A 144179-nucleotide genomic window follows, 5' to 3' on the forward strand; every position below is an offset into this window, starting at 1 on the left:
TTTCTACCTCTCAGCGCTGTTTTTATCCTCTCAGCACTGTTTCTACCTCTCAGCACTGTTTTTATCCTCTCAGCACTGTTTCTACCTCTTAACACTGATCTACCTCTCAGCACTGTTTGTACCTCTCAGCACTGTTTGTACCTCTCAGCACTGTTTCTACCTCTTAACACTGATCTACCTCGCAGCACTGTTTCTACCTCTCAGCACTGTATCTACCTCTCAGCACTGTTTCTACCTCTCAACACTGTTTTATCCTCTCAGCAGTGTTTCTACCTCTCAACACTGTTTTATCCTCTCAGCACTGTTTCTACCTCTCAGCACTGTTTCTACCTCTTAACACTGATCTACCTCGCAGCACTGTTTCGACCTCTCAGCACTGATCTACCTCTCAGCACTGTTTCTACCTCTCAGCACTGTTTCTACCTCTCAGCACTGTTTCTACCTCTCAGCACTGTTTCTACCTCTTAACACTGATCTACCTCTCAACACTGTTTTATCCTCTCAGCACTGTTTCTACCTCTCAGCACTGTTTCTACCTCTTAACACTGATCTACCTCTCAGCACTGTTTCTACCTCTCAGCACTGTTTCTACTTTTCAACACTGTGTCTACCTGTCAACACGGCAAAACACACACATACACACTCACTTCTCCTGCACCACACAAACCTTTTGCTATACACACAATCCTCTCGTCACACACTCCTGCTACATACACTCCTCATGCCATACACACACATTCATCCTGCTACACACACTCCTCATGCCATACACACACATTCATCCTGCTACACACACTCCTGCTACATACACTCCTCATGCCATACACACACATTCATCCTGCTACACACACTCCTGCGCTGCTTGTGTGTGTATTTGTAGGGCTCCCAATTGGGGCAGCGGTCTGAGGCACTGCATCTCAGTGCTAGAGGCGTCACTACAGACCCTGGTTCGATTCCAGGCTGAATCACAACCAGCCGTGATTGGGAGTCCCATAGGGCGGCGCACAATTGTCCCAGCGTCGTCCGGGTTTGGCTGGGTTAGGTCGTCATTGTAAATACGATTTTTTTCTTAACTGACTTTCCTAGTTAAATAAAGGTGTGTGTGTGTGTTTGTGTGTGTGTGCGTGTGTGTGGTCCCAAGCGAAAAGAACCCTGGGGAAAATTGATGTGAAACTCCAGAGAGAAAAGAAACACAAGTCTTCTTAAGCTGCGGGGAACAACACTCTTTAATGTGAAGATTCTGCTTAAAGTGCACACACTTTAAGAAACCACTTAGCACTGCCAGCACCTGCACAGACAAATGCAGAGAAAGTGTGTAGATGTTGGCCTACTGTATAGTAGAATTCATTTTTCTATTGGGCAACAATTCAAATCAAATGGTAAGAAGATAAGAAAGAAAAACAGAGGAATAGACAGTAGGATATCTTATTAGTCACTTTATGTTACCACTTTTTCCAGTAACAAAGAGATAAATGCGTCAGTGGGTGTGCAACCCATGCATTAGTGAATTGTACTGTAGTCATACCATAGACGTGTAATGATAGTGTACATCTATTTTTGTATTTTCCCAGTTGAGTCTTTCCCTTAAATGTTTTTGTACAGCTCATGTGCCACGTTTGACTGTGTGTAATAGCTCTGTTCTGTTCTGTCGTGAGTCCCTCCTACTGTCAAACATATTTGAGTATAATATGCAGCGTGGCTGTGAGCCCTTGGCTGCCGTCTTCAGCACATAATCGCCTCATTCGCTTTCTTTGGAAGTTTCTCTCAGTTGTAACATTAATGCTTTGGCAAAATGTACTCAATATTTGTCTCTTCTCTCTCTCTCTCTTCCTCTATCTCTATTTGTCTCTCTTCTCTATATATATATTTTCTCTCATTCCCTCTGTCCCCCCTGAAACTCCTTGTAAGAGAGAGGAAAAGAGAGGGAGAGAGAGTGAGAGAGGAAGAGAGAGAGAGAGAGAGAGAGAGAGAGAGAGAGAGAGAGAGAGAGAGAGAGAGAGAGAGAGAGAGAGAGAGAGACGGGAATTCCCCTGGTTTCACATCTCATGGCCCATCAGTTCTCCTTCTGACTGTTGGCTGTGAGTCTGCTGATTCACCAGATGAGGGGGACTGTTCTACTCCATTGACTAATGTTCTACTGCGTTTCCCACCCCGAAGGTTAACCCCTGCAGCTGCTCAATCTCACCCACACACACACACACACACACGCACACGCACACGCACACGCACACGCACTCGCACACGCACACACACACACGGAAAACAAGTTTATTATTTGTTTCCTCTTCTTTGAATTTCCCCTCCCCTGTCACACATTATGATATATCAAAACCAAAAGTTCTATGGAAAGTGCATCATGAGAGGAGTATGTTAAGTTGGAACCTACTCTGAAGCAGGCTCCTACATACAGCTTTTCTCAGAGGTCTTTCTATTGACCTAGAAGGGCCAATAGCTATCCAGCTGCAGCTTGAGGTCACGTTTCCTGCAAAACACAACAGGCTGTTCTTTGTGGCTTAAAGTTGAATCTGCCCTTTTCACAGGAATCCAACTCTTCCATGAAAAATTAAAGGATGCAGCTGTTGATTTTTTTAATATATGCTGTTTTCAAAATACATATATTTTTTTATGTGTCCCAGTTATGAAAAAGTCAGTTTGGTTTGCTAGGCTTACAGCGTTGGGGGGGGGGGGGGGGGGGGGGGGGGGGGGGGGTAGACTATACAGAAGAACAAGCAATATTTGAAAGCCCATACAGTGCATTCGGGAAAGTATTTAGACCCCTTGACTTGTTCCACATGATGTTGCGTTACAGCCTTATTCTAATGTGGATTCAAATGTTTAGTTATTTTCTCCTTATTTTTCTGATCTACACACTATACCCCATAATGGCAGAGCAAAAACTGTTTTTGTAGAAATGTTTGCAAATGTATATATATTAAAAAAAAAGCATTACATTGACATAAGAATTCAGACCCTTTACTCAGTACTTTGTTGAAGCACCTTTGGCAGCGATTACAGCCTCCAGTCTTCTTGGGTATGACACTACAAGCTTGGCACACCTGTATTTGGGGAGCTTCTTTCATTTTTCTCTGCAGATCCTCTCAAGCTCTGTCAGGTTGGATGGGGAGCATCTCTGCACATCTATTTTCAGGTCTCTCCAGAGATGTTCGCTCGGGTTCAAGTCCGGGCTCTGGCTGGGCCCCTCAAGGACATTCAGAAACTTGTCCCAAAGATACTCTTGTGTTGTCTTGGCTGTGTGCTTAGGGTCATTGTCCCTTTGGAAGGTGAACCTTCGCCCCCAGTCTGAGGTCCTAAACGATCTGGAGCAGGTTTTCATCAAGGATCTCTCTGTACTTTGCTCCGTTCATTTTTCTCTCAATCCTGACTAGTCTCCCAGTCCCTGCTGCTGAAAAACATCCCCACAGCATGATGCTGCCACCACCATGGTTCACCGTAGGGATGGTGCCAGGTTTCCTCCAGACGTGACGCTTGGCATTCAGGCTAAAGAGTTCAATCTTGGTTTCATCAGACCAGAGACTCTTGTTTCCATCTTGCCTATGCCGTTCTGTACCATCACTCATTCATATATCTTTATGTACATATTCTTTATCCCTTTACACTTGTGTGTATAAGGTAGTAGTTGTGGAATTGTTAGGTTAGATTACTTGTTGGTTATTACTGCATTGTCGGAATTAGAAGCACAAGCATTTCGCTACACTCGCATTAACATCTGCTAACCATGTGTATGTGACAAATAAAATTTGATTTGATTTGTTTCTCATGGTCTAAGAGTCCTTTAGGTGCATTTTGGCAAACTCCAAGCGGGCTGTCATGTGCATTTTACTGAGGAGTGGCTTATGTCTGGCCACTCTACCATAAAGGCCTGATTGGTGGAGTGCTGCAGAGATGGTTGTCCTTCTGGAAGGTTCTCCCATCTGTTCAGAGGAACTCTGGAGCTCTGTCAGAGTGACCATCGGGTTCTTGGTCACCTCCCTGACCAAGGACCTTCTCCCCGATTCCTCAGCTTGGCCGGGTGGCCAGCTCTAGGAAGAGTCTTGGTGGTTCCAAACGTCTTCCATTTAAGAATGATGGAGGCCACTGTGTTCTTGGGGACCTTTAATGCTGCATACATTTTTTGGTACCCTTCCCCAGATCTGTGCTTCGACACAGTCCTGTCTCGGAACTCTATGGACAATTCCTTTGACCTCATGGCTTGGTTTTAGCTCTGACATGCACTGTCAACTGTGGGACCTTATATAGAGAGGTGTGCCTTTCCAAATCATGTCCAATCAATTTAATTTACCCCAGGTGGACTCCAATCAAGTTGTAGAAATGTCTCAAGGATGATCAATGGAAACAGGATGCACCTGAGCTCAATTTCGAGTCTCATAGCAAAGGGTCTTAATACTTATGTAAATAAGCTATTTCTAAAAACCTGTTTTCGCTTTGTCATTATGGGGTATTGTGTGTAGATTGATGAGGAAAACGATTTATTTAATCCATTTAAGTATAAGGCTGTAACTTTTCAAATAGATTACCAACGCAACAAGGTTTGAGAGTTTTCACAAATTGCAAATCCATGCCCTGCTAATCATTTCCGCAAAACATAACAATTCAAAAAGGAAGAACTGAGTTGTGTTTAGGAGATTAGATTGCAGCAAATGTATCACATCTCTGTTAAATGTGTCAAATTTGTTTGTCAACCGGGAAACCAAATCATCCAAAGGCAGCATTCGAATGAAGGCAGCAGACGCTTCTGGTAACCTGGCAACACAAAAACCTCTCTAGCCAATCAAGGGCTTCGCTCAGCGCATTAATATAATGAAATAGAAAGACTAGCTATCTAGTTGTTAGAAAATTCCAAGTCTGTCAATGCTGTAGAATTATTAAGAAGTTCGATCAAAGGTAAATATTTTGTATTCACATTTTTATTCACTCATCTGTATCTCGTTAAGTTTTTGTGAATAGGGAACGTGTTTTAACGTGCTGGGGATGGTGTAGTGCGACGTGGAGGGCTGTTCAGCCAGTTGCTCTTCGGCATATAAGAAGGCGTTTCTTTTAGTAGATGCGCACTTACAGGCACTGACATTTTAGTCTAATACTCACGAGTGGATATATGGAAGTGCCTGCACGTTTCCTCCGCTAACATTTTCTAATTGTGCAATTTGAATGCCTTGAGAGGATACCTTCATAACCGTATGTATAATTTTCATATCAGCTCATTATGTGTGCACTTCTGACTATAACCCTTTTCATATAGGTAGTTGATTCGATTTACCAAACTTTTTAATGTGCCTGTTTTTGAGATGTAAATTTAAGATAGGCTCGCCAGCAGTTCACTTCTTACCTGTTTAAAAAAATTGTTTTAGGTATCAATTTTACACGCTGTAGTTTCCTATCTTATGTAACCCTTTCGCGTCGTTTTCTGTGGCCATCTAAAGAATTGGTGAAGTGCTTTTTAGAAATAGTTACTGTACTTGCACGAACTTGTTCTGTCGGCTTCCACGTTCAACCAGTTTCACGAGCGCGTGCTGTAAAATGTGGAATTAGCCAGTCAGTCAAATTATTGCGAAATTAGCTAGGCCGATTTAATTGAAGTGTTGCTGTTATTCATGCCTGTGTTATTTCCCCAAATGTAAATATTTCGCACATGTATTCCTAAAAATCCTCTTCTCCCTTGAAATGAAAAGTTAAGTTAGGTAGCTAGTTAAAATCTTCTTTTTTAATAAGTATTGTTTGATTAGGAAAAAAATAAATAATTTATAGCACGATGTTTGTGACATCCAAATGATTGCTCTCGAGCACCTTTCTATTTTACTCTGCTGCTTAGTTCTCGATTGAAAACATTCTCAGTCTGTTCTAGAAGTTCAGGAGGCATCATAGTAGCTAGTGATCAAAGGCTGGAATTCCAGTGCATTCTGTTTTGGCATCTCCTCACAGACATGCCATGCATGTTCTGTGGGGTCAGAAACGACTTATTTTGGTACTCGTAAACTAATATATATATTTTTTCTGTCCTAGTTAATTTAAAGACAATTAGAAGATGGCTAACAAGGCAGAATCCACAATGAGCACTACCACTAGTGAGAGTGTGTCCCACAGTGTGCTGAGCTGGGACCAGGTGAGCCGTCTCAATGAGGTCCTGACAGCAGTGGTGCCGGTCCATGGCCGAGGTAACTTCCCAACCCTGGAGGTGCGGCTGAAAGACATTGTTCAGATGGTGCGCACCCGTCTGGAGCTAAGGGGAATTAAAGTGAAAGATGTTCGTCTGAACGGCTCTACAGCCAGCCACGTGCTGGTGCAGGACATTGGCTGGAGCTACAAGGACCTGGACATCATCTTCAGGGTGGACCTGCCCCAGGAGTCAGGGTTCCAGTTGGTCAAAGATGTGGTGCTGGGCACTCTGCTGGACTTCCTCCCCGAGGGGGTGAACAAGGAGAAGATCACTCCCATGACCCTAAAGGAGGTCTATGTTCAGAAGCTGGTCAAGGTGTACACTGAGCAGGACCGCTGGAGCCTCATCTCCCTCTCCAACAACAACGGGCGCAACGTGGAGCTGAAGTTTGTGGACTCTATCCGCCGGCAGTTTGAGTTCAGCGTGGATTCGTTCCAGATCGTGTTGGACTCGCTGCTCTCCTTTTACGACTTCTCGCCAGAGAACCCTATGTCTAGCCACTTCCACCCCACCGTGGTGGGTGAGAGCGTGTATGGGGACTTTGGCGCGTCTCTGGACCACCTCATGAACAAACTGATCGCCACCAAGCGGCCGGAGGAGATCCGTGGCGGCGGCCTTCTCAAGTACTGCAACCTGCTGGTAAGAGACTTCCGGCCCACCTCGGAGGAGGAGTTCAAGGGCCTGGAGCGTTATATGTGCTCCCGCTTCTTCATCGACTTCCCCGACATTGGTGAGCAGCAACGGAAGCTGGAGGCCTACCTGCAAAGCCACTTTGTGGGTGAGGAGAAGAGCAAGTATGACTACCTCATGATCCTGCGGCGCGTGGTCAACGAGAGCACGGTGTGCCTCATGGGTCACGAGAGGCGGCAGACCCTCAACCTCATCTCGCTGACGGCCTTCAGGGTGCTGGCTGAGCAGAACGCCATCCCAGACGCCTCCAGTGTCACCTGCTACTACCAGCCGGCGCCCTACGTCCGAGACCACAACTTCAGCAACTACTACATTGCCTCGTGTAACCAGAATATTCCAACATGGCTGCCATGTAACTGAGAGACCCATATAACACGAAGACTGCTGCTTTGAGAAAGGGGAAAAAAGTCAGATGTGCCAAAAAAATAGAAATTAGGCCATAACTGGCATTTCGCTCTGTAGTCATAAAGGATATATTTAAATGGCCAAGTGTTTTGATTTTGGTCTCCTTTCTCATTCCTTATCTACAGAGGTGTCAAGATCATTGGATCCAAAGTGATATTTTTTTGCCTTTTCTCAGATTGTAATGTTTTTGTTTGTTTCCCCTAATGAGAAGATTGGTTTCAAATTAACGTCCTGATTCAAGAATGAGTTCTACTTGGTGCCCACATGTTAAGTGTATTTGGTCCATCTTCAAAGAAAGGGAAACAAATATTTAGAAGTTTATTTGGGTTTTGCTCCTGTGTGTATTGAAGGAAGAAAAAACGCAGAAAATTGTTGTTTAAAAAAGAAAAAGAAAAGTGTATAAAAAAAAAATATATATATATATATGGTTAACTAAAGAGATGTGAAGCACAAGGTGTAAAAGGTAATCCTGAGATGACATCAATGTTTAGTTCACTGATGAGAAGTATGGGTTTGTTCATCAGTGTTTTTGAGGAATTTTCTATTAGTGAGATGACTGTCCCATCTCCTTTAGAAGGCATCCAAGTTAAAAGGGAGGCAGAGGAATGGCTCATTTTGTTTTTAAATCAAAGGTGTAAAAAAGGAAAGGTAATCTGACCGAATATCACTAGTGCAGTGCTGCCAGGGTGCCTGTGCTGTGTAGACTTTGTAGAGAAAAATGTGTTTTATTTTCTGCTGTGACTTGCCTCCTTCCTAAATCTGTTCAGCCAATACTATGTATAAACAATAGTTCATACTATGTAGGGTGCATCTCAATAGTGTTAAGTGGCTTCCTCTCCTTAGTATCCTCTCCTCCATGCAACAGGTCAAATAGAAATGTAGACTGCCTATCCAAACCTTTCACCTGTTTGTGGTAATGCTTGAAAGGAAAGCAAAGGGAGCCATGAACGAGTATTGAGAAGCACACCATGCAGTGTAACTCTTTGGGCCTTTTTGCTCACCGACCGTGGCTAATGTATGTTGTGGGGAGTTGCTATTCTTTTCTTTTAAACCTCTTCCAAAACATTGGTGCAGCAGTGACCACTCAGATGTCAGAGTTTATGGTCCATGTGGTGGGGTCTGTACTGTAAGCTCATTCGGAGAACAGGACAGGGCCTTCACCTCCCTCTTTCTGGAGTCTAGTCTGAGAGTCCGGGAGAGACTGTCCTTTCCCTTAAAAGGAGCCCCACTTGGCGGGCCCTGGAACCCCTTGCAGGCCTTCCTTTGCAGGCAGTGGCCTGAAATGGGATCCCAGTCTGGTGCAGGCCAGCTGGCAGCCAATAATGGAAGTGGGGAGGGAGTGTAGGGTGGCGGGGTTGTGCCAGTGTGTGACGGCAACCTTATGCGTGGGGGCTGACTCACTTCCCTCTCCACCACCCCCTAAGGGTTTGCAGGGGCCAGGTTTGAACCCTTTTCTGGCCATGGGAGGATAGGGGAGCACTGCTGCCTGCCTGGCACATTTGACGAAATGTAAGTGTCTGGAATTCCGTTCCCATTTTGGACCTCACGTGTCTTGATTTACATGGCAGAAGTTGTACTCTGATCTACGACAGGCATCCGAGTACCCCCTCCCACCCTAATTAAACTTTAAAACCAATTTAGAAATTGCACCCCCACCATCTCCCTTTCTACTGACCTGGCAATTTTAATTTCCAGTCTAGTGAGCCAACTGTTCGCCTTAAGTATTTCTGTCCAACCAAACCCAGGGACTTTTATTTTTGGACCTAGAAGGCAACATGGCTTTCACTGATGGATGAGCAGCAGTGACTCAACTGTTTGCCCTCCTGCCCCCCCCCCTCCCCCCCCGCTTGCTGACAGCCTGCTCCCTGTCCCTCTACTCTGCTTACACTCCCTAGGTGCTAGCTGCTGCTCGATCAACTTGTGCAAACTAAAATGCTCATCCAGATAAGAGCTAGGATGTGGTTATCTGCTCTGTTCACAGGCCTGGGGGGGGGGGTCGGCATGGTCTCTGGAGCGGGTCACACCCATGGGTCGGGGCATGTTGAGCAGCCCAAACTAAACGTGGACACTGCTTTTAGTCCAAGGGCCACCCACTAATAAAGGCTTCAGAAAAGGCATTAGTGACCCAGGAAACAAAACTGCAAAGTTTCAACCTCATTATGTAGACAATTATATGAACACATTTTATAAATCAATGGTACAATTTCAATCAGCTCATTATGGTTAATTTCCCCTAGCAATGGAGGTTGCCATGTTAGTAGTTACACACTTTCTGCTGTCCATGCTTGCAGAAAGCAATGTACGGACCTGAGGAATCACGAAATAATACGAGATAAGATGAAAAACTGTTCCAAGTTGTTTAAATTGCTTTATGTAGCTGTTGGGACCTTGAATGTTTTGAGAGCTGTGTTGGCTAGCAAATGTGCTGTCTTTAGTTTGGCAAGCAGGCAAAAGCAATGATGGCCCTTGTAGGCTGTACATCTTACATTAACTGAGAACAACTGTACGTGGTTAAAACACATTTCCTTGTTTCGGGGTTCATCTGGATCAGTGAAGGACCGGTAACATGTTGCTTGAGCCTATGCAAGGACAACGACTGAACTCATGAATAGTTCTGTGTGCAACAAAAGTAACCAACATGTCCTTTTTTTTTTTTTTTTTTTTTATATATATATTTTTTTAAATAACAAATGAATGCAAGTTTTGAACCAGTGTTCATATTCATAACATAATCTCTAATGTTTTTTTATTTTGCCATCTTGTGTGCTGGGTCACGGAACAGCAATTTATTTTGTGGGTGGCAATGGGACAATTTTAATCTGGGTTAGCTTTAGCTTAGTCACCATGTGGGCACATTTGGTGTGGACCAAAGTCTGAACCAGCAACTAAGCACTTAAGTGCCTTTACATTTGGTGGGATAATTTTTTTTGTGGGTGGGAGTTGAGAGAATTAGTTAAGAGCTGAATAGTTGCTACTAGTTACCATGAAATTGTCATTTGCGTTTGGTTGAATTCTATTTTTTGTTTATGGGTTGAGACACTGCCATTGAATTATTTATGTAGACTTTTTTTTTTGGTGTCATGCGACGTGTTTTTCTTAAGCCCAACCCCAAACCATACTTTGAAACTTAGCTGTCTAGTCATTCCAGTAATTATTTGTCATGATCTACATTTCTTCTTTTTTTGCCCCCACCTCCCTCCCCTTCAATTTATCGAAACCAAAGCAACACCTGCAGCTAGTGCAATGACAAGCCATACATAATAACTGTCTGGCGTCAAATGACTTGTACACCCCACTCAATGGAAGCACTTTAGAGGCCTTGTCTTACTCCATACCCAGCTAGCGGAAAGTGTACATGTACATAAGCTATGGAGGAGACTGTATGTTGGAGGTGAGCTGGTTCTCAGGGAGGTTAAATGTGAAGGGCTGTTTCAGACTTTTGAAAGCTGGGGTGTAAACTTTTTGAACCTTGGAATGTTTATGTTTTTGAATTGTGCTCCCATCTTGGCCACCAGATTCCTATACTTGGTATTTGTCTCCCTCTCTGGTGTGTATTAGAGAAGACTTCTCATCTGTCTCTGCGCTGAGACCATTTCTGAGACCATTTTTAATTTGTGAAAGCTTGTTGCGTTTGGAGCCGACGGTCTTTAACCTTGGTTCTGATGAGTCACTTTTTTTACACAGCATTACTTCATAATTCAGGTGGAGAGGAGCTGTCAGTCATTCCTACAAATGTTTACCACCATGCAAAGTGATGACTCAATTGAGCTTTGAGCCAGAACCAGCAGCTCAGTAGCTCTCCAGAACCAGGGTTGTAGACCCACTGATATTGAATTTGTGTAAATTCTGTGTCTTTGTGTCCCTTACCCTGCCTGAATGTGTTATGGTTATTGTGGTCTCTGTCTCTATCCTAACTGGGAATGTGTGCCTATTTATCAATTGTAAACAGATGAGTTATGTATGCTCCCCTAGATAAGAATGGGTGTGACCAGGCTTGGCAATACGATATATCGCTGCCCATATTTGGGGTTGTATGTTTCATGGATGGTGCAAGTGATTTCCCCCCCCCATTTTTTTGTTTGTCCTATTTTTATTTTATTTTTTTCCCCCTCTTGTCTGCTGTAATTCCATGTGATTTTGAGTTATGGTCCCCTCAATTGTCTGGATTTTGGGGGGGGGGGGGGTTGGGTGTAATTTTTTTTTTTTCTCCCAAAGAGCAAGTCTTATCTTTTTGGAAAGTGACGATCCCTTTTTGAAGCTCTTTGCTACTTTTGCATTAAGAGTTGTGGAATTTTACAGCAGATATGTTTTTTTTTTTTTGTGTACGTGTGTATGAGGATGCCTGTGTGGATGTGAGTTCAGTTAAAGATATGAAATTCTTGCACATTTTATTTTTTGAAATGGTTAATGGCAAAGAGCTGTCAGCTTTCTGATTTTTGACGTTGATGACATTATACTATTTCATTTCAGCACTTTTACCTTTAGTTTTCCTTTTGGATAGAAATGTACTTCAGGAAAATGTGTTTGAAGAGGGAAAAACAACATTTAAATAAAGTATTAAATTCCAAATGGTGTTGCTATTCTGTTAATTAACATTTTTAAATGTGTTTTGTGTTTAGGTTTTAAAACGTTTGGTTGCACTTTGAGGTGTCAGTGGGTACATTGTGTGCATGGTTTTGCCTTAGTGAGCACTAGTACAATAGTTAAGCTAATTTGTTCCTCAACTTAATGTGTAGTAAATCTGTCAACATTTTTAAAATTATTATTATTAGACTAAAGCAACTTGGTCAATAACATCGAGCCTCTTTCTCATTTCGATCACAATAGGGAAATGGTTACAAACACTCAGTTCAGCAATTACAGGCTTAGGTCTTATTCCCAACTCATCTTGATGCGGTCTGTTCCATGTAATGGAAATATTGTCCCTGCCAAGTTTTCTAATGGGCGGGACATTGTTTTCCCAACATGCTGCATTGGACCACTTGGAAGCATCAGGGCCTACCTAGGGTCCAATGGCTAACTATCCATCAGTATTCACTTCACTATTCTCTCTGAGAGCAGGTCAGCCAAAAACTGGATGCTGGTGAGATTTTGTTATTCTAGTGCTTTCATACCTTGAAGTGTGAACCTGATCAATCACACTTACCTTTTTTTTTGAGGTTGAAGAACTGGGTAAAAAGTGTTCAAACTATCCATCCATACGTAATGCTGGAAACCTCAAGCGTAGACACTGAATCACACCCTGCTGCCATTAATAAAAAGGTGACTTATCTGCTGGGAATTACTCATGGTGTAACTTAAGTGATGCAGCTGTGTCCCCCGCACAATCTCTTAACCACTTTTTCCACCTCTGTCAATGCCGTCAACCCAAGGCACTCGCACTGTCTTTCTGTATAATTTAAACTGTCTTCCTCTCTGACTTTATTGAATTGATAGCATAAGTCTCCCGTAAGTCATTGAAGTCTAGGTTGAAAACGAAAGGAGACCGGGAATCTTGCAGATTCAGTGCCTCTTTAATTCCCTGCTGGACACATAAACAAACTTGTTCTTTTTTTTCAAAGATGCTTTTTAATGTATGATCTTAATTACTAATCTTTTTATTCTCCCACCTGTCTTTGCTTCTTTATTTTATTATGTAATGCACTTTGTTACTTGTATTGAAAGCCCTATGCAAATAGTTAAATGTAACTCAGACTCCACTTGCATTTGAATATCTATCAATATGCTGATGGCACTGTGACATCCCTGCCGTGCGATCTGAGCGATACCGAATAGACTTACTTAGCCATTTAAAGTCATGTGGGGGACTGATTTTAAATCTGTAATATCTTTAAATAGCCTCTACTGTCACTGAATTCCAAAGCACACTTCTGTCAGACGTGGCCCTTTCTGGGTGTAGATCGTGGCTTCTCACTCTCCTACACCCAGGTTCTGTTATCTCGGGTTGTAAATTCCTGGCAGAGACTCTCCCCCTCTTGTCATGCAGAGAGACCACAGAGTGAACAAGGGATTTCACTTGGCTCCTAAATCCCCAAAATGGGAGTTTTAAACAATATGTCCACCTTTTGAGAGTGTGGGAAAGGTCCGTGGACACTTAAGGGACAGTTATGTTGAATGTGTTTCATTTGGTGACCTCATGAAGGACAGGAAACACACAACTATATCTCTGTGTACAATTCTCAATTATGGGGTTTGCATTTAATTCTTGTATAAAATGAATTAGTAAAGATGAAAATATTTGTTAAATTATGTGATAACTTCTCTGGGATATGTGGGACGCTAACGTCCCACTTGGCCAAAAGCCAGTAAAAATGCAGAGCGCCAAATTCAAATATATTACTATAAAAATCAAACTTTCATGAAATCACACATGAAAGATACCAAATTAAAGCTACACTTGTTGTGAATCCAGCCAACATGTCAGAATTCAAATAGGCTTTACGACGAAAGCATACCAAACGATTATGTTAGGTCAGAGCCAAGTCACAGAAAAACACAGCCATTTTTCCAGCCAAAGAGAGGAGTAACAAAAAGCAGAAATAGAGAAAATGAATCACTAACCTTTGATCTTCATCAGATGACACTCATAGGACTTCATGTTACACAATACATGTATGTTTTGTTCGGTAAAGTTCATATTTATATCCAAAAATTGGAGTTTAGGCGGGACGCTACTGTCTCACTTGGCCAAAAGCCAGAGAAAATGCAGCGCGCCAAATTACTATAAAAATCTAACTCATTAACTTCTACTTGTACACAATCCCGGATCTGGGAGCACCCCCATCAGTAAAAAAGCTGACTAGCATAGCCTAGCATAGCGTCACAAGTAAATACTAGCATCTAAATATCATTAAGTCACACATGAAAGATACCAAATTAAAGCTACACTTGTGAATCCAGCCAACATGTCAGAATTCAAATAGGCTTTTTGGAGAAAGCAAACAATGCTATTATCTGAGGATAGCAACAGAGTAAACAAAGAGAGAGAAGCATATTTCAACCCTGCAGGCGTGACACAAACAGAAATAAAAATATAATTCATGCCTTACCTTTGACGAGCTTCTGTTGGCACTCCAATATGTCTCATAAACATCACAAATGGTCCTTTTCGATTAATTCCGTCGATTTATATACCCAAAATGTCAATTTATTTTGCGCGTTTGATCGAGGAAAAACACTGGTTCCAACTTGTGCAACGTGACTACAAAATCTCAAAAGTTACCTGTAAACTTTGCCAAAACATTTCAAACTACTTTTGTAATACAACTTTAGGTCTTTTTTAATGTAAATAATCAATAAAATTGAAGACGGGATGATCTGTGTTCAATACAGGATTAAAACAAACTGTAGCTAGCTTTCTGGTCACGCGCCTCTAACAGTACACATCAAGTGACCCTCGTTCAAGATGGCCGTATTTCTTTGTTACACAAAGGAAAAAACCTCAACCAATTTCTAAAGACTGTTGACATCCAGTGGAAGCGGTAGGAACTGCAAGAAGGTCAATTAGAAATCTGGATTCCCAATGAAAACCCATTGAAAAAAGTGACCTCAACAAAAAAATTCTGAATGGTTTGTCCTCGGCGTTTCACCTGCTAAATAAGTTCTGTTATACTCACAGACATGATTCAAACAGTTTTAGAAACGTCAGAGTGTTTTCTATCCCAATCTACCAATAATATGCAAATCTTATCTTCTGGGGATGAAAAGCTGGCAGTTGAATTTGGGTATGCTTTTCATCCAAATGTGAAAATGCTGCCCCCTATCCTAGAGAAGTTAACGTTTCATTTTGAAGGAATTATATTCCCTGTAAAGTTTAACTAGTCAGCGGCCACGCCCCCATGAGCACAGACATGATCTGGCGCCATAGAACCGCCTTTTTTATTGTTACGAATAAAACCCCCTCCTGAGGAAATCCTCTTCAGACCACGCATACCTCGGTGTAAGCGGAGGTGGCACAGATTTGAGTACCAAGACTAAGTAAACCCACAGCGGGTGCTGGGATTGCGAATAGTTGAGTACCAAAACTATACCACGTGGAGCATTGGGTACACGGCTGGAAATGGTTAAACTTTGAGACTATCAATCCCTACAGAATAAGAGCAAATCTTAGATACGAAGTACTAGTCTGCAGCTAGGAATTACGTAAACCGAGGACGAGAATAGACAACCGGCGAAACATCTATCCTATGAGAACATTTCTGAATGGTACTCTGAAGTATCCATTCTAACCACAAAAGACTTTGATCTTCAGCGAAACAGAAAGAAAGACTCGAACTGACTCTCCAGCAGACGGACCGACAAGTCCAACAGAAAGGACAATATATGGGCGTAAATATATTGATTGCAATTATTCCCGAATGAGTGAGCGTTCATGTGCAAAGGGTTAGCATTTCAATTAATATAATTATCCACTGTGTAGTGAAGCTATTTTGTCTTTCCCGCTTCTTTCTCAGTCCACACCCCCTTCCCTTTGTCCACCAAGCTGTCATATTGGTTTAGCCCACTAGGGGATCTTCCCTATCATTGTTAGTAACCAATAGCTACTGTTTGTTTGTTTATGCATTTCTGTGATTATTTAGTTAGTAAATAAATGATTAAGCCAATTGGTGTACGGAAGATTTATAATAAAGGCTGGGTTTGTGCAGATAACCAACAGTTTACGACGTTCAGATGAGACTGACATGAGGTAAAGAATAATTAATTAATAGAAGACTAATTGATCAGATGTTAAAATATCTGGAGTTATATCCGGAAAATTATGACTTTGTAATCTGAAGATTTTCCGGGGTGCCCCGACTTCCTAGTTAATTAAATGTACATGATTAGTTTAATCACGTAATAATAATTACAGAGAATTGATTTGGTAAAATAACAGTCTTCACCTTTAATGATGCCAAAGACACGACACTTCACTCTGTCGGTGTCCTCAGTATAACAGCATGCCTGTCGTGCTCTAAAGTCTTCCTCGGCTACAGGATGGTAAATCTCTCGTTTCCTGTGGGCATCAGTGGACACATAGAGAGAGGTGACAGGAGGGTGGGCACAATGCATCCCTCCCAGGTCCCTGTCCAGCCCAATAGACAATCACCATCCGAAACCCACACACAAAAACAGCCCAGCATATGGCCAGGCCAAACAATGCTTGATTTCTGGAATACTGCAGATAGAAATATGCAGAGAGACAATGAAAATGCAGCATGCAGCAGAATGCTTAGAGAGGGAGGAAAGGGACGAGAGAGAGACCCCATTGGGACAAGGCCACAATGAACCCGACTGTCCTCTCTCGCACACACACACAGTTGTGGTCATTTATCCTAAAAGATACAGAGGTGTTCCCCAACTGGTTTCCACTGGGTGGTTATATTTGGCCCTCCCCCCCAATTTTTTTTTTTTAATATTACAATTTTATTGTTGGACATAAAAGACTAAAAACACCAGGAAATCAGTTTCAAATTATTTTAATTTTAGAAATCTGTCCCCAAGTATTCCCATAAAGATGTGATCGTATACAAATGTAAGCAAATTTAGAAATTTATGTTTTAGTCAAATATCAGTTTGGGCTTCTGTGGTCAATTTGATTTTTTAAAATTATGTTCCGTCCCCAGACCATCCACTCAAGAAAATCGGCCCGCGGCTGAATCAAGTTGATGATCTCTACAATATCTCCCCCTTCTCTGCTCTACTTGGTTTGTATCTGAGGTCTCTGGGCCAAATGCCACTAATTAGCTCTGTGGTTGATTAAGGTTGATGTAACTCACATGTACAACCAAAAAATGTGTTGATCAAGGTGATCTATAGCACCGATCACATCTGTTTTAAAGGGTGTGATGACATGACTGATTGTGTGTTTGTTATGCTTGATACAGACTGGGACCACATGTTAGTGAACCCTCCACTCCTGGGCCTGTCCACGTAGTAGTTTCAAAGTCAGGAGAAGTTCAGAGAAGGGGGAAGAGTTTCTGGGTAACACAGCCTCAGCTCCACAAGCAGTGCCGGGGGCAATGTAATATCTAGTAAATTGTACAACTGAATGCATTCAACTGAAATGTGTTGTCTTCTCTATAGAGCAGTGTAAAAAAGAGATCCACTCAGTGTGTTAGTGTGTGTAAAAGGGGGAAGAAATAAAGCGTGACACCTCTTATCGCAATGAGTCCTGGGTCAGCATGACTGTACAACACCCTGAGGCATCCTCCTGACTCTGCAGGCCTGAGTTGTGGCCTGTGGAACTAACTTCTGAGAAATCTAGCAGTTTGAGCAAACTGTCCCTCCCGTTCAGGAAATGGATAAGCTGCACAAACATCCCCCATTTCCCCCCAGCAACAGCCCTAAAGCAATGAGTGCCATTTATAACAGGCGACATACTCAAGATCCTGAGAAAGAGGTGTGGGGAGGGGGGGGTTCGCCGGCGGCAGATACCAATGTGGTTGAAACGGAGAGAGCAAGACAGAGAGTGAGAGAATAGAGTGGCCTGCATGCACTACTGCATGTTTCCGGTGGAGACATTTCTCAGAAGCACCTCTATATCACCATTTGACCCCCTCCCGTAACTTCCAGTTATGTGTGTGAACTTCCAGTTATGAAATATTGAAATCAGATTAGATACTTTTGAAAAACTAGATATTACTTATTGGATTACTTTGAAATCCAGAAAAGATGCAAAAAATACATTGACACCTTTGTGTTTTCTCAATGGAATTCAATTCAGCATTGAAAAAAGGCGCAAGTTTAAGTTTGTTCCACCTGAGTGAGTCTGACCACAAGACAGAGACCACTGTGATAACACACCAAAAGCTTTTGATGGATCCTTTTTGTCTTCTAATGCCACTTAAGGGAAAAGTAATCCAAAAGTAACAAAGTAATCAGATTACGTTACTGAGTTTGGACAATCAAAAAGTTACATTACTAATTAAAATGTTGGACAGGTAACTAGTAACTGTAATGGATTACATTTAGAAAGTAACCTACACAACCCTGAAACTCAGCATGTCGGCTCAATAGGAAATTTCTTAAAAATGTCTATTGCCCAATCTGTAACACTTCAGCGATACAGATTGAATAGAGCCCTAAAACCATAATCATCTGGGGAGACTGTATTAATAATGTATTAATGTAGGCATTAGCTGTGCAGCTCCCAGAGGCCAATTCTAAGAGACTCCAGGATTGACCCTTTTGACTCATAACATACGCTACTGTTATCATCTGCTGTTGCCTAGTCAGTTTATCCCTACCTATAGTATATGTACATATCTACCTCAATTACTTCGTAACTCTGCACATCGCCTCGGTACTGGTACCCAGTGTATATAGCCAAGTTATCATTACTTATTGTGTATTTATTCCTCGTTATTATTTCCCTTTTTTTCTCTCTGCATTGTTGGGAAGGGCACGTAAGTAAGCATTTCACTGTTAGTTAACAAAGCATGTGACAAATAAAATTGTATTTGATTTCAAGGGTTGATTCTGGACCGGGTAGTGTTCTTCTCCCACTACAGCAGACAATCTTTGATGAATGGGTAGTTAATTAGAGTAAAGGTGAACATTCGTCAGCGTTTGTCTCCAACATGAAACAGTGCAGATATTTCAGAGCAGTAATTCTTGGCTGCTCTGATGGACAGAAATGTGCAGTGGCGAGCCTTAGGCTACATGTTTTACAATCACATGCAGGGTCACTCGTAGGTCTTATGTGTTCTGTGTACTAAAGAAGTGTGGTTTGATGGTGATCTGTTCAGACTATTCTCCTAAGCGTGTGTAACTGTAAGTAATTACTGATATGGACTGTGTGTATGTATATATATATATATATATATATATATATATGTATATATATATATATATATATATATATATATATAGGTTTCTGTGGGGTTTCTGTGGAGGAGTCCGCATTAACTCAACATCAATGGAAGAGATGTAAGATGTATTGGACTCAGGCACATGGTGATCATTGACAACCTTGAAATCATCCACATAAGAGAGTGCCCATTGGGACTGAAGTCCTTTACTAATCAACAGCTACATAGAAAATTAAATGGGCAGCACTCCAAAGGATGCCTTCTTCATCCTCCAGTGTATCAAAATCAGTGAAACTGAAAGCCAGAAACAGCACACACTTTCTGTGATCAGAAACTAAAAGAGCGTGTCTCTCTTAATCGCTGTTAGTGTAGCAGTGTTGATCCTTCTGCCTGACCTCTCTCTCACCCATTCCTCTGTGGAGAGCAGAGCGAAAGGTGGCCAGGTGTGTGTGTTGCTTTGTCCACCACACCATTGTATCCAACTAATCCCTCCTTCACAACAGGAAGTCTGTGAATGATGGATTTACCCCGCTCTTCATCCCATCCCTCGCTCCTTCCAGCTTTGTCTCTGTCCAGAGTTTTAATCCGGCTTTGATTAATGAATGGATAACAACAAAAAAAAAGACAAGATAAAGGTGATGGATGGAGGGTTAGGGACAGGGCAGGTGGAGGGAAAGGGGCACGGGAGCAGAGGAAAGGGAGAAAAGTGGAAAATAGAGTAGCGCGGACAGGTTTTAGTCAATGAGACCACTTCACAGCTTCCTGGAAGAGATGGCTCTTTTCTGTGGAAGACAAGTGTAATGGAAAAAAACTATTCTGTGTGAAACACCTGCTGTTTATCCCTCCACTGCTTATCTGTTGTTTTCTCCCGTCCTTACAGTAATGTTGGGCCATGCCACAGATGTTTCCATAACAGTTTGATAGAAGCAATTTTTAAATCAAATGTTCAACATGGACTTTAATCATTACAATTCATATATTAGAGTACAGTATGTTCATACATGTACATATTCTCAAACTGGAGTAGACTAAACAACAATCCTACACTGAAAAAACAATCATGGCAAAGTCTTTTGAATTTTCCTTGTGATTAATGTAATTTGTTAGTGAGCTTACAAGTTAGGGTGAGATAAGAAGGAAGGAATAAAAGTTCACAAACAATGTATAAGTGTATTTCCCGAAAGCGCACACACCCTCGCAATATCGGTAAGCAGGAGATACAATTTCAAACAGCACAAGGTCAGCATCAATCAGAATGGTACGACTGTTTATTTCCATGTCTTTACCTCAAAATGAAAAACTCTACATCATTTACATGGCACGGAATGTATTGGGATGCAGCTCAAATCTCTGATTACATCTCTAATAGACCACTAAAACAACACTAACTATAGCTGATACTTACATTCACTTACATGTCTCAGGAAAGCTTGTGTGTTAATTGACAGAAGAGCAAGGCTGGCATACAGTGAAAAAAATCACAATGTAATAGAGAAAGGAGAAATCAAGTTAAACATACTTATGAAGAAACTGACTGCATGGTAAAGTTAAACATACTTATGAAGAAACTGACTGCATGGTAAAGTTAAACATACTTATAAAGAAACTGACTGCATGGTAAAGTTAAACATACTTATGAAGAAACTGACTGCATGGTAAAGTTAAACATACTTATGAAGAAACTGACTGCATGGTGAACACAATCATTAGTTCATTTGGTATTCAGAAATGCTAAATTATGCATTGACGTCACTAGGAGATTTGTGCAAAATAAATTCTAGATACAATATGTTTAAAGTTAGGATGCTGCACTATTATTGCATTCCTAACATCTGACGAATAACTTTAACTGTGATAATGGGCATTGGAAGATGCAGCCTCCCATGGTATAAATTCAATGTAATGAAAAATAGGAACCGTTTGGTTCTTCATTAAAAAAAAACATTCTTACACACAGTACCGCGCTAAGTACACTCCAGAAACAAACTATCTGCCTGTGTTTTCAAAAGAGGAAAAAAAAGAATGCTAATATTTAATATTTTATCAAACACTCTTAATCCGTTCAACAATTAACTATGGCATTTAATGAATGTTCTTTGACAGAAGCAGTAGAACTGTGTTTATGGTTTCATTGTTTCAAGTGACACACACACACACAGCTGCCATTCACACATTAAACACTACAGTACGTTTACCTAAAAACAGATTCACATTTAAACTGCTTGTGAACATATACAACCTCCAAAACCTACCATTCGGTGAAGTTTTGCAAAAATAAAAAATTAGAAACATGAGTGATGTCACTCTCACACACACAGGAGGGCAGGTTTTTAAGATAGGCCAGCGGAGTGTCCTGGGATAGGTTGGTGAGTTCACACAGGCTCCATCACAGAGAGATCCATCCTTCTATCCGTCTGTCATCTGATTGCATCACACTGCTAATAAAAACATCATCTTAGGTTCATCAGTATCCAGGCTTCTCAGAGTGTCAGCATCCGGTATCCTGTCCTTGTGAGGTCCCAGACAAAGCCCACTGAGGCCCTGGGTGGCTTATAGCCTGGTCAGAGAGCTGAACCACAGGGGTCCTGCTGGTCAGAACATGGAAGTGGAGCCAGTCATGTGACTGTAGATGTAGTTATGTTGCGTTCATAACCAAGTGTGAAAGTGTTAATTACCAGTTGGATGCACTCACATGCTTTGAACTCTTAAGTCTTATTAATGAATATATTCTTTCTACAGCTTATCAGTGTACACCCAATATGTTCACCTTGTTGATGATGCTTATTATGCATTATGGTTGAACCAAAAGATTACATTTAACAAACATTTTATTAAATTGGAAACAATTAAATGTATACAGTACCAGTGAAGAATTTGGACACACCTACTCATTCAAGGGTTTTTCTAAATTTTTACTATTTTCTACATTGTTGAGTAATAGTGAAGACAAACTATGAAATAACACATGGAATCATGTAGTAACCAAAGAAAGTGTTACAAATCAAAATATATGCTAATTTAGATTCCTCAAAGTAGCCACCTATTGCCTTGATGACAGCTTTGCACACTTTTGGCATTTTTTCAACCAGCTTCACCTGGAATGCTTTTCCAACAGTCTTGAAGGAGTTCCCATATATGCTGAGCACTTGTTGGCTGCTTTTCCTTCACTCTGCAGTCCAACTCATCCCAAACCATCTCAATTGGGTTGAGGTCCGGCGATTGTGGAGGCCATGTCATCTGATGCAGCACATCACTCTCCTTGGTCAAATAGCCCTTACACAGCCTGGAGGTGTGTTGGGTCATTGTCCTGATGAAAAACAAATGATAGTCCCACGAAGTGCAAACCAGATAGGATGGCGTATCGCTGCAGAATGCTGTGGTAGCCACGCTGGTTCAGTGTGCCTTGAATTCTAAATAAATCACGACAGTGTCACCAGCAAAGCACCATCACACCTCCTCCCCCATGCTTCATGGTGGGAAATACACATTGCGACTGCACTTGAAGAAACTTTAAAAGTTCTTGAAATTTTCCATATTGACTGACCTTCATGTCTTAAAGTAATGATGGACTGTCATTTCTCTTTGCTTATTTTAGCTGTTCTTGCCATAATGTGGACTTGGTATTTTACCAAATAGGGCTATCTTCTGTATACCAACCCTACTGTACCTTGTCATAACACAACTGATTGGCTCAAATGCATTAACTTTTAACAAGGCACATCTGTTAATTGAAATGCATTCCAGGTGACTACCTCATGAAGCTGTTTGAGAGAATGGCAAGAGTTTGCAAAGCTGTCATCAATGCAAAAGGTTGCTACTTTGAAGAATCTCAAATATAGATTTGTTTAACACTTTTTTTGGTTACTACATGATTCCATGTGTTATTTCATAGTTTTGATGTCTCCACTAGTATTCTACAATGTAGAAAATAGTAATAAAATTGAAAAAAAAAAACTGGAACGAGTGTGTCCAAACTTCTGTTACTGTGAAATTAATTTAAACAATGTTTGTTGATGCTAATATTATGTACAATATCTAATTATGTTGCCATATGATAATAGCCTAATATATTCATGCTGTAAACTATCGTCTTAACAGTGTCACTCAATTAATTCAAATCGACCTAATAATCATGACACCCCTCACTGTTGTCATTGGGTGCACCGTTTGTCGACATAAAAGGGTAATGTCATGAATGCTTGAACCAGGTTAAGGCGGCACAGGGATGCCAAAACGTTGGTGGTTTACCCAATGAATGACTGGGAGTTCATAGAGTGCGCAACTCTATTTTTATAGCAAACCAGCTGCATCAACCATAAATTAAAAGTACAGCTATTATGCTGTACTTAAACAAATGAGTGTTCACAAACCATATTAATATATTGCTTTGTTGTTGCATTTATCTGCTGAAAATTATGTGGTTTGAGCGCAGGGGTAATAGACTAGGTTCCCACTAGTAATTACCAGTTGGAGGGGCGTTCAAGTGGATTTTTCCCAGTCGTATGTGGTAAAAACCCCCTTCCCACTTGGATATGAACGCAGAAAGAGTCTCAGGGTGTTTCTCAATATGCATACTACCGTGCTCCACACTCTCATTGAGTACGTTCTTATGAGGACGAGAGTGTGGAGAATGCATAAAACATCACATCTGAGAATCACTCGCACTCCCCCTACTGTATTACCTCACGCTTTATCTCCCCAGTCACTGAACCTTCTTCCAGCCACAATGGCAACAAGACAAAACAAGATATTCACAAAGCAAACATTTACTTCATAATTATCAGCTAGATTATCAGCATAATTATCAGCTAGAATGCTAAATGAGGCTAACCAGATAGTTTAACAGGCAAAAATGACCTAAAACTAATATTTTGCAATATGTAAATTATTCATAGCTATCTGGCTGGCTAACAGTGGTAGCTAGCCAGTTAGCCCTATTGACTTATGTGCTTGTGATCTACAGTACGAAGGCAGTTAAACATGCCAAAATTAACACAGGATGTATTTATTAACATATAATGATCAAGTATTGTAGTCAGGAAACATTTGAGATGTGAATAGGCAACATTTCATTCCTTAGTCAGAGTGTATTTTCTCTGCTTCAGCTAAAATAATGGCCACCGATGATTTCGGGAAATTCTCCATTTCTAACGCTGTTGCGTCATATTTCCTTACATACTTTCAATTGAAGCTAGCATCGATGCATACTTCAAAATATGCACCAGGTACAAAACGGAGTGTGCATTCAAGAAGTGCCCTCGGTGCTCTGTTTCGTATACTTTGATTTGGACTCATACTTCGACCGTCCCGTGCGCCTATTTGCGTGCTCGGAATATGGAAGTATGCATTTTGAGAAACACCCTCAGAGTCCTTGGCTTTTATCTCTCTCTGTCGGAGTTCTGATTGGTTCACACCTAAAACACACACGAACAAATACATACAGATCGTGTCATTACAATGAGGCTATAAACATTGCTTGACATTTTACTATCAGGTTACACACTGCACTGTGTGCATATAGTAGTAGTCAGCGGAGAGCATTTTTACTGCGAAAATCCAGAGATGTTACCAAAAAAGGCAATGAAAGCAGAAGTAAAAGATCAAATGAAAGATATTAAAGAGAGATTGTATAATTCTCTCATTCATTTGTAGGCCTGGTTTGCCTCTGTCTGATTGAGTTCAGTTTGAGTTGAGTAGAGCACACAAACCTGAGTGTATATACAGTTGAAGTCGGAAGTTCACATACACCTTAGCCAAATACATTTAAACTCAGTTTGTCAAAATTCCTGACATTTAATCCTAGTAAAAAGTCACTGTCTTAGGTAAGTTAGGATCACCACTTTATTTTAAGAATGTGAAATGTCAGAATAATTGTAGAGAGAATGATTTATTTCAGCTTTTACTGCTTTCGTCACATTCCCAGTGGGTCAGAAGTTTACATACACTCAAGTAGCATTGCCTTTAAATTGTTGAGCTTGGGTCAAACGTTTTGGGTAGCCTTCCTCAAGCTTCCCACAATAAGTTGGGTGAATTTTGGCCCATTCCTCTTGACAGAGCTGGTGTAACTGAGTCAGGTTTGTAGGCCTCCTTGCTCAAACACGCTTTTTCAGTTCTGCCCTGAAATGTTCTACAGGATTGAGGTCAGGGCTTTGTGATGGCCACTCCAATACCTTGACTTTGTTGTCCTTAAGCCATTTTGCCACAACTTTGGAAGTATGCTGGGGTCATTGTCCATTTGGAAGACCCATTTGCGACCAAGCTTTAACTTCCTGACTGATGTCTTGACATGTTGCTTCAATATATCCACATAATTTCCATCCTTATGATGCCATCTATTTTGTGAAGTGCACCAGTCTCTCCTGCAGCAAAGCACCCGCACAACATGATGCTGCCACCCCCGTGCTTCACAGTTGGGATGGTGTTCGTTGGCTTGCAAGCATCCCCCATTTTCCTCCAAACATAACGATGGTCATTATGGCCAAACAGTTTTATTTTTGTTTCATCAGACCAGAGGACATTTCTCCAAAAAGTACGATCTTTGTCCCCATGTGCAGTTGCAAACCATAGTCTTGCTTTTATATATGCCGGTTTTGGAGCAGTGGCTTCTTCCTTGCTGAGCAGCCATTCAGGTTATGTCGATGTAGGACTCGTTTTACTGTGGATATAGATACTTTTGTACCTGTTTCCTCCAACATCTTCACAAGGCCCTTTGCTGTTGTTCTGGGATTGATTTGCACTTTTCGCACCAAAGTACGTTCGTCTCTAGGAGACAGAATGCGTCTCCTTCCTGAGCGATATGACAGCTGCGTGATCCCATGGTGTTTATACTTGCTTGCTATTGTTTGTAGAGATGAACGTGGTACCTTCAGGCGTTTGGAAATTGCTCCCAATGAGGAACCAGACTTGTGGAGGTCTACAATTTTTTCTGAGGTCTTGGCTGATTTCCCAATGATGTCACGCAAAGAGGCACTCAGTTTGAAGGTAGGCCTTGAAATACATCCAAAGGTACACCTCCAATTGACTCAATTGATGTCAATTAGCCTAATCAGAAGCTTTTAAAGCCATGACATAATTTTCTGGAATTTTCCAAGCTGTTTAAAAAGGCACAGTCAACTTAGTGTATGTAAACTTCTGACCCACTGGAATTGTGATAGATTATTTCACTTACAAATCACTGTATCTGTAAACAATTATTGGAAAAATGACTTGTGTCATGCACAAAGTAGATGTCCTAACCGACTTGCCAAAACTATAGTGTGTTAACAAGAAATTTGTGGAGTGGTTGAAAAACGAGTTAATGACGCCAACCTAAGTGTATGTGAACTTCCCACTTCAAATGTACACAAACTGGCATATTTCAACTAAATGTCTCTGGATAGGAATGCCTACTGAGTAGACAACCCTGAAGTCATTAAAATGGCAGTGTTTGCTGGTACATTATTGTAATGTACTGAGTTGCATCCAAAACAGCGGACATCTCACTATTCCAGTTGTTCCCCATAGAAAGTGGTAAGCAGGCCAGTGTATAGTAATACTCATTACTTCCTCTGGGCAGTTCAATTCGCTGTGTCGACTATTTCCTCATGAAGAAATTTCTCTCTGTTCACAGTCTTGTGGCTAAACCCTTATGGTACCAACGCTTGGACTGAAAATTGAAAGATCATTTAAACATGTTCTGCAGGGAAAGCTACCGCTCTGCAGGGAAAGCTAACAGGCTAGGGCTAACACCAGCCGATCAACAGGGAAAGCTAAAGGGTTAGGGCTAACATCTGCCTCTCTGCAGTCCAGCTGCTGATGCACTCATAGGCCAGGGTAGTGAGGGGAGAGACTGAGGTAGTTACCATAGTTAGCATGAAGAGCTAAAAGTGCACTTTGCAACATCAACTAATCTACATACAGATAGATCCATAATGGAGCCCCCACTTCAAAGAAATTCCCTTCCCTTCCCTTCCCTACCCAATCTAACCCTACACAGGCCCAGGCAAAAACATAATCTAACCCTACACAGGCCCAGGCAAAAACATAATCTAACCCTACACAGGCCCAGGCAAAAACATAATCTAACCCTACACAGGCCCAGGCAAAAACATAACCTAACCCAACACAGGCCCAGGCAAAAACTTAATCTAACCCAACACAGGCCCAGGCAAAAACATAATCTAACCCTACACAGGCCCAGGCAAAAACATAATCTAACCCTACACAGGCCCAGGCAAAAACATAATCTAACCCTACACAGGCCCAGGCAAAAACATAATCTAACCCTACACAGGCCCAGGCAAAAACATAATCTAACCCTACACAGGCCCAGGCAAAAACATAATCTAACCCTACACAGGCCCAGGCAAAAACATAATCTAACCCTACACAGGCCCAGGCAAAAACATAATCTAAGCCCTACACAGGCCCAGGCAAAAACATAATCTAATCCTACACAGGCCCAGGCAAAAACATAATCTAACCCTACACAGGCCCAGGCAAAAACATAATCTAACCCAACACAGGCCCAGGCAAAAACATAATCTAACCCAACACAGGCCCAGGCAAAAACATAATCTAACACAACACAGGCCCAGGCAAAAACATAATCTAACCCTACACAGGCAAAAACATAATCTAACACAACACAGGCCCAGGCAAAAACATAATCTAACCCTACACAGGCAAGGCAAAACAAGGACAAGAAGAGATATCAGCACAGTGGTGTAGTGGAGTATATATGCAGATATAGACCGCATACACACTTTTTCATTGGGCATTGCGCATACTCCCTTCTTAATCCACACTGATACGTATCAAAGTAGTCTAGCGGGAGTACAGTGTATTCAGAACCCTTGACTTTTTCACATTACAGCCTTATTCTAAAATTGATAAAATTATTTAAAATGAATTAACAGAAATACCTTATTTACATAAGTATTCAGACACTTTGCTAGGCGAATCGAAATTGAGCTCAGGTGCAACCTTTTTCCATTGATCATCCTTGAGATGTTTCTACAACTGATTGGAGTCCAGCTGTGGTCAATTAAATTGATTGGACATGATTTGGAAAGGCACACACCAGTCTATTTAAGGTCCCACAGTTGACAGTGCATGTCAGAGCTAAAACCAAGCCATGAGGTCAAAGGAATTGTGCATAGAGCACCGAGACAGTATTGTGTCGAGACACAGATCTTGGGAAGGGTACAAAAACATTTCTGCAGCATTGAAGGTCCCCAGTGGCCTCCATCATTCTTTTTATTTTTGTTAAAGTTAGATTTATTTTTTCCACAAACAAATCAAATAAAACATTGTACAGCATAAAAACATTGAGCATGACATCAAGACAAATCCTCCAACATAGCACATACAGTGGGGAGAACAAGTATTTGATACACTGCCGATTTTGCAGGTTTTCCTACTTACAAAGCATGTAGAGGTCTGTAATTTTTTATCATAGGTGCACTTCAACTGTGAGAGACCAGAAATCCAGAAAGTCACATAGTATGATTTTTAAGTAATTAATTTGCATTTTATTGCATGACATAAGTATTTGATACATCAGAAAAGCAGAACTTAATATTTGGTACAGAAACCTTTCTTTGCAATTACAGAGATCATACGTTTCCTGTAGTTCTTGACCAGGTTTGCACACACTGCATGTACATATTCGCATTCACCCCTTTAGATTTGTGTGTATTAGGTAGTTGTTGGCAAATTGTTAGATATTACTGCACTGTCGGAACTAGAAGGACAAGTATTTCACTACACTCTTATTAACCTCTGCTAACCATGTGTATGTGGTCGATAAAATTAGATTTATTCCAATTGATTTTGTAGCCTGCCATACTAGAATATGATTCAATACAAGTAAGTAATCGTGGTACAGACCGAAGAGGATCAGAGACCAGCAGTAGAATATCATCTGCATACATAAGTAGCTTGAATTATTTTCCTCCTCAATGTACACCCCTTATTTCTGGATCTGTTCTTATCATTGTTGCAAGAAGCTCTAAAACTATGGTTAACAGGAGAGGGGAGAGCGAGCAACACTGCCTTGTGCCTCTAGAAAGACTAAAAAAAGGAGACATAATTCCATTTGTAAGTACTGATGCTTTAGGATAGAGGACCCTATCCATTTACAAGTCAGGTCCAGAACCACATTTTTCTAGGGTTCTTAAGAGAAAAGCCCACTCTACCCTATCAAATGCCTCCTCAGAATCTAAGGAGACAGCAGCGATAAGAACTATATTTGATCGGTTTAACCACATGAGATGTAAGAGCCTCCTCATATCACTTCAGGTCCTGTTCTTAATAAATCCTACTTGGTCACTATGTATAATATTTGGTAGTTCCTTCTCTAAGTGTATCGCAAGGCTCTTAGTAAGAATCTTACAATCCACATTAAGGAGGCTGATAGCGCTAAAATTCCCAGGTTCTGTAGTATCTCAATCCTTTTTAGGAATCAGCGATATCAAAGCCTCATTAAAGGTGTCCGGAAGAGAGCCATTTTTAAATGCCTCCTGGAAAAACCACTGTTAATACAGGTTTAAGAATGTCAATATACTTTTTATAATATTCTTCAGGAAGGCCGTCCAGACCTGGTGATCCTCTTCTGTTATAGTACAGTCCAGGTCCTCTACCTGACTATCTGATAATCTAGGTAATTATGTACCCATATCTATAGGGCTCGCTGAGGAGGATGTGTATAAATTAGTGATGCACCGATATTACTTTTTTGGCAGATACCGATATCCAATTATTTACTTGCCAAAAAAAACTCTACTGATATTTAACATTTTAGCGGCCTTTTAAGCATTCCAGTACAGTTAAATAGTTGAAATACACACATGGATGCAGCGGTCTAAGGCACTGCATCTCAGTGCAAGAGGCGTCACTACAGTCCCTGGTTCGAATCCAGGCTGTATCACATCCGGCCATGATTGGGAGTCCCATAGGGCAGCACACAATTGGTCTAGCGTCGTCCGGGGTAGGCTTACATTCTAAATAAGAATTTGTTCTTAGATGACTTGCCATGTTAAATAAAAGGTTACACACACAAAAAAGTTATTTTGTTGGCATTTAGCCCAGTCAAAACTGTTCGCTGCTCTGGCACCCCAATGGTGGAACAAACTCCCTCACGACGCCAGGACAGCGGAGTCAATCACCACCTTCCGGAGACACCTGAAACCCCACCTCTTCAAGGAATACCTAGGATAGGATAAAGCAATCCTTCTGCCCCCCCCCCCCCCCTTAAAAGATTTAGATGCACTATTGTAAAGTGGCTGTTCCACTGGATGTCATTAGGTGAATGCACCAATTTGTAAGTCGCTCTGGATAAGAGCGTCTGCTAAATGACTTAAATGTAATGTTAAATGATTTATATACACTACTGCTCAAAGGATTGGGGTCACTTAGAAATGTCCTTGTTTTTGAAAGAAAGGCAACTTTTTTGTCCATTAAAATAGATCAGAAATACAGTGTAGACATTGTTAATGTTGTAAATGACTATTGTAGCTGGAAACAGCAGATTTTTTGTGTAATATCTACATAGGCGTACAGAGGCCCATTATCAGCAACCATCCCTCCTGTGTTCCAATGGCACGTTGTGTTAGCTAATCCACGTTTATCATTTTAAAAAGGCTAATTAATCATTAGTAAACCCTTTTGCAATTATGTTAGCACAGCTGAAAACTGTTGTTCTGATTAAAAAAGCTATAAAACTGGCCCTCTTTAGACTAGTTGAGTATCTGGAGCATCAGCATTTGTGGGTTCGATTACAGGCTCAAAATGGCCAGAAACAAAAGACATTTCTTCTGAAACTCATCAATCTATTCTTGTTCTGAGAAATGAAGGCTATTCCATGTGAGAAAAAGCCATATCTCAGACTGGCAAATAAAAATAAAATATTAAGATGGGCAAAAGAACACAGACACTGGACAGAGATATGGCTTTTTCTTTGCAACTCTGCAGTTTCTGTTTTCAGGCTGGTTGTATTGGTGCTAGCTACAGTTAAAATTGGAAGTTTACATACACTTAGGTTGGAGTAATTAAAACTCGTTTTTTAACCACTCCACACATTTCTTGTTTTGGCAAGTCGGTTAGGACATCTACTGTGTGCATGACACAAGTAATTTTTCCAACAATTGTTTACAGACATATTATTTCACTGTATCACAACTCCAGTGGGTCGGAAGTTTACATACACAAAGTTGACTTTGCCTTTAAACAGCTTGGAAAATTCCAGAAAATGATGTCATAGCTTTAGAAGATTCTGATTGAGTCAAATGGGGGTGTACCTGTGGATGAATTTCAAGGCCTACCTTCAAACTCAGTTCCTCTTTGCGTGACATCATGGAAAATCAAAAATCAGCCAAGACCTCAGAAAGAAAATTGTAGACCACCACAAGTCTGGTTCATCCTTGGGAGCAATTTCCAAACGCCTGAAGGTACCACGTTCATCTCTACAAACAATAGTACGCAAGTATAAACACCATGGGACCACGCAGCTGTCATACCACTTAGGAAGGAGACGTGTTCTGTCTCCTAGAGATGAACGTACTTCGGTGCGAAAAAGTGCAAATCAATCCCAGAACAACAGCAAAGGACCCTGTGAAGATGCTGGAGGAAACAGGTACAAATGTATCTATATCCACAGTAAAATGAGTCCTATATCGACATAACCTGAAAGGCTGCTCAGCAAGGAAGAAGCCACTGCTCCAAAACCACCATAAAAAAGCCAGACTATGGTTTGGAACTGCACATGGGGACAAAGATTGTCCTTTTTGGAGTAATGTCCTCTGGTCTGATGAAACAAAAATAGAACTATTTGGCCATAATGACCATTGTTATGTTTGGAGGAAAAAGGGGGATGCTTGCAAGTCGAAGAACACCATCCCAACCGTGAAGCACGGGGTGGCAGCATCATGTTGTGGCGGTGCTTGCTGCAGGAGGGACTGGTGCACTTCACAAAATAGATGGCATCATAAGGATGGAAATTATGTGGCTATATTGAAGCAACATCTCAAGACATCAGTCAGGAAGTTAAAGCTTGGTCGCAAATGGGTCTTCCAAATGGACAATGACCCCAAGCAGACTTCCAAAGTTGTGGCAAAATGGCTTAAGGACAACAAAGTCCAGGTATTGGAGTGACATCACATAGCCCTGACCTCAATCCTACAGAACATTTGTGGGCAGAACTGAAAAAGAGTGTGAGCAAGGAGGCCTACAAACCTGACTCAGTTACACCAGCTCTGTCAGGAAGAATGGGCCAAAATTCACCCAACTTATTGGGGGAAGCTTGAGGAAGGCTACCCAAAACATTTGACTCAAGCTAAACAATTTATAGGCAATGCTACCAAATACTAATTGAGTGCATGTAAACTTCTGACCCTCTGGGAATGTGATGAAATAAATAAAAGCTGAAATAAATAATTTCTCTTCACTATTATTCTGACATTTCACATTCTTAAAATAAAAGTGGTGATCCTAAATGACCTAAGACAGGACATTTTTACTAGGATTGAATGTCAGGAATTGTGAATAACTGAGTTTAAATGTATTTGGCTAAGGTGTATGTAAACTTCCGACTTCAACTGTAGGTACCAAGGTAAAGCTAGCTTCCCCAGAAGTTACGGTCGAACAAATTATGCTTTATTACCAAAGCGCTACTGAAAACACATCGTTCGTGGCCGGTGTTTGCAGACTTTTATACAGCTTTGACAGTGCTACTGTATCTTTTTGACTTGCAAAGACCCAAATGGCATTCCATAGTATGCATGTCGTGAAGCTAATAGCAGTGGCGCTATTGCTGTGTAACTCCGGTAGGGCAACATCTGAAAAATAGCGGACTTGGTAGTGTGTACCGGTGTTCGACCAGTCGGCGAAAGCCAACATCACCCACGACAGAGAACGGTTGATTGTCAAGGGCAATGAATTCCATTATCTTGGCTTTCATGGATTTCGGCCTTTGAGTTGTCGTCTCGCTGAAATTTTCAAATGACTGCTCGACCCACACAGCAGACATTGTGGGCTAAGTTAGGAACGCTGTGTTGCACGTGTAGTGCAACATTTTGTGTGTCGTCATTACGTCATGAACCTATGTTATATAGGTCTGCACGTCAGCTTTGACATCGGTTTTGCACATCGGCGTTAAAATAGACATCGGCCGATACCGATGTTGGCATTTTTAGTTAGTATTGTCCGATTCCGATATGTTCACCTATATATCGTGCATCCCTAATATAAATCTTCATAAAAACACACTCTCTCTCTTTGGATGAGGTCACCATCTTATTGCCCTTCTTAATTGCTGGAATTATGTTAGAAGTGTTCAGCATTTTTAGTTGTCTTAAATAGTAGCCTGCCTATCGTCTCACCTCCCTCATAAAAACTGATTAAAAAAAGTATAAAAACAGTACATATTCTGCCTTTTTGTTATCAATTACATGTAACTGAAATTTCAATTTGCAGGCAGTTTGAAATGTGCCATCTGTAAAATGTCTGGTCAAATCCCTTCCAAACCACATACTCGGTGTCTAATATTTTTACTGCTTCAACCCTTCCGCTCTTCTTTTTGGACGCATGTGCCATTATTTTCCATCTAAAATATGCTTTATAGGTTTCCCATACTGTGAAACTCTTTTCAGTTGAGCCTATGTTGATCTCAAAAAAGGATGTAAGATCATCTGCTAACGATTGGCTAAATATCTCATCTTGTAATAGCATGGTCTATATCAATATGTAACTATACTTTAGCATGATCTATGAGGGCAATGGGCCAAATCTTGCAATGAATCACGTTATTAACCATGAAATTAGTTATCAAGAAGAAATCTATTCTAGTGTGTGTCTTATGACAGTGGGAGAAAATAGAGAATATACCCATCATTAGGATGGACTAATCTCCTTATGTCTGTAAGGCCCATATCTTCTGCTAGCATATGTATTGCAAGTCTTTCCTTTGGCGTGGAGTTACTTGTAAATGTACTTCTATCAATCATATCAATCATCACTTGGTTGAAGTCTCCAGCAAGGATGATCTGCCCCTCCATATTTCCCAGTATAACGTTTACCTCATGGGGGGAAATATATATATATATCAGTGTCCTCATTGTTGGGAGCATATACGCTGCATACCACTACATTAATCCCATTTATAAGAGCCTCAATGAAGATAAGCCTGCCAAACTCGTCAGAGTGGTGCTTCAAAATTAAGTATTTTGTTTATCAGAATAATCACCCCATTTTGTTTGGAATTAAATGAGCTATGATAAACTTCTGCAACCCAGCCTCCTCTAAATTTCAGTGCCTATCTGTTAAATGTGATTCCTGTATGTAAACAATATTTGCCTGTTTTGATTTTAAAATGTAAATCTTTTTCCTCTTCCCTTGGTTACCACAACCATTTATATTCCAATAGATTATGTTTACATAACCATTAGCCATATTTGTGTTGAGTAGTTATAGCCTGTGAAGTGTCCCATTTAACACACATATATAACATTTCACAATATATGCTCCAGCTGTACAATAAAACAGTGTAAGTAAAAGTAGAAAACCAATCCCAAAATAAAATATAGCAACTAGGAACGTAACTTTGCTTCTTGATGATAGATAAGATAACCTGCAGTCTCAACTCAAAATTCCTTATGGTCTGTGAGGCGCTTGAAAGCCTAGGCTAAATTAGCAACACTCCCCAGAGTCCCGCAAACACATAAGCTACCTTCATTTGTATAGTAAACAGCATACAATTCAACTTGTATTTTACTTCGTCTCGTCTTCTTTATCTAGGCTAAACACCTTACTCTAGCAAGAATCTCTGCCTCAATGTTGTCCTTGAAAATAATTTTCTTTCCCTTCCAAGAAAAGAGCAGGGTCACTGGGAATGCCAGTGTGTGCCTGACGTTCTTCTCAAGGTTGTTTCTTTACCATTGCAAACGTCTTCCTCTTTATTGCAAGTTCCTTGGACAAGTCTGGGTAAATAAGACAGCTGGCGGCCTACACACTGAACACCACCCTTTTCTTTCGCCGCTTTAAGTACCTTGTCCCGGGCTGTAAATCATAGGAAGTGGATGAGAACCGTTCTCGGGGGCCTATTCTCGTCAGGCATGGTTAAACTGCGATGGGTTCGTTCAAGTCATCAATTCCAAATCCTTCTGGGGTGATTTTCTGCACACACACACACACACACACAAGATTAGTCCACCGCCAACCTCACTCCACTCTTTCAGATTAAGCAACATCCCTGTATTTCTCCTACTTCTGTTCAAGTTCTTCGACACAATTCCACAATATATCCAGCTTTTTCTCATGATTCTCCAGACAGGAGATGTCTTCCTCCACTGTCAAAATCCATCCTTCTGCCCCATCCATCCTCTCTTGTAGCGCATCAACTTTTTCCTTTAGCTCGGAAGTTGTTTTTATCGTGTGTTTATCCATGTCTTGGTGGGGGGGGGGGGGGGGGGGGGGGGAGATTCGGGAGGACTTGCTGTTTGTTTGCTGGCCTTCTGTGAAGTTTAGTGTGTATTGACATTCCAATAACGCCACCTTAGCGAGATGTTTCAAAATGTGAATTATCTTTATATTAATATATTGACTTGCAGTACAGTTTAAGACAAAAATGAAAGTGTGTGCCGTTAAATTTCAGTATTTACATGCGGTTATTAGGAGCTCTCTAATGTGCTGCCTTCTTTTTTGGCAGTCCCACGTGAGTCCTGCCTCCATCATTCTTAAATGGAAGAAGTTTGGAACCACCAAGACTCATCCTAGAGCTGGCTGCCCGGCAAAATTGAGCACTCAGAGAAGAAGGGCCTTGGTATGGAAGGTGACCAAGAACCAGATGGTCACTCTGACAGAGCTCCAGAGTTCCTCTGTGGAGATGGGGGAATCATCCAGAAGGACAACCATCTCTGCAGCACTCTACCAACCAGATGGAAACCACTCCTCAGTAAAAATCACATGGCCTCCCGCTTAGAGTTAGCCAAAAGGCACCTAAAAGACTCAGACCATGAGAAAATGATTCTCTAGTCTGATGAAACCAATATTGAACGCTTTGGCCTGAATGCCAAGCGTCACGTCTTGAGGAAACCTTGCACCATCCCTACGGTGAAGCATGGGTGGCAGCATCATGCTGTGGTGATATTTTTCAGCTGCAGGGACTGGGAGACTAGTCAGGATTGAGGGAAAGATGAAAGGAGCAAAGTACAGAGAGATTCTTGATGAAAACCTGCTCCAGAGCGCTCAGGACATTAGACTGGAAGGTGAACCTTCGACCCAACAAGACAACGACCTTAAGCACAGTCAAGACAATGCACGAGTGGCTTCGGGACAAGCCTCTGAATGTCCTTGAGTGGCCCAGCCAGAGCCCGGACTTGAACCTGTTCGAACATCTCTGGAGAGACCTGAAAATAGATGTGCAGAGATGCTCCCCATCCAACCTGGCAGAGAAGAATGAAAGAAACTCCCCAAATACAGGTGTGCCAAGCTTGTAGCGTCATACACAAGAAACTCAAGGCTGAAATCGCTGCCAAAGTACTGAGTAAAGGGTCTGAATACTTATGTAAATGTAATAATTTAGTAAAATAATAATAATAAATATATATATATATATATATATATATATATATATATATATATATATATATACATACATACACACACTTTTTCTCAAATTTATATAAACCAATTTTTGTTTCATCATTATTAGGTATTGTGTGTAGATTAGTGAGGGAAAACAAATATTTAATCCATTTTAGAATAAGACTAATGTAACAAAATGTGGAGTCAAGGGGTTTGAATACTTTCTGAATGTTTATGCCATATTAATTAATAAGGCTGATGGAACAGATCAGAATGTTAAGCTTAAAATTCACATTTTAGGCACAGCAATGTACACATAGCAGTAGGCTTACGCATGAATGTTCCAAAATTCAATTGCGGGAAAACACCATTCTAAAGTACATGCGAGCGGTTTCATGGCCAGAGATGGAAATATCGGTTAGAAATTTTTGAAAGAAGGGGGATTTAAAGATGCAACAACTATCATGGGTTGCTAATATGACTAGGATAATGCCTTTGGCTGCTAGACAATGAAAGTTTAAAGAAAACCAATAGAACGCATATGAGTAATTCTAAAAATAATATTGCTACTTTGAAGCAAGGTAATGCCTCATAATATGAAGTAAAATGTCCAGGTGTCAAACAATGAAGCAACAGGAAAAATACAAAGATGCTAATAATAGGCCTAAATGTCTTCAGGTAGATGGAAAAAAACCTTCTCTATTAAAATGTTAACTAGCTACAAAGTAGACTATGCCTATCTGCCAGAATATTATGATAATTAGCATAAATCCAATGGCCATTTATTTTCCAAACTCCATCTCATGTACAACAGAAATACTGCTAACCAAACAGTGCTACGTGCCTGCACACATCGAGTTAAAAGGCAACTACACTCAAATCAACATTAGATTTTTTCCAAGACCTCAAATTTAGTCTCCTGATGTGGTTGAAAGCATTGTTACGGCATTAGAACATACAATTGTGATGTATTTACGTTTTTTTTTAAAAGTGACTTTGTGAGCGAAATCTGAAACCTGTACATTTCTGACTCAGTTGACAGTCTCATTTATCGGTTTCAATAGTAGGCCTAATATTAGCCTACTTGCCCAGTACAGCTTGGGTTGGCCTAACTGTGAAAGACCAATATGGAATTTATGATTTTAGGTCATTCAGAGTGTATAAGTCACCGTTTCTCATAGAATTTTTCACATAGGGCACCTTTCCTTCACTGGGCGGCCCGTTTTAGAAATGTTTTAGCATAATTAGAGTATACCCACTTCTCCAGGCACCACTATACCAGCGTATAAGCTTACAAATGAACCAACTCCACAAACTAACGAGTCACCCAGAGCCAGTAAGGAGTCATTGCATCATTTCCCCCCTCTCTGCTTCATCTCAATACAAGATCAAAAAAATATATATTAAAAGAGCAATTGTGTAACGCTCATTCCTTTTCAGTTCTGCTTTTCCTTTCCATCCGATTTAGGGTGATAACTCCAGCTGACAAATTGAGTTAAGTAGAACACACAGACCTGCGTAAGTATACTAAACAGGCATATCAAGTGTTTACATCAGTGGAGGTATTTTAGCGACTGTGACTAGTAATTTTGAAATAACCCAGAATAAATAACTAAAATAAATATGCACTATGCAGAAATCGCTTCACCATTTCCTGGTTGCTAAAATGTTAATAGTTTGCCTAATTTCAGTTTATGTGACAAACAAGCAAGTATAGTGTAGAGAACCATCTAAACCGCTGTGAAATGTACAGTACCAGTCAAAAGTTTGGACACACCTACTCATTCAACGGTTTTTCTTTATTTTTACTATTTTCTACATTGTAGAATAATAGTGAAGACATCAAAATTATGAAAGAACACATATGGAATCACGTAGTAACCAAATAACTGTTAAACATAAAAATATATTGTATATTTGAGATTCTTCAAAGTAGCCACCTTTGCTTTGTGGTCAGCTCTGTGTAACGGATGTGAAATGGCTAGCTAGTTAGCGGGTACGCGCTAGTAGCGTTTCAATCAGTTACGTCACTTGCTCTGAAACCTAGAAGTAGTGTTGCAACTTGCTCTGCAAGAGCCGCGGCCTTTGTGGAGCGATGGGTAACGATGCTTCGTGGGCGACCGTTGTTGATGTGTGCAGAGGGTCCCTGGTTCGCGCCCGTGTCGGGGCGAGGGGACGGTTTAAAGTTATACTGTTACATTATTGCTGTTGACCCGGATCACTGGTTGCTGCGGAAAAGGAGGAGGTTGAAAGGGGGGTGAGTGTAACGGATGTGAAATGGCTAGCTAGTTAGCGGGTACGCGCTAGTAGCGTTTCAATCAGTTACGTCACTTGCTCTGAAACCTAGAAGTAGTGTTGCACCTTGCTCTGCAAGGTCCGTGGCCTTTGTGGAGCGATGGGTAACGATGCTTCGTGGGCGACCGTTGTTGATGTGTGCAGAGGGTCCCTGGTTCGCGCCCTTGTCGGGGCGAGGGGACGGTTTAAAGTTATACTGTTACATCTGCACACACTTTGGTAAAAGACCAAGTCCATATTATGGAAAGAACAGCGCAAATAAGCAAAGAGAAATGACAGTCCATCATTACTTTAAGGCATGAAGGTCAGTCAATCCGGAAAATTTCAAGAACTTTGAAAGCTTCTTCAAGTGCAGTCGCAAAAAACATCAACCGCAATGATGAAACTGGCTCTCATGAGGACCACCACAGGAAGGAAGAACCAGAGTTACCTCTGCTGCAGAGAATAAGTTCATTAGTTAACTGCACCTCAGATTGCAGCACAAATAAATGTTTCACAGAATTCAAGTAACAGACACATCACATCTCAACATGAACTGTTCAGAGGAGACTGCGTGAAATCAGGCCTTCATGGTTGAATTGCTGCAAAGAAACCACTACTAAAGGACACCAATAATAAGAAGAGACTTGCTTGGGCCAAGAAACATGAGCAATGGACATTAGACTGGTGGAAATCAGTCCTTTGGTCTGATGAGTTCAAATGTGAGATTTTTGGTTCCAACCGCCGTGTCTTTGTGAGACGCAGAGTAGGTGAACGGATGATCTCTGCATGTGTGGTTCCCACCGTGAAGCATGGAGGTGTGAAGGTGTGGGGGTGCTTTGCTGGTGATACTGTCTGTGATTTACTTAGAATAAGGCACACTTAACCAGCATGGCTATCACAGCATTCTGCAGTGATACGCCATCCCATCTGGTTTGCGCTGAGTGGGACCATAATTTGTTTTTCAACAGAACAATGATCCAACACACCTCCAGGCTGTGTAAGGACTATTTGACCAAGAAGGAGAGTGATGAGTGCTGCATCAGATGCCCTGGCCTCCACAATTACCAGACCTCAACCCAGTTGAGATGGTTTGGATTGCAGAGTGAAGGAAAAGGAGCCAACAAGTGCTCAGCAAGACTGTTGCAAGTGCTCAGCAAGACTCCTTCAAGACTGTTGGAAAAGCATTCCAGGTGAAGCTGGTTGAGAGAATGCCAAGTGTGTGCAAAGCTGTCAAAGGGTGGCTATTTGAAGAATCTCAAATATATTTTAATTTCTTTAACACTTTTATGGTTACTGTGTTATTTCATAGTTTTGATGTCTTCACTATTATTCTACAATGTAGAAAATAGTAAAAAAATATAGAAAAACCATTGAATGAGTAGGTGTCCAAACTTTTGACTGGTACTGTATTTTCCAAAACCAAAAATATTGTATTTTCAGCTGGTGTACAATACCGAAAGTAGATGAAGAAAAAATGAAACATAAAACATGGGAAGCATAGAAATAGCACACAAAGAACAGATCTACTGCTTCTTAGACTTGCTTTCAATGAGAATGACAGATCTATAAGTCACATTTCTATGTGAAATGGGTTGGGTTGCACAAAAAGTGACATATTGCAGCTTTAACATTCAACCACATAACAATTCCGGTTTCATTTCCAGTGATGGATCACCCATTTTATCAAATGTCTTGAGTTTACTCAAAAGTATTTGCTGAACAGTTTGCTGGTTAATTTTCCTTTTGCAGACAATTCGGTCCTTTGAACAAACCAACAAAAATAGTCTGAAGATAAGGTACATGTTACATTTTAAAGTCGTAACACACACAAAGTGCAACACTTAGAATCTGATACAATGTGGGAATATACCCACAACTCAATGCATGAGTGTGTGTGTGTGTGTGTGTGTGTGTGTGTGTGTGTGTGTGTGTGTGTGTGTGTGTGTGTGTGTGTGTGTGTGTGTGTGTGTGTGTGTGTGTGTGTGTGTAGCCCTGCAGATGTAGGTCAGCAAGGTTGGTAAACTAGACAGAGAGAATGGTGTGTGTAGGCCCTCACCCGTGCATCGTACTCCAGGACAAAGGGAGGGATGTCTATCTGTTCAGGCAGGATACAGGTGAACAGCTGCTGGAGGGTCTCTACATGATGGACCTTCTGCTTCATCCCTGACACACTGAACGTAGTGAAGAACCAGGTGGACACCTGACACACAAGAGAAATTAACATGATAAGATTAGATACATTGAGAAAAACTGGTGAAAATGGGGGGGGGGGGGGTTTACAATTGGACCTGCCCTGAAGGTTCAATTGTAATACTTGTTTATAACACAGATGTGTTTTGGCTGAAGCCTTCTACTGTATTTAAGTGGTAATCTATTGAGACAAATTTACTTCTCCCTAAAATCCACTTATTAGGTTTGATTTAATAAGGCCAATAGACTTCACTCTCCTCTTTAGTACGCAAGTGTGTGCTTTGCTTCCCATTCCAAACCATTTTAACCCATTCATTCTAATGACCCCAGCACAATGCCTGGCCCGTCTCTCATACACATCTGAGAGTCAAGTTACCTCGGAGTTCATGGATCCTTTAAATTGACCAATTAGTATATTGCTAAACTGTGAGCCTTCTCCCATCTAAAGGGCTGATTCAACTCAGTAACTATGCAGATGAGACCAGAAATTGAAGCTTGAACAGGGTAATGTGTCAGGGAGGCTCACAGCCAAAATAAGTCTTGGTGAAACTGCAAAACAGTAGTGGGATGGTGTGTGTGCGTGTGAAAAGAGCCCTGCTGATCTTGGTCAGAAAAGAGTGCATAAAACAGTTAATTCAGAAAGTAAACCAAATTCCAAGTACAAATTTTCCTAATTGAAAATAATTTTTATTTCAGTGTACCTGAATTCACTGGAATTGACCCCAACCCTGGTATATACTGTACATATCCTAATAATGCCTAGTAGTAGAAATACACCTAACAAGTTTTTGGGAAGCAGTAAAACAGGGGTACTGTTGACTTTACCTTGGAGCGAAAAGAGGGGTGTACAAAGTAGAAAGCACTCAAGTTATTCTTAAACCTGGAATACAAAACAAAGCAAAAGCCATTTACTGACATGTCACTATTGGCTAGCATGTTAAATAGTTATAATTATTATAATGATTTATTATTGCCCAAAACAGCCATATCAAAAATATGCCTGGAAAGAAGACTTAAGCACAAGCATAGAAATAGCACACATAGAACAGATCTACTGCTTCTTAGACTTGCTAGCAATGAGAATAAAAGATCTATAAGTTACATTTCTATGTGAATTTGGTTGGGTCGCCCAAAGTTACACATTGCAGCTTTAACATTCAACTACATAGCAATTACAGTTTCATTTCCAGTGATGGATCACCCATTTTAACTGACATCAAGTTCTTCAAGCGGCTTAGGTTTACTCAAAAGTATTTCCAGAACAGTTTGCTGGTTATTTTTCTTTTTGCAGACAATTGGGTTCTTTGAACAAACCAAAGAGAGATTTTTTACAAAACGACCAAATGTCCATAAAAGTGCTCCAATTGTTGCAGTGTCCTCAGGCCAAGGAACTGTCAAAAGAACACAAACTAGGAAAAAAATAAAAATCACCCAAGGCCATCCAACAGCATGCACACACACACACACAACCCTCTACCCTTTCCCATGCCTCTCTGACATGGACATGCAACATCAATAGGCTACACCTGCCTATGTAACTAACATGCAATTACATGGTTTTAGTCCCCAAATGTGGAACCAACCCATCATCTTTCGGAGGTAGACAGTAACCACCCATAGCCAGTACAGGCTTAAGGCGTCTGCCTGCTTCCCAGCCGAAACTATTTGGAAGAGTTTGTGCATATATTATGACAACATTTTGTGACGTTTTGGACTTCAGTAAGGCTGTTTAGGCAGACGTCATTTTTTCTCGAGGCAAGCCGAAGTCAGTGCCACTTTCTCAGTGCCTGGTCAACAGTACAGATTCTTCAATAAAGTCTTGTCATTCAATGTAAGATGATTTTTTTTGCATGCAAACGAGTTATTGAGGAATACTGCACCAACAATCTTAGATGTAAAATTGTGTGACTAAGACCTCCTCGGCTAAAACGTAGCAGTTTCTCGGTTTTCAAGCGAAGGTCTTTTAAGGGAGTATGCGAGCACACTTGTTCGGTTCATCCGAACTGAAGCATGCTGACACGTTTACAGGACACTTGAAAAAAAATGCCCCAAACAAATGACCATTTAACCATAGGTCTCTCAGAACACCGATGAAACAAACAGAGTGGAGTAGAGCCTTGTTTGGGCCAGTCCTCAAGGAACAAAATCTGTCTCTTTGGTGTAACAGCCTCTCACTCCCTCATCTCCCCAGCCAGACAGGATCATGAGTCTCTCTCTTCTTGGTCTAGGCCTAGGGGAAGAATAGTAGTGCCAAAATGGACCTCTGCTCCAAGAGCCAACGCTAAAGAGCTATAGGTAAGATGATTCCTAATATAGCAGGTCCATTTATTGGTCTAGAACAGAGATGGGCAGCTGGCTCGATCAATTTCCAAAAAGGAACTCAGTCGGGGACTCAACTTACTGTTGAGAGTTAGAATAGTAATTTTGAAATTTGGTTGTGCATAAGCAGTTTTTCCTCTTATGTCAGTCACTCAATTATCCCATGTCAGCTAACATTTTTTAGATTGGTAAATTAGTCTAGCCAACAATTTAAACTTGTAGTAATCATAGTCGAATTACCGACCGGGGGGACCCCATTGATTTGGTTCTCACTCAGATAAAAATGGCAAACATTTCTCTCCGCTGTCAAGAGTGAGGCAGCTAAAATGTTTTGCTCTCAAGGTGGGGGCCCCCCAACAAAATTTCCCTTCGGGCCCCAAAAAGGCTATGGCCGTCTCTGACTGTATGTGTGGGTATGGATGTGGGTACGCAGCCCTCCACCCTCATCAAAGTTTCCCATCCCTGGTCTAGAGCAGCAGTGCTGGTGACTCGGGAGTGCAGGTGTACAGTGCAGACATGGAGGACCACACAGTTTCTCTTATGGGGGACATAACTTGCTCATCACAACTATTGGAAAAATAAGTCAGCAGTGCCAAGAGTTATCAAACATGTTCTCCTGGTTGTAAGCTGGTTTATTTGGATGATGGACCTACTACCCCATCAGCATACTGTTTACTGGTGGAAACTCAGTTTATCTACTACACTGAACAAAAATATAAGCACCATTACACAGGTGCACCTTGTGTTGGGGACAAAAAAAGGCCACTACAATTTGCACAATGCAAAATGCTACAGATGTCAAGTTTAGGGCGCGTGCACCAATTCTCTGTCAACAGCTCTGATCTCTACCATAAGCCGCCTCCAACATTGTTTTAGAGAATTTGGCAGTACATCCAACCGGCCTCACAACCGCACACCACGCATATGGCGTCGTGTGGGCGAGTGGTTTGCTGATGTCAACGTTGTGAATAGAGTGCCCTATGGTGGCGTTGGGCCATAAGCTACGGACAACGAACACAATTGCATTTTATTGATGGCAATTTCAATGCACAGAGATACCGAGACAAGATCCTAAGGCCCATTGTCATGGCATTCATCTGCCGCCATCCCCTCATGTTTCAGCATTATAATGCACAGCCCCATGTCGCAAGGATCTGGAAGCTGAAAATGTCCCAGTTCTTCCATGGCCTGCATACTCACCAGACATGTTACCCATTGAGCCTGTTTGAGATGCTCTGGATCGACGTGTAGAACAGCGTGTTCCAGTTCACGCCAATATCCAGCAACTTCGCACAGCCATTGAAGAGGAGAGGGACAACATTCTGCAGGCCACAATCAACAGCAGGGGATCTGGTGTTTTGCGGGTACTATTTAATGAAGCTGCCAGTTGAGGACTTGTGAGGCGTCTGTTTCTCAAACTAGACACTCTAATGTACTTGTCCTCTAGCTCAGTTCTGTACGGGGCCTCCCACTCCTCTTTCTATTCCGGTTAGAGCCAGATTAAAAATAAAAAAGATACGGTCGGTTGTAGAATCTCTCAATGACTACAACAACTAGCTTCAAAGACTATAATCTCACATTGTTCACGAAAGAGGAAGTTGTGTAGTACGATCACTGCTGAGAAGTTGGAGTACTGTGGGTGGTGCTGCCTTATCTATGGCTGTGGGGTTGAGGTGAGAAGGCTTCTGGTTTTCATTTGCAGGTTGTGGTTTTCAGCTCTAGTGCAGTGTAAATGTGTCAGTAGACAGGGAGAAAAGTATTTAGTAGTTGACCTCGTCTTAGACTGTAATAGACGTACTAAAGCAGAGGGTACGCATGGTTATGGTGTATAGTGTTGACATTGGCACTGCTAAGTTAAAATGTATGGTGGTGTGACATCTTGAAACAGAAGAGGGGAGATTAGAAGTCACGTAGAACCTGATGCCATTTTCTTCAATTGCACATGAAATTCATTCATGGCCGATTGTTGTCAGCAACAAGCTGTTTGTAGAGTTGGCCAGAAATGCAAATGTTTTCGTAATGTTAGTGTCTTTGATTTGGGCTGTGTCACCGCCAATATATAATTTTCTGGGAACCATGTCAGAGCGTTGGGAAGCCGTTCCATAACAGACTCCAGGTTTCCAAAACGTATGTGTACCCAAAAGCTATCCCGTTTCAGTTCTCGGAAAGTGAGCAATGTCTCCTTGGTCTCATGGTAGCTTGAACAATATGTTTAGATCAAATAAAATGTTATATGTCACATGGGCTGAATACAACACCTTACAGTGAAGTGCTTACTTACAAGCTCTTAACCAACAACGCAGTTAAGAAAATATTTACTAAATAAACTAAAGTAAAAAAGTAACACAATAACGAGGCTATATACAGGGGGTACCGGTATCGAGTCAATGTGCAGCGGTACAGGTTAGTCGACGTAATTTGTACATGTAGGTAGGGGTAAAGTGACTATGCATAGATAATAAACAGTGAGTAGCAGAAGTGTAAAAACAAAGGGGGGGTCAATGCAAATATATGCTATACAAAAAGGTGATAAACCAGAACTGGTCAGTGAAAATCAACTATTACTGGAGGATAAGCCAACTGTACGCTCTAAAGAACAAACTACAGCTGATAGTTCATAGGGGTTAAAGACCCCAGAACAATTTCACGGTAAATCCCCATTCACAGGGAGAACGGTTTCATCTTACGCATTCAGATTTGATTCACTTGTCGTATCTGGTAACAGTCTGTAATTGTCTCTAGATTTCAGTTCTCTCTCTCTCTTCACTAAATCAGTAAAATATGTGGCGTGCGTCTTACTTGGTGTCTACAATCTCATGAAGCTTCTTAAGGAATTCAGAGTCCAGATGGTTGTGTTCTCCGGTCAGAGTGTGAAAGTAAACCATCACATACTCCTTCACTGTGATGTGGTCCATGACATGGATGAAGTACAGCAGGGCCTGTAGTGGAGTAATACACACATGGTGGAGAGGTCAAGGTGTGTTCACAGAGCAACAATATTGATTTATTTTCTATTGTGCAACTAAAACGGTGATGTTCATGATGTTGCCTCCAAATGAAGCCTGGTACCTTTTCCATGTCGATTAGGGTGACAGGAATATTTCTGCCCACAAGAACCATCACTGTCCTGCCACACATGTCAACACCTGTGGAAACACACACACACACACACACACACACACACACAACTAAAAGATAAGCCCAGCAGCCCGCCAGTGTTACTACACTGCCTCCTAGAGGAGACATGGAACAATTACACTCAGTGAAAAAGAAGGGTGTCATGAGCCTCACTATATTATATCTATGGCTGAAAAATAAGTATAAAAAGTGATCCAAAGAACTAAATTAATGAGTTTGAGGAAAAGGAAAGCAAGAGAAAGAGGGGGAGCAAGAGAAGGAGTGAAAGAATGTTGTCATGGCAGGACATCTGAGGCTGTTTCATTACTGGCCATTTTTTATCCTGAGAAAGATAAATTATAAAACTGATTATTTCACCCCCAGATGCTGTGTTCAATGAGCTGGAAAAAGGATTTCACATACAGACACACACTGAACTCACCAGTTTGATATAAGGCTTTCAGTGCTGCTATGTCAGACAAGTCCTCTGCTCTGGCTCGACATAACCAGCGGTTATAACTGCAACGATAGGAGAGGTTATAATACATTACGGAAACACTGTACTGGCTTAGGGTGTACTGTAAATCTTGGTAAAACTACGGTATAGGATGCATGGTAGGGATGTAGTGTACAAGTTGGGTAACACACTTTCTCTGGTGCTGTTTCTGCATGGTTGCATCAGACAGCTGGCCCTGCAGGATTAGTTTGCGCTGTTTGTCCACGTCTCCCTCCATCCTGGAAAAAGCATGAGTCCCCACCTGGCCCAGGTCTGAGTCTAGAGTCTCCGCCTCAGAGTCAACTACACAGCACACACACAGATACAACAATCTATGAAAATGACTTTCAACTCTAAAAGAAAATACACTCTCCCTAATTGTTATATCAACAAATATCATATCTTTAAACCATTGCTGTGAAAAGTCTGTGTGTTTATTCCAGTGTTTGTTGTCGTTGGGCCTGACTCACACCTCTAGGTCCGGAGTTTTTAATCTAGGGCTGAGCCCCATATGGACAACAGTCATCCAAGGAGAGGCAATATTAAGACATAAAAGCATACACATGGCTAATGTGAGTAACTAAATATAATTTACCAGTCCAGTATATTCATATACATCAACACATCTAGACAAAACTAAAACACAACCTTACGGGACGGGAAACCTTTTCAACACTCAAGAAAATATCTGAACACAAGAGGGAGGTCATCCTGCATTCCTTTATTGAAGACATACAGGTAACTGCCAAAATGAAGGAAACAGCAACATAAAGTGTCTTAACAGGGCATAGGTCCACTACGAGCCAGAACAGCTTCAATGCACATTGGCATAGATTCTACAAGCGTCTGGAACTATATTAGAGGGATGTGACACCATTTTCCCATGAGATATTCCATCATTTGGTGTTTTGTTGATGGTGGTGGAAAACGCAGTCTCAGGCGCTGCTCCAGAATCTCCCATAAGTGTTCAATTTGGTTGACATCTGGTGACCGAGATGGCCATGGCATATGGTTTACATCGTTTTCATGCTCATCAAACCATTCAGTGACTACTCATGCCCTGTGTATAGGGGCATTGTCATCCTATGGAGGCATAGCCATGGTAGCCAAAATAATGGCCTGCCCAGCATTTTCATACCCTAAATATGATGGGGTGTTGATTACTCCAGAACCACACCTGTGTGGAAGCACCTGCTTTCAATATACTTTGTATCCCTCATTTACTCAAGTGTTTTCATTATTTTTCCAGTTACCTGTACATCCTCCTCTCTGCCATCAGAGCACCTGTCAGGGCAGCGCTCAGTGGAAAAGATGAACCAACGGAAAGACATGTTTAATTTAACAATTAGGCTCCTAATGCCTTCCACACTGATGTAAGATCCATCACTCTACCTGTCTGTGTGTAGTGTGTGTGTGTGTTCCACCACTGGCCGAGGGTATGACTGAGATGTTCCACTAACTCGACTATGAAAAATCATCCTGCATTCTTCTCCCATGTCCACTGAGTGCGTCTCCATGGATACAAATGACCTGGTTTTAAACCAGGCAGTACTGGCCAGGACTGTGCTGTTCAGACTCCAGGAAATACATCTGCTGCTTAGAGATGAAGAACTGCTGGTGGCGGCATGTCTATTATCACCATGTATTCATACAATGCATCACCTACATGGAATGGAGGTTTTTCAGGGCCTAAAATGAACACCCGCCAAATGTGGCTAGATTTTGCAATTGGCGGGTAAGATGTTTACTTCACCAGCCACGTTGGCAGATGGTCAGGGCTCCACAGTGAGAGCATTTCACTTGCATTTGCAAATAAAAATAGAGTTAGAAGTCAAGCATGAGCACATTTAAAACTAAAAAAATAAATAAATCTACAGTAGCTGTTTTTGAAGTGTTTGTCTTTTTGTTTCATAGATGGTACCTAATCACACAAAGACCTATGAATCCTATTATATATAACCTACCTCGCGCAATGTGCATAAACACTGCCTGGCTAGGGAGCTGTGCGCACTGTGATTGAAGTATAGATTCATTTTTTCAAAAGTCTACTAAAGTGAGCGTTTTTTCCTTGTGTTTCTTAGCTATTTACAATGTTTTGTTCACAAGCTAGATTGTTTTTTAAGGTTTGAGTATAGTAGCATGTCTTCGCTGAAGCAGTCAGATTCTCATATGTCAAAGTCACACTGTCACTGACAACTCTAGCCACTCCAAGTGCCTTAAAAAGGGCAGCTGAACATTTGGCTCATCTATTTTGGTTAAAAGATTTGGGTCACATTTTTGGGGTAAAAATGTTGCAATATACCAGATCACTTCTTGCTAGTAATACATATATTGCTTTAGAAACATTACAAAGAATGCTCAACTGTTTTTTAGTTTTTGGTGTAATTATGTCGGGACAAATATTTTGTCTGGTGAAAAATATAATTGGCTGGTAGATTTTTTTTTATCTACCTGCCACAGTGGCTAGTGGATCAAAAAGTTTGTTTCAGGCCCTGATGTTGTTGCTATGGTAACCATATTGAAACCACTATGCACTACAGCTCAGAGATGAGTCACATCTAGGGGGCTTGTGGAAAATGTAGTCTTACCTTCCAGACAGCCTGGTTTCTCGGCGATGCGGATCTGTCTCTCTGGGACTACAGGCTCGCCTTCTGAGTTCCCGATGTCAGCCGGGATTAGGGGCAGGCTGGCACGCTCCTCTTCCTCAGAACGAGGGTAGTAGAGAAGCAGCAGTTTCCTGTATGTGGGCTGAGACACACACAAAACTATGTTAACCACATAGATATTAGATGCCACACACTCACACATGCTTTCTAACACAAAAACCTTCACACACATCCTCAGTTTCTAATCACTATGTGCATTTTCCCTCTTATCGGTGAAATACACTGTCTTTTTGTGTGTTAGCCATCTTAGACATGAATAATTACCTCAAACTGAAACATTCATGTTATATTTGAAATATTTAATGTTCCCTATGAAAAACAAATTAGTGAGTAATCACAAAAAAACATGGAAACTTTGCCTTCGAAACACAGCTTAAATATTTCATGCTCCAAACATTCCCCTTAAGTTGAATTTCACACCAGAAAAAAATGAACATGCCAGCGCAGTTATGTGCATGTAAACCTAAGCATGTGTACACATCACAGGAACTCGTGACCATACAGAAGAGAAAAGAACAACACACCTCATCCATGTCTGTCACGGCGAACACCACTGTCTCTATGCTCTCTCCATATTTCTCCAGAAACCTGCGGACCGTTCCTGCAAACACACACAGTTATACACACCGTAACAGACAACAGATATGCTAGTTGATGTGTAGTGAGCATTCTGGCAGAAAATGGTTGCTTTGTATCACCCAAGTGGGTGCTAAACATTGGTGGTGGGATAGGTGAGTTTCCCCCTTACAATGTAAAGCGCTTTGAGCACCTGCTGTATTTGTAAAGGTGCTATATAAATGCAATAAATCATTATTATTGCACACACCTTCATATGTTTCACATAGGTCAGAGGTCATGGATGAGTTATTGAACATCATGCCAGTGTGAATAGTTGACAGCCACAAGTTAACTACATGAAATTGTGACAGTGTACTATACGCTAATGTATAAGAGATCATTACCTTAGTGAATGTTTGCTGTGCATGCGAGTGTGTGCTGTGCGTGTCTTACTGAGGGCAATGTGTGTGGCGTCCTCCAGTGGGTATCCTCTCTTAGTTGTGCTGACCACACAGACGGCCACAGACGCCATAGCCTGCTCTCTGCAGAGACACACAAACAGCTCAAACATACTAACAGTAGCCACACCACAAACCCCATTCAATTGACAGTGCAGTACACACCACAAACAGAGTAAAGTGGTTTATTGTACATATTACCTCACCTGTACCCCTGCACATTGACTCGGTACTGGTACCCCCTGTATATATCTGTGTTATGTTATTGTGTGTAACTTCTGCATTTAAAATAATAATAATAATAATGTAATATCAAATATTTTCTTACTTAAAAAAAATCCATTGATGGTTAAGTATGCCTTTCACCTGCTGTATTTAGTGCGTGACAAAAAAGTGATTTCAGAAACATGGTGACTGAGATGGCCATGGCATATGGTTTACATCGTTTTCATGCTCATCAAACCATTCAGTGACTAGTTAGGCCCTGTGTATAGAGGCATGAGGCTGTAAGGGAGCACCTCACGCTACACACACACCTGTGTGGTATTGTGGGGAGAGAATACTTCTCTCATATGTAAACAAGCTGTGATCTAATCAACATGCCTGCCGTCCAAGTCACACCTAGCGGACTGCAGTTAGCCAAATGGACATGAGGTGGAGCAGGCCTCTTCGAACAATGTGTTGTACTTATGCATCAGTCAAACTGATGTGGACAAATGAATTAAAGCTGCAATATGTAACTATTTGGGTGACCAGAACAAATTCACATAGAAAAGTGTATTATAGACCTGTCATTCTCATTGAAAGCAAGTCTAAGAAGCCGTAGATCTGTTCAATGTGCACTATTCTATTCTACGCTTCCATGTTTCGTTTTTGCGTCTTACTTTTGGTTTTGTACACCAGCTTCAAACAGCTGAAAATACAATATTTTTGGTTATGGAAAATATATTGCACAGTGGTTTAGATTGTACAATGATTCTCTACACTATACTTGCTTGTTTTGTAACAAACTGAAATTAGGCAAACTATTTCTGCATAGTGCATCTTTAATGTCTTACTTGGCGAGCTGCATGACGTTCCTATAGCAGTTGTACAGAGAGTTCTCAGCAGCTGTCCTGTACTTGGTTTTGTACTTGGGGCCCACCGTGTGGATGATAAAGCGCGCCGCCAGGTTAAAGCCTTTGGTCATCTTTGCCTCGCCTGTCCGACATCCTGTGGATAAACACATACATACCGGTAATACAAGAGCATATCAAGATCCCACAATGAACACACAAAGAGAACATTCTTCACCTTCAACACAGCCTTGAAGGGGATTACATAGCAACACGACCCAATGGACACAAACCAACACTTTTTCCTTTTCTAAAATATGCATTTGTATAAAAACCTGTCTGTAATGTGTTTGCCTCCACAGTGCTCACATTATGTTAACACATGACATTCACTTTCCCAGCTTAACAAAAGGTCATGATCAGTAGAGACAAACCGACAGAAGTTTTAATTGGACAACAAAAATAAGCATTCTGATTGATCAAGTTGAGATAGTTGAGATTCGTTTCAAAACATTTTCTCATGTTTCGTGCCCACTGAGTGCAAACCAGGCATGTTGTCATTAACCTGATGAGTTAGTGGTGCCCCCTACCTTTCAGTTTTAGTATCTCGTCTCGAAGTTCAGGCCCAGCGTAAGTGTGGATGCTCTCAGAGACAGGGTTCTTGTCTGTCAGAGTCTCATTACTCGTGTTGACGATCGCTGTGCAGTTCAGCAGGGCAACATCGCCATTACTGAGAGATGACAGCAGAATGAAAGAGGGTCAGATGTCTTAACTCTGTATTGACCATACTCAAATCTCCCTTTGACATCAAAAAGAAGAAGAAACTGTACTATGAAACAAAGATTAGTTATATAAACGATGAAAGCTTTGGATTACCTTCAATACAATTTTGGGCAAAAAGGCTAAATTTGATCCATATTCTGATATTGCCAACTACTTCAATTACTTTTTCATTGGCAAGATTGTTGATGGCATGTCATGCCTACAACAATAATAATCATCCCAAAAATAATAATATGTTTGGGCAAAAGAACACAGCATTAGCCATTGGAAAATGCATAGAAATTAAGAAGAAGATTGTGGGAGCTGTTTTGTTAGAGTTAAGTGCAGCATTTGACATTGACGAAACTGCTGGAAAAACATACAGTACCAATGAAAAGTTTGGACACACCTACTCATTCAAGGGTTTTTCTTTATTGTAGAATTCAAATCATAGTCACACACCTCATGTAGCCAAGCCCATAGGTGTATATGTTTCGTTAAAGTGGCCAAATAACTTCTTAAAATTAAGCATATCAATCCGTTTTACAACGGGTGCAGAGCCTAACTGCCATACATAAGCAGCGAGTGAGTTTTAAGTTTGGGGAAGATCATTTTCACCAGAAGAATTCACCTTTATAATAAAAGCATAACATGCATAATCACATTTACAGTCACTTTTGAGAATGGTGTTTTCCCGCTAATGGAACATTCACGCTAATAGCCTACTGCCATGTGAGCATTGCTGCGCTTATAATGTGAAAAAATAGCCTAATAGTTTATCAAAATTATAAGCTAAACGTTCTGATCGGTTGTGTCAGCCTCATTTATTTATTTTTTGATGCTAGTGGTTGTATTAATTTGGGCTTCATCTCATCCCACAACATGTTTGGAATATTTCTTTCTAGATAGAATAGGACAACTTTTGTACTATGGGGGATAGTAGACCGACATATTCTAGTGCTTTTGCTGTTCGTTAGGCCTACTCATCTTGTTGGCTGACAAAGTGAAATTGGGCAGTTCTTCCAATATCTTTAATATGCGCCTCGGAATTGGTTAAGGAGTTGCGTCCCCGATATGTCGCTCTTCACTTGTAGCCTGTGAGAAATACCCTATCATGTGACGGAGAGCCATGTGATTGAGGTGCATCGGAGCATGCAGCTGGGAGAAGGGAATTTTAATTATATTCAGCCTAAGGGCACAACGGCCACTGGCTGCAAAAGGCATGTTTTTTTTTTTAGGTGGCATTACTACCACACAAAGGGGATGCCGCCAGGAAATTCGAGGCATTTGCAAGTGCTTGTCAAATATTGTGGATGAGAAATTGATGAAGTGTGTACAGCCTGCACTCAACACAGAATGTGCACTCCCTCAAATCGTTTAGAGAAAATATCTTTACTATTTAGCTATGTTCAATTGTATTCTTCATACTAGAGGTCAACCGATAAATCAGGGCCGATTTCCAGTTTTCATAACAATCGGTAATCGGCATTTTTGGACACCGATTGTGGCCGATTACATTGCACTCCACAAGGAGACTGCGTGGCAGACTGACTACCTGTTACGCGAGTGCAGCAAGAAGCCAAGGTAAGTTGCTAGCTAGCATTAAACTTATCTTATAAAAAAACATCAACTTAACATAAACACTAGTTAACTACACATGGTTGATGATATTACTAGTTTATCTAGCTTGTCCTGCGTTGCATATAATCGATGCGGTGCCTGTTAATTTATCATCGAATCACAGCCTACTTCGCCAAACGGGTGATGATTTGACAAGTGCATTCGCGAAAAATGCACTGTCGTTGCACCAATGTGTACCTAACCATAAACATCAATGCCTTTCTTTAAAATCAATACACAATTATATATTTTAAACCTGCATATTTAGTTAATATTGCCTGCTAACATGAATTTATTTTAACTAGGGAAATTGTGTCACTTGCGTTCCGTGCAAGCAGTCAGGATATATGCAGCAGTTTGGCCCACCTGGCTCGTTTTGAACTGTGTGAAGACCATTTCTTCCTATCAAAGACCGTAATTAATTTGCCAGAATTGTACATAATTATGACATAACATTGAAGGTTGTGCAATGTAACAGCAATATTTAGAGTTAGGGATGCCACCCGTTAGATAAAATATGGAACGGTTCCATATTTCACTGAAAGAATAAACTTTCAGTGAAGGAGAGGGACTATACTGTTACACTGGCAATACTATAGTGCCTATAAGAACATCCAATAGTCAAAGGTATATGAAATACAAATGGTATAGAGAGAAATAGTCCCATAATAACTACAACCTAAAACTTCTTACCTGGGAATATTGAAGACTCATGTTAAAAGGAATAACCAGCTTTCATATGTTCTAATGTTCTGAGCAAGGAACTTAAACGTTAGCTTATAGCCATATGACATTGCAAGATCAGGGCTTAACATAAGGACAATAGCGTATGCTATTCTGTTCTTCTGAAATAGACTACATTTTCTTCATCAATCAATCAAGTTTATTTTATATAGTGTACATCAGCTAATATCTCGAAGTGCTGTACAGAAACCCAGCCTAAAACCCCAAACAGCTAGTAATGCAGGTGTAGAAGCACGGTGGCTAGGAAAAACTCCCTAGAAAGGCCAAAACCTAGGAAGAAACCTAGAGAGGAACCAGGCTATGACGGGTGGCCAGTCCTCTTCTGGCTGTGCCGGGTGGAGATTATAACAGAACTATGCCAAGATGTTCAAAAATGTTCTTAAGTGACAAGCATGGTCAAATAATAATCATGAATAATTTTCAGTTGGCTTTTCATAGCCGATCATTAAGAGTTGAAAAACAACAGGTCTGGGACAGGTGGCGGTTCCATAACCGCAGGCAGAACAGCTGAAACCGGAACAGCAGCAAGGCCAGGCGGACTGGGGACAGCAAGGAGCCACCACGCCCGGCAGTCCCGACGTACGGTCCCAGGGCTCAGGTCCTCCGAGAGAAAGAAAGAGAGAAGGAGAAAATTACAGAGAGCCAAGATTTTCAAAATGTTCATAAATTACAAGCATGGTCAAATAATAATCAGGAATAAATCTCAGTTGGCTTTTCATAGCAGATCATTAAGAGTTGAAAACAGCAGGTCTGAGACAGGTAGGGGTTCCGTAACCGCAGGCAGAACAGTTGAAACTGGAATAGCAGCAAGGCCAGGCGGACTGGGGACAGCAAGGAGTCATCGTATGGTCCTAGGGCTCAGGTTCTCAGAGAGAGAGAAAGAAAGAGAGAGTGAGAAAGAATTAGAGAGAGCATACTTAAATTCACACAGGACACTGGATAAGACAGGAGAAGTACTCCAGGTATAACCAACTGACCCTAGCCCCCCGACACAAACTACTGCATCATAAATACTGGAGGCTGAGACAGGAGCGGTCAGGAGACACTGTGGCCCCATCCGAAGATACCCCCGGACAGGGCCAAATAGGAAGGATATAACCCCACCCACTTTGCCAAAGCACAGCCCCCGTACCACTAGAGGGATATCTTCAACCACCAACTTATAATCCTGAGACAAGGCCGAGTATAGCCAACAAAGATCTCCACCACAGCACAAACCAAGGGGGGGCGCCAACCCAGACAGGAAGATCACGTCAGTAACTCAACCCACTCAAGTGACGCACCCCTCCCAGGGACGGCATGAAAGAGCACCAGCAAGCCAGTGATTCAGCCCCTGTAATAGGGTTAGAGGCAGAGAATCCCAGTGGAGAGAAGGGAACCGGCCAGGCAGAGACAGCAAGGGCGGTTCGTTGCTCCAGAGCCTTTCCGTTCACCTTCACACTCCTGGGCCAGACTACACTCAATCATATGACCTACTGAAGAGATAAGTCTTCAGTAAAGACTTAAAGGTTGAGACCGAGTCTGCGTCTCTCACATGGGTAGGCAGACTGTTCCATAAAAATGGAGATCTATAGGAGAAAGCCCTGCCTCCCGCTGTTTGCTTAGAAATTCTAGGGACAATTAGGAGGCCTGCATCTTGTGACTGTAGCGTACGTATTGGTATGTACGGCAGGACCAACTCGGAAAGATAGGTAGGAGCAAGCCCATGTAACGCTTTATAGGTTAACAGTAAAACCTTGAAATCAGCCCTTGCCTTAACAGGAAGCCAGTGTAGGGAAGCTAGCACTGGAGTAATATGATCAAATTTCTTGGTTCTAGTCAGGATTCTAGCAGCCGTATTTAGCACTAACTGAAGTTTATTTAGTGCTTTATCCGGGTAGCCGGAAAGTAGAGCATTGCAGTAGTCTAACCTAGAAGTAACAAATGCATGGATTAATTTTTCTGCATCATTTTTGGACAGAAAATTTCTGATTTTTGCAATGTTACGTAGATGGAAAAAAGCTGTCCTTGAAACAGTCTTGATATGTTCGTCAAAAGAGAGATCAGGGTCAAGAGTAACGCCGAGGTCCTTCACAGTTTTATTTGAGACGACTTTACAAGCATCAAGATGAATTGTTAGATTTAACAGAAGATCTCTTTGTTTCTTGGGACCTAGAACAAGCATCTCTGTTTTGTCCGAGTTTAAAAGTAGAAAGTTTTCAGCCATCCACTTCCTTATGTCTGAAACACAGGCTTCTAGCGAGGGCAATTTTGGGGCTTCACCATGTTTCATTGAAATGTACAGCTGTGTGTCATCCGCATAGCAGTGAAAGTTAACATTATGTTTTCGAATAACATCCCCAAGAGGTAAAATATATAGTGAAAACAATAGTGGTCCTAAAACGGAACCTTGAGGAACACCGAAATGCACAGTTGATTTGTCAGAGGACAAACCATTTACAGAGACAAACTGATATCTTTCCGACAGGTAAGATCTAAACCAGGCCAGAACTGGTCCGTGTAGACCAATTTGGGTTTCCAGTCTCTCCAAAAGAATGTGGTGATCGAGGGTGTCAAAGACAGCACTAAGGTCTAGTAGCACGAGGACAGATGCAGAGCCTCGGTCTGACGCCATTAAAAGGTCATTTACCAACATTACAAGTGCAGTCTCAGTGCTATGATGGGTGATTAAGTGTCTCTCCCGATCCCAGGCCCTGGCAGAGCTGTGCAGATCCAGGACAGCTAAGGCCTGGAGGAATACGCAGATTCAAAGAGGAGTCCGTAATTTGCTTTCTAATGGTCATGATCTTTTCCTCAAAGAAGTTCATGAATTTATTACTGCTGAAGTGAAAGCCATCCTCTCTTGGGGAATGCTGCTTTTTAGTTAGCTTTGCAACAGTATCAAACATTTTTTGGATTGTTCTTATTTTCCTCGATTAAGTTGGAAAAGTAGGATGATCGAGCAGCAGTGAGGGCTCTTCGGTACTGCATGGTACTGTCTTTCCAAGCTAGTCGGAAGACTTCCAGTTTGGTGTGGCGCCATTTCCGTTCCAATTTCCTGCAAACTTAATTCAAAGCTCGGGTATTTTCTGTATACCAGGGAGCTAGTTTCTTATGACAAATGTTTTTCGTTTTTAGGGGTGCAACTGCATCTAGTGTATTGTGCAAGGTTAAATTGAGTTCCTCAGTTAAGTGGTTAACTGATTTTTGTCCTCCGACGTCCTTGGGTAGGCAGAAGGAGTCTGGAAGGGCATCAAGGTATTTTTGTGTTGTCTGAGAATTTATAGCACGACTTTTGATGCTCCTTGGTTGGGGTCTGAGCAGATTATTTGTTGCGATTGCAAACGTAATAAAATGGTGGTCCGATAGTCCAGGATTATGTGGAAAAACATTAAGATCTACAACATTTATTCCATGGGACAAAACTAGGTCCAGAGTATGACTGTGGCAGTGAGTAGGTCCAGAGACATGTTGGACAAAACCCACTGAGTCGATGATGGCTCCGAAAGACTTTTGGAGTGGGTCTGTAGACTTCTCCATATGAATATTAAAATCACCAAAAATTAGAATATGATCTGCTATGACTACAAGGTCTGATAGGAATTCAGGGAACTCAGAGAGGAACGCTGTATATGGCCCAGGAGGCCTGTAAACAGTAGCTATAAAAAAGTGATTGAGTAGGCTGCATAGATTTCATGACTAGAAGCTCAAAAGACGAAAACGTCATTTTTTTTTTTGTAAATTGAAATTTGCTATCGTAAATGTTAGCAACACCTCCGCCTTTGCGGGATGCACGGGGGATATGGTCACTAGTGTAACCAGGAGGTGAGGCCTCATTTAACACAGTAAATTCATTGGGCTTAAGCCATGTTTCAGTCAGGCCAATCACATCAAGATTATGATCAGTGATTAGTTCATTGACTATGACTGCCTTTGAAGTGAGGGATCTAACATTAAGTAACCCTATTTTGAGATGTGAGGTATCATGATCTCTTTCAATAATGGCAGGAATGGAGGAGGTCTTTATCCTAATAAGATTGCTAAGGCGAACACCGCCATGTTTAGTTTTGCCCAACCTAGGTCGAGGCACAGACACAGTGTCAATTGTTATTGCTGAGCTGACTACACTGACTATGCTATTGGCAGACTCCACTAAGCTGGCAGGTTGGCTAACAGCCTGCTGCCTGGCCTGCACCCTATTTCATTGTGGGGCTAAAGGAGTTAGAGCCCTATCTATGTTGGTAGATAAGATGAGAGCACCCCTCCAGCTAGGATGGAGTCCGTCACTCCTCAGCAGGTCAGGCTTGGTCCTGTTTGTGGGTGAGTCCCAGAAAGAGGGCCAATTATCTACAAATTCTATCTTTTGGGAGGGGCAGAAAACAGTTTTCAACCAGCGATTGAGTGCTGAGACTCTGCTGTAGAGCTCGTCACTCCCCCTAACTGGGAGGGGGCCAGAGACAATTACTCGATGCCGACACATCTTTCTAGCTAATTTACACGCTGAAGCTATGTTGCACTTGGTGACCTCTGACTGTTTCATTCTAACATCGTTGGTGCCGACGTGGATAACAATATCTCTATACTCTACACTCGCCAGATTTAGCTTTAGCCAGCACCATCTTTAGATTAGCCTTAACGTCGGTAGCCCTGCCCCCTGGTAAACAGTGTATGATCGCTGGGTGATTCGTTTTAAGTCTAATACTGCGGGTAATGGAGTCGACAATGACTAGGGTTTTCAATTTGTCAGAGCTAATGGTTGGAGCCTTCGGCGTCTCAGACCCCGTAGTGGGAGGAGTAGAGACAAGAGAAGACTCAGCCTCAGGCTCCGACTTGCTACATAATGGGGAAAACCGGTTGAAAGTTTCTGTCGGCTGAATGAGCGACACCAGTTGAGCATTCCTACAGCATTTCCCTCCAGAAGCCATGAGAAAGTTGTCCGGCTGCGGGGACTGTGCGGGAGGGTTTATACTAACGTTACTATCTGTACTTACTGGTGGCACAGACGCTGTTTCTTCCTTTCCTACACTGAAATTACCCTTGCCTAACGATTGCGTCTGAAGCTGGGCTTGTAGCACAGCTATCCTCGCCGTAAGGCGATCGTTCTCCTGTATATTATGAGTACAGCGACTGCAATTAGAAGACATCATGTTAATGTTACTACTTAGCTTCGGCTGTTGAAGGTGCTGACGAACCATGTCCAGATAAAGCGTCCGGAGTGAAAAAGTTGAATGAGGGAAAAAAAGTTGCGATGGAAAAACTAAAAATATAAACGGTAATAAAAAATAAAAATAAAAAAACGTAAAGTTGTCAGCTAGCAAAGTAAAGTTGGCAGCAAAACGCACAGCAACAAAACGCACAGCAACACCATGTTTCTTTCATACCATGTTTCTTTATAACTGTCTAGTAAAAAACATGAGCTGGCGCACACCCAGAACAATTATTTTGTGTGGAGGTGTTGACTAATGGCGAATAAACTAAAAAGATAAAGAGAGTTGCACACTCCATTTATAAACTGGGTAAATAAATTACTGGGAGTTTATATATGGAGTGTCGGACTCTGTCTAAAATAAATAATGGATTTATTGTGAAAGTGTAGGCTATATTACACTTTTTAAAATGTAGATGTTCCAAAGAGCTGCATCAATGGCTTGTAGGCTATGCGTGGAAGCCAGGAGATACTAAATGTGTTTATGCTAACTAACGGTCAATTACCATGAGACCGGCAGTTACTATCTTGAAAATCACCGGCTGACAAAATGTCATGACCGCCACAGCCCTAAGTGTTTCATATCGAGATTGACTGCATCACTTCTTGTCTTTGTGAGAGGTATTGACATGTTGAAGCACTGAACTCATGCTAGCAGTAAAATCTGATTTTAAAAAACAACACCTCACGGAACACGGACTGTGACGAGACACACACATTCCAACAAACTCTACACACACTGTAATATTGTACATTTTATATTGTATGATGCATTGTTTTATTTAGGATGTAGGCTATTGTTTTATAATGATGTATTGATTTATTCCTGTTTGGACCCCAGGAAGAGTAGCCGCTCCCATGGCAGCAGCTAACGGAGATCCCAATAAATACATAAATGGCTGCATTTATAAAGGCAGCCCAATTCTGATATTTTTCCCACCAATTCATCTTTTGACCAATCACATCAGATATTTTTCAGAGCTGATCTGATTGGTAAAAAGACAAATTACTAAAAAAATATCAGATTTGGTCTGCCTGTGTAAACGCAGCCTATGTAACACAACAGTTTAAGTTAGCCTACATGTGTGTTTAAAGTGGGGATCCTGCCCATAGGGCTTTGTCCAGCTGCATAAGGGTAACTACTCAAGCAGCGTGACGTACTGGGTCATGACATCCTAAGGCAGGGCTAGCCAACCCTGTTCCTGAAGAGCTACAGTCCTGTAGGTTCACGCCAACCCTAATCTAGCACACCTGATTCTAATGATTCGTTTGTTGATAAACTGAATCAGGTTAGTTAAAATTGGGCTGAAGCAAAAACCTACAAGCCTGTAGCTCTCCAGGAACCGGGTTGGAGAGACTTTTCTCAATGACTATGAAAAAGAAAGAAACTTCAAAAACCTTTATTTTGGACATCAAATCAGAAGGCAGCTGTGCTACTTAGGTTTATGTATTTACAAGCAAAGCACACACACGATCAAGATTACGGTGAAACACGTCTGTTTCACCTCACTAAAATGCTTCAGGTAGCAAAACAATCTATGGAAAAATCATAATTGCGTCCTCACTTCCTTGGCAAATTACTGCAGTTCTACTTCAAAAAGGTTGGATGTGAATGAGCTAAGTATCTTAGGACTTGTTGTACACACTTGTGGTTAAAGGAGAAGTGCACAGCCTCATTTTTCATCAAAGCTCTCTGTCAAATCACAGTTATGCCAAGACAGCAAGAACCAGTGTCTGGAATGTGTTTCATGTGACACTCGTTCTACAACACCTTGCAAGCGAGTAGCTAGTGTAACCAACTCTCAGCAACAACACCAAGCACAGTCTCACGTTTGACAGCCCGCAGTACTTGTAGCTAGCGTTAGATGAAATCCATATCCTGGCCATCTGATTGTTAAACAGAAGCCCATTTTCTCGAGAGTAGCTATTTCCCAAACAATATGTGCAGTGCAATCAAGGCTACAGTGTCGTCTGGGAAATTCATTTTGCGCCGGGTGGGCGGGGTTTGCTCATTTGACTAGTCAATTAGTCTTTCAAGGAGATGTCTCCGCCCACCAATGGCACTGGGCCACCCAAAACTAACTCGCCCAGTATTTTCCGTGAAAAGAGTGCCACCAAGTGTTAATAGGCAAAAGGGGGCATTCATTTTTTACAGAATTGTAATCCAATCCCTCAAGTAAGTAATGATGCAGTCACTTACCAAACTCTGTTTTGAACAAGTGACTTTATGACCAAAAACATTCTATTTACACTTTGTAGTCAATTGAGATACTATAATACATGTTTCTGACTTGTATCGATTCTGACTTATATCGATGCCACATAGGCCATTTTCAAAACAAGTTTGTTTTCAAGGGCAGTTGACCTTTAACATTTTAAGCAAGTGACACTTGTGGTGATCCTTGCTCAAATGGAGTGCAAGTCAATCAAGACACTGTGTCAACTCCTGAAAATTAAGACAAAACAAGAGCAGAAAAGTGCTTCTCCTAAGACCTGTGTAAAAAGGACCAAGTTCAGTCCAGAGATCTGTTCCTTTAACTGCAGCAGGAATGTGAGGAGGGATTGGGGCAGCCTGGGTACAAATGTCTTACTGAGAGACTCCTACCAGTGGAACCTCTGAACACATCATGTGCTCAGCCGCCACAACAAAGAGGATTTATAAAGTAGAGGCTAGAATGATGGGGGTGGGAGAGAGAACGAGTGTTTATTGAGGGGGGTGATCCACAGTGGTGCAAGAACAGGATAACAAGGCACAAGAAGCCAGGGCTACACCTTGAGACCTTATAACCGTCAACAAATGCATTTGATATGAGTTTGACAATAACGATTGTGAGAAAAAAGGAGAGAAACCCTGAGATGGAGGAGAAAAAAAAGAGAGAGACCAAGAGATAGAAGTGGAATTAGAGCAGTCCTTCTCAAATAGTGGGGGGCGCTCGGAGCGATGCCAGGGGGAGAGGCGCGTGTGACCCCGGGGAACATGCTTTTTTTTGCATGAAAAGGCAGAGCGCGAAATTCAAAATATATTTTTTAGAAATATTTAACTTTCACACATTAACAAGTCCAATACAGCAAATGAAAGGTACACATCTTGTGAATCCAGCCAACATGTCCGATTTTTTTAATGTTTTACAGCGAAAACAGCACGTATATTTATGTTAGCTCACCACCAAATACAAAAAAGGACAGACATTTTTCACAGCACAGGTAGCATGCACAAAGCCAACCAAACTAACCAAGAACCAACCAAACTAACCAAGAAACAACTTCATCAGATGACAGTCTTATAACATGTTATTCAATAAATCTATGATTTGTTCGAAAAATGTGCATATTTCAGGTATAAATCATAGTTTACATTGCAGCTACAATCAGAAATTGCACCGAAAGCAGCCATAATAATTACAGACACCAACGTCAAATACCTAATTACTCATCATAAACCATTTCTGAAAAATACATAGTGTACAGCAAATGAAAGACAGGCATCTTGTGATTCCAGCCAATATTTCCGATGTATTAAGTATTTTACAGCGAAAACACAATATAGCATTATATTAGCTTACCACAATAGCCAGAAACACAAGCCATTTCCCAGTAGCAAAAGTTAGCGATCGTAACAAACAAGCAAAAGATATAATTTTTGACGAACCTTGATATACTTCATCAGATGACAGTCCTATAACATCAGGTTATACATACACTTATGTTTTGTTCGAAAATGTGCATATTTAGAGCTGAAATCAGTGGTTATACATTGTGCTAACATAGCTACTTTTTCCCACAACGCCGGATATTTTTCGGACACTTTTTCTGACACACATATTCTGACCAAATAGCTATTCATAAACATAACTAAAAAATACATGTTGTATAGGAAATGATAGATCCATTAGTTCTTAATGAAATCGGCGTGTTAGAATTCTAAAAATAACTTCATTACGACATACAGCTTCGGTATAGCTAGAGAGTACCCAAAAGCTGGGCGCCAACGACTAGTTCACATGTACGACAGATATATGAAATAGCATCATAAAATGTTTCCTACTTTTGCTGATCTTTCATCAGAATGTTGGACAAGGGGTCCTTTGTCAAGAACAATCGTTGTTTGGATTTAAAACGGCCTCTTTCCCTCTCGATTTAGCAAGCACACTAGCCAAGTGGCACGAATCTCTCCATGTCAACAAACGGAAGAGAACGGAACACGGCAAAACTCCCGAAAAAATTTCAATAATCTGATTAAACTATATTGAAAAAACATACTTTACGATGATATGGTCACATGTATCAAATAAAATCAAAGCCGGAGATAGTAGTCGCCTATAACGAATGGTTTTCATAAGGCAATCCCCGGTTCCTTCTCGCACCTTCCTGAAAACAGGAAATGGGTGACACGTCATTCCAAGAGGAATTATTCCACTTCAGACCAAGATAAACACTCCATTTCTTCTCTCACCACCTTGACATCCAGGGGAAGGTGTATGACGTGCATGTATACTAATACGTATCACGCCCATTTATAGGCAGGACCTAGAACAGAGCCTCGATTTCAGACTTTCCACTTCCTGGTCAGGAAGTTTGTGCCAAATGAGTTCTGTTTTACTCACAGATATAATTCAAACGGTTTTAGAAAGTGTTTTCTATCCAATAGTAATAATAATATGCATATTGTACGAGCAAGAATTGAGTACGAGGCCGTTTAAATTGGGCACGATTTTCCCCCAAAGTGAAAACAGCGCCCTCTGTCCTCAACAGGTTTTAAGAGACACCATGGAAAAATATTTAACAGGGATGAAAAGAAAGGCGGAGAGAGACGGAGATAATGAGACAAACGTAAGTCTCCCGAAAGCTAAGACGAGGAAATATGACGACGCGTATGTAGCGCTTGGCTTCACTGTGACTACGGTGGGAGACGAGGAAAGACCGGTATGTTTACTGTGTCTAAAAATGTTGGCAGCGGACAGCATGAAGCCAAATAAATTAAGGCGTCACTTAAAGACATTACACCCCAATGACGCTGATAAGCCGCTTTAGTTTTTTCAGCGAAAACGTGCCGAATATTGCCAACAATCGTCTCGCTTTGTGAATGCTACTTCAGTAAACCAGCGAGCACTGCTGGCATCATAAGGTGGTGTACCAAATTTCTCAGTGCAAAAACCCCCACTCCATAGCAGAGGAGCTGATACTGCCTGCAGCATTAGACATGGTCTCTGTCATGCTGGATGACGCAAGTGCTGCAAAAATAAAAACTATGACCTCCTCCTCATTTTATTATTATTATTATTTTTTTTTTAAATCAGCACAAATTGTTTTATTCGTTTTTGTTTTATAGGTCAGTGTTTCATATATTGTGCTCCTGAGTTAATGTTGCTGATCAATTTGAATGTATTATTATTTATTGATTATATTTAATTTTATTTTTCAGTATCAAATGGTCCCAAAAAAAATTACAGTTTAAATAAGGATTGATTGATATTTTAAATTTCAGGCAAATTGATGCACTTTAAGTCTTTTGTTACAGACTAAAAAACAATGTTAATAAAGTTATTCTTTGTTGTAGGTTGATCTATATTTCTTTATTTTTTGTTTTGTTTAATATTAATAAGGATACAATGTTATGCAGAGGTGTACTTATAACAATTTTATAGACAAATTATACTATTTACAGTCGCGGCGGAGAGTTGGGGGGCGCGAAATGTTTACTTCTTCCTAGGGGGGGCATAACAGAAAATAATTGAGAAGCACTGTATTAGAGACAGAGGTCCAGTGTGCATGTGTGCGACTCACTAGAGCACTATTTTCCTGTTGATGTCCTCTCTGTAGGGGAAGGGGGATAGGAAGGCCTGCTGGCTGACGTTGTACTCCTTCTCTCCCTCAGGGTCCGGCTGCCGCTCCCAGGTGGACAGAGTCTGGACCTCCACAAACTGAGAGCGCGCTCCCAGAGGATCCATTCCTGCACTGCGCTGGTCTGCACCTCAATGCTCGACACTGCAAACAAAGCCAGAGAAAGACTTTAAAGTGTATTTTCAGTGTCCACATCCTGGAGCCAAATAGGAAGGAAGGGAAAGGGGGATACCTAGTCAGTTGTACAAGTGAATGCATTCAACGGAAATGTGTCTTCCTCATTTAACCCAACCACTCTCCTGAGTGACACAGCAGTCTAAGGCACTGCATCCCAGTGCTAGATGCGTCACTAGACACCCTGGTTCGAATCCAGGCTGTATCCCAACCGGCCGTGACTTCGGCCGGTTGGCGACACAATTGGCCCGGGTTTGGCTGGTGTAGGCCATCGTTGTAAATAAGAGTTTGTTCTTAACTGACTTGCCTAATTAAATAAAAAGGTTACATTTAAAAGTAAAAACAAAAAAAAAACCTCTAAATCAGCATCTATGACAAGGACCAACAGACAGTCACAATTGGTGATTACATGCGTGTTTCAGTGTTCATAATTAAGTAGGCTTGGCAATATAAAACCCATTTTGTAAAGCAAAAGCATTTTAGCACAATCAAAGAAAGGCTTTGACTGACAGTTTAAAAATAGCTTCCAGTGTCTAGAGTCAAGACAGTAACAAACCATCTCGTTTTCAGTACTTCTAACCTCTAGTATACAGCCTGAAAATGAAGCCTCACATAATGAATGTACTTGTGTGAGGTTAGCTGGCAGTTAATAAAGAAAATTGGGTGAAACAGGCAAGCAAGGTCTGGCTCCGTTTTTTCCAGACCCTGCAGCTATGTAAGACTGTGTTGTCGAGACTATCAGCTAACTACATAACGTTACCATGTCAACACCTATGACTGAGGGCCTCTGTCTAACGTTAGATTGGCCGCTTTCTAGGAACGGTTCCGTTTTGGAGCGTATGACACGAGGGGAGGACATTACTGTGAAGTGAACCTAAACAGGGAGGGAATTCAAAAGCACCATAAGGACGTATTGAAATGCAGAATGAAGATAAACATATAGCTAGTTAGTCTATATTTTTGTTGACTGCAGTATGGTCAACTACACTTGACGAACAATACTATTCCTCCCACATTTCCCAGTGTTTTTGCTTGTGCGACTACTCATATTAAGGTATTACCATTTTAATGGTTAAATATGGGAAAACATCTAATTATGAAAAAACTAAATATGTCAAAATCACCAACCACGGAGCTCGACCTCAGTTGACCATCCCATACCCAGTGTAGCGTTTGCTTTCTTTTACCTTTGATTCGCAAATTATCTGCTAGCACGGCAGAAAATAGTAGCATGCCCGAAAAGGGAAAGGAATTTAAAGATGTATCTATATATCACTAAGCTACAGGAGAAAATGTTACACCTACCCGTGTTCCTTTGTCCACGAATCTATTAGTTGTCGACTTCGAGCAGGACAGAATTACAAAACGCGAAGAATACAGGGTGTGTTCGTGATGTTCTTAACATCACAAACTTGGCAAAACTCGATTTGATAAAGCCAATTCCCATCGTGCTGTCACGTTTACTACAGTTTGGTGAGTTCCTGATCAGCTGATTCGCGACAGAGAGGAAGACGCGAAGCGAGAGGGTTCACTCTGCCCAAAATCTGTCCACTAAAACAAGACCGCGAAGTAGTGATTGATGCACTTCGGATGAATCGTGTGGTGAATGAAGAAAAAGTGAAGAGTCCATCTGTGCTTTTGTTTTTTGAGCCCGAGTGGCGCAGCGGTCTAAAGCACTGCATCTCAGTGCTAGAGGGGTCAATACAGACACCCTGACTCGAATCCAAACTACCTGTCCTCCATGACACCTACACCACCGATGTCACAGGAAGGCCAAAAAGATCATCAAGGACAACAACCACCGAGCCACTGCCTGTTCACCCCGCTATCATCCAGAAGGCGAGGTCAGTACAGATGCATCAAAGCTGGGACCGAGTGACTGAAAAACAGCTTCTATCTCAAGGCCATCAGATTGTTAAAACAGCCATCACTAACATTGAATGGCTGCTGCCAACATACTGACTCAAATCTCTAGCCACTTTAAAAATTACAAATTGGATGTAATAAATGTAGCACTCGTCACTTTAAACAATGCCACTTTATATAATGTTTACATACCCTACATTACTCATCTCATATGTATATACTGTAGTCTATACCATCTACTACCAATGCCGTTCGGCCATCGCTCATCCATATATTTATATGTACATATTTTTATTCATTCCTTTGTTGTTGTGAAATTGTTAGATTACTTGTTAGATATTACTGCATGGTCGGAATTAGAAGCACAAGCATTTCGCTACACTCGCATTAACATCTGCTAACCATGTGTGTTACCAATAAAATTAGATTTGATTTGATTTGAAGGGTGAAAGAAAATTAGGTGGCCAAAGTCAGGTATGTCCAGAGCATTTCATATGCAGCAGCTGTTAAAAGGGTTGAGGGTTTGAATGGTTAACCTGAAGAGTCCATGGTGGTAGATAGATCTTCACTGCAGGCTGCAGGGGTTGCCTTTCACCAGCAGGATCCTGACATTTTAAAGGTTAAGAAGGTGGACTTTGTGGCCTTTATAGCTATGGTGATGAATGGAACTGCCAAGGTGGAGAGAAGGTCCAGGAAGATAGAAATCATTGTGGATGAGGCGGAGCGGTTCCTGGGGCTGAAAGATATCTTGGCGAAGCAGTTACATGGAATATTGTCACAAGCCGTACCACCCTCTCAGGCCCTAGAGCCCGAGAAGAGAGATATGGAGATTTGAAAGAAGGACGTAGTGGGAGTTTTGTTTAGTTTTGTCAATGTACTATTTTTATTTGGGTGGATTAAGTTAATTTCCCTATTACGTATGGATTTTCTTTTTACCTTGTTTTGGTTTCAACCTGTCCAATTGGTAGCGGCAATACACATTTTTGGGTTGTAGTCCGCCATAAAACCCACAGAAGAAGATCGCGAAGTGAGGAATTTTTCTATGGAGGTCAATGAGAGAATGTCGAATTTGGTTTTAAAAAATGTATTGCTTATTTGCTACATGAGGCTTAATTGATTGAATGGAAGTTTCGTAATGTTAGGTTGTCACGAATACATTGATAAACATGGATGCATGTGGGTTTTTTTCAACTTTACTTTTTCCACATTTTGTTGTGTTACAGCCTGAATTCAAAATTTAATAAATCTTTTTTTTCAATATATATATATTTTTTGTATTAATACACAATACCCTATAATGACAAAGTGAAAACATGTTTTTAGAAATTTGTCCAAATTTGTTGAAAATGAAATAAAATAATATCTCATATATATATATATATATATAGGTATTCACACCCCTGAGTCAATACTTCGTAGAAGCACCTTTAGCAGCAATTACAAATGTGAGTCTTTCTGGGTAAGTGTCTCAGGGCTTTCCACACCTGGATTCTACAACCTTTCCCAATTATTATTTTAAAATTCTTCAAGCTCTATTAAATTGATTGTTGATCATTGCTAGACAACCATTATCAGGTATTGCCATAGATTTTCAAGTAGATTTAATTAATCCTATCACGTTCAACTATGTAACCATTGGCCTCATGGTGAAATCCCTGAGCGGTCTCCCTCCTCTCCGGCAACTAAGTTAGGAAGGATGCCTGTATCTTTGTAGTCACTGCGAGGCATTGGAAAAAAGAAAACCTCCCCGGTCTTTGTGATTGAATCTATATGTGAAATGCACTGCTTGACTGAGGGACCTTACAGATAATTGTATGTGTTGTGGTATAGACATTATGTAGTCATTCAAAAATCATGTTAAACACTAGTGTGAGTCCATGCAACTTATTATGTGATTTTTTTAGCACATTTTTACTCCTGAACTTATTTAGGCTTGCCATAACAAAGGGGTTGAATACTTATTGACTCAAGACATTTCATCTTTTAGTTTTTAATTAATTTGTAAAATTCAAGTGGTGTGAATACTTTCTGAAGGCATTGTATATTTGCCCTCTCACTGCCTAGAATCTCAGAGTTTCTAAACCCAGAGGTGCATCATTGCGAGACTAAAAGCCAATTTATGCTTGATCCGAAATGTGTTTGGAGGCTCCGTGTGGAGGGTGTGAAGCAATTGCGTAGTCTCAGTAGGCACACAGAGGCCAATTTATGCTTGATTTGAAAATATGGAATGGTGGGTGTGACGCAATTGCGGAGCCGCCGGGGGAATACAGAGGCCATTCCATTGGTTGACGGTAGATGGGGTCGGGAGGTCCTGTATGAACACAAACTAACTTCCTTGACAACTTCCTTCACAACAGTGTGATTTGAGGGTCCATGACAAATATTTTCAGCCTCCTGAAGGGGAAGAAGCGTTGTTGTGTCCTCTTCACTAATTTATTGATGTGTGTGGACCATGATACTGTAGATCCTTAGTGATGTGGACACTGAGGAACTTGAAGCTCTCGACCCGTCGATGTGAACTAGAGCCCCGTCGATGTGAATGGGGGCGTGCTCGCCCCTCTGTTTCCTGTAGTCCACGTTCAGCTCCTTTGTCTTGCTGACGTTGAGGGAGAGGTTGTTATCCTGGCACCACACTGCCAGGTCTCTGACCTCCTCCCTATAGGCTGTCTCATCGTTGTCGGTGATCAGGCTGACCACCGATGTGTCGTCGGCAAACTTAATGATGGTGTTGGAATCGTGAGCTGCCACGCAGTGGTGGGTGAACAGGGAGTTCAGGAGGGGACTAAGCATGCACCCCTGAGGGGGCCCCGTGTTATGAGTCAATGTGGCAGATGTGTTGTTGCCTTCCCTCACCACCTGGGGGGCGGCCCGACAGGAAGTCCAGGATCTAGTTGCAGAGGGAGGGGTTCAGTCCCAGGGTCCTTAGCTTAGTGGTGAGTTTAGAGGACACTATGGTGTTGAACACTGAGCTGTAGCCAATGAACAGCATTCTCACATAGGTGTTCCTCTTGTCCAGGTGGGAAAGGGCAGTGTGGAGTGCAATAGAGATTGTGTCATCTGTGGATCTGTTGGGGCGGGATGCGATGTAGAGTGGGCCCAGGGTGTCTGGGATGATGGTGTTGATGTGAGCCATGACCAGCCTTTCAAAGCATTTCATGGCTACAGATGTTGTAGGAAATTAGCTGTAACTGCAATTTTTTTCTCTCCGCCACATGGCAAAATGTTTAGAATTGTAGAAAACTTGCTATTAACTCTATGGAAGCCCAATAATCCATCCCACCAAAACAGTCTGAAATTTCAAACAGCTCTTACACTAAACGTAATATTCACAATTTCACAGTTTTATTCCAAACTCATAGTGTGGAAATATAAAACACAGGAACATCACGTTTTTGATTATACTGGCCTTTAAAACTGCAACATTTTCTCTATTCCACAATGCAAAATGTGTAGAATTTTAGGAAATTTACTTTAAAACTTTTCTCACCATCGTCACGAGGGGGGGCACTGAAATGTTTTACCGCGAGGTGAGAGGACCCCAAACCAAATCTTGCTTCATACTGTACTTTCTTGCTAGAATGGTCCCACCTGATCTCGCCTCCTCCCGCCTGTCTTCCATCTTTGAGGACATGTATTTCCATTGTTAGAGCGGTCACTCGACTATCTTGTCAATATGAAATAAAATCTTTGTTCACGACAAATAACACACCTATCCCTCCGTACAAGACACACACAAAAATAATATTACGGAATAATGGCTAGGGACTCACGATAAATCACAACATTTGTGTAATACGCATAGGCCAACGCCACCCAGAGGAGCGTTTGGAATTGTATGTAAATCCTCGAGAGAGTTTTATATATTGTAGGTAAATTTAGGCATTTAGATATGGTCAAATATATGGCTGAGGAGATATTTTCTGTAAATCAACAACACAATACCCATTATACAGACTAAAGTAATGGATACATATAAAAGTCCATGTGATTGATTGTTAGTTTCATATATTGCAGTTGAACACAGCCATAAGTACAATACTCAGGTAACACTTTTTTTTTTTAATATACGCATTGTCGTGTCTGCCTTTCTGCAATTTAAGAGACATCAATGTGTGCTATGTGTTTGTGTTCGACCAACTGTGTTTGATTAGTAGGGTCTTCCTCGTGTGCCTAGAGTCAGAAAACGTCACTGGCTGGATGCCTCAATCTAGGAATTAGCAACATTATTCAAGTAAGATTAACAATTGGGAAAAGTATACATCATAAATGTGTAAACGAAACGGTTATCAATCAGTCACAAAATATGTTTTGCTTATTTTACTGTGTCATTTAGTTGGTTTAGCAATGCTGTGGAACACCACGTGGGCCTAACAAAGCTAGCGACATAGCTAACCAGCTATTGCAGCGGGACTTGGCTATGGTCACTGGATCTTACAAAGTCTTCGAACAAATGCAGTTCTCAGAATTGATTTAGCTAGCTATTACAGTAGTACTAGTAACTTGTATACATTGTTTTGTATGTTGTAGCTGTAATGTAGCCTGGTCCCAGATCTGTGTGTGCTCTTGCCTAACGTTAACGCTACTCCTTTGCTGTCCTTGGCTATGGTCTCACATGGTCACTGGATCTCACCAAGTCTAACAAATGTAGTTGTCAGAATTGACTTAGCTAGCTAGCTATTACAGTACTACTAGTAACTGTTGTATACATTGTTTTGTAGCTATAATGTAGCCTGGTCCCAGATCTCTTTGTGCTCTTGCCTGACGTTACTCATTGTCAAGCCAAACAGGACAATTCCATAAGGAGTTTTTTAGCAAGGGGCAGAAACAGATTGGCATCCTTTCTTGCTATAATGCACATTGTACACTTGTTTCACCGTTTAGCCTACATAATGCTGATGCACTTGCCCTTCTGTAATGCATTGAATTCAGAAGGGCTAGCTGATGCTGCAGTTGTCATTCCCTGTCTGTTCTCCAATCCATCATATGATATTCATCATCACTGTCTCATCCTCCCTAGCCTGTGATATTGCCCTGATCTTGTGACCATGGGGTTGACCAAGCAGTACCTGCGCTATGCTGCCAGCGCCGTGTTCGGAGTAATTGGGAGTCAGAAGGCCAACATCGCCTTTGTCACCATGCTAGGAGGGGAGAGAGGACGCTTTGTGGCTGTGGCTGCCTGCGAGCATGTCTTCATATGGGACGTGCGTAAAGCTGAGAAGGTGAGAGACTTGGGATGATCTATTCATGTAGGGTTGACTCAGTGGATTTGTCAGTAGGCTACTGCTGCTGTAATTGCCGATATCAGGGTCATCATTGCTGACAGTGCTCTTATAATTGGGTCTGAAATGTCTTAACCCATGGCTGTCAATAACTCAAATAAGATGACTTGGCCAGTGATACCAAGTTGTAACTGTATATATCACCAGTATTTCCTCATAGTGAGAGATGACATATTAGGTTAGATGTCTTCCTTTGAAACTGTCCTATCCTCTGTCCCAGGTTCTTATTCTCAAGGGGAACAAGCACGAGGTGACGTACCTCTGCCCCTCCCCCGATGGCGTCCATGTTGCCGTGGGTTACGAAGACGGGGCTGTGCGCATCTTCAGCCTATTGAACGGCGAGAGCAACGTGTCCTTCAACGGGCACAAGTCCGCAGTCACTGTGATCCGCTATGATACTCTCGGTTCTCAGCTGGTGACCGGATCCAGGGTAAGAACAGAACTATGCTGCCATAGAGATTGCAAGGTCCCCAGGGATGTCCACTGTCCTGACGTCATGCTAATCAGTGTGGGGGGGGGTGGGGGGTGCTCCCGAATCCGGGGTAGGTGCTTGGTAGAGGTTAAGCTAAGGCGTTTGCATTCAAAATATGGTTAGTAATATGTCTATTATTATCTATTTTCCTTTCAGGACACTGATGTGATTGTGTGGGATGTGATCAACGAGTGTGGTCTGTACCGACTGAAAGGACACAAAGACGCTGTCACACAGGCCCTGTTCTTCAAAGACAAGAATCTCCTGGTCACCAGGTAGTACATCACTCATATGTAGGGCTCTGACTTTCTGTCTTAGCCCTTGGTACTATTACGGCGTCGGCATACTCCCTTAAAGGTGCTGAACAGTCAGTCTGAAAATTACTTTTTCTCCCATGGCTAACTACCAGGAAGTTTGAAAAGACTGGCTGATTGGGCAGGGATCTGATATTCATGAGCTCGCCTTGACTGACAGCTCTTTGAAACACCTATGTCGAGGAACTTCGATGCAGTGTTGCAGTAAAATCATCTCAAGCTAATTTGGTGATACATAAAGCAACTCAAACAACATTGAAATTGCATCAATGATATCACTTTTTTTATATATATATATGTCTCCCAATAATATTAATCTCCCATCTCTTGTAATGCAGTTCACAGTAGCGCTGATGGATGTGTTGACTTGACAACTGCTTCAGAGTTGTGAATGACCCCCCCCCCCCTTTTTCCATGCTGGTTGAATATCATGTTACCATTGGTGTATTAATATGAGAGTTAAGGTGATGTCACCTTGTCCCCTTAATAATGAATCCAAGTGTTTGACATGGGGGGAGGGGACCAGTAACTTTATGATCAAACTTCATCAATGTAGAAGGAAGTCATGTTTCATACTTTGGTTAGGTGTCCTTCAAATATCTTCAAATTTAATGAAAAAATGATTTTGACTGTTCATGATCTTTAAAAGACCGCTGCTCGAATTTATTTTTTAGACAACGTAGCCTGTATACACTTCCTCAACAAAAAAAAAGGCCATTAATTGATGTTTTTGTAGAGGAGATCTTTGTTGTGTAATTTTACATCTAACTAAGATGTTTGGTGCAGTATTTCTCAATTGAAAAAATGTGCATGTGAACACTTTATTGAAGAATCCCTACTGTTGACCAATCACCAACGAAGGTGCGTAGCCTTCGGCTACCGACTTTGTCTTGCCTCGAGAAAAAATGTTGTTTGCACGAACAGCTGAAAAAACCATTGCCGAAGATCAAAACTAACAACTTCACAAAATGTCAGAATATATGCATGAATTGTTTTGGGAAGCATTCGGACACCTTTTGTGTTCTAGCGTTGAAAGACGAGGAGCGCAGGTTGGATACCAGCTAGGGAAAGTTACACCCCCCGATGTCTAAATGGTCTTTGTTGTTTTCTCCAGCTCCAAGGACAGCTTTGTAAAGTGGTGGGACCTGGACACCCAGCACTGCTTTAAGACCATGCTGGGACATCGCAGTGAGGTGAGTGCTCCTGCCTATCTTAACATTTGATTGTCACATGTTGTTGACATTGGATGGTGTACTAAAAGTTGATTGGATCTCTTGTCTGATTAGTTAGTCATTTTTGAGAGACACTTATCTGATTAGAGAGAGACCGCAGGAGCAGTAGAGATACTCTTAATGATCGGCTATGAAAAGCCAACTGACATTTACTCCTGAGGTGCTGACTTGATAACTACTGTGATTATTATTATTATTATTATTATTATTTGACCATGCTGGTCATTTATGAACATTTGAACATCTTGGCCATGTTCTGTTATAATCTCCACCCGGCACAGCCAGAAGAGGACTGGCCACCCCTCATAGCCTGGTTTCTCTCTAGGTTTCTTCCTAGGTTTTGGCCTATCTAGGAAGTTTTTCCTAGCCACCGTGCCTTTCCAACTGCATTGCTTGCTGTTTGGGGTTTTAGGCTGGGTTTCTGTATAGCACTTTGAGATATCAGCTGATGTACGAAGGGCTATAGAAATATATTTGATTGGATCACCTTGGTTGTGTGTTTGTCAGGTTTGGGGCATGGCACTGCTGAACCAAGAGAGTAGATTGATTACAGGCTCAGCCGACAGTGAGCTCCGGGCCTGGGACATCAACTACCTACAGGAGGTAATCACAGGGGAGCTACAATGAGCCTTCTACACACATAACTACATATTTTGGACAATAATGAAAAAGTCTAAAATATCTTATCTGAATAAAATGCTAGTTGAGTCCTTCACTCTCTCTCTCTCTCGGTTTGTCCGTCTTTCAGGGCAGAGAGGCTGGTGAACCGAAGGAGAAGAAAGGAAAAAGCCTACTTGATGATGAGGAGGAGGAAGCTGTGGACGAGAGCCCTGAGGAGGTAGGACAGACCATGATCCTCTACAGGGCAAAACACCATAATTGGTTACCTGCAGCACAAGTGAATCAGTTCATCTATAAAATAACTGAAGAAGTATAGTAGCTAGTAATGAATGGCATATGTAACGGTAGCTAAAACTGTTCCGTACAGATTGTGTACCGCTGCATTCAAACGAGGCTGTGATGAAAACTAATGGGACTGAGCGACTGTTGGCATCAAAATCCGGGGTGTAAACTACGTTTCTATTCAAGCGTTGATTGACATGGTAATAGACCAATAGTTTTTGAGAAAAGTTGAAAAAATCGGACCCCTCTGACGCTGTACGATACATTGTGACGTATAAGGACGTATTGTACAACGCATTATGCAACACGTGTGCCGTACAGCCTTTCCACCAGGGGTAGCACTTCTCTCGCAGATTAAAAACAAGAAAGTGTAAGGGAAAGGGAAATGGATACCTAGTCAATTGTACAACTGAATGCATTCATTGTTTGCGTCATCACTGCAAGCCATCATGACTCAAAAGCCGGTGGCAGCCGCTGTTTACTTCTGAAGATAACTTTAGCGTCGCCCTAAAAACCCGATTCAAATTCGACATAAACCTTCAAATAGGTATGTGATGACTCATTATATAAACTCTTTATAGTGTTTTATTACAATTTTAGAGGTGATCAGTTGGACAAATCGGGTGAAAAAAGCAGTTTCCCCATATGATATATCTCCCCTTTCACTATTACTCAGTAGCCTTCACTTCCCCACCCGCCATTTTTACAAAGACCCGACGGAGCTCCATTGCCTTCGTCAATCATATGCCCGTCTCTGTATGATTGACGAATGCAATGGAGCTCCGTCGGGTCTGGAAGGTCTCGTCATTGATTTGGCTGGTAAGAGGAGAAATTGTGCCTTACAATGGTATTCATATTACAGTTGCCCTGTAAGTATATATATTTTTTGGTCACGTGTACGGAACACTGTCAAGTACGGAAGTTTGTTAGTTATCGTTGCTGTCTAATAGCATATGTATCTGAAACCTGTGTGTTTCATACTTTTCCCTCTTGCCCTCTTTCCCTCGCCCTCTGTCTGTCTCTCTTTCTCTCACACAGAGGATCTTGAGTTGTAAGAAAGCTGGCTCTTTGCTGAGAGAGGCCAGGGACAGGGTAGTCTCCATGACTACCGATGCCAAGGCCAAGGTCCTGGCGTGCCATGTAAGTATTGACCTTTTAATGTTGGTACTGTCTTACTTACCCTCCAGTCATATTGATTTATTGTCATACATTTCTCAGATCACTAATATAATGTGTATTCTTTCCTCTGATCTTTCCTCCTTTTCCACATCCTTCTCTTTCAGGGCTCAGACACAGTGCTGGAGGTGTTCAGTGTGCTGTCGGAGGACGAGGTAGAGAGGGTGATGGCCAAGAAGCTGAAGAAAGCCAAGAAGAAGGCCAGGTATGTTGCACACAGTAGAGATCACACTGTTACCTCAGCCACGGCAGGGACCAGTCTGCAGATAGCCCAAGTTGGGCCAGACAGATACTGCAAAGCCTTCAGAGATTATTTGAAATAATAAAATGTGTGGAATCTAATTCCAATCAAACTAAATACTTCTAATGTTTATAAATACAGTTATGTTGATGAAATTGGTGAAATGTAAAGATGAGGTGCTGCTGCCCCCTGGTGTAGGGATGCGCAGCATGCAGAGGACGCCCCAGAGCCTGTGGTGGAGAGGAAACTGGCAAATGAGATTGTGAGACTAACCAACATCAAGGCCTCCGCCAATATCAGGTACACAGCAACACACACACGTGCACTCTCTCACACACTCAATCAATCAACCAACCAACATTTAGTGTCATGTATATCCCAGATGGGTGGACTGCCTGATGTGTGCGGGTGGGGAGTTGAAGGTAGCCATGCTGCTCCAGAACAACACAGTGGAGACCTACAGCCTCAAGACGTCTGACAAGAATCCCACGGGCACTAAGACCTCCCGGCTCACCCTGGGAGGCCACCGCACCGATGCCCGCACGCTGGCCTTCAGCTCAGACAACATCGCTGTCCTCTCCGCCTCCGGGGACACTGTCAAAGTCTGGAACAGGTGGGAAAGTCAGGTCACACAGGACTGACCTGACCGTGTGGTTTCACTGTACAAGTTAAATCTAGTTCACTAAGCTGGCTTTCCAACATCTTTTAAAGGAGATGCATGTTATGACACCTAGACACATACTGTATTATGAGCAGTTTTCTACATTCTGATTGGGTGTCTAACGGGAAGTCTCTACCCTGTCACAGGTCTACCCTGCAGGTGATTCGCACCATGGCGTGTGACTACGCCCTCTGCTCCCTGTTTGTCCCTGGAGACAGGCAGATCATCCTAGGAACCAAGGTAACACGCATGCACACACTAACGTACACCAAACTACTGTAGATGTGTATTATCCAGTATTAAACTATTGTGTGTAACCCAGGCTAATCTTCTCTCTATCAGAGTGGTAAGATTCAGATCTTTGACCTGGCATCAGGTACCCTCCTGGAGACTGTCGACGCCCATAATGGAGTTTTGTGGTCCCTCTGTCTGTCTCCTGATCAGGTACTGTCTGTATCTGCCTCTGTCCATGTTCAACATCATCCACAATACATGTAGTGTACAACTCCATAGTCCCCTTATCTGTAGACAAAAGCCCATAAAATAGTATAATATATATATATTTTTTAAACATTCCCATTTGCTCTGACTGTTTATTTGACTGTAATTATGTGATTTCCTCAGAGGGGGATAGTGACTGGCGGGGCTGACAAGACTGTGAAGTTCTGGGAGTTTGAGCTGATTAAGGATGAAGACGCTGCACAGAAGTAAGCCATGCTTTATTCCTTCTGTTTCACATAGTGTCAATAACACTTAGAATACTGTTTCATACTAGAGGCAACTAGTTTTATGCCCAGTCAGGCTGCACGCTGTTATTCAAGTGAGCTTTTATCAAGTGAGCACTTGACTGGAGTTTCTGTTTACTCTGCTCTAATTGTTTGTGTGTGTGTGTTCCAGGAGGCTGACGGTGAAACACATGCGTACACTGCAGCTGGATGAGGATGTGTTGTGTGTGAAATATTCTCCTGACCAGAGACTGTTGGCTGTCTCCCTGCTGGACTGCACCGTCAAGGTCTTCTACACAGACACACTCAAGTTCTTCTTGTCTCTGTATGGACACAAGCTGCCTGTGCTCTGCCTGGACATCTCTCATGTGAGTACCGGTACTCATCCTAGCAACCCCAAGCTAAACGAAAAACTAATGTAATGAGTGACAGTAGATGAAAATGGAATGTGCATACTTGAGTGTGTGTTGGTTAAAGTTGCTGCGTGTATGTTTTCGATCTGTCTTGACTCTGAATGTTACTTGTCCTTCTCTCAGGACAGTGCTTTGATAGCAACTGGCTCTGCAGACAGAAACGTCAAGATCTGGGGTCTGGACTTTGGGGACTGTCACAGATCTATGTTTGCCCACGATGACAGGTACAGAAAAAATACAACATATATTATATATACACACACAGTTGCAAGAAAAAGTATGTGAACCCTTTGGAATTACCTGGAGTTCTACATAAATGTGTCAAAAAATGTGATCTGATCTTCCTCTTAAGTCACAACAATAGACAAACACAGTGTGCTTCAACAAATACCACAGCAATTATTGTATTTTTCTTGTCTATATTGAATACATAATTTTAACATTCACAGTGTAGGTTGGGGAAAGTATTTGAACCCATAGGCTAATGACCAAAAAGCTAATTAGTCAGAACTCAGCTAACCTGGAGTCCAATCAATGAGATGAGATGTTGGTTAGAGCTGCCCTGCAATATAAAAAACACTCACAAAATCTGAAGCATTGCCTGATGTGAACCATGTATTGAACAAAAGCGATCTCAGAAGACCTAAGATTAAGAATTGTTGACTTGCATAAAGCTGGAAAGGGTACAAAAGTATCTCTAAAAGCCATGATGTTCATCAGTCCACGGTAAGACAAATTGAGAAAGTTCAGCACTGTTGCTACTCTCCCTAGGAGTGGCCGTCCTGCAAAGATGACTGCAAGAGCACAGCGCAGAATGCTCAATGAGGTAAAGAAGAATCCTAGTGTCAGCTAAAGACTTACAGAAATCTCTGGAATGCGCTAACATCTCTTTGACGAGTCTATGATACCTAAAACACTAAACATGAAGGGTGTTCATGGGAGGACACCACTGAAGAAGCCACTGCTGTCCAAAACAACATTGCTGCACGTCGGAAGTTGGCAAAAGAGCACCTGGATGTTCCATAGCGCTACTGGCAAAATATTCTGTGGACAGATGAATCTAAAGTTGAGTTGTTTGGAAGGAACACACAACACTGTGTGGATAAAAAAAGGCACAGCACACCAACATCAACCTCATCCCAACTGTAAAATATGGTGAAGGGAGCATCATGGTTTGGGGCTGCTTTGCTGCCTCAGGGCATGAACAGCTTGCGATCATTGATGGAAAAGTGAATTCCCATGTTTATCAAGACATTTTGCTGGAGAATGTAAGGCGATCTGTCCGCCAATTGAAGCTCAACAGAAGTTGGGTGATGCAGCAGGACACTGACCCAAAACACAGAAGTAAAGTATTAATTCCCTGTCTTAGGTCAGTTAGGATCACCACTTTATTTTAAGAATGTGAAATGTCAGAATAATAGTAGCGAGAATTATTTATTTCAGCTTTTATTTCTTTCATCACATTCCCGGTGGGTCAGAAGTTTACATACACTCAATTAGTATTTGGTAGCATTACCTTTCAATTGTTGAACTTGGGTTAAACGTTTCGGGTAGCCTTCCTCAAGCTTCCCACAATAAGTTGGGTGAATTTAGGCCCATTGCTCCTGACAGAGCTGGTGTAACTGAGTCAGGTTTGTAGGCCTCCTTGATCGCACACGCTTTTTCAGTTCTGCCCACACATTTTCTATAGGATTGAGATCAGGGCTTTGTGATGGCCACTCCAATACCTTGACTTTGTTGTCCTTAAGCCATTTTGCCACAACTTTGGAAATATGCTTGGGGTCATTGTCCATTTGGAAGACCCATTTGCAACCAAGCTTTAACTTCCTGACTGATGTCTTGAGATGTTGCTTCAATATATCCACATAAGTTCCATCCTTATGATGCCATATATTTTGTGAAGTGCCCCTGTCCCTCCTGCAGCAAAGCACCCCCACAACATGATGCTGCCACCCCGTGCTTCACCGGATGGTGTTCTTCTGCTTGCAAGCCTCCCCCTTTTTCCTCCAAACATAACGATGGTCATTATGGCCAAAAAGTTATACTTTTGTTTCATCAGACCAGAGGACATTTCTCCAAAAAGTACAATCTTTGTCCCCATGTGCAGTTGCAAACCGTAGTCTGGCTTTTTTATGGCGGTTTTTGAGCAGTGGCTTCTTCCTTGCTGAGTGGCTTTTCAGGTTATGTCGATATAGGACTCGTTTTACTGTGGATATAGATACTTTGTACCTGTTTCCTCCAACATCTTCACAAGGCCCTTTGCTGTTGTTCTGGGATTAATTTGCACTTTTCGCACCAAAGTACGTTCGTCTCTTGGAGACAGAACGCGTCTCCTTCCTGAGCGGTATGACAGCTGCATGGTCCCATGGTGTTTATACTTGCGTACTATTGTTTGTACAGATGAACATGGTACTTTCAGGCATTTGGAAATTGCTCCCAAGGATGAACCAGACTTGTGAAGGTCTACAATGTTTTTTCTGAGGTCTTGGATGATTTCTTTTGGTTTTCCCATGATGTCCAGCAGAGAGGCACTGAGTTTGAAGGTAGGCCTTGAAATACATCCACAGGTTCACCTCCAATTGTCTCAAATTATGTCAATTAGCCTATCAGAAGCTTCTAAAGCCATTACATCATTTTCTGTAACTTTCCAAGCTATTTAAAGGCACAGTCAACTTCGTGTATGTAAACTTCCGACCCACTGGAATTGTGATACAGTGAAATAATCTGTCTGTAAACAACTGTTGTAAAAATGAATTGTGTCATGCACAAAGTAGATGTCTATAAACCGACTTGCCAAAACTATAGTTTGTTAACAAGACATTTGTGGAGTGGTTGAAAAATGAGTTTTAATGACTCCAACCTAAGTGTATGTAAACTTCTGACTTCAACTGTATATGTGTATGTAATCAACCCAGGGGAAAAAGAAATGTCCTCTCACTGTCAACTGCGTTTATTTTCAGTATATTTGTATGAACATAACAAAATTCAACAACTGAGACATAAACTGAACAAGTTCCACAGACGTGACTAACAGAAATGGAATAATGTGTCCTTGAACAAAGGGGTGGTCAAAATCAAAAGTAACAGTCAGTATCTTGTGTGGCCACCAGCTGCATTAAGTACTGCAGTGCATCTCCTCCTCATGGACTGCACCAGATTTGCCAGTTCTTGCTGTGAGATGTTACCCCACTCTTCCACCAAGGCACCTGTAAGTTCCTGGATATTTCTGTGGGGGAATGGCCCTAGCCCTCACCCTCTGATCCAAAAGGTCCCAGATGTGCTCAATGGGATTGAGATCCGGGCTCTTCACTGGCCATGGCAGAACACTGACATTCCTGTCTTGCAGGAAATCACGCACAGAACGTGCAGTATGGCTGGAGGGTCATGTCAGGATGAGCCTGCAGGAAGGGTACCACATGAGGGAGGAGGATGTCTTCCCTGTAACGCACAGCGTTGAGATTGCCTACAATGACAACAAGCTCAGTCCGATGATGCTGTGACACACCACCCAGACCATGACGGACCCTCCACCTCCAAATCGATCCCGCTCCAGAGTACATGCCTCAGTGTAATGCTCATTCCTTCGACGATAAACCCGAATCCGACCATCACCCCTGGTGAGACAAAACTGCGACTCGTCAGTGAAGAGCACTTTTTGCCAGTCCTGTCTGGTCCAGCGATGGTGGGTTTGTGCCCATCTGCGATGTTGTTGCCGATGATGTCTAGTGAGGACCTGCCTTACAACAGGCCTACAAGCCCTCAGTCCAGCCTCTCTCAGCCTATTGGGGACAGTCTGAGCCCTGATGGAGGGATTGTGCGTTTCTGGTGTTACTCGGGCAGCTGTTGTTGCCATCCTGTACCTGTCCCGCAGGTGTGATGCTCAGATGTACCAATCCTGTGCAGGTGTTACACGTGGTCTGCCACTGCGAGGGCGATCAGCTGTCCGTCCTGTCTCCCTGTAGCGCTGTCTTAGGCGTCTCACAGTACGGACATTGCAATATATTGCCCTGGCCACATCTGCAGTCCTCATGCCTCCTTCCAGCATGCTAAAGGCACATTCACGCAGATGAGCAGGGACCCTGAGCATCTTTCTTTTGGATTTTTTCTGTCAGTAGAAAGGCCTCTTTCGTGTCCAAAATTTTCATAACTGTGACCGTAATTGCCTACCGTCTGTAAGCTGTTAGTGTCTTAACGACCGTTCCACAGGTGTATGTTCATTAATTGTTTATGGTTCATTGAACAGGAAACAGTGTTTAAACCCTTTACAATGAAGATCTGTGAAGTTATTTGGATTTTTACAAATTATCTTTGAAAGACAGGGTCCTGAAAAAGGTCTGTTTTCTTTTTTTGCTGAGTTTATATATATTAATATGAATATAGAAAATACTGCAAGAACACATCATCCTAAGCTGTCAGCCATATGGTCAGTGTAAATGGCTGTGTGGAAGCTTGACCAACGGTCTTGAATGATATAATTTAATAGATGTTGGCTCCACTCTCCCCATTTCCAGTAAAATATTTAATTTAATCTCCAGTTTCAGAAACACTGTCCTTGTTAGCTGCCTCTGACCGATGACATCACCCCATCTGCTCTTTCATGTCGCCGTTTCTGTTCCATTTCTCATCTGTTTTTTTCTCTCTCTTTTCTCAGCGTCATGTTCCTTCAGTTTGTCCCCAAAACCCATCTGTTCTTCACAGCGGGGAAGGACAAGAAGATCAAACAGTGGGACGCAGACAAGTTTGAGCACATCCAGACCTTAGAGGTGACATTCACTCCCATGCTGTTAGCTACATTTCACAAATGGAGATGAGGCCTAGAATTCATGATAACATTTTGGGGAATATTGATAAGTGACATAGCCAATTACCTAAATGCTCTTTCTTTCCCATTGGAGGAATTACGTTTCCCTTCCTTAATTGACTAAATTGAAAATGGATTTGACCCCACCCCTAGTGTTTACCTTTAACCGCTGACGTGCTATCCTCAGGGTCACCATCGGGAGGTTTGGTGTCTGGCCATCAGTCCTAACGGGGACCACATTGTGTCCTCGTCCCACGACAAGTCCCTGAGGCTCTGGGAGAGGACCAGAGAACCCATCATCTTGGAGGAAGAGAGGGAGATGGTGGGTAGTGGTGCCCCAGAAACATGCTCTGTCTGTGGGTAAAAGGGAAGGGAGATAGTGGACACCAATCAGGTTTTATCTTGGAACTTTTTCACCATCTCAAATGTTTTTCTTTAGGAGAGAGAGGCTGAGTTTGAGGAGGGCATGGCCAAAGGGGATGAGCCTGTGGTAAGTGCTGACTTTATTTCAAACCAGTGGAAATGAAAATGTTTGTTTTCTCAGTGTCGTTCAGTCTCGCTGATGTCTCATGTGTCTCACAGGTTCCAGGAGAGATCAAAGATGCGGAGGCAGCACCAGCGGCGAAGAAAACCATAGAGACAGTCAAAGCTGTGAGTCTCCATGTCAAGTAACTAGACTGCAGAGATGGAGAGGTTGTGTGTGTGTAGTTTGTAATGGCCGGTGTGTGTGTCTCTTCAGGCTGAGCGTGTCATGGAGGCTCTGGAGCTGTACAGAACAGAGAGCAGGAAAATGGAGGAGCATCAGATAGCCTGCCAGTCAGCCGGAAAACAGTTGCCTCCACCTAAGGCCAATCCTATCCTTGTGGCCTTTGGAAATGTTTCTGTAAGTTTTTAATTCCTTAAATTATCATAATACATGCATTGCCCAGGGTACTAGTTGTGTTCCTTACTAATCTATCATGTTAACTTAGTAACCACATCCTCCTGCCTCTCTTGCAGCCGTCTCGCTACGTCTTGGACGTAATAAAGAAGGTCCGGTCCAGTGAGCTGGAGGTGTCTTTGCTGGTCCTGCCGTTCCCCTACATTCCAGACCTGCTGTCACTCTTCAACTGCTATGTCCAGGACGGCCTGGAGGTGGAGCTAGTGTGCCGTTGTCTCTTCTTCCTGCTCAGGTATGCTAGCCTCTGACGCCAGGCTTCTCAAGTAGTGTGAAAACCTGGAGAAGTTATCCTCAGGAAGAGGTGGAGTTTAGATTCAAACTAGTGACACGTTGCCACTTATCAAACCAATCAACTATTTTGAATGGGTGAAGCTCCAAAAAGATGTGCTGTTTCTGAATCATTTTCTGGCTTGCAACAAGGTAGCTACCATAAGATAAAACAAATGACACTGCATAAGCTAATAAAACTTTGTCTGACACATGGTAGGAAAACAAGGAAATGCCTCTCCTGAAGGGAAACGTAATTTCTACTCCGACCCAATAAAATGTGAGCGTTAACAGCCAGTGCTTCCTTTCAATCGCTAAAGTTCTCCAGGCTTACAATAGTCGAGTCAACACGACGAGATTTAGAAGGATGACCCCTTGAGACTACGGTTATGCTAACAAACAACCTCGCACCAATCATAAGTGTTTGTTACTCAGTTTGTGTGTTTCTCACATATGCAAACAGCCTCACACAAGTGCGTGTCTGGTGTCTCTAAGGTACCTGAAGTATGAGCGTGAGTAGATGAGCCTAAAGTAGTGTGTCAGGGTCAGTCTTCACTGTGCTTGTCCTTGTCTCCAGAATCCACTTTGGCCAGATCTCTAGTAACCAGATGCTGCTGACCGTCATAGACGAGCTGAGAATCAACACCATCTCTAAAGTCAGAGATATCAGGGTGAGACTAATCAAAAAATATAGAAGATGTACTCTAAAGGCTAATGATCCTCAAGTCATATAAAGCTGTATCTTTTCTTCTGCTCCAGGATGTTCTGGGATTCAACAGTGCTGGTCTCCAGTTCCTCCAGAGGGAGGTCGAGAGCAAAGAGGAGGTCATGTTTTTCGCGGATGCCACCGGTCTCCTTAAAGAGAAGAGGAGGAAGAGGAAGAAGAGAGAGAGAGCTATTCTCACTATTGCCTGAATCACCACAGGATTTTATATATATATATATATATATATATATATATATATATATATATATATATATATCCCACATCATGACCAGTAGGCTACTGCAGGGGTGGCCTTAAGCAGGAGAGAGCTATTCTCACTATTGCCTGAATCACCACAGGATTTTATATATATACTGGTCATGATGTGGGGTGTGTATGTATATATACTGGTCATGATGTGGGGTGTGTATGTGTATATATATATATACCCCACATCATATATACCCCACATCATGACCAGTATATATATATATATATATATATATATACCCCACATCATATATACCCCACATCATGACCAGTATATATATATACCCCACATCATGACCAGTAGGCTACTGCAGGGGTGGCCTTAAGCAGGGAGATTTACACTGTTAGTTTTATATCTGAACTGTTACAGGATCCTGATAGGACATAACACTGTGTTATTCAATGACATGCTTCATTTCCCAAATAAACTGTGTCTGAGTTACTCATGTTGAGCCTCACTCCCTCAGGTTTTACAGAAGGCCTGTGAATGAATAAATCCACTGCTCCCTAACTCAAGTCCAAAGGACGTACTGTATGTATACACGGCAGATCCCTCTGCAACCACAGGCTCGTATAAAACATTCATATAAAACTCCTTCTTTAATAGTTACATTTCGAGTTGGACTTTTCCCTCCCTGGTTGGTCTTAGCTTCCTGTCACATGGGGTTTGGACAGGTATGATTTAGGCCTGTTTCTCTGGGTCTTCCTGTAACACAGCCTAGGGGAGTGATTCATGGCTGGATCGGGGCCAAACCGGACCGAAGAAAGGGGGGGGGGGTCAGATCAGTCACAAGCCACCAGAGTCTCAGACCACCAAGACTACTGCTCCCAAAGAGCACACAGGACAGAACTAGATTCAGTCAGCTACTGGGAACCCCTCCTCCCTCTCCTCTCCACAGTTATTTTATACTGCCATCAGTGGGAGAAAGGCAGATTCAGCTTTACTTCACTGCTCTTGTAACCCAGGCTGAATTTACGGGGTCTATACCTCGTGTACGTAGACTACATATTTCAAGGAGACTAGCAAGACTAGAGTATAGTACCCATATCTCAGTTTTCAGCGCCAAATTTAGCTGAAAGATTGACTGCTTGCGTTTTCCCACCCAACCCTGAATGTTAATCCTGTAACAGCAGTGTTTCACACCTACATCAAACACGTTTTGTGTGTTTATATCCTGACCGCAGGGTGCCGTGAATTAATGAAATGGACACCTTAAAACACCTCCCTCTGTTCACTTTTTAATCTCGCGTCAGACAAAAAACAAATTTACTCTGTATTTATAAGGCTGTAAAAAGGCACGGCAACTCTTTACGAGGCTGGATTTGGCTCTTTAAGCCATAAATGTCACACCTACCAAAATTAAAAATTCTTCAGAAAAAACCTGACTCAGACACACACACACACTGTTACAACCCAACAGCAATAGATTACAAAAACTAATCTCAAATCTAAATGGCATTCGAATGCATCATTTATTATCAAAACAGAATGAAAACTTTTAGATACAGTATTTAGCAAACAAAGTTTGACCCCAAAATTACCGCAAGTTACTTTTCAGTAAAACCTATGAACTCAATTTAACCGTGCTTTATTCAGTACAGCCTCCAGCACACTTTTCCAGTTTAATGTGTGTAATCTCTTTCTCTGCCTCAAACAATATCTAAAAGTGAGGGATTTCATAGCAATATTTCCCTGGTGTTTTCGTCAACATGTCATATTCTGGCTGTTAACCGAAAACCCTTAACAGCTATAGCACACAGTGAGTGAAATGTTTATGATGTTTCCTCCCTCCATCTCAGTCATCTGCACTGTGGCTACAGCTACTCATGGACCCTGAGTTTATTATTCATTTCAGCTTCATAGCTTTTCACAGACAACAGGCCAGTGTACCTGGGAGAAATGGTGGTGGGTTCCATAGCTGTGACTGTTCCTGAAAATGACAGACTCTTGGCTCTTCAGATGAGTAAACTGTCAGAGAGAAATTTAGAATAAGCGCTTACCTCTAGTAGTCCTATTTAAAAGGTGTTCCTGGATAAATTACTATGGATTGACAAATCCAGTTTCAAGATTAGTGTTTATAAGAGAATGGAATAACTATAAAAAAGTAAGCTGTAAGCACACAGGTCAGGTAGAAAGCAGATATGTATCTATTGTAATTGCTGCGTTCATGCAGAGGACCCCTCCTATATGTACAAAATTGTTAAGAGGATGTACAGATAATGATGACATGCTGTATCAGGTGTGCCAAGTACAATGTTTTCCAAAATAGTCAGCCGTGGCACACTGTTGTATTGGAGCGAGAGAGAAAACAGTAGTTTTTTTCTTCAGTAGTGTATTGGCTTAGACAGTCAACAAGCTCCACATGTTCCACATGTCAAATTTCAAATTGTTTAAGGTTAAGTTTAGGCATTAATGCTGAAATCTTAAGGTTAGGCATTAACTCCGAAGGGTTAAGGTTTGGGATAGGCTTAAAACAACAATCTCAAAAACAACTTTCTATCACTGGTTTCTAACAGGCCTCTAATGCACCAGAGACATTACATCCACATTTTTAAGGTTATGGTAAAATTTAGGCATTAACGCCGAAATCTTAAACTTGGGCATTAACTCCGAAGAGTTGAGGTTTGGGATAGGCTTAATACAAAAATATCAAAAACAACATTTTATCATTGGGTTCGAACATGCAACCTTTTGCACGCCGTATGGTGAGGCAGACACTCACTGTTGGCCCTAGTGGCTGGTTTCTACGACATCTCCCGACCATCTCCCAATGGCTAATACTGACATGTATCCCGGGTGACCTAGCTGAGACAGTAGGCTACACTACTGAACTTGACCACTGGGTGGAAGGCTTACCTTTCCCAAAACACTTGGCGGTAGCCACATATGGCGTCCATGTGAATCTAAAGGCCCCTATCCAAGTGTAGATTACAGCCCTAGCACCTGTTCTGCTGTTCAGCTCATAATGGTTAAGGTTAGGACAGGGTCCAACACTGACTGACCACTGATCCAAACCCCACATCAATACAGCATCGTCATCACATTAGTTGCATACCACAGCATGGAGGTGACTGACCCCAAATAATCGATTATCTATAGTGTTCAAGTTCAAACAGAACATGACCCATATCTTTCATGTAGATTTATGTCTTCTAGTATTACAGTGTCAGTGTGGCATTTCTTTGGCCTCTGTTTGGATGCTTTTGCTTAGCAACCGCAAACAAGTCTGAGAAGTTGTTCAGATGAGCTATGAGCAACACCTGCTGAACTAGAGGACGTGTTCAGCTTTTCGAACAGATGGAAACCGTGAACAGTAAGTTAACAATTAGTCAGTTAGTCAGTGAGTGAATCATTTCACAAGTCATTCCTGTAGTGAGCCATGTGTTAGGTTAAATCTGCATCCAGCACTCTAGCTGAATAAACCTGCAGCTACCTAAGGTAAGATATGGGGTGGCGGATCGGTCCGAGGAGACCCTGAGTCATAACCTGGTTGCTATGGGAGCGCGGCAGGAGAAGGCGAGGGTTTGGTGGTCATCCAGTCAGTGTCTAAGTGATGAGGTGGCAGAACGCTCAGTCATGCCCAGCTCTGACCACCTCTCTCTGGGGTAGTTTCTATATGAACGCTCCCTTTATCTGCCTCTGCCCTTTTACTCTCTTTATTTACCTCTTTTTATTTTGTTTCTATTTTGAATTTTTTATTCACTGTGGCGTTATTTTTCTGAATAACCCCGTATGGTTAGTGTGTCTTGCATTCTTTCTGTTCTATATCCCACCACATTCATAAAGCTACAGCAGTAATGTGGATGAACCATGATTTCCATCTAAATATTTGTAGGCTATCTCCACTTTCAACATTTGAAAAAGTAGATGGAATTATTTTATAATAGGATTCCCATTTCCTCATCCATTCCAGCAGTGTTCCATAGAGATTCATGGCTGTTATACTTCAGCCTGAGGAGGTGAAAGTGGTGGCGCTCCTCCACAGCGTCAGTCACACATGTCGAGTGGGTCAGCAGCACGCCTCCACTCATCTGGGCGGAAGAGAGGAACATGGTTTAATAGTCTGGAGAGATCAGGGGAGAGGAAACCATTTCTCCCCCTGCCCCACACCGGGGTCAACCCTCCCTGGGCCCTTATGAAGCCCCCCACACGGACATGGACACGCACACACAAACAAATACAGAAACAGACACACATCCATCCCATTATCTGAAAACAGACATACAAACACACACACACTTTCACCTTTCAAGAGCTCTCCCCAGAAATCCACATAGCTGATGTAATTAGTCATTTTAGAGCCCTGCACTTCATATTACTACCCATAAACAGACATTCAATACTTTCCTTTGAGAGCCCTGTTTATCCTAGAGTTTTATAGTCCATGCTGGACCTCTCCGTGTTTATTCTCTAGAACAATAATGCCACTATACTCCACTGCTGGAATGCAATTAATTTGTCCAATTAAACACAGAAAATAAATACAAACCCATTAGACTAGCTCTGCTCCATTTTGTTCCAAAAACACTTGAACAACGACACTCTGCCTGAGGTTTTATGGAGTAGGTTTTAAAGCAGCAGGGCTGATGGATGAAATGACATGGAATGAGATGTTTGTCAAAGGTTTAATCAGTTATTATCTAAATATACTTTGACATAAATCTGGATTACACACAAGCAGTGGGGACTTAGTTTGTGAAAGGAAAAACACTGTGGAAACTAATGGAACACATACACTTTCACAAAGTAGCTACTGAGCACAATATCTTTGTCAAATGGATAAATGGATATAGTAGACCGTATTATGCTACACACTATGAAGTAGCCTAAATACACAAAGCATGTATTGCAATGAGCATCATTAAAGCTAACATTAGGAGGGGGCATACAGTGCCTTCGAAAGGTATTCAGACCCCTTGACATTTTCCACATTTTGGTAGATTACACCCTTATTTTAAAACTGATAAAATGTTTTTTTCATTTTTTTAATGTACACACAATACCCCATAATGACAAAGAAAAAACAGGATTTTAGAAATGTTTGATAATTTATAAAAAAAATAAAAAAAACTGAAATATCACATTTACATAAGTATTCAGACCCTTTACTCAGTACTTTGTTGAAGAACCTTTGGCAGCGATTACAGCCTCAAATCTTATTGGTTATGACACTACAAGCCTGGCACACCTGTATTTGGGGAGTTTCTTTTATTCTTCTCTGAAGATCCTCTCAACCTCTGTCAGGTTGGATGGGGAGCGTTGCTGCACAGCTATTTTCAGGTCTCCAGAGATGTTCGATCAGGTCTGGGCTCTGGCCAGGCCACTCAAGGACATTCAGAGACTTCTCCTGAATCCTGCGTTGTCTTGGCTGTGTGCTTAGGGTTGTTGTCCTGTTGGAAGGTGAACTTTCGTCCCAATCTGAGGTCCTGAGCGCTCTGGAGCAGGTATTCATCAAGGATCTCTCTGTACGTTTCTCTGTTCATCTTCGCCTCGATCTGGACTAGTCTTCCAGTCCCTGCCTCTGAAAAACATCCTCACAGCATGATGCTGCCACCACCATGCTTCACCGTAGGGATGGTGCCAAGTTGCCTCCAGATGTGACGCGTGGAATTCATGCCAAAGAGTTTAATCTTGGTTTCATCAGACCATAAAATCTTGTCTCTCATGGTCTGAGAGTCTTTAGGTGCCTTTTGGCAAATTCCAAGTGGACTGTCATTCGCCAGTCAACAGGTGGACTACAATCAAGTTGTAGAAACATCTCAAGGATGATCAATGGAAATAGGATGCATCTGAGGTCAATTTAGAGTCACATAGCAAAGGTTCTGAATACTTATGTAAATAAGCTATTTCTATTGCAAAAATGTCTAAAAACCTGCTTTCACTTTGTCATTCTGTGGTATAGTGTGTAGATTGCTGAGTATTATTTTTTTTTAATCCATTTTAGAATATGACTGTAACGTAACAAAATGTGGAAAAAGTCAAGGGGTCTGAATACATTCCGAAAGCACTGTATTTCACAGAAACTATACTAATTTAAATGTAAATGGTCTCAACAAACTATGTATTTCCTACATAGAACTATGTACAAAGTAATGCAAACAACTGTGCTAGAAATTACAATGTCCAAACAAATAATCAATCTAAGCTCTTAAAAGGCTGAAACTAATTTGTGGGATGTTTTCCTGGGGAGTGGAGTGTAGAGTGCAGTGCGTCTGTCATTGTGATGAAGTTCCTACCGTCACATTTGGAGTGAATCTCATAGGAGGCTGGACAGAGGGCCCACAATGCCCCAGACAGACAGCCAATTTCCTGTGTTAGAAAAGCCTGGCTGCATAGCTCTATAAACGCAGTGCGCCGGGAACACAGGAACCAGTACGTATAGGACCAAACCACAAACACATAGCAACGATGACATACAGGTTTATATAGAGTTTACATCAAAGAATCCCAAAAACCTGTACCCACATCATAAATATTGCACTGTACAGACTCACACTCACAAACACACTGTAGGGCTTTGTGCACCCTGCTGTCCTTACCTCGTAGGTCAAAAGTTTCATTTTGAGTTGCATGATTGAGTCAGCCTGAATACTGGAATGTTTCTCTATAGTACATGTACGTAGTTCTTCCCTTACCTTAATTTGACCAATTGGTCCCAAGTGGCGCAGCGGTCTAAGGCACTACATCTCAGTGCTAGAGGCGTCACTACAGACTCTGGTTTGATTCCAGGCTGTATCACAACCGACCATGATTGGGAGTCCCATAGGGCAGCGCACAATTGGCCCAGCGTCGTCCGGGTTAGGGTTTGGCCGGGGTAGGCCGTCATTGTAAATAAGAATTTGTTCTTAACTGACTTGCCTAGTTAAATAAATGTTAAATAAATAAAAAATGTATACTGTAAGGCCTAACTGCAGGTGTGTTGAACATATTGTATGGACTAGGAGAAGATAACTACCCATATCAGTTAATTTCAGCAGCATAGGAGGACTGGAGAGATAATTGGTGATCTACCCCTTGAAAAACAAACAATTAACACACATTGAGGAAGTCTAACTACCCAAACATCCTGTAGTGTAGTGAGAGAGATGGCATGGATGCTCTATTTCAGTGGGCATGTCTCGGTTTGACCTACCATTGAATCAAGGTGTCAAAACTAGCTACAAAGTCGGGGAAACATGGAATAATCAGACGGAATCAGAAGCTATTCCAAAAATGCCTGTGAGTAATGAGTGCAGAGTGAACCATGTCAAAGTGTGACAAAATAGCCCAAGAGGAGGTTGAATCTTTAAAGGGAAAGAGTGGCTCATTTAAAGGGGAACATGTGGAATCTGTGTCTAACATGTCAGGATAGCCTTTAGGAATGAGAAATTGAAGCCTGACGTGGGCACAGCTATTCGCTTTAAAGCTTCTTTTTTTTAAAGAGAGAGGAAAATAAAAGAAATGTCTGAAAGGAGGGTAAGGATGGCCTGTCAAAGATCCCCCATCCCCCAGACCACCCAGAAACAGGGTCGAACTGTCAGTCAACCAGGAACAAACATGCTCTTTAGTCTTTTATTACCACCGTGAAACTGATAAATACAATATAGTAATTATCTGGGAATGCAGATGCATTAGTTTAATATGGGGCAAAGTTAACAGATATTTTCATGAGCTAGTGAGACTCATACGAAACACTGTGTAAACACTTTAGTAACAATGCATCGTAAAACCATTGGAATCGAGTTGTTTTGCATGTTTGCTATGTTATACATTGCGTAGATTCAGACTCTCTAGCAGCTCTACTGTCAGCAAAGGTAAATGTAGGCAGATTGCATGTAGAGGGGACAATAAAGCTAGTATATTCACTCTCTCCATATTTCAGAGTTGAGTAGCTAATATTTATACTAATGCACGGTTAGACTGGCTGCCAGCCTGTTGGATTATTGCCCGCTCACTACGATCACTGATCCAAACAAACACACACATAATGCACACAAGCACACAGACACACTCGTATCCAGAGGTCAGAAGAGGGTGCAAAGTGTGTGTCCCCTGTGTGTGTGTTGGACCCAGTCGTCTGTCAGCAGGCAGGTTTGGGCTCTGAGCTCAGGGTAATCCTGGTGTCAGTGACCAGACCTCTGACCGGACCGGGCAGCCAACACCAGCTTGGGCACACGCACGCACACACACACACACACACGCAGACACACACCACCAAAACACGCAGTCTAATCCTCGTCTAATCCCACCTCACCTCATGCTGGACACCACGATTCACAAAGGTCGAGATTTCAGCCCCCCTCTTTCCAAAGCCCCCCCAGAACAAAGAGGGAGAGTCACTGACTGCTTCATATTAGTGTTTAATTAAGTTAAAAGACCTCTCCTTTCTCTGCCGCACTGGTCTCTCCACAGACCAATAACCCAATTGAAGTCGTCTATTCTTTCATGGCTCTGAGCAGGCATTCCAATGGGCTGGGATCACCGCCCTGCCGTCCGCCCCGCCGTGTAGCTTCAGCTATACAGCTAGGGCCTTGTGGTTGCCTCTGGACATGGCTGATCTCTCACTCGTGATTAATTCAATAAAACCATTAAGCGGTTCACTCCCTCCCTCTCCCCCTCCCTCTCTCCCTCCCCTCCTCTCTAACCTTGCACTCCATCCCTGACTAGCCCCCAGGCGTGCTCACACTGACAGATCTCTGCTTAGCACCTTCATACATTGCAGATAACCTTTTTAGCACCGGCCGGCTAAACAGAGTCAGGCCTGATCTCCAGAGGTTGGTGCTAGCTGTAGAGGGATGGAGGGATGGATGGAGGGGAGGGAGGGAAGGAAGGAAAACAGATTAAATCTCTTTGAAAGTACTCTCCCTTTGAATGTTTTATCGATGGTGGAGCAAACAATGGGGTTTTCAGCTGTTCGGAAGATAAGTGCCATGTGTGAGATCATTAGATATGCGTTATCCTGGTCTCTAAGCTTTTTTTTAGGCTTTTCCCTTCTTCTCCTCTCTATTCCTCTGTTCATTTTACTAACATTTTCAGCTGCTCTCAAGTAACATTTTATCTGGCTAACTTGCGGCAGGGCCATAAATCTATCTAAAGCACACAGTGACTCCCACGCTTCGATTACACCGCTTTGGCAGCACTTTTTATTTCATACCCAAATTACTGTGACAAAGAAATCTGTAAAACGATATAAATCCTTCATTTATCATGCACTACTACTGTTATAGTCCATTCAAAGTATGTTGATTCAAGCTCTTCGTATTTCATCTGGGTTTAGCCAAGTAGTTAAGAAGAATTATTAACACATAGCCACCCCTTTGAAGGTTATGTTTGTCCTTTCTATCATTTTTGTATATATATTTTTTTACAAATAAATGAGTTTCCCTTCTATTTAGCAAAGGTTAAATCAAAGGTTGGAAATGAGGTGATGGCCTGGACAGAGTGCCACTAAGCAGTGGGGGGCCTCATTCTGAAGCTGTCTCACACACTGCCTGAGTAGAATATAAATTACACCCAAGGTGAATAACAGCCCATATCATATGAGAGCGTTGTGTTCGAATTGTAAAAATGAAGTGTGGGTGACACCACCGCTGCTTTCGGTTCCTCTCGCTGCACACTTGTGCCATTCCCATTTTTTGGGGGGTAAGAGTATCTTTTAACACTCCAGAGACTCTAGCAATGGATACATCCACCTACCATCACATCAGATATTAGGGAGAGAGACATAGAGAGAGGGAGTAGAAGACAGGTTGTCCAGCCGTAATGAGCGACAGTAACTCATGTCAGAGCTGGGCTGTGAGTTATGACCTTTTTGGTCAGGATGGGGTTAATGTTTTCACTTCCAATGGCCTGACACCCTACCTAAGGAGCGCGTGGACAGCTTGATGCGTCTGCGCCAGAATTTATAACCGCGATCATTGTCTCTGTTATTTTTGCCCTCTGAACTCTCCGCCCTGACACTCGTCTGCCTTTGCAGCCGTCTCTCGCATGGTGTACTCTGAAGTGCCAGATCCCTTTCGCCATGTCTCAGCGTGGCGGTAAATCTGGAAGGCTGGCAGGCTGGGACCATAGTTGCCAGAGTGGGAGGACAGGGGGAGAATGGAGATGGGGTAAGATTGGTAGGATATATGGAGGGGGAGACGAGGTGAGGGTGGTAGGACAGGGGGAGAATGGAGATGAGGTGAGGGTGGTAGGACGGGGGAGAGTGGAGACGAGGTGAGGGTGGTAGGACGTGGGAGAGTGGAGATGAGGTGAGGGTGGTAGGACGGGGGAGAGTGGAGACGAGGTGAGGGTGGGAGGACAGGGGGAGAGTGCAGACGAGGTGAGGGTAGTAGGACAGGGGGAGAGTGGAGACGAGGTGAGGGTTGGTGGACAGGGGGAGAGTGGAGATGAGGTGAGGGTGGGAGGACAGGGGGAGAGTGCAGACGAGGTGAGGGTGGGAGGACAGGGGGAGAGTGCAGACGAGGTGAGGGTGGGAGGACAGGGGGAGAGTGCAGACGAGGTGAGGGTGGGAGGACAGGGGGAGAGTGCAGATGAGGTGAGGGTGGGAGGACAGGGGGAGAGTGGAGACGAGGTGAGGTGAGGGTTGGTGGACAGGGGGAGAGTGCAGACGAGTTGAGGGTGGGAGGACAGGGGGAGAGTGAAGAAGAGGTGAGGGTGGGAGGACAGGGGGAGAGTGCAGACGAGGTGAGGGTGGGAGGACAGGGGGAGAGTGCAGACGAGGTGAGGGTGGGAGGACAGGGGGAGAGTGCAGACGAGGTGAGGGTGGGAGGACAGGGGGAGAGTGGTGACGGGGTGACCACGGGTGGCCCTTGGCTGACCTTTGGGTTTTGAGTGGCAGACAACCCTCTGACTCCTGCTCTTGTCACCAGGTGTGAGTTTCTGCATTTCAGTTGACGTGAGAAGCTGAATAGTCAGTAATTTCAGCTTTGACTAATTACTTGCCCGTGTGTCTTTTTGGACTTGTTTTTGTCACCCACAGTCACAAGCCTCAGTGTCAGACATTTTGTTCAGAGACATTTTCCATTAGTTGTCAGCCTGTCAACGTGGCTTGGAACTCAACAGCCTTCCAAATTTAGACAGAAATGCTGATCTCCCCACCCAAGTAAATAAGCTCAGTGATGTCATGATATGTTGTTGACTACTGTCTGCAGTATTATTCTTGGTTGTTCAGATCCTCAACGTGAGTCCAATCTCCCAGTGTAGTTTGTGTAGTATTTTGCAGAGGCTATGTGTGCCAAATGTGTGTGCGTGCTTGTGTGTGTGTGGTGCTGGGGGACCCACAGTTCTGCCTGTGCTGTGGTCTCATGGTGTGGATAGGTCCCTCAGGGCCTCTAAACTCCCAGACCTCAGCAACCCGAATCCCAGCACACATGTTCGGCCCAAGCCTATAAAACACACATATTAAGCACCTGATAATTCAGAGAAAAGTGAGGGAAAAGCATAGGAATGCGCAACGAAGGCCTCGTCTTGTTTATACACACCACTTTACAAGAGTCTGTCGCTACTGCTGAGTCGGCAGGCCAAGAGAGGTACACTGAGGTAAAAAGGTTCAAGGAGACTGCCTTCTGCCATGACTCTTCCTCCTCTCTCTGCTTCTCTTCATCCCTTCATTCCCCTGAGGGTGAAAGGGCAGTCCTCTAGGTGCCCAGTGCTGAGCTCATAAATTGATGTTGGTGTGCCCTGAACAGCCTGCTAGGCCGATGTGTCAGCAAAGAACAGGGCTACTACGTGTTTATGTGTGTGTGTGTATGTAAGGTGTGTGTGCGTTTGTGTGTAACGAGGGCAAAGAGTGAGAGAGGGAGGAGGACAGGGAGGACTGGAGAAGTGAGGAGAGGGTCATAAATTAATCAAGAGGTCGTGGTGTGGTGGAGTGGTTTTGAAGAGAGGGGAGAAAAAAGCCTTGGAAATTCGCTGACAAGATTAATATGCAGTTGATGGGAAGGTTTTCACGACAGGGTGCCAACAAATAAACACAATTCAGGGATGCCACGTCCCTCGTGGGGTGGGTTCTATGAACGGACACCGCCGTTCCCCAAATTCCAGGAAGGCGATCCGGTGTCAGGTGGTCCCAGCCGCTCGCCCTCAAGGGACGGAAAGGTTATCCTGTTCTCCGAGAAACCGGGAGATCTCGGCACGATAAGGTTCACTGAGACAGCTGCGGACTAATCTCCAATCCATGCCAGCCGTAATATGGTACAGATCACACTCGGCTATCCGATAGCAGTGTGAAAATGAGCCAACTCATTTAAGATACATTTTAATCAATTTTCTTACCGCAACTTGTGTGTTACAACAACACAATGTTTTCACACCCAGAACCACTATGCTGGAATAGATGTATTTCTGTAAACTTTCATTTGATTTGACCTTTGGTCTTTAAAGAAGGGTGAAGTGGCATGCGTAGGCCTCAGAGGGTTCACTGCGGCTGTGTTTCTGTTTCAGATGGTGTTTTGGGTCACTTTAATGATGTGGTAGTCATCGCTGGGCTCATGGCAGGAACCTGATCAGAGGCTGGCTAACTGGGGCCGTGCTGGATCCCTGCACCGGGCTCTATGAAAAGTCACAAATGGGATCATTCCTGTGCCGTTTTTTACTACCCAGAAGCCACCAGACCGGGTGAGGTGTGTTCCTCTCCGGATCCCCAACTGAGCCACTTTTAAAACCTAGTAGCCACCGCTAAGCTCAACCATCCAGAGCCCCAAAGCCAGGATGCCAACTAATCTAGCCCCAGATCACAATGTGAATTCACCCTTCCTTTGGCAAGAAGAAATGATGACATCACAATGTGACACCCTGATTCTCCAAAGTAGCCTTATAGTACCTATGACAGTGGATCTCTAACAGTGCTGTTGGTGAGAATAAATACATCCTAAGTAACAAATGGTTCCTGCCCTTTACAGGAAGGGGATTGAGAGAGATATTTTAGGGGTGTTCCAAATCAACTGGAGGATCTAATTTGAGAAACAGAGGTAGCAGAACTTGACCCTGGAAAAGTTTCCCTGCTGGATCAGTTCTTACTGTTCTCCGTGTTGGAAAGGTTTACCGTCCCGTTATGGCTATTAGTATCTCTGCATGGGCTGGGCTTACTTGGAATTCATAATTGAAATAACATGTAACAGATTGTGAATGACGTGTAACAAATGACTAGTAACATGTAGCAAATAATTATTGACATTTAACACATTTAAATCTCTTCTATCTTTATCAATTCTGATGAGATGATGGCTGCTGAGTCATTAGCCTCACAGCAGCACTCTGAGAAGCTCAACACTCCCAACATTCTCCTGAGCACACAAAGCCCCTCAAACACCCACGTTCATCCAGTCACCCACGTTCATCCAGTCACCCAGCCACCCAGTCACCCAGTCACCCAGTCACCCAGCCACCCAGTCACCCAGCCACCCAGTCACCCAGTCACCCAGCCACCCAGTCACCCAGCCACCCAGTCACCCAGTCACCCAGCCTCCCAGTCACCCAGCCACCCAGCCACCCAGTCACCCAGCCACCCAGTCACCCAGTCACCCAGCCACCCAGTCACCCAGTCACCCAGCCTCTCAGTCACCCAGCCACCCAGTCACCCAGCCACCCAGTCACCCAGTCACCCAGCCTCCCAGTCACCCAGCCACCCAGTCACCCAGTCACCCAGTCACCCAGCCACCCAGCCACCCAGTCACCCAGTCAGCCAGCCTCCCAGTCACCCAGTCACCCAGTCACCCAGCCACCCAGTCACCCAGCCACCCAGCCTCCCAGTCACCCAGTCACCCAGCCACCCAGTCACCCAGTCAGCCAGCCTTCTTCTCTCTTTTCTTATCCTGTTCTCCGAACCTTTTTCTCACTATCCCTCTCTCTTCTCTCTTCTTCTTTCCACTGGGTTTCTCAGCCAAACCCTTGACAGGTAACAATCATCATCAGGCCTCAGCCCAGAGAGGGGCCTGGTGGGAAAATAAGGAGCTTCTGATGTCACGGCTACAGAGTTACACAGGGAGATGTAAATGAGCTGTCGTTCAGGCTGACTACTCTGTGCACGATCCAAATAACCCCCAGCAGGACCCCTCCCGCCCGCTGACCCCCCGTCCTCCCCCGGCCCCCTCCACAGCCACGGACCCCCATGCTGTCTTTGAGCTGACACATGCCGTGTGTCTCAGCACGGAGGAAGTGTGGAGGACACACCTGCTGCAGCACACAGGCCTTAGCTGCTAACCGCTGACACACTGACGGATCACAGAAGCCCTTTGTCGAACAGAGAAATTAACACTGACGCTCGCTCATTAGAGTACCATTGTAGCATTAGCACTTTGTCCTCCATTAAGGATCGCCACGGCAACACACTGAGTTTCTTAATGTACCGTAGGGCAGGGTGCTATTGCTACTTTGGCTGAAATGGCCAGGCTGTGTGAAAAATATGTTCCTGGCTGTCTGACAATCATCCAAACTTTGTAGCCAATCAGCCTGCATGTAGCAAATGAACACATTTATATAGACACATAGAAACTAAGTCTGAGAGAGGTATATTGGTATATATATATATATATATATATATATATATATATATATATATATATATATATATATATATATATATGTGTGTGTGTGTGTGGGGGGACAATGTTCAGCACTGGTTTCAAGGTCACTGGCCCATGTCTCTCCCCCTCCTTCCCCCTGCAGGGGGATTGTAATAGCTCTGATGACAGACATGTCGGACCAGCTGGGACAGTTTAACCCCTGTGCAGAACAGGTCCCTCACACACATACACACACCCTTATAAATACACATTCAAAGTAAATAGAGACCCCCGGGCCCCGGTAAATAAAGGCAAGAAAATAAGGATTGTTATTGTTGAATATGGTTAGGCTGTCTGGTCTATTAACGTTTTAAATTCTTATACTGGACGCACAGACTCATGGGAGGGTATTCCTCTGACAAAACAGTTTGTCCAGAATTTAGCTGAATGACTGGTGTCTCATACCTTGTAAGACGAGCGTATAATTTCATCGCGGTCATGTGCTAAATTCCACTTAACTCAAGACACCTGGCTGTTGACAGTCAGAGCTCTCGCCATTTTAATTGGACATGCCTCCAGCAGATCAAAGTTAACCCCTCCGACATGACGCACGTATACCGATTCATCTAGTGAAACAATGTGCTGTGACCTGATGTCCTCATTACTAATGTGTCTATAGCCCTGTTTATACCTTGTTCTAACATGCATCCTTCATCCTGATATTGTCCTGTTCTTATTCGATTACACTTATAATATCTGATCACAGTCAGATTACAATGTATATTTTATTTGTCTACAGCTGTCTAAATATGTGGGCACAATCAGCATGTGGACAAGATCAGGACAAAGGACACATGCTAGCACCAGGTATAAACAGGGATACTGTCACGCGGAGCAGAACAGGTGAACCCAAGAGCAGACTCAGACAAGGAGACTGGGATGAGGTAACCAAGGTATTTATTGAAACACGGGGGGAAGATTGAGTGCAGGCCAGGGGAAGCACGGGCAGGTTGCCGGAAACCAGGTGCGGAGGCTGATGCTGGAGCGAGAGGTGTTGGGACAGGGTAAGCAGGTCCGGAGGGGAATCCAAGGGAGAGTAGAGTGGGGAATCCAGGACAGAGTAGCAGGACTGACGAGAAGTCTAACTGGAGACAGGGACCAGAGTCAGAGTGGGCAGAACTGTAACGGAGAGGAAAACAGTGTCAGGCAAGGGAAAACAGGCACAACAGGACACAGGCTAGAAACATGGACTGTCTGAGCAGAGATTACGATCTGGCAGTGTGGAAGAGGCAGGACTGAGTATGTGTAGAGGTCTTGATTATGGAACAGGTTGCAGCTGGTGGGGATCTGCTCTGACTCCAGCACACCCGTCTCCGCCCACACAATCACACACACACACACACACACACACACACACACACACACACACACACACACACACACACACACACACACACACACACACACACACACACACACACACACACACACACACACACACACACACAGAAAGGGAGATAGCACTGGGGGAGTAGCGGGAGGTCAAGGTGACACAGGATGAGCACTAGAGGGCATGGCAGGAGCAGATGTGACAGATAATGTGAGATGACGTGGTTGGTAAGGGGCTCTGTGTTCTGCAATATGTGTGTGGAGAACACCTGTGCCATCACCACCTTTGGCTCTCTGTTGAAATCTGGAGTCCGTCTCCTCTTCTTGTTCCTCTTCCTTTTCCTGGGCATGGTGGGGCTCTCCTCAGGTAACCTCTAGTAGTGTAGTCTGGACCTGCCTGGAGGTTAAGGCCCACCAGGTTGTAGTGTAGTCTGGCCTGGTGCTCCAGACTCTGGCCTTGAGATTCAGGCCTAGTGGTACCTACACAGTGAGAGACCGGCTAAGTGTAACAGGCTGCTGTAGTGTACCGTAGTCTGAGGTTCAATGGGTCCTACTGGCAGAGCAGAGCAGAGGGCACTGGAGGTGCTGATCCAGGAACAGCTGGAGAAACACTGGTCACATGGGAGCAGGCTTTCCCTCCAAACAGCTGGGATAACAAACCCTCTCAACCCAGCAGCCACCCAGGCAATACACCCAACCACCCAGGCAAGGCAATACACACAGCCTCCAAACTATGCCCCATAGATACTACATGGTCTGTAGAGGTGAAAGCAGTAACTATCGAGTAGGTGTTATTAAAATGTTCCTCAGTTCACATAGGGACAAATCCAAACCAAATTTAAATGCACATATGTTTCTGACATATGCATGACTTAAGTGAAAAAAGTGACATCTGTTCATCTCAAGTTAGGATTAAGTCCAGAAGTTTTGACATACTGTAAATTAGTGTTTCCAGGTCTAGTGATAGCTGAGGGAGTCCTCATATGGCACAGGTCTATGAATGTGACTTCTGTGGATTTCTCTCTCTCTCACACTCTGTCACACATGCACGCACACGCACACGCACAGACACAAACACAAAGGGCAGCTGGACTGGGCCTCTCCCTGGAAGCAGCTCCCTGTTGGTTCCTCCCCACCTGCCTGTCCACACGCTGATGGCCCTGAGTTAAGGTCCGGCGGGCCATACACATTCACAGTTCTCCAGCCACTCGCTCGTGTGTGTGTGTGTGTGTGTGTGTGTGTGTGTGTGTGTGTGTGTGTGTGTGCGTGCGTGCGTGCGTGCGTGCGTGCGTGCGTGCGTGAGATAAAGAACTACTCCAGTAAGAATTGATTGATTACGCGTGTATGTATTTCAATGTTGAGAGTGTTCAGACAAAGAGACATGCACAATAACATTGAGAAAGGAGAGCATAGACAGCTCCAAGTTTCAGACAGAGAGAGAAAAGGCCAGAGAGGGACCTGTGTTTAACCAATGAGATGACAACGTTCTGTTGGGAGGTGCTCTGATGGGTGGTGGAGGGCCAGAGGAGGGGGTTGAGGGGACAGAGGTGGGGGTTGGGGGGAGGGGGGGGTAATAAATCATGTTTCCGTAGGGGGATCCTTAACATGCAACAACATTGTTCACAGCTTATCAGAAAGTTCATGTCACACCCAGGGATGTCCACAGGACCGCCAGCCTGACAGATCATCCTCTCTGACAAAGACGGATGAAAGCAGAATGTCAGAAGGGCGCAGGACGGGTGGCCATCCAGAACACCCACACTAAATTTAGGGGGAATGGCAGGGGGCGGGGGTTGTAGTGGTATTTTGTGGCAGGAAAAAACATCTCTCTCTCTCTGCCTGCCTGCCTGCCTGCCTGCTGTAACAGAGCTGTTATTTGCTGCATTCAAGCTGAAAATGTTTTTTTAAGGATGAATGTTAACTGCGCGTGACGGTGAGTGTGTTTCCATCCAGCAGATTAGATGAGATAAGTGGCGGTACAGCCGCTGGGTAGCATCATTCGCTTTAAAAAGTGTCAGCATGGCCAGTCAATTTATAGCTTCCCTCCCATCGGCACTGGTAAGTGATTCGCTGTGTAACCGTATCTGTTAAATCCAGCCCCCCCTCTGTCTCCCACCTCCCACCTTCAACAATATCCTCCACAAAACACGCACACACGCACGTCCACAAGCACACATGCACACACCTTCTCAGTACATCCCAGCTCTGTCGTTTTGATCCTGATACCCCCTCTGCTCGACAGGTTCCACCGCAGTAACCTTTCACATTTAAACTAACTCCAACCAACCAGAACCTCCTGCCAATGCTTGGACCGTGTGTGACGACTGGGAGGGGAGGTTGTCCCAAGCTGGGGCCAAGGGGCTGGAGATGGTGGATTGCAGGGTTGGTCCTTGTCTGCTGTTTTCTGGTGACAAAAAACGAGGCGCTCTTTAATGTTATATCTACATTTGATAGACTGTACATTCTCTTTTTCCTAGTATTGTCCACTGTAGAGTAAAAGTTGAGATTTAAAAAAAAAGTATTTTCACAGATTTTGTCTTAATTGAGACATTGCTTTAACCCACATGTTTTTGTTCTGGGTGAAAACCCCAACAAAGGCTCTGCCTTCTAGAAACAACATTCCAGAACATTACTTTCCCCAGAAGCACAGGGATTTCCTCAGCTTTAAATTATTTACATTTTCACAGAGACATTTGTGTTCTGTCAGCCTCCATATCTAAACACTCCATGACACAGAGGACATGTCTCGGAGGTCAGAGGTCAAATCAGTTTAAAACCATTACAAGCTGAAACAATAACACGTAATAAGCTATTTAGTTCAATTATCCAAGATGGCGTAGCAGTGTAGACGTGTTTTGTTTCGACCTCTCGTGTACGTTTGTATTTTTCGTATTTCTTGTATATATATATATTTTTTAATCTATCTCTTTTCGATTTTTAATTCGATTATACCTTCCGGTAACCTACCTCACCCAATGTGATACGGAATCGCTATTATTTTTAACTTTGGAACACATTCAAGAACCCCCAGTAGCTAACCAGCTAATCAGCTACAAGCTATTTAGTCATTTTTAGCCGCTGCTAGCAGCTTTTACCTTCTGCACAGACACTAGCCCTGTTATTAGCCTGGATAATACTCACCAATTTACCAGCATCGGACTGTCTCTCCAGAACAATGCCGGATTCCTGCCGTAATCCCTGAGCCACTACTTCTGATCCTCACAGCTAGCACCACTGCCACGAAGCTAGCACCAGTTAGCAACCACAATTCTACAATACCTCTTTCGCCATCGCCATCCGGCTTGGATTCTCTGTCGACACGACCACGTCTGGTCTGCAGACGAATACCCCATCCGCTGTGCCCTCAACTGGCCTCCGTCTGAGCAGACCACCCCCCGGGCTACTAACTTTAAACTTTAAACGTGTGCTAGCGTAGTGGCGGCTTCCCTGCTCCATCTACGGCTGCCCCCTGGACACTATGATCAATTGGCTACATAGCTGATGCCTGCCGGACTGTCCATTAATTCACGGTACTCCATTCTGTTTATTTGTGTTTTATCTGTCGGCTCTGTGTTTTAACTCAGGCTCTGTGTGTAGTTAATCCGACCCTCTCTGCCTAGTCGTCGCCATTTTTACCTGCTGTTGCTGTGTTAGCTGACTAGCTGCTGTTATCTCACCTGTTGTTTTAGCTAGCTCTCCCAATCAAGACCTGCAATCACTTTATGCCTTACTGTATGTCTCTCTCAAATATCAATATGCCTTGTATACTGTTGTTCAGGCTAGTTATCATTGTTTTGGTTTGCAATGGACCCCGTAGTTCCACTCTCCGTACCTCTGATACCTCCTTTGTCCCACCTCCCACACATGCGGTGACCTCACCCATTGAGACCAGCATGTCCAGAGACAACCTCTCTTATCATCACCCAGTGCCTGGGCTTGCCTCCGCTGTACCCGTGCCCCACCATACCCCTGTCTGCACATTATGCCCAGAATCTATTCTACCACGCCCATAAATCTGCTCCTTTTCCTTTTTTATCACTGACCATCTCGAATCCCACCGTACCTTCTCCTCTGTGCAATCCGGTTTCCGAGCCGGTCACGGGTGCACCTCAGGCACGCTCAAGGCACTAAACGATATCATAACCGCCATCGATAAAAGACAGTACTGTGCAGCCGTCTTCATCGACCTGGCCAAGGCTTTCGACTCTGTCAATCACCATATTCTTATCGGCAGACTCAGTAGCCTCGGTTTTTCTAATGACTGCCTTGCCTGGTCCACCAACTACTTTGCAGACAGAGTTCAGTGTGTCAAATCGGAGGGCATGCTGTCCGGTCCTCTGGCAGTCTCTATGGGGGTACCTCAGTGTTCAATTCTCGGGCCGACTCTTTTCTCTGTATATATCAAGGTTGCTCTTGCTGCGGGCGATTCCCTGATCCACCTCTACATAGACGACACCATTCTGTATACTTCTGGCCATTCCTTGGACATTGTGCTATCTAACCTCCAAACGAGCTTCAATGCCATACAACACTCCTTCCGTGGCCTCCAACTGCTCTTAAACACTAGTAAAACCAAATGCATGCTTTTCAACCGTTCGCTGCCTGCACCCGCACGCCCGACTAGCATCACCACCCTGGATGGTTCCGACCTAGAATATGTGGACATCTATAAGTACCTAGGTGTCTGGCTAGACTGCAAACTCTCCTTCCAGACTCATATCAAACATCTCCAATCCAAAATCAAATCTAGAGTCGGCTTTCTATTTCGCAACAAAGCCTCCTTCACTCACGCCGCCAAACTTACCCTAGTAAAACTGACTATCCTACCGATCCTCGACTTCGGCGATGTCATCTACAAAATAGCTTCCAATACTCTACTCAGCAAACTGGATGCAGTTTATCACAGTGCCATCCGTTTTGTTACTAAAGCACCTTATACGACCCACCACTGCGACCTGTATGCCCTAGTCGGCTGGCCCTCGCTACATGTTCGTCGTCAGACCCACTGGCTCCAGGTCATCTACAAGGCTATGCTAGGTAAAGTGCCGCCTTATCTCAGTTCACTGGTCACGATGGCTACACCCACCCGTAGCACGCGCTCCAGCAGGTGTATCTCACTGATCATCCCTAAAGCCAAAACCTAATTTGGACGCCTTTCCTTCCAGTTCTCTGCTGCCTGCGACTGGAACGAATTGCAAAAATCTCTGAAGTTGGAGACTTTTATCTCCCTCAACAACTTTAAACATCTGCTATCTGAGCAGCTAACCGATCGCTGCAGCTGTACATAGTCCATCGGTATATAGCCCACCCAATTTACCTCTCACCCCCCATACTGCTTTTATTTATTTACTTTTCTGCTCTTTTGCACACCAGTATCTCTACTTGCACATGATCATCTGATGATTTATCACTCCAGTGTTAATCTGCTAAATTGTAATTATTCGATTTATTGCCTACCTCCTCATGCCTTTTGCACACATTGTATATAGATTCTCTTTTTTTCTACCATGTTATTGACTTGTTTATTGTTTACTCCATGTGTAACTCTGTGTTGTTGTCTGTTCACACTGCTATGCTTTATCTTGGCCAGGTCGCAGTTGCAAATGAGAACTTGTTCTCAACTAGCCTACCTGGTTAAATAAAGGTGAAATATATATATATATATTTTTTTTTAATTAGATTCATCCATTTATCCTCTAAAGGAAAACTAAGGAAAAAATGCAATTTGCATTAGTTGTAACACCTTACATAAGGTGTTACAATGTGTTTGTGTTTAATATGCTATGTGTTTAATATGCTCTAGAAATATGCTCTAAAAACTCTTCAAGTCAATTGTGCATACAGGATTATTTTATATGCATTAATATGTAATTACAAGTTACATATTAAGTTATAAGGAGTTATAATCCATTAGTTACGAAACCAAATGAGTTGAATCTTAGAAGATCTTATTTTGGTAGCCTTATTGATCCTGGATGAGTAGTAGCTCATTAATGAGTAGTGTGTTGTAGTAGTGGTGTGGTCTGGCCGTGAGCAGAGGGCTGCTGTGGTCCAGATGTGCTGTTGAGGGACGGCTTCATGGCCTGAGCTCTGGACAGACACACCGCTCTACCATCTGAGGAGTGACACACACACACACACACACGCACACACACACACACACACACACACACACACACACACACACACACACACACACACACACACACGCACACACACACATGCGAACATACAAACACATGCACACACATGCGTAATGAAAGTGAGGGTGTGTATGTAAGAGAAAGTGACCTTATTTGAAAATATCTGGGGGTGTCGGTTAGCTAACTCACCTCTAATACCCCTCTATCACACATGACAGCGCTCATCCAAACACAGAGGTTCCACTGACCCGTTAAGCAGGTCACTAACACACTCCACAGCAACAGTGTACACCCAGCATCCCCGTCACCACACACTGAGCATTCCAGGGCATAACATTTCTAAAGTAAAATCAGGATTTGGGGGAAATAAAAGGAAAGAAAGTGAAAGATTGAGAAATCTATTTTTGTCATTATTTTGTTCGGCTCCCTAATATTTACATTTAATTCAGATATAAATGAACATCATTGAGAGGGAAAATGTCACTTCTTATGTAATAACCCTAAACCTAGCTTCATGTCCACAGCATGCTTCAACCCTAACCCTAGTCATTACCCTAACCCCTAAAACTAGCTTCATGTCCACAGCCTGCTTCAACCCTAACCCTAGTCATTACCCTAACCCTAACCCCTAAACCCAGCTTCATGTCCACAGCACGCTTCAATCTTAACTCTAGTCATTACCCTAACCCTGACCCCTAAATCTAGCTTCATGTCCACAGCCTAGCTCAACCCTAACCCTAGCCATTACCCTAACTCTAACCCTAGCTTCATGTTCACACCCTGGCTAAACCCTAACCCTAAACCTAACTCTAACCCTAAACATAACCCTAATCCTAGCTCAACTCTAACCCTAGCCTCAATCCTAACCCTAACTCTAACCCTAACCTTGGTTTATCATACTTTTTATCCTGCTTTTCTCTTTGGACCCATAATGTGATTGTGCTCGACTTTCCCTTTGACCCGAGCCATAACGACCAATAGAGCAGGAACCTATCTCCTGTTTCTGTAGCTTGAGGTAGCTTGATGTACAAGTACCCCCCCTGGACAGACGCTAGTCTGTCGCAGGGCCTTTCTAAAAATGAATCTTCTTAATGCTGAGTGCCAAGCAGAGAGGGTCCTGGGGATCAACCTGGGATCGAACTCCCAACCTTCCATGTCAGGGCGGACACTGCAATCACAAGGCCTAATTGAGAAACCCTAATTGATTGGTCAGAGATTGATCCGTGACTGGTGATTGGTAGTTCTGGTTGATTGACAGGCAGATGCAGGAGGCAGGTCCTGGGGTGAAGAGCGAACTATTTTTCTCTCTCTCGCTCCAAGTTACTGTGCTCTGAGCTTGTCTACAAAGGGGCCAGGGGGATATTTACAGCATGTAGACACATGAAGGTCAGATGCGTAAAGTGGCCCTGATGGCTTTCCCAAATGGCATCTCCTGCAATGCCGAACCCTGATTGGAGCATGTCATTTACGGTGGCCAGCAAGTGTCCCAAAACACTGCAGGGAGAATTCTGCAGTAAATCGGGGGCTGAGAACTGGCTTTGTTGACATCTCTGAGCGATAATGAAACTGTGGAGGTGATCGTGTGTAGTGTCTGGTAAAGGGGGGAGTGTAGACAGTTCCCTGAAGTAGGAAAAATGGGACGGAAACCCATTCTGAAGCTGGGAGTTGGAGCTGTAAAGGGACGTCTGGGGCACCACAGTCATGTCCAGCAAATAATTCACATTGAAAAGTTTTTTCCTCCTTAATTTCTGGTCTGGCAGGCCTTTCCCCTCTGGATAATTTAGTGGCTTTTCCTGGGGAAGGGTGGGCATGGGAATGAATCACATACAGACTGAGCCCTTAGCTGCTCTAACACTGAGAGAACATGTTTAATATGTAGGTCTACCACTGACCTCTCTGTCTGTGTTTAATATGTAGGTCTACCACAGACCTCTCTCTGTGTTTAATATGTAGGTCTACCATTGACCTCTCTCTGTGTTTAATATGTAGGTCTACCACTGACCTCTCTGTCTGTGTTTAATATGTAGGTCTACCACTGACCTCTCACTGTGTTTAATATGTAGGTCTACCACTGACCCCTCTCTGTGTTTAATATGTAGGTCTACCACTGACCTCTCTCTGTGTTTAATATGTAGGTCTACCACTGACCTCTCTCTGTGTTTAATATGTAGGTCTACCACTGACCCCTCTCTGTGTTTAATATGTAGGTCTACCACTGACCTCTCTCTGTGTTTAATATGTAGGTCTACCACTGACCTCTCTCTGTGTTTAATATGTAGGTCTACCACTGACCTCTCTCTGTGTTTAATATGTAGGTCTACCACTGACCTCTCTCTGTGTTTATTACGTAGGTCTACCACTGACCTCTCTCTGTGTTTATTACGTAGGTCTACCACTGACCTCTCTCTGTGTTTAATATGTAGGTCTACCACTGACCTCTCTCTGTGTTTAATATGTAGGTCTACCACTGACCTCTCTCTGTGTTTAATATGTAGGTCTACCACTGACCTCTCTCTGTGTTTAATATGTAGGTCTACCACTGACCTCTCTCTGTGTTTAATATGTAGGTCTACCACTGACCTCTCTCTGTGTTTAATATGTAGGTCTACCACTGACCTCTCTCTGTGTTTATTACGTAGGTCTACCACTGACCTCTCTCTGCGTTTAATATGTAGGTCTACCACTGACCTCTCTCTGTGTTTAATATGTAGGTCTACCACTGACCTCTCTCTGTGTTTAATATGTAGGTCTACCACTGACCTCTCTCTGTGTTTAATATGTAGGTCTACCACTGACCTCTCTGTCTGTGTTTAATATGTAGGTCTACCACTGACCCCTCTCTGTGTTTATTACGTAGGTCTACCAATGACCTCTCTCTGTAACGCTCGTCTTCCTCCTCTTCTGAGGAGGAGTAGTAGGAAGGATCGGAGGACCAATGCGCAGCGTGGTAAGTGACCGTATTTTAAAAAAGCAATATAACACTGAACAAAACAACAAAGTGAAACGAACGAAAACGAAATTGTCCCATATGGTTAGACACAGACACAGGAACAATCACCCACAACCCACAATGACAAACAGGCTACCTAAATATGGCTCCCAATCAGAGGCAACGACTGACACCTGCCTCTGATTGAGAACCATATCAGGCCAAACACATAGAAACAGACAAACTAGACATACAACATAGAATGCCCATTCACATCACACCCTGACCAAACAAAACATAGAAACATACAAAGCAAACTATGGTCAGGGCGTGACACTCTCTGTGTTTAATATGTAGGTCTACCACTGACCTCTCTGTCTGTGTTTAATATGTAGGTCTACCACTGACCTCTCTCTGTGTTTAATATGTAGGTCTACCACTGACCTCTCTCTGTGTTTAATATGTAGGTCTACCACTGACCTCTCTCTGTGTATACAGTACATATATTGTTTCAGATGGAATGACTTTTAACTCTATATCCCTCACAGGGCCGTAACTACATAGGAGAACACCAAGGTTCAGACCTAATTTGATCTAATTTGATATTTTTTTAATATAATAAAACTATATTTTTTGTACAAAATAAAGAAAATCAATGAGTGGTAAACATTTAAATTCTGCTCCCAGTGTTGATCAAAGGTCAGAACGCTTATATACTTGATCTGACTGAGTTGTAATCACGCCTGCCTCTCTGCGAATGAGTGGAATCATGAACAGTGGTTTGTTCGTTACGTTCGCCTGCGAACATGCCTCCAGATTTGCCTTTTTTTTAGCAGCACATTCAACAATCTCTCAAACGGCTAACTCCGCCCTCTTGCGGTACAGACCAAGGGCCTGAGACGTGAAACAAACTACCCTAGCTCGTAGTTGGCTCAAGTAGGCAACTACAGACGCTGCTGACAGTGTTTTTGCTAGATGCTGGACAAAATGCCATTTTAAAACTGTCCTGCGACTCTTGCTGTCTACAGACATCCACCAAACAAAAACCAGCTCTCTGAGAATGACTGCTGGTAAATAGTCGCTTATAGATATGTCCATCAGTCAGGTGGCTAGCTGCCGACAGAGACTTCTATTGCAGTAACGTTGAAGGGCTCTGGCTAGTATTCCTTATCCAAGAAGGATGAAGTAAGAAGCTAACGTTAAAACGGAGCCTACCTCAGCAGGAGCAAAATATTGTCTACTAAGTTCTCATAATAACTTTGCTTTACAGAGAGTAGGCTACTGAGACAGACAGTGATGTGTCACTCAGTGGTGAGGCTGAGGCAGGCTGCAATGCATGCAGGAGAAGCAGAGGAGAGAGAGAGAGAGAGAGCGGTTAGTACATAGGTTCCCAAACTTGGGGTCTGGGGCCTCATGTGGAGTCCCCTGAGAAAATCTGTACTAATCTTATCAAACAAGTTAGGAATATATGTTTCAGTATGAACATCTCCACATGGCCTATCTTCCCTACAGGCCTATACCTACATTAAAATGCCAACAATGCAGTTCTAAAAATGTCATCGTTTTTGTTTATATCGGTGGTTGTTCGTCTTGTCTTCATCGCCCACTGGAGTTTATAGTTGACCCATTACCCACTTTGTTTTGGCACTACATCACTGATATTATACAGAATTGTAAATAATATTCTATTAACTCATGTAAATGTGATAATATGATCATCTGTGTGCTCCATTGATGTATGTTGGTGCGGAGCATGATTAGTGCCTCGGAGGACAAATGTGAACGCTTTGTAATTTGAGAAAAGAGATATCTATGTAAAGAGTTGACTATTTTATGTAATTCATCATCCCAACTGACTAAACAGTCACTGATGCTACGTGTCAGTGTGAATCAGTTCTCATATTTCCCCCCTTTCAAATTATAACATTACAATTGTATAGCTAATAGGCTCTGTGTTTGTAGATCGACTGAGGTGAATGAACCTGCAGCAAGTGATAAAGGCCCCCTTACGGATCTCACTAAAATGCAAACCCTGGTTATGGCCCTCATCCCTCATAGAATTCATTCCCATATAGATCCATGCCACACCTAGGTTCAAACACATAATTACTTAACTCATTTGAAATTGAAAATACAGCTCAAAACAACTACTTATATTTGAAGTACTGTATTACATGCCTATTTGTAAAACCAAATATTCTGCCAGATGGTATTTGAAATACATTTGGAAAGTACTAAATCAACAGTAGCTGTATATGTATGGTTCATTCAAAGGCACCTTGGCTTCGAGGTTTTAACAGAGCTAAAGACCTGTTGCTAAGTGTTGCTTAGTGTTTCGAAGGACAGGTGTTAGTACTGGTAGTGCTGTGAGTGTTGTAGAGAGTATCTCTCTCTTTCTCCTCCCTCACACATACAGTACCTTGTAAAAGATTATGAGATGCCTTTTCTTATATTCATTTGGCCTTAGAACTGGGTGGTCTGTTTGACCCTAACCCCCCCATTGTCAAAGGTCATAGTACAGTGTGTCCTCAGACATGTATGCCATGTTTGAATCCAGGAACCTATGCTATGGAATGTGTACACACGTATTGGTTATGTACAGTAATAACTTATATCAAATTGTATCAGAATAACTAAATCAGCTGCTAATTGAACAAAAAAACATGTATTTGGGATTCTGCACTCCATAATGTATTACTATCAGAAATTCTAAACCTGATTGAAACAATTATTCCACCATACTGCCAAGAACACCAGTAAATACATACAAACTCAGTGGGTTGGCCCTGGTTCTGGGTAGGCAGCACAATGGCATGGCTCGGGTTAGCTTGGTGGTGGCTTGGTTCTGGCTAAGTCCAGTCCTGGACATTACCAGAAACTGAGGGTGAGGAGTGTTTTATGAGGAAGATCTCATCCTTGCTGAGGTGGGACAAAGTGAGAAGAAGCTCTAATCGTGTTCTTTCCCATTTTCCCCATCACTGTGACATTCACCAGTCATTTTATCAGAAGGGTGAAAAGAGTGATGGAATGTTGTGGCTTTACGCTTCAGCTGTAGATCTGTCTGTCTGAGCTGTGGATTTCAGTAGTATTGGCAACAGACAATACACACTGATATGCACACACACACACACACACACACACACACACACACACACACACACACACACACACACACACACACACACACACACACACACACACACACACACACACACACACACACACACACACACACACACACACACACACACACACACACACACACACACACACACACACACACACACACACACACACAAACACACAAACACACAGACACACACACACAGCTGATAGCTTTAACATATCAAGTCCGGCTTAGTGTTTTACAGTCCTGGCCTTCCAGCATGACTCCTGAAATAGATATCACAGAGAACCAAATTTGGTGTGACTGTGCTGTCAAAGACAATCTCTCAGTTCCTCTATTTAACTCAAATTCTTGAATCACGTTTTACTACCAGTGGCTAAAAGTTTGGCGAGAGTGTGAGACGCTGACACATTACTGTAAATATTTGTCCTCGTCTTTCATTCCGAGGTATTTGGAACCATGAATGCATTATTCACACTTATCTTTCCTCAGTTCTTGGAATAGTGCTTGTTGACCTGTAAAACTGTATTTATAGCAGCATCCAGGAACGTAAGACACTCCCATCAATAACTAACTAACCCCGGCTAGCTGGGCGGGCCTGCACAATCAACCTGTCTGCTTTTATCAGCCTCACAACATCACAACATTACACTGCTAGTGTCTCAGTCCAACACTTAGTCTGTTTAACAATGTTACAGTGACTGTCACAGCATCTCACCCTGGCCCATTTAACACAGCAGCCCAGTGACGCCATGGCACCTGGAGTATGTCATATTACAGCTCCTACGACAACATAGCGCCTGGCCTGTGCATACAGCAGGTGTGGGAGCATGGCTCTCCTAACTGCTGCAGCTATCTCAACATCACAACACTTAGCATTTAACAGTTCTCACCAGACCCTAGATATTGTATGGATAGAGAAGGGGGAACGCTTGGCGTCACATTACACTGTGTGTGTGTGTGTGTGTGTGTGTGTGTGTGTGTGTGTGTGTGTGTGTGTGTGTGTGTGTGTGTGTGTGTGTGCGTGCCTGTGCACTTGTTTGCTTATACTATATGTCGCTCTATGGGTCTAATCTCATTGAGCTAGGGCAGGACAGAAGCATTCAGATCATAGTAACTCCAAATGTACAGGAAAGAACATAATGGGATAAATATCCATTCAGGATGCAGACAGAGAGCTAAATGATGTCATATGCATGACATAAGCTCTGCAACAGGAGCGATGCCAAATGGTTTTCTAGATCTTCCTCCGTATCGTTTCCTCTGCCATTCTTTCTCACTCTCCCTATCGTTCCTTCTCGTTCTCTACCAGGCCAAACCTCACAATAACAGCACAATGGTGCCACTGTTCTCTCTATCCACAGATACACAACACAGCTGCACTGAGACACATGGGACTGAGACAGACACCCATCAGTTATGTCATAGAAGCACACACACGGTGAGATCCACTCACACTTCCACATGCCGTTCATTTCACAGCTGTGGCCTTTAGCACAAAACAAACAGACACATATTTCCTTCAGCGGAAAGTATTCAAGTATTAACAGCTAGGTGCTAAAACTAACACATATAAAACTTGAAAAACAACATGCATGTGTAAAGAAACATATGACAACACACACACAAAGATGCATGCACACATGCGCGCGCACACACACACACACACACACAATTATCCCAGCACTAAGCCCAGACATGAAACCGGCTACAAAGTCCAGAAGTGACACCTTAGTCCAGGATTTCATTTTGTGAAAGGGCGTTAGAAAAACACACGATGTAGCCAGTTGTTTGGGGGGCAAATGGAGCAGACATCATAAAGGCAGGTTTTATTAGCTGTTGCTTGATTTGTTCCTGCAGCCCGTGGAGTGAGCTGCTAAATCAATGCATCCAGCTGTTCTCCCGGTCGGGCTCTCTGGACGCGCAGCAGGTGTATGGCCCACTACGCCTGGCTGTCACACACACCCGCTCACATAACAAATAATAATGGCCTCCACACACGGCCCATCCATCACCGTTATGGCCCGGCCCAGAGAGACCGCCACTCACACACTCACACAGGGGTCCCCCCGAGCACACACTCATGACATGAGGCATGTAGGTGTGCACACACAGCAGTGTGCATAAAGACACACGTTCACACACAGGTGCTGACATACATGTAGAGTACACACTTTTGCAGACGCGAAATAGATGCAAACACACAAACGCTTACACGTGCGCATACACACACACGCACGCGCGGTCTGACGCAAAGGGGCTATCTATCATGGTTATGGCCCCGCTCCACTCAGAACTCTGCCTTACAGCAGGCCCGTAAACGACTTAAGCCAGTGAAGAAAAATGTTCCATGTACTATGTACACCAAATGGGACCTTTTTCTCTCCCCCTCCGCTGCTGTTGTTATAGAGGATATCTGGAGTTTTCAGACAGAGAGGGAAAAAGAGGAGATCTAATACACTTATTTATTTGGGCTTTCCAAACACAATAGTCGAATTGTGGCGGGCCAAAATCAATTAGTCTTCCAAACAGCAGGGGTCCACATCTGGTGTAACTCTAAACTAGAGGCCAGGGAGGAGTGGGGGAGGATCAGGGAAAGAGGTGAGGGATTCAGCAGGGGATGGCAGCAAACTCCACAATAATCTGAAGTGTAGAGAAAGGAGGAGGAGGAGGAGAGTAGCGATGTGATATGCAGTACAGTACCTCATTATATCTGTCCAGATATAGCCCTGATCTACCATCATAGAAATACAATACATCCCTCCCTCCGTGTGTGTGACCTGCAGGATACTATCATGTGGAGACACTGGCAGGGAGAGGGACATGTCCCGATACAGATCCAAACAGCTGCTTCACAGTTGCCCTCTTTCACACTTGAAACAGTGGAGAACAGTGTGTGTGTGTGCGTGTGTGTGTGTGTGTGTGTGTGTGTGAGACACATGAAAGAGTAAGGCAGCAAAAGGCATCACTAAGAAATATTCAGTGCCTCGTAAATCAGTGCTGTACTGGTGCATAGCTTTAACAGAACCAGACACATGTACAACTGTGTGTGTGTGTGTGTGTGTGTGTGTGTGTGTGTGTGTGTGTGTGTGTGTGTGTGTGTGTGTGTGTGTGTGTGTGTGTGTGGCTGAGAATGTGTGTCTCATTCTGTTAGAGACAAAATCAGACAAAGTACCCACTATTCTGTCCTATAGGGACAGTCACATAATGTAACCTAATTGTAGTCCGATCAAGTGTTGGCAGGTCGTTGACATTCATCATGGTAAAGCCATGTTCCAATTCTCTGACTGTGAAGGTTGTTGGGTTGCCGTTGGGTTGCATAGATACTACCCATGGTGCAATGGACCCTGTTGGTTGTCCAACGAAGGTCTTGAACTGACTAGAAAACCTTTAGGAGACCCAGTCACTATGCACTTCCTTCTTCTATGGACCTGTGTTTAAGACGGTACTTCAGGTGTGCAGTTTTTGTTCTATGCAATGCGACCCTGTTAGGCAGGGTCAAGGGATGTCGGAGAAACAGGTCATTATGAGAAGTTGTTGTTAATTTACCTACCTGATTAAATAAATCAAATAATGAATACAACACAATGGATGTGAGGTGTGAAAGTCTTGGAAAAAGATGTTCCTATTCAGGAGTTATCCATGTGTGGTTACCTACCGCTACTTCCTCCCACTAAGGAAAGCCCAGGATGTAGCATTAGTTCCCATCTCAATGGTTTTTAAATAGCTTGTACTGTATATTAAAGTCATCATGATTTTTTTTCTTACAAAAATTCCACTATTAAACATGTTGCATGTTGTACCCCTGAGAGTTAACACATTTTATGTGACATTTCATTTCCTTAACATAACAGCTCTACTCAGGTTGACTTCAACAGGGGCTCAGTTTACCCTGATATATTATCTGATATATCATCTGCCGTGAACCAGGTCAGCTGGTCTAATTAAACTACCGCTCCGGACTAGAGGAAATTGTAAAGAATGAAACAAATGACTACTGAATTAATACGGCCTCATGAGAGAATGACTGTGTGGTGTATGAGTGTGTGCATACTGTATGTGATTGGCTCTCTTTATACCCTTGTTTATTTTATTTTCAGGTGCAGCTGCCCAAGGGTAGGTGCAGTTGAAAGGGAAGCTGACATTTTGTTTTGAAGCTTAGGCCTTTTTGGAAACCTTGGTTTTGCTAAGAAGGTATCACTTATAATGAAATGATGACTCTGAGGTCACTTTGTTAATTGTTTTGTGTTATAGCCTCTCTCCTAGTTTTGTGCTGAGCTAATGCTAACTTGATTTATGGAAACTGAAATTGGGAGAGAAATAAAATAAACTGTGAATTGTGATCTGCCTCGGACCCTCCTTCCATGTTCTTCCACTTAATCCCAAACTATAATAACCTGTGTAGGCTATGGTAGAAGCATGCTCTTGGTGTAAACCTAGGGTGATGTAGTCGGATCTATTCTACTGAATTTACTTTAGTCACAACCCCTTTCGGCCAGGGTGTGACACACACACAAAACAGTCCATTGGGAAAGTATTCAGACCCCTTGACTTTTTCCACATTTAGTTACATTACAGCCTTATTCTAAAATTAATCAAATTAAAAAAGAAATCTCATCAATCTACACACAATACCCCCATAACGACAAAGCAAAAACAGGTTTTTATACATTTTATAAAAACTGAAATATACATTTACTTAATCAATCAATCAAGTTTATTTTATATAGCCCTTCGTACATCAGCTAATATCTCGAAGTGCTGTACAGAAACCCAGCTTAAAACCCCAAACAGCAAGCAATGCAGGTGTAGAAGCACGGTGGCTTGGAAAAACTCCCTAGAAAGGCCAAAACCTAGGAAGAAACCTAGAGAGGAACCAGGCTATGAGGGGTGGCCAGTCCTCTTCTGGCTGTGCCGGGTGGAGATTATAACAGAACTATGCCAAGATGTTCAAAATGTTCATAAGTGACAAGCATGGTCAAATAATAATCATGAATAATTTTCAGTTGGCTTTTCATAGCCGATCATTAAGAGTTGAAAACAGCAGGTCTGGGACAGGTGGCGGTTCCATAACCGCAGGCAGAACAGTTGAAACTGGAATAGCAGCAAGGCCAGGTGGACTGGGGACAGCAAGGAGTCATCATGCCCGGTAGTCCTATGGTCCTTGGGCTCGGGGGGGGGGGTGCCACTTAAGAACTCAGACACTTTACTAAGTACTTTGTTGAATAACCTTTGGCAGCAATTACAGTCTCGAGTCTTCTTTGGTATGACGCTACAAGCTTGGCGCATATGTATTTGGGGAGTTTCTCGCTTTCTTCTCTAGAGATCCTCTCAAGCTCTGTTATGTTGGATCAGGAGCGTTGCTGCACAGCTATTTTCAGGTCTCTTCAGAATATTTGACCGGGTTCAAGTCCAGGCTCTGGCTGGGCCACTCAAGGCCTTCAGAGACTTGTGTCGAAGCCACTCCTGCATTGTCTTGGCTGTGTGCTTAGGGTTGTTGTCCTGTTGGAAGGTGAATCTTCGCCGCAGTCTGAGGTCTTGAGGGCTCTGGAGCAGGTTTTCATCAAGGATTTCTTTGTACTTTGCTCCGTTCATCTTTGCCTCGATCCTGACTAGTCTCCCAGTCCCTGCCTCTGAAAAACATCCCACAGCATGATGCTGCCACCACCATGCTTCACCGTAGGGATGGTGCCAGGTTTCCTTCAGATGTGATGCTTGGCATTCAGGCCAAAGAGTTCAGTCTTGGTTTCATCAGACCAGATAATCTTGTTTCTCATGATCTGAGAGTCTTTTAGGTGCCTTTCAGCAAACTTTTACTGTGCCTTTTACTGAGGAGTGGCTTCCGTCTGGCCAATCTACCATTAAGGTCTGATTGGTGGAGTGCTGCAGAGATGGCTGTCCTTCTGGAATGTTCTTCTGGAAGGTTTTTACGTTTAAGAATGATGGAGTTCTTGGGGACCTTCAATGCTGCAGAGTTGTTTTGATACCGTTACTCAAATCTGTGCCTCGACAGTGGGACCTTATATAGACAGGTGTATGCCTCCAAATCATGTCCAATCAATTGAATTTACCACAGGTGGACTTCAATCAAGTTGTAGAAACATCTCAAGGATGATCAATTGAAACAGGATCCACCTGAGCTCAATTTCGAGTCTCATAGCAAAGGGTCTGAATACTTATGTAAATATGGTATTTCTGTTTTTTATTTTTTTTAAACTGTTCTCGCTTTGTCATTATGGGGTATTGTGTGTTGATTGCTGTGGAATTTGTATTTATTTAATCAATTTTAGAATAACGCCGTAACGTAACAAAATGTGGAAAAAGTCAAAGGGTCTGAATACTTTCTGAAGGCACTGTAAGTATGTATAACTTTGTGAAGGTATGTATTTGTATGTGTGGATGTGTTTATAGATGAGGGCTAAAAGGATCATGTTTGCTGACTTTTTAGCCTGGTACACACTAAAATATATTTTAAGTGAATTTATAAGACGTCTCGTTTTCCCATCAGTGCACTGCAGTCTCCAGACAGTGGCTATCATCACCTACCTTCTAATCTACAGGCTGGTTCTTAACCAAGTATCTATAAGGACAACACAAATCCCTGCACTCTCACTGCTTCCTCCGTCTCTCCCGCTAGTTTCCTGTCTATTTCTGCTGCTGCGACTCATCTGCTCCTGAGACTCTCAAGTTCTACCTGTATGTCTTTCCATTAATCACAGGGACCAGTTTTATGCCATGGAGCGGAGGAGAAGGAGAAGGAGAGGGAGTTGAGGGAGGTGAGGGAAGTGAAGGGGAGAGGATGAGGGAGGTGAGGAAAAGAGAAGTGGAGATGCTAATCCCCATAAATCTCCCCCATGCCATAGTCAGAGAAGAAGGGGAGCTATGGGAGACCTTGAGGCATTTGCCCATCCGTGGCGCTGTCCCTCTCCTCTTCCTCTCCGTCTTCATCACAACAGACAGGGTGTATATATATTGATGGGGAATGTGGGGGCAGGGTTGTCCAGGGACAGGGATACCTAGGGATTTTCTGAGAGAGACCAAGGGACGGTTGTAATTTAGCAAGGAGGATACTTGAGTTATTTTACCTAATAATTCTTACAGTATAAAGAAAAAGAGCTAGTACACTTGCCAAGGCAACCCCAAATAATTTGTCTTTCCTACACCTAAAAACTTGAAGTAATGTTTTTAAAAGAGGACAATTATGAAAAGATCCTGTACATCAAACAAACTGGAGACTATTTACGATTGAACTGTATGCACATTATAAAACACACAGCTGGCATAGCCATTCTGACTCACATAGCAATTACAGTGAATCAAACCGGGTTTTCTTGTTTTCAGTGCCACTAATGACTCAGTTAATGTACCTGTTAACAATGTCTTCAGTTGACCTCTATCACATAAAAGCCATAACCTACAGTACTTGCTGAGAATTAGTGTTTTAATAGGATATAGGGCCATTATTGGATCTCTTTGTTCGCTTGTGTAATTCAGATTATTGTACTGTATGTGCTCATCTCTCATCTCTCTGGGTATCCAGCATAACCTCCGTCTCCTTCTCTTCTTGGTGAGGGACACCTAGGTCAAATACATGTTAATGTAAGAGCAGATGCTGGGAGATGAGAAGAAAGTATAAGGAGTGAATATTTAATGAATCAACAGACAGGAAACAAAACATGAACAGTGTCTGGACAAGGGACACATAACGACATTAATGCTGACTCGGGAAAGAAACTGAGGAAGTGACAGATACAGGGGAGGTAATTAATAACGTGATGGAGTCCAGGTGAGTCCGATGAAGCACTGTTGCTCTTAACAATGGCAACAGGTGTGCGTAATGATAAGCAGCCTGGCGAACTCGAGCGCCAGAGAGGGAGATCAGGAGAAGACGTGACAGTCAAATACTTTAGAATGCCTGAGCTGTGCACTATTTAGCTTGTCCTGTACAATGGAAAGTAATGAATAGTCCCAAAAGTGCAAGCTAAATAAAGCGCACCTCAAGTATTAGGCAGATGTGTAAACTAGGTCTGCTGTGGAATTTCCCAGTCTGATCCGCAGACAGCAAGATACTGTTATATTTTTGTGCAGAGCCATTGATGAATCTACACTGTTAAACTTCTTATGGCCTGGGGCAGTATTGAGTAGCTTGGATGAATAAGGTGCCCAGAGTAAACTGCCTGCTACTCAGTCCCAGAAGCTAAGATATGCATATTATTAGTAGATTTGGATAGAAAACACTCTGAAGTTTCTAAAACTGTTTGAATGATGTATGTGAGTATAACATAACTCATATGGCAGGCAACTAGGAAGGTGGAAATCTGAGGTTTGTAGGTTTGCCTATCCAATATACAGTGTCTTTGGGGTCATATTACACTTCCCAAGGCTTCCACTAGATGTCAACAGTCTTTAGAACCTTGTTTGATGCTTCTACTGTGATGAATGAGTGAAGGAGAGCTCTTTGAGTCAGGTGTCTGGCATGAGCTGACCACGCGCGTTCCCGTGAGAGCGACCTGCGTTCCATCGCAATTCTGAAGACAAAGGAATTCTCCGGTTGAAACATTATTGAAGATTTATGTTAAAAACATCCTAAAGATTGATTCTATACATCGTTTGACATGTTTCTATGAACCGTAATGGAATTTTTTGACTTTGTCTGGAGCTAGTGCTTGCGCATTTGGATTACTGTACTAAACACGTGAACAAAAAGGAGGTATTTGGACATAAATTATGGACGTTATCGAACAAAACAAACATTTATTGTGTAACTGGTATTCCTGGGAGTGGATTCTGATGAAGATCATCAAAGGTAAGTGAATATTTCTAATACTATTTCTGGCTTCTGTTGACTCAGCGCTGTACTCAGATTATAGCATGGTGTGCTTTTTCCGTAAAGTTTTTTTGAAATCTGTCACAGCGGTTGCATTAAGGAGTTTCTGTTTCTGTAAATTGATGTGGCTCTCTGCAAAATCACTGGATGTTTTGGAGGCAAAACATTACTGAACATAACGCGCCAATGTAAACTAAGATTTTTGGATATAAATATGAACTTTATCAAACAAAACATACATGTATTGTGTAACATGAAGTCCTATGAGTGTCATCTGATGAAGATCATCAAAGATTAGGGATTAATTTTAACTCTATTTCTGCTTTTTGTGACTCCTCTCTTTGGCTGGAAAAATGGCTGTGTTTTATGTGACTAGGTACTGACCTAACATAATCGTTTGGTGTGCTGTCGCCGTAAAGCCTTTTTGAAATCGGAAACTGTGGCTGGATTTACAACAAGTTTATCTTTAAAATGGTTTAAAATACTTGTATGTTTGAGGAATTTTAATTATGAGATTTCTGTTGTTTGAATTTGGCGCCCTGCACTTTCACTGGCTGTTGTCAAGTCGATCCCGTTAACGGGATCTCAGCCATAAGAAGGGGTAAGTACACATGTGAGATGAAAAAGTCTGGAATCCGAAAATATAGCAAACAATTACTCGTGACAGGTTAATTATAGATCTTTGTTAACATTTTAGAAAGTAAAATTAGGTAGGCCTATATTTTCTGAGAGGGTAGTTACATGTAGTTCAAGATGATTTCCAGCATATGACATATTTGTGCCTGTATCTGTTGTGTATATTTAGATCAGTAAAGCCTATTCTTTGGCCCCTTTTATGGTATCATTCCTTGTCTCACCTGTCTCCAGGAAGATAGTGTTATGATGCAAAGTACAGTAACTTTAATACAAACTCAGAATAAAAACAATGGTTGACCAAAATATTATACAAATTATGCTGTAATGTGGATAATACTTCCTAGAAAGCTAACAGAAATATGAGGTAACAAGCCAAATTAAATTCCTAATTTGATATAAAATGTAATTAATCCTAAACAATAAAAGCTACATATTCAATTTCATTATTATTAGCTGTGGTAGCCCTTTACTCCTAGTAACATGAGCACACCTGGCCAAACTATATATCCAGACTGACCAGAGCCTTGACAAGAGTCACTAGACTCAATGTCACAAGAGAACACATTTCAACCTTGCTTGTTAGGGAGAGGTAGTTGCAGAATTGAAGAACAGAGAATTCCCACACAAATTGAACACCACTGGGCTTTATGAGCTGATCTACTCCTGTAAAGCATTACAAGACAGAAAACTGTCATGAGAGTTAAGTGGTCAATGACTTATCTTAACAGCAAAGTGATACAGCTCTGTTGGCAGACAAAGATACGTCTAAGGTTTAGGGATGATAAGGAACCCGTTCTGGCTTGGGGGAGAAAGTGAGAGGAAGCATTTTATTCAATAGGCAACAAAGCACATACATTTGTAAAAGCCAGAGGTCTGTTAGCTAGCGGCTGGCACAGCTACAGTAACAACATTAAAGTGTCTGACACAAAGTGATGTGTGCACACAAAACTTCAAAGACAACTATTTTGCCGGTAGCAGCAAATTTTGAAGAAGGATTTACTTGCGATAATATACGACATGACCAAAAGTATGTGTCAAGGTTTCAGGTTTGTAACTTCCAGAACGAGGAAGAATTTTGAGTTTTAGTACTGGGAGTCAGAGTTGGAAATTAGTCTGTGCGCGAGCGACGAAGAGGACGCATACCTGCTAATTTTGCTTTTCTATTGAACATACTTCTTTCGGTACAAAATATGATAGTTTAATTACATTTTAGGGTACGTGAGGATTAAATAGAAACATATTTTGACTTGTTTTAACAAAGTTTAGCGGTAGCTTTTTGGATTCCTTTCTCTGCATGTTGAACGAGTGGATTACTCAAATCGATGGCGCCAACTAAACTGACTTTTTGGGATACAAAGAAGGATTTTATCTAACAAAACAACCATGCATGTTGTAGCTGGGACCCTTTGGATTGCAAATCAGAGGAAGATTTTCGAAAAGTAAGTTAAAATTTAATCTATTTGTGATTTTATGAAGCCTGTGCTGGTTGAAAAATATTTTGATGTGGGGCGCCATCCTCAAACAATCGCATGGCATGCTTTCGCTGTAAAGCCTATTGTAAGTCGGACAATGCAGTTAGATGAACGAGACTTTAAGCTTTTAACCGATATAAGACAATTGTATGTACCTAAATGTTTAATATCCATCATTTTTATGATTATTTATTTGAATTGCGCGCCCTCCAATTTCACCGGAAGTTGTCAAAAGGTGTCCCGCTGGCTGGACGCCTAGCTCTAAGAAGGTGTCTTGTCATACCATGTAATGGTTGCTGCATCCATTCATTCACTGAGTCCATCCATCAAAATTATTATTCATTTTCAGTTATTTGATAACCTAAAGCAGGGCTACTTTTGAATGCCAGAGCATGTAAGTGGCCAAGTGTGGAGTGAGCAGCAGGGCATAATTAGAGCATATTAAAAAAACATTTGTTAGCCTTCTCTCCCGCACCAATCCCGCACCAACTCCAGCTAGCACTGGAGTAATATGATCAAATTTCTTGGTTCTAGTCAGGATTCTAGCAGCCGTATTTAGCACTAACTGAAGTTTATTTAGTGCTTTATCCGGGTAGCCGGAAAGTAAAGCATTGCAGTAGTCCAACCTAGAAGTAACAAAAGCATGGATTAATTTTTCTGCATCATTTTTGGACAGATAATTTCAGATCTTTGCAATGTTACGTAGATGGAAAAAAGCTGTCCTTGAAACAGTCTTGATATGTTCGTCAAAAGAGAGATCAGGGTCCAGAGTAGGGTCATGGGTCAGGGTTAATGAAACATGGTGAAGCCCCAAAATTGCCCTCACTAGAAGCCTGTGTTTCAGACATAAGGAAGTGGATGGCTGAAAACTTTCTACTTTTAAACTCGGACAAAACAGAGATGCTTGTTCTAGGTCCCAAGAAACAAAGAGATCTTCTGTTAAATCTGACAATTAATCTTGATGGTTGTAACTGATATCTTTCCGACAGATAAGATCTAAACCAGGCCAGAACTTGTCTGTGTAGACCAATTTGGGTTTCCAGTCTCTCCAAAAGAATGTGGTGATCGATGGTATCAAAGGCAGCACTAAGGTCTATTAGCACGAGGACAGATGCAGAGCCTCGGTCTGACGCCATTAAAGGGTCATTTACCACCTTCACAAGTGCAGTCTCACTGCTATGATGGGGTCTAAAACCAGACTGAAGCATTTCGTATACATTGTTTGTCTTCAGGAAGGCAGTGAGTTGCTGCGCAACAGCTTTTTTTTAAAATGTTGAGAGGAATGGAAGATTCGATATAGGCCGATAGTTTTTTATATTTTCTGGGTCAAGGTTTGGCTTTTTCAAGAGAGGCTTTATTACTGCCACTTTTAGTGAGTTTGGTACACATCCGGTGGATAGAGAGTCGTTTATTATGTTCAACATAGGAGGGCCAAGCACATGAAGCAGCTCTTTCAGTAGTTTAGTTGGAATAGGATCCAGTATGCAGCCTGAAGGTTTAGAGGCCATGATTATTTTCATCATTGTGTCAAGAGATATAGTACTAAAACACTTAAGTGTCTCTCTTGATCCTAGGTCCTGGCAGAGTTGTGCAGACTCAGGACAGCTGAGCTTTGGAGGAATACGCAGATTTAAAGAGGAGTCCGTGATTTGCTTTCTAATGATCATGATCTTTTTCTCAAAGAAGTTCATGAATTTATTACTGCTGAAGTGAAAGCCATCCTCACTTGGGGAATGCTGCTTTTTAGTTAGCTTTGCAACAGTATCAAAAATACATTTTGGATTGTTCTTATTTTCCTCAATTAAGTTGGAACAGTAGGATGATCGAGCAGCAGTGAGGGCTCTTCGGTACTGCACGGTACTGTCTTTCCAAGCTAGTCGGAAGACTTCCAGTTTGGTGTGGCGCCATTTCCGTTCCAATTTTCTGGAAGCTTGCTTCAGAGCTCGGGTATTTTCTGTATACCAGGGAGCTAGTTTCTTATGACAAATGTTTTTAGTTTTTAGGGGTGCAACTGCATCTAGGGTATTGCGCAAGGTTAAATCAAGTTCCTCAGTTAGGTGGTTAACTGATTTTTGTCCTCTGACGTCCTTGGGTAGGCAGAAGGAGTCTGGAAGGTCATCAAGGAATCTTTGTGTTGTCTGAGAATTTATAGCATGACTTTTGATGCTCCTTGGTTGGGGTCTGAGCAGATTATTTGTTACGATTGCAAACGTAATAAAATGGTGGTCCGATAGTCCAGGATTATGAGGAAAAACATTAAGATCTACAACATTTATTCCATGGGACAAAACTAGGTCCAGAGTATGACTGTGACCGTGAGTAGGTCCAGAGACATGTTGGACAAAACCCACTGAGTCGATGATGGCTCCAAAAGCCTTTTGGAGTGGGTCTGTGGACTTTTCCATATGAATATTAAAATCACCAAAAATTTGAATATTATCTGCTATGACTACAAGGTCCGATAGGAATTCAGGGAACTCAGAGAGGAACGCTGTATATGACCCAGGAGGCCTGTAAACAGTAGCTATAAAAAGTGATTGAGTAGGCTGCATAGATTTCATGACTAGAAGCTCAAAAGATGAAAACGTCATTTATTTATTTTTTTGTAAATTGAAATTTGTTATCGTAAATGTTAGCAACACCTCCGCCTTTGCGGGATGCACGGGGATATGGTCACTAATGTAACCAGGAGGTGAGGCCTCATTTAACACAGTAAATTCATCAGGCTTAAACCATGTTTCAATCAGGCCAATTACATCAAGATTATGATCAGTGATTAGTTCATTGACTATAACTGCCTTTGAAGTGAGGGATCTAACATTAAGTAGCCCTATTTTGAGATGTGCGGTATCACGATCTCATTCAATAATGGCAGGAATGGAGGAGGTCTTTATCCTAGTGAGATTGCTAAGGCGAACACCGCCATGTTTAGTTTTGCCCAACCAAGGTCGAGGCACAGACACAGTCTTAATGGGGATAGCTGAGCTGACTACACTGACTATGCTAGTCAGGCTAGGCTGGCTAACAGCCTGCTGCCTGGCCTGCACCCTATTTCATTGGGGAGCTAGAGGAGTTAGAGCCCTGTCTATGTTGGTAGATAAGATGAGAGCACCCCTCCAGCTAGGATGGAGTCCGTCACTCCTCAGCAGGTCAGGCTTGGTCCTGTTTGTGGGTGAGTCCCAGAAAGAGGGCCAATTATCTACAAATTCTATCTTTTGGGAGGGGCAGAAAACAGTTTTCAACCAGCGATTGAGTTGTGAGACTCTGCTGTAGAGCTCGTCACTCCCCCTAACTGGGAGGGGGCCAGAGACAATTACTCGATGCCGACACATCTTTCTAGCTGATTTATACGCTGAAGCTATGTTGCGCTTGGTGACCTCTGACTGTTTCATCCTAACATCGTTGGTGCCGACGTGGATAACAATATCTCTATACTCTCTACACTCGCCAGTTTTAGCTTTAGCCAGCACCATCTTCAGGTTAGCCTTAACGTCGGTAGACCCGCCCCCTGGTAAACAGTGTATGATCGCTGGGTGATTCGTTTTAAGTCTAATACTGCGGGTAATGGAGTCGCCAATGACTAGGGTTTTCAATTTGTCAGAGCTAATGGTGGGAAGCTTCGGCGTCTCTGACCCCGTAACGGGAGGAGTAGAGACAAGAGAAGACTCGGCCTCAGACTCCGACTCGCTACTTAAAACTTCTTATGGCTGCAAGGGGCAGTATTGAGTAGCCAGTTAAATCGTGCCCATTTCAAACGGCCTCGTACTTAATTCTTGCTCGTACAATATGCATATTATTATTACTATTGGATAGAAAACACTCTCTAGTTTCTAAAACCGTTTGAATTATTTCTCTGAGTGAAACAGAACTCCTTCTGCAGCACATTTCCTGACCAGGAAGTGGAATGTCAGAAATCGATGCTCTGTTCAACTTCATGCCTATACATGGGCAATGAACGTAAGAGTCTACGAACACTTCATACACCTTCCCCTGGTTGTCAAGAGGTGGTGAGAGAAGAAATTTTGTGTCTATCTTGGTCTGAGGTGGAATTAAAGCTCTTTGTATGACGTGACCGTCCATTTCCTGTTTCTGGAGCGCGCGAAAGAGGACATGGATTTGCCTTCTGTTTAGCTGTCGTTATGGACGACTAACATCTCCGGTTTAGATTTTATTTGATACATGTGACCATATCATCGTAAAGTATGTTTTTTCAATATAGTTTAATCAGATTATTGAATTTTTTTCGGGAGTTTTGCCGTGTTCCGTTCTCTGACTTTGTTGACGTTGGAGAGATCCGTGCCACTTGGCAAGTGCCCATTCTAAATCAAGAGGGAAATTTGCCGTTCCAGATCCAAACAACGACTGTTCTGGACAAAGGACACCTTGTCCAACATTCTGACGGAAGATCACCAAAAGTAAGAAACATTTTATGATGCTATTTCTAATATCTGTCGTGCATGTGAACTGGTCGTTGGCGCCCAAGTGTTTCTGGCTATTGTGGCTACGCTAATATAACGCTATATTGTGTTTTCGCTGTAAAACACTTGATAAATCGGAAATATTGTCTGGAATCACAAGATGCCTGTCTTTCAATTGCTGTACACTATGTATTTTTCAGAAATGTCTTATGATGAGTATTTAGTTATTTGGCGTTGGTGTCTGTAATTTTCCGTCTGCTTTCGGTGCAATTTCTGACTGTAGCTGCAATGTAAACTATGATTTATACCTGAAATATGCACATTTTTCGAAAAAAAAAACATATGCTATACAATAAATATGTTCTCAGACTGTCATCTGATGAGGTTGTTTCTTGGTTAGTGGCTATTTATATCTTTATTTGGCCGAATTTGTGATAGCTACTGATGGAGTCAAAAACTGATGGAGTAATAAAAGAGTCTTTTGCTAACGTGGTTAGCTAAAAGATTTACATATTTTGTCTTCCTTGTAAAACATTTAAAAAATCGGACATGTTGGCTGGATTCACGAGATGTGTACCTTTCATATGCTGTATTGGACCTGTTAATGTGTGAAAGTTAAATATTTAAAAAAATATATATTTTGAATTTCGCGCCCTGCACTTGAAGTGGCTGTTGTCATAAATGTACCGACGTCGGGCTTGCACGCCAAACAGGTTAATGGGGAAACCCGGTTGAAAGTTTCTGTCGGCTGAATGAGCGACACCAGTTGAGCATTCCTACAGCATTTCCCTCCAGAAGCCATGAGAAAGTTGTCCGGCTGCGGGGACTGTGCGGGGGGATTTATACTACTCTCTGTACTTACTGGTGGCACAGACACTGTTTCATCCTTTCCTATACTGAAATTACCCTTGCCTAACAATTGCGTCTGAAGCTGGGCTTGCAGCACAGCTATCCTCGCCATAAGGCGATCGTTCTCCTGTATATTATGAGTACAGCGACTACAATTAGAAGGCATAATGTTAATGTTACTACTTAGCTTCGGCTGTTGAAGGTGCTGACGAACCATGTCCAGATAAAGCGTCCGGAGTGAAAAAGTTGAATGAGGGAAAAATGTTGTGAGGGAAAAACTAAAAATATAAACGGTAATTAAAAAGTAAAAGTAAAAACCGTAAAGTTGTCAGCTAGCAAAGTAAGGTTGGCAACAAAACGCACAGCAACATATATTTGAACTTCAAATATATGTAGTTTATATTCTACTTTCTAACATTAGATATCTAGTTTCTATTTTGAAGGACTTCAGATGTATTAACGGATGTTTTAGGTATACGATACATAGGCTTATGGATTTTTTGTGTAGTTTGTGAGAGCATCCTGGCAGCTGCGTTCTGGATCATCTAGAGTTGAGACAGGAACCTTACCCTTACAGATACTACTGGGCTGGCTAGTATTTACCAGCGGTGGCAAAAAATAGTTAGGGTAGATCCCAAAATACTAATTTCAGTATTTGGGGAATAAACTTGAACTACTCAAACATAAAAATTCTAATACATTTTGTTGTTATTGTTGTTGTTGTAGTTGCAGCCCTAGATGATTGTCACAGTTAAAAGGATGATTGAGCTTATTTTAATCTCTCTGGGTCCATACTCTTGCTTAAACCTCAGGTATAAACCTTTTGGAACAAAAATGCTTAGTGTTAGATTTTCCCATTAGAAAACTTGTCACACTTAACCACTATGCTAACACCACAAGCTGACCAGGTACGGGACCTCCTATGTGTGAGAAAAACATGTATGGGCCTGATCACAGAATTATATAGAATTACTATTAATTCAAAAGGATCTCTGTGGACCTAGTCGTAAAGATTTGTCTTGAATCTTTTAAAACAAATAACCTTTTATTGTGGCATAAACACAACCAGTTATGATGCTGTCATCTGATTGTCAAACGATCATTCCAAAGTGCTCCATTACTGCTACCTGCGCACGTTCATCCACTCACAACATCCACTCACAACAATTACAGCCTCCAAACAGTGGTGAATGGAAAGAGACATCTGTTACACAAAACACCAAAAAGTGTGATGACATTTGTCCATTGTCACTAGGCCAGAATTTATGCATTCACTGCTGTCCGCGCGTGTTGGTGTCGGCCACTCATCCCTGTCTTGGCAAAATGTCAGTGTTTTCGTTGAACCACATCTCATTTTAGAGTGTATACCACCCGTTTACAAGTCCATTCGCTCATTTGCGAGCCTCTCACATGTGATAATGATAAATAATGGTGTAATAGCCTACATTTAAAAATTATTTTTTAAACGTATTATTGTGATAGACCGGTATGGCATACCCCCACTATTTATTTTGCCAGGGCGGAGTACCGTACCGTACCGTACTGGCTTAGTTTAAACCCTGCAAATAATAATGTATATTACATATATACCATAGACATGTACAGTTTAACATTATTGAAATGATCTACTTCGTCACATATGTATTATTTGACTCAAGGACGAGAAGGACTTATCTTTATCCGTAAAAGCACATGGCTGTGAATGACAAAAAGGAGCAAAACGTGCCTATTGAATTTTGTCAAATAGTAAGGATGCATCATGCATTCGGAAAGTTCTACATTAGTTACGTTACAGCCTTATTCTAAAATGGATTAAATAAATAAAAAATCCTTGTTAATCTACCTACAAAACCCCACAATGACAAAGCAAAAACAGGTTTTTAGGACTTTTTGTAAATAAAAAACAGAACATATTCAGGCCCTTTGCTATGAGGCTCGAAATTGAGCCCAGGTGCATCTTGTTTCCATTGATCATCCTTGAGATGTTTCTACAACTTGATTGGAGTCCACCTGTGGTAAATTCAATTGATTGGAAAGATTTGGAAAGGCATACAACTATCTATATAAGGACCCACAGTTGACAGTGCATGTCAGAGAAAGAAAACAAGCCATGAGGTCAAAGGAATTGTCTGTAGAGCTCCGAGACAGGATTGTGTCAAGGCAAAGATCTGGGGAAGGGTACAAAAAATGTCTAAAGCATTGAAGGTCCCCAAGAACAGTGGCCTCCATCATTCTTAAATGGAGGAAGTTTGGAACCACCAAGACTCTTCCTAGAGCTGGTCACACATCCAAACTGACCAATCGGGGGAGAAGTGCCTTGGTCAGGGAGGTGACCAAGAACCCGATGGTCACTCTGACAGAGCTCCAGAGTTCCTCTGTGGAGATGGGATGACCTTCCAAAAGGACAACCATCTCTGCAGCACTCTACCAATTAGGCCTTTATGGTAGAGTGGCCAGACATTCACGCCCTGACCTTAGAGATCCGTTTTATGTCTCTATTTTGGTTTGGTCAGGGTGTGAGTTGGGGTGGGTATTCTATGTTCTATTATTTGTATTTCTATGTTTTGGCCAGGTAGGGTTCTAAATCAGGGACAGCTGTCTATCGTTGTCTCTGATTGAGAACCATACTTAGGTAGTCCTTTTTCCTACCTGTCTTTGTGGGGAGGTTGACTTTGTTTATGGCACATAGCCTTTAGCTTCATGGTTTGTTTTGTAGTGTTTATTGTTTTTGTCAGCATTTCCATTAATAAAGAGAAAATGTACGCTCACCACGCTGCACCTTGGTCCTCCTCCTTCAACAGCCGTGACACAGACGGAAGAAATTCCTCAGTAAAAGGCACATGACAAACCGCTTGGATTTTGACAAAATTCACCTAAAGGACTCTCAGACCATTAAATCTCTGGTCTGATGATACCATGATTGAACTCTTCGGCCTGAATGCCAAGCGTCACGTCTGGAGGAAACTTGGCACTATCGCTACGGTGAAGCATGGTGGTGGCAGCAGCATGCTGTGGGGATGTAGTCAGGATTGAGGGCAAGATGAATGGAGCAAAGTACAAAAGATCCTTGATGAAAACCTGCTCCAGAACGCTAAGGACCTCAGACTGCGGCGCAGATTCACCTTCCAACAGGACAACAACCTTAAGCACACAGCCAAGACAACGCAGGAGTGGCTTCGGGACAAGTCTCTGAATGTCCTTGACTGGGCCAGCCAGAGCCCAGACTTGAACCCGATCTAACATATCTGCAGAGATCTGAAAATAGTTGTGCAGCGACGCTCCCCATCCAACCTGACAGAGCTTGAGAGACTCTGCAGAGAAGAACCGGAGAAACTCCCCAAATACAGGTGTGCCAAGCTTGTAGCGTCATACCCAAGAAGACTTGAGGCTGTAATCGCTCCCAAAGGGTCTGAATACTTAAGTAAATGTGATTTTTCTGTTTGTTTTGTATACATTTGCAAGAATTTCTAAAAACCTGTTTTTGCTTTGTCATTATGGGGTATTGTGTGTAGATTGATGAGGGGAAAAAACAATGTAATCACTTTTAGAACAAGGCTTTAACGTAACAAAATGTGGAAAAGTGAAGGGATCTGAATACTTTCTGAATGCACTGTACGTTGGTCCAGTTGTTCCAGACCTAGAGGAACAAGTTTAACCTTTTTTGGATCTCCCTCTGGTGGCCAAGCTTACCTATTTCAAGACATTTCATTGGTTGGCGCACTACTACCATACATTTTTTGCATTGATTGATTTGTTATTTTGTTCCTGGTAATACAAGTGACTCATGTGACATGTTTTTCAATGAGAAAAGCTAACACCAAGCATTTGTTTTTTACACTTTAGGTTTAAGTAAGAGTTAATGGTCCCTTCTTGTCTGTAGATTGTTTTCAGGGTAAGGAAACATACAGTGCCTTCAGAAAGTATTCATACCCCTTGACTTACAGTGGCTTGTGAAAGTATTCACCCCCCCTGGCATTTTTCCTATTTTGTTGCCTTGCAACCTGGAATTAAAATAGATTTTTTGGGGGGGGTTGTATCATTTGATTTACACAACATGCCTACCAGTTTTAAGATGCAAAATATTTTTTTATTGTGAAAAAAACAAGAAATTAGATAAAAACACAGAAAACTTGAGCGTGCATAACTATTCACCCCCCCACCCCCCAAAGGCAATACTTTGTAGAGCCACCTTTTGCAGAAATTAGAGCTGCAAGTCTCTTGGGGTATGTCTCTATAAGCTTGGCACATCTAGCCACTGGGATTTTTTCCCATTCTTCAAGGCAAAACTGCTCCAGCTCCTTCAAGTTGGATGGGTTCCGCTGGTGTACAGCATCTCTAAATCATACCACAGATTGGATTGATTGGATTGAGGTCTGGGCTTTTTCCTTGATGGCCAAAAAGCTCCATTTTAGTCTCATCTGACCAGAGTACCTTCTTCCATATGTTTGGAGAGTCTCCCACATGCCTTTATGCGAACACCAAACACGTTTGCTTATTTTTTTCTTTAAGCAATGTTTTTTTTTCTGGCCACTCTTCCGTAAAGCCCAGCTCTGTGGAGTGTACGGCTTAAAGTGATCCTATGGACAGATACTTCAATGTCCGCTGTGGAGCTTTGCAGCTCCTTCAGGGTTATCTTTGGTCTCTTTGTTGTCTCTCTGATTAATGCCCTCTTTGCCTGGTCCGTGAGTTTTGGTGGGCGGCCCTCTCTTGGCAGGTTTGTTGTGGTGCCATATTCGTTCAATTTTTTTATAATGGATTTAATGGTGCTCCGTGGGATGGTCAAAGTTTTATATATTTTTTTATAAACCAACCCTGATCTGTACTTCTCCACAACTTTGTCCCTGACCTGTTTGGAGAGCTCCTTGGTCTTCATGGTGCCGCTTGCTTGGTGGTGCCCCTTGCTTAGTGGTGTTGCAGACTCTGGGACCTTTCAGAACAGGTGTATATATACTGAGATCATGTGACAGATCATGTGACACTTAGATAACACACAGGTGGACTTTATGTAACTAATTATGTGACTTCTGAAGGTAATTGGTTGCACCAGATCTTATTTCGGGGCTTCATAGCAAAGGGGGTGAATACATATGCACACACCCCTTTTCCATTTTTTTTTGTCAAATTTTTTGAGGAAGTAATTTTTTGAGCAAGTAACTTTTTTTCATTTCACTTCACCAATTTGGACTATTTTGTGTATGTCCATTACATTAAATGAAAATAAAAATCTATTTAAATTACAGCTTGTAATGCAACAAAATAGGAAAAACGCCAAGGGGATGAATACTTTTGCAAGGCACTGTATTCCACATTTTGTTGTGTTACAGCCTGAATTCAAAATGTATTAAATATATTTTTTTCTCAACCATCTACACACAACACACCATAATGACAAAGTGAAAACATATTTTTAGGACGTTGTTGCAAATCTGTTGAAAATAGATAAGTATATGTGGTGGCAGGTAGCCTAGTGGTTAGAGCGCTGGGCCAGTAACTGAAAGGTTGCTAGATCGAATCCCTGAGCTGACAAAGTAAAAATCTGTCTTTTTGCCCCTGAACAAGGCAGTTAACCCATTGTTCCTAGCCTGTCATTGTAAATAAGAATTTGTTCTTAACTGACTTGCCTAGTTAAATAAAGGTAAAAAAAGTATTCACATCCCTGTGTCAATACTTTGTAGAAGTACCTTTGGTGGCGATTACAGCTGTGAGGCTTTTTGGGTAAGTGTGGGTAAGAGCATTGCACACCTGGATGATAAAATATTTGTCCATTATTCTTTTAAAAATTCTTCAAGCTCTGTCAAGATTAGTGTTGATTTTCTCTTGTTGCCATTGATTTTCAAGCCAATATAGCCCTTTCCTGGAGTCAAATGACCAAATCGCCCTCTAGTGGCCAAATGGATGGAACGTTAATATAATATTTTTCATAATTTCATAAATAATACACTTTTTTTTAAATAATGCAGAAAATCTGGTGTTTATGTCGAAAGGTTCTTTGTATTATTTCAGTCTCTGTGATGTATATAACATGTAATATCAAAATGTAATACATTTAAACTCTATATCTGACATGGTACAGGTGGCTCATAACCAAGTGTGAGGTGTATACTTTTGTTTCAAAGTAGATGTGTTTAAGACTACCAGCAAACACTCTGTGTGAACCTGATTTAGCCCACTGCGCTAAAAAGGTTAAGTCAAACTGTAACTAGGCCACTCAGGAACATCTAATATAATCTTGGTAAGCAACTCCAGTAAAGATTTATTCTTGTGTTTTGGTAATTGTCCTGTTGAAAGGTGAATTAGTCTCCCAGTGTCTGGTGGAAAGCAGACTGAAACAGATTTTCCACTAGGATTTTGCCTGTGCTTAAAGTTGTGTTCTGTTTCTTTTTATCTTAAGAAACTCCCTAGTTCTTGCCGATGACAAGCATACCCATATCATGATTCAGTCACCACCATGCTTGAAAATTTGAAGTGTGGTTGGTATTCAGTGATGTGTTGTGTTGGATTTGGTTCATTTATTTGCCACATTTTTTGCAGTATTACTTAAGTGCCTTGTTGGAAACAGGATGCATGTTTTAGAATATTTGTATTCTGTACAGGCTTCCTTCTTTTCACACTGCCATTTAGGTTAGTATTGTGGAGTAACTACAATGTTGTTAATCCATCCTCACTTTTCTCATATCACAAACATTAAACCCTGTAACTGTTTTAAAATCACCATTGGCCTCATGGTGAAATTCCTGAGCAGTTTCCTTCCTCTCCGGCAACTGAGTTAGGAAGAAGGCCTGTATCTTTGCAGTGACTGTGTGTATTGATACACTATCCAAAACCTAATTAATATCTTAAACATGCTCAAAGGGATATTCAGCGCCTGCTTCTTTTATTTTATTATACTATAAACTGTAATCTGTCCTAGTTGGTATGGCACATTTTTTACGTATCTACTGTGAAAAATACTAGGATCTGGCGAGTGTAACACAGAAATCGATGCTCTCTTGCCTGGTTGCAAAATTCTAATGGTTTGCCTGATGTAACAAAACAAGCAATGAGTTACATCCATTTGAGTTCAATAACTTTTGACAGCACCCCTTTTGATTTGAGCAAAACCTTAAATACATATTGCCCATTGTGGAAGTGCTTGGAAATGAACTTTTTGGACCTGAATGCCCAAACATTCAAGAGATAAAGGTGCTCAAAGTTGACCTAATTTGCATACCCCACCATACCATGAGCCATGCATGTCTTCATCACTGTAAAATATAAACTATTGAGATTGATATAATTTAAAAGCTTACAAACATAGTTGACAAACTATTTGATAATTTCTTGAAAAAAATGGTTTAATAATATTTATCTTTTTTTTTCCATAAACGTAAATGATCCAAAAACATGTCAGCTTCATATTTGCATGTGTTGTAACTTAGACCCTATTTTACATCATCTGAGGTTTTGTGTTACGCCCGCCATCGTTTGAGACAAAACATACTCTTGAATATAGAGTGGGTGTCATGTTTTGGCTGATAAATGTACAAAAATGGGAATACAATTTCAACTTTCAAATGGTACCACAAAGATTGTTGGAGGTCCACACACCGAGAATGTTGACTAGAATGGATATGAATATGTTGTTTTAAATTATACTGTCAATCCCCCATAGGAAACTATTGAAATCATAGAAATATAGATACTAGAGCAGACAATAGCAATTCAGTTGACATTCGAAGGTAGGTGGACCGTAGCCCATCTTTGAGGAAGAAATTCAAAGTTATAATTTCAATTCAATTTAAATTTCAATGGTGTATCAGCTAAATTGCAGGGGTCTGACTGGATAGGTCCATTCTATGAATTATATGTCTATGATTGAAATTACACCCACCATGTATTCAAGAGCATGTTTGTGTCTCAAACAAAGGCGGGCACAACACAAAACCTCAGATGATGTAAAATAGTGTCTAAGCTAAAGCATTTGCGAATATGGTAAAAATCGGAGTTGGGTTTTTAGATAATTGACATTAAGGTAAGAAATGTCATAGTTTATAATATATGTAATAAATATTAAACATTTTCACTACTCTGTTTTCTAAGCTTCAACTGTTGATCTTTTCCAGTGATGAAGACATGGATGTCTCATGGTATGGTGGGGTATGTAAAATGGGTCAACTTTGAGCACCTTTATCTCCTGAATGTTTTGGCATTTAGGTCCAAAAAGTCACTTTCTAACCATGGCTTCCATGGGCAAACTAAACATGTATGGAGGTTTTGTTTAAATCAAAAGTAATACCTTCCAAAGTGATTGAATTCAAATGGATTTACCAAATGTATAGTGTAGAGAATAATTGTATGATATTAACCACTGTCTGTAAAATATATTTTCAATAACCCAAAATATTGTATTTTCAGCTGTTTAAAGCTGGCATACATAACCGACAGTAAAAAGAAAAAGTGGAACTTAAGGACGGGAAGCATAGAAGTAGTGCACTTAGAATGGATTTTCCGCTTCTCAGACTTGCTTTCACGACACCAGACCTCTGTAATTTTTCTAATTTGAAAAATTATAATAATACAAATATATATTTGGTACACAATAAAGAAAATCAATTACGGGTCAATATCTAAATACGGCTGCCAGGTTTGATCAAAGCTCAGAACGCTTATATTATTGATCTGACTGAGTTGTAATCACTCCAGGCTCTGTAAACGACTGGAATGAACAGTGGTTTGTTCGTTATGTTAGCATGCATCCCCCGGATTTGCCTCCCGGATTTGCCTTTTTAGTAGAACATTCACCGATCTCTAACACCAAACTCTGCCCTCTCGAGGCACAGGTCAAGGGCCTGAGACGTGAAACGAACTACCCTAGCTCGAGAGTGAGTCGCCTCAAGTAGGCAACTAAAGACGCTCCTGACAGTGTGTTTGCGAGATGGAAAACACTCAAAACACTATTTGTTAACCATCCTGCGACTGCTGCCTTGTCTTCAGACATCCCCCAAACAAACAAAAACCGACTCTCGGGGAACGAGTGCACAACTGGTAAATAGTCGCTTATAGACAGAGTCAGTTAGGTGGCTAGCTGCCGCATAGACTTCTATTGCAGTAACAATGAAGGGCTCTGCCCACTGGGCAAAAACTGGTTGAATCAACATTGTTGTTTATTTTTATGTGATGACGTTGAATCAACGTGGACAATTAATTGGATTTGCAAAAAGTCATCAATTTAAGGGAATGTTGTCTTTTTTCACCCAACTTTTAACCCAAATCCAATAACATGGTGACATGTTTTTGTTGATTTCACATTGAATTCAAGTTATTTGACAGCTCAACCAAATAAATCATAACTAGATGTTGAAATGATGTCTGTGCCCAGTGGGTGACTAGTATTACTTAGCCAGCAAGAAAGATGAATTAAGAAGCTAATGTTAAACGGAGCCTACCTCAGCAGGAGCAAAAAATAGGCTACCCAAGTTCTCATAACTTTGCTTTACAGTGAGTAGGCTACTGAGACAATGTATGCAGGAGAAGCAGAGGAAACACAGAGAGAGATGAAGCAAGTAGAGAGAGGGGTTAGTACAGTGGTTCCTTAACTTGATGTCGGGCCTCATGTGGGGTCCGCTGAGAAAATCTGTACTAATCTTTACAATCAAGTTAGAAAGAAGATATGTTTCAGTATGAACATCCCCACATGGCCTATCTTCCCAATCAGCCTATAAAATGTAATATACCCACTGGAGTTTATAGTATACCAATTACTCACTTTTTTTACCACTACTCCACTAAATGCTTCTTCTTAGCTTTTTCCTTTTGGCTATCATGGTCATCAAAAGCAGTACATGGCAACTAAGTGACTGTGGATAAAACTTCAGACCTCAACGTCAGTGGTGTGGTCCAATCATTCGACCCCACTACAGGGACAGTCACAACACTGAGCTGAAGTATTATTACTCATTACTCCTGTACCTATCCCACACAGCACCAGATTAACAACAGAACCCAGATGGAGGTATCAGCAACCACTTTTGCAATAGAGTACAGCAATGGGAGCTTCATCAGCACTCACTAAAGAACAAATGTAGTTATTTAGTGATGCCAACTGTGTGGACAGACGCTGGGAGATGAGAAGCAAGTACAGGGAGTGAATATTTAATGAATAACGGACATGGAACAAAACAAGGACAGGGTCCAGTCACAACTAAAAACACCAATATTCTTCTATATTACTTTGAACTGTGTTCTTACTCTTAACAGTTCAGAAAGTCACCACCACACCATTTCTTTAACCTGTACGGGATTGGTTTAGCTAACGTGCGCTAATGTGATTAGCATGACGTTGTAAGTAACAAGAACATTTCCCATGTCTTATATGTGCAGACATTTAAAATGTGTGTTAATCTAATTGCACTGTCCAATTTACAGTAGCTATTACAGTGAAAAAAGATCATGTAATTGTTTGAGGAGAGAGCACGACATCAAAAAACGTTTATCACGGTAACTGGTTTGATACATTCACCTCTGATAATGTACTTACATTCAGTAATCTTGCTCTGATTTGTCATCCTGAGGGTCCCAGAGATAAAAATGTAGCATATTTTGTTTGATAAAATCTATCTTCATATTCATAGCATACCACCCTGCATACCACTGCTGGCTTGCTTCTGAAGCTAAGCAGGGTTGGTCCTGGTCAGTCCCTGGATGGGAGACCAGATGCTGCTGGAAGTGGTATTGGAGGGCCAGTAGGAGGCACTCTTTCCTCTGGTCTAATAAAATATCCCAATGCCCCTGGGCAGTGATTGGGGACACTGCCCTGTGTGTAGGGTGCCATCTTTCGGATGGGACGTTAAACGGGTGTCCTGACTCTCTGAGGTCATTAAAGATCCCATGGCACTTATCGTAAGAGTAGGGGTGTTAACCCCGGTGTCCTGGCTAAATTCCCAATCTGGCCCTCAAACCATCATGGTCACCTAATAATCCCCAGTTTACAATTGGCTCATTCATCCCCCTCCTCTCCCCTGTAACTATTCCCCAGGTCGTTGCTGCAAATGAGAACGTGTTCTCAGTCAACTTACCTGGTAAAATAACAGTAAAATTAAAATTAAAAAAAATTAAATTAAATATTCAAATGTAGGAACTGGGTTCTACAGTTTGAACCCCTGCTGTCTCTGGATCCACACCCACCTCGCCCGGCCATCTAGAAGTGTGAAAGTTAGTGTATAAGCCAATAATCCATCATGTATGACATTCCTGGGAGTGTGTACTTAATGTTAAATGTTGTATTACCATATAATTGTTGTATGTTCTCTATAGTTATGTACTTGAAAATGTATCAATTGACCAATTTGGTACATTTGGGCAGACTTGATGCAAAATATAGTCCAGTATTGCAATGCTTCACTGGATGAATCTGAAACTTTGCACACACACTGATGCCATCTAGTGGCCAAAACCTAAATTGCACCTAAACTGCAATATTATATTGTGGCCTTTCTCTTGCATTTCAAAGATGATGGAAAAAAATTAAATAGAAAACGCATGTTTTTTTTAAATGTATTATCTTTTACCAGATATACTGTGTTATATTCTCCGACATTAATTTCACATTTCCACAAACTTCAAAGTGTTTCCTTTCAAATGGTACCAATAATAGGCATATCCTTGCTTCAGGCCCTGAGCTACAGGCAGTTAGATTTGGTATGTTATTTTAGGCAAAAATTGAAAAAAAGGGTTTGATCCTTATTAACTACTAGATATTTCTATGTCTAAACCCATTATTCTATTTGTGTACCATTCACCACACTTGGCTAGTACATGGTTTGAATAACTAATGTCTTATACCCAATTAACTTAAAGGGGTTGAGACAATCGGAGTCCAGAAACGTCTTACTTGGTTACACAATTGAATTGCTTAATTAATTCAAAAATTATTCAGTGACAGTCACACTATAACTCCCCAATACAGATCAAACAATAGACTTCAAAATAAATCAATCATTGTGGCGTCATGCTCAAGTAAGAGACTACAAAATACATAGAAACAACTCATTGTTATTCACCATCAAGTAAAAAACATACACATTCAATAACAGTCAATGACCGGTTCCAACCGTATACAAAGGTGGGCATATAGTGATACAGAGAGGGGTTAGATCTTCAGTCTCAATTCATTTAAATGCACCAAATACCTGTTTACGCCTATACACACAATACCCCATAATGTCAAAAAGGAATTATGTTTTTTTTACAAAAAATATAAATATGAAAAGCTGAAATGTCTTGAGTCAAGAAGTACTCAACCCCTTTGTTATGGCAAACCTAAATAAGTTCAGGACTAAAATGTTACTTAAAAGTCACATAATAAGTTGCATGGACTCTGTGCAATAATAGTGTTGATGTTGAATCCCTGTAAATAAGCATCCCCCACCAGGGAGGCCTAGAAGCTATGGCACACTATCTTAGTCAACTGGTACACTCCCTAGCACTAACTGTATTGTTGGACTTGCTGAGATTGTTCTGAGTAAGAACTTTTTCTAGTTTGAAAATTACATTTTCATTCAACTAAAGGGAACTGCTATTGGTAGTAAAATGGCACCAAATTATGCCAATCTGTATGTGGGGTTGTTTGAGAAGAATGTGGTTTTCAGCCCTAACAATCCATTCTTGCACCATATCAAGCCCTGGAAACACTCCATTGATGGCATATTCCTTATATTTCAGGGCACAGTAGAGGACATTCAACATCTGAAATTCAGCCTCACCTTTGATGTGCATGAAACAAGTTTTCTGGACATTTTGATTAACAGAGAGGGAGTTGACTTTAGCATGGACCTATACAGGAAGCCAACGGACAGGAATTCCGTGTTACGCTGAGACAGTTTCCACTCTACACCTCTGAAAAAAAGCCTCCCTATCAGCCAATACAGTTGCATACACAATATCTGTAGTACATAGAGTGACTATGACAAACAAGCCGACTGACTGGATGAGCGTTTCAGACAGTGGGGTTACCCAGAGGAGTCTGCATCATGACGCAAGGGACCGTTACAAAAATGTGACCCAGGATGACAACCTCACGCCCCAACCACCCAGCTCCCCTGACAAATGAGTTCAATGCTTCCTTTAATACTCCCCACTTGGTAAACAGTTCGACCACATCATTAAAAAGCAATGATCCACAACTGGAAAATACGTTTAAAGAACCCCCGTGGGTAATCTTCAGACGTGCCCCCAACATCAATCAAATAGTGGTGAGGCCTGATCTTCCACCGGTGCCACATACTGCAGCACCTTCCTAGACAATGATTACAGATGTGGCCGATGTACCCATAGTAACGTTACCAACAAATGCACAATGTTCAATCATCTATCAGGGGCAAGGCCATTAAGATTAAGGGCATCATTACGTGTTCCGCAAAAAAACGTGGTATACCTGATGAAGAGTATTTGTGGTCTATACTATGTAGGAAAAACGAAACGAGCACTGAAAACAAGGATAGCAGAACACAGGAGTAATATCAGGACCCAACAAGAAGTGACTCATCATCATTCACACACATATCCTCCACTCCAATTTTAGA

At 42.2% G+C, this 144179-nt stretch overlaps 3 protein-coding genes and 1 long non-coding RNA gene across 11 annotated transcripts; 2 read left to right on the forward strand and 2 right to left on the reverse strand.

The window, feature by feature from the left end:
* The first annotated feature begins 4995 nt into the window (after positions 1-4995).
* LOC129816866 (terminal nucleotidyltransferase 5C-like) lies at positions 4996-11836 on the forward strand. The gene is made up of 2 exons (XM_055871800.1): positions 4996-5193; positions 6019-11836. The coding sequence occupies exon 2, from the start codon at positions 6041-6043 to the stop codon at positions 7220-7222; it is 1182 nt and encodes a 393-aa protein (XP_055727775.1). The 5' UTR covers positions 4996-5193; positions 6019-6040; the 3' UTR covers positions 7223-11836.
* An 8473-nt stretch (positions 11837-20309) lies between these two features.
* Positions 20310-71897, reverse strand: LOC129816868 (ganglioside-induced differentiation-associated protein 2-like). 7 transcript variants are annotated; one of them, XM_055871806.1, is made up of 15 exons: positions 71717-71897; positions 71434-71565; positions 65850-66050; positions 52345-52484; positions 51758-51911; positions 50695-50783; positions 50208-50284; positions 49606-49765; positions 47170-47320; positions 46964-47040; positions 46474-46550; positions 46204-46343; positions 41911-41965; positions 40952-41095; positions 40275-40655 (listed from the first exon to the last, which is right to left on the reverse strand). In XM_055871806.1, the coding sequence occupies exons 3-15, from the start codon at positions 66011-66013 to the stop codon at positions 40527-40529; spliced, it is 1557 nt and encodes a 518-aa protein (XP_055727781.1). In that variant the 5' UTR covers positions 66014-66050; positions 71434-71565; positions 71717-71897; the 3' UTR covers positions 40275-40526. The 7 variants fall into 7 exon arrangements, with proteins under 7 accessions (XP_055727783.1, XP_055727784.1, XP_055727782.1 ...); XM_055871808.1 differs by lacking the exons at positions 40275-40655; positions 71434-71565; positions 71717-71897 and adding exons at positions 20310-21497; positions 67386-67748; XM_055871809.1 differs by lacking the exons at positions 40275-40655; positions 71434-71565; positions 71717-71897 and adding exons at positions 20310-24473; positions 67386-67745.
* A 185-nt stretch (positions 71898-72082) lies between these two features.
* wdr3 (WD repeat domain 3) lies at positions 72083-86788 on the forward strand. 2 transcript variants are annotated; one of them, XM_055871802.1, is made up of 25 exons: positions 72083-72177; positions 72964-73165; positions 73446-73655; positions 73854-73972; positions 75126-75204; positions 75751-75846; positions 75992-76081; positions 77185-77286; positions 77430-77527; positions 77762-77863; positions 77946-78176; positions 78371-78464; positions 78567-78668; positions 78849-78931; positions 79122-79317; positions 79486-79586; positions 84014-84125; positions 84351-84485; positions 84603-84653; positions 84746-84814; positions 84903-85046; positions 85163-85335; positions 85948-86041; positions 86130-86281; positions 86422-86788. In XM_055871802.1, exons 2-25 carry the CDS (start codon positions 72992-72994, stop codon positions 86423-86425), a joined length of 2811 nt encoding a protein of 936 aa, XP_055727777.1. In that variant the 5' UTR covers positions 72083-72177; positions 72964-72991; the 3' UTR covers positions 86426-86788. The 2 variants fall into 2 exon arrangements, with proteins under 2 accessions (XP_055727777.1, XP_055727776.1); XM_055871801.1 differs by having other exon boundaries at positions 86130-86788.
* A 14982-nt stretch (positions 86789-101770) lies between these two features.
* On the reverse strand, positions 101771-105449 carry LOC129816869 (uncharacterized). Its single transcript, XR_008753624.1, has 4 exons — positions 105361-105449; positions 104405-104623; positions 102504-102699; positions 101771-102009 (listed from the first exon to the last, which is right to left on the reverse strand). It is a non-coding gene; the product is annotated as an uncharacterized LOC129816869 (long non-coding RNA).
* Between the last annotated feature and the right edge of the window lie 38730 nt (positions 105450-144179).

Source organism: Salvelinus fontinalis, chromosome 19 (assembly GCF_029448725.1).
Source record: "Salvelinus fontinalis isolate EN_2023a chromosome 19, ASM2944872v1, whole genome shotgun sequence".
Taxonomy (NCBI): Eukaryota; Metazoa; Chordata; class Actinopteri; order Salmoniformes; family Salmonidae; genus Salvelinus; species Salvelinus fontinalis.

Excerpts from the sequence above, each read along its gene's own strand:
- LOC129816866 (XM_055871800.1), top strand. The coding sequence starts at position 6,041 with ATGGCTAACAAGGCAGAATCCACAATGAGCACTACCACTAGTGAGAGT.
- LOC129816868 (XM_055871806.1), bottom strand. The coding sequence starts at position 66,013 with ATGGATCCTCTGGGAGCGCGCTCTCAGTTTGTGGAGGTCCAGACTCTG. Across the intron at positions 50,784-51,757 it reads AACGTCATGCAGCTCGCCAA|AGAGCAGGCTATGGCGTCTG; the intron begins GTAAGACATTAA and ends GTGTCTCTGCAG. Across the intron at positions 47,321-49,605 it reads GAAACCAGGCTGTCTGGAAG|TTGACTCTGAGGCGGAGACT; the intron begins GTAAGACTACAT and ends TGTGCTGTGTAG.
- wdr3 (XM_055871801.1), top strand. The coding sequence starts at position 72,992 with ATGGGGTTGACCAAGCAGTACCTGCGCTATGCTGCCAGCGCCGTGTTC. Across the intron at positions 79,587-84,013 it reads ATGTTTGCCCACGATGACAG|CGTCATGTTCCTTCAGTTTG; the intron begins GTACAGAAAAAA and ends CTCTTTTCTCAG. Across the intron at positions 86,042-86,129 it reads CTAAAGTCAGAGATATCAGG|GATGTTCTGGGATTCAACAG; the intron begins GTGAGACTAATC and ends CTTCTGCTCCAG.